General features: G+C 41.3%; 7 protein-coding genes and 2 long non-coding RNA genes across 12 annotated transcripts; 1 reads left to right on the top strand and 8 right to left on the bottom strand.

Moving 5' to 3' along the window:
• Positions 1-6788: 6788 nt before the first annotated feature.
• On the bottom strand, positions 6789-10565 carry LOC146663401 (uncharacterized). Its single transcript, XM_085416150.1, has one exon. The coding sequence runs from the start codon at positions 8182-8184 to the stop codon at positions 7423-7425; it is 762 nt and encodes a 253-aa protein (XP_085272276.1). The 5' UTR covers positions 8185-10565; the 3' UTR covers positions 6789-7422.
• Positions 10566-11681: 1116 nt separating this feature from the next.
• Positions 11682-12796, bottom strand: LOC146663400 (uncharacterized). The gene is made up of 3 exons (XR_014912911.1): positions 12466-12796; positions 12252-12382; positions 11682-11757 (listed from the first exon to the last, which is right to left on the bottom strand). It is a non-coding gene; the product is annotated as an uncharacterized LOC146663400 (long non-coding RNA).
• Positions 12797-16106: 3310 nt separating this feature from the next.
• On the bottom strand, positions 16107-27623 carry LOC146663398 (uncharacterized). The gene is made up of 3 exons (XM_085417366.1): positions 25794-27623; positions 22390-22402; positions 16107-17500 (listed from the first exon to the last, which is right to left on the bottom strand). Exons 1-3 carry the CDS (start codon positions 26572-26574, stop codon positions 16741-16743), a joined length of 1554 nt encoding a protein of 517 aa, XP_085273492.1. The 5' UTR covers positions 26575-27623; the 3' UTR covers positions 16107-16740.
• On the bottom strand, positions 21019-21948 carry LOC146663399 (uncharacterized). The gene is made up of 3 exons (XR_014913024.1): positions 21803-21948; positions 21589-21719; positions 21019-21094 (listed from the first exon to the last, which is right to left on the bottom strand). It is a non-coding gene; the product is annotated as an uncharacterized LOC146663399 (long non-coding RNA).
• Positions 27624-31750: 4127 nt separating the features above from the next.
• telo2 (TEL2, telomere maintenance 2, homolog (S. cerevisiae)) lies at positions 31751-37983 on the bottom strand. The gene is made up of 20 exons (XM_085416149.1): positions 37287-37983; positions 36931-37208; positions 36760-36828; positions 36191-36338; positions 35983-36085; positions 35839-35907; positions 35580-35721; positions 35097-35233; positions 34898-34983; positions 34590-34691; positions 34379-34467; positions 34193-34284; positions 33971-34087; positions 33814-33885; positions 33550-33720; positions 33379-33470; positions 33199-33298; positions 33058-33122; positions 32843-32958; positions 31751-32493 (listed from the first exon to the last, which is right to left on the bottom strand). Exons 1-20 carry the CDS (start codon positions 37625-37627, stop codon positions 32372-32374), a joined length of 2511 nt encoding a protein of 836 aa, XP_085272275.1. The 5' UTR covers positions 37628-37983; the 3' UTR covers positions 31751-32371.
• Positions 37984-40460: 2477 nt separating this feature from the next.
• Positions 40461-66898, bottom strand: rab11fip3 (RAB11 family interacting protein 3 (class II)). 2 transcript variants are annotated; one of them, XM_085416147.1, is made up of 14 exons: positions 63998-66898; positions 57899-57992; positions 55228-55304; positions 51782-51954; positions 48155-48355; positions 46165-46302; positions 45312-45347; positions 45076-45169; positions 44663-44907; positions 44184-44265; positions 43324-43461; positions 43009-43164; positions 42758-42898; positions 40461-42682 (listed from the first exon to the last, which is right to left on the bottom strand). In XM_085416147.1, the coding sequence occupies exons 1-14, from the start codon at positions 65591-65593 to the stop codon at positions 42569-42571; spliced, it is 3285 nt and encodes a 1094-aa protein (XP_085272273.1). In that variant the 5' UTR covers positions 65594-66898; the 3' UTR covers positions 40461-42568. The 2 variants fall into 2 exon arrangements, with proteins under 2 accessions (XP_085272273.1, XP_085272274.1); XM_085416148.1 differs by lacking the exon at positions 46165-46302.
• An 877-nt stretch (positions 66899-67775) lies between these two features.
• On the bottom strand, positions 67776-72203 carry decr2 (2,4-dienoyl CoA reductase 2, peroxisomal). 2 transcript variants are annotated; one of them, XM_085416146.1, is made up of 10 exons: positions 72026-72203; positions 71419-71528; positions 71265-71333; positions 70306-70357; positions 70086-70221; positions 69571-69695; positions 69287-69380; positions 69098-69202; positions 68195-68456; positions 67776-68081 (listed from the first exon to the last, which is right to left on the bottom strand). In XM_085416146.1, exons 2-9 carry the CDS (start codon positions 71517-71519, stop codon positions 68236-68238), a joined length of 903 nt encoding a protein of 300 aa, XP_085272272.1. In that variant the 5' UTR covers positions 71520-71528; positions 72026-72203; the 3' UTR covers positions 67776-68081; positions 68195-68235. The 2 variants fall into 2 exon arrangements, with proteins under 2 accessions (XP_085272272.1, XP_085272271.1); XM_085416145.1 differs by having other exon boundaries at positions 68268-68456.
• Positions 72204-73442: 1239 nt separating this feature from the next.
• Positions 73443-78555, bottom strand: LOC146663394 (retinol dehydrogenase 13-like). Of its 2 annotated transcripts, none has more exons than XM_085416142.1 (7): positions 78382-78555; positions 76806-76924; positions 76538-76693; positions 76360-76464; positions 76045-76257; positions 75815-75916; positions 73443-74063 (listed from the first exon to the last, which is right to left on the bottom strand). In XM_085416142.1, exons 1-7 carry the CDS (start codon positions 78444-78446, stop codon positions 73741-73743), a joined length of 1083 nt encoding a protein of 360 aa, XP_085272268.1. In that variant the 5' UTR covers positions 78447-78555; the 3' UTR covers positions 73443-73740. The 2 variants fall into 2 exon arrangements, with proteins under 2 accessions (XP_085272268.1, XP_085272269.1); XM_085416143.1 differs by having other exon boundaries at positions 76806-77022; positions 78382-78529.
• A 4739-nt stretch (positions 78556-83294) lies between these two features.
• sbk1 (SH3 domain binding kinase 1) lies at positions 83295-97055 on the top strand. The gene is made up of 4 exons (XM_085416141.1): positions 83295-83975; positions 90522-90763; positions 91469-91671; positions 92099-97055. Exons 1-4 carry the CDS (start codon positions 83938-83940, stop codon positions 92921-92923), a joined length of 1308 nt encoding a protein of 435 aa, XP_085272267.1. The 5' UTR covers positions 83295-83937; the 3' UTR covers positions 92924-97055.
• The last annotated feature ends 24841 nt before the right edge of the window (positions 97056-121896 follow it).

Raw genomic sequence — 121896 nt, 5'->3', positions numbered from 1 at the left:
TATTGTAATTAGAGCAGGGCGATATGGCCAAAAATATTTATCACGATATATATTTGAAATTTGCGATAACGATATAACTGACAATATAATTGATGCGAGACAAAATACAACTCCACAACATTACTAGTAGTGATGGGTCGTTCGCGAACGAAATGGCTCTTAGAGCCGACTCTTTGACGTGAACGACGCGAGCCGGCTCCTTATCGCGAGCCGTCACGTGGTTTTTTTTTTTTTTTTTCTTTCTCTCAGCCTCTCTCTCGCACTTTTTTTCCGCTTCACTCTGCACGCGAGCCTTGTGCTTTACGCTGGGCAGAGGGGGGAGGGGCGGTAGTTACACTCAGTAGCACAGGAACAGAGCCAGAGAGAGAGAGAAAGAGAGGCAGGGACAACAACATTAGAAAGGTATAGTAATCATCCACAACTATTTTCGGTTGCAGATGATAAAGGATTGAGAAAGTTTATTCATGCAGGTCCATATGACAGAGAATATGCATGTTCTTTTAGTTTTCATATTATAATTTATATTTAATTGTGTTGTGGTTTGCAGTGTTTTGTGTTCTTTTCACTTTAAATTTGTGAAAGGAAAAAGCTGAAAATGTAAATAGTTAAAACTTGAAATGTGAATAGTTGATTTTTGTATTAGATGATTTATTTATTACATTTTATGTGGAGTGAATAAATAAAAGTATATTTACGGTGGCCCCTAGAGACAAAGCACATACAAACTTCAAATCACGTACGAACTCTGAAGCATGTACAAACTCCAAAACACGTAAAAACTCCAAAACACGTAAAAACACGTACAAACTCCGAAGCACGTAAAAACTCAGAAGCATATAAAAACTCAGAAGCACATAAAAACTCAAAACACGTACAAAAGAACAACAGAAGTGCTCCAGGATGCTGGGCGCAGTGTTGAGCCTTTGTTATCTTGTGGCTACACAAGCCAGCAAGTACCAATGACCGGATTTGGTGTGTGGTAATAACAGGTAAATGAACTTTTTTTTAAATTATTTGAATATATATATGAGTGCCTGTGTATAAATACACAAACAATACACACATGCTTTCAATTGTGTAATTTAAGTGATCTAGTAGCTCTGCTTTGGAAGTTCAGTTCATGCTAGAAATGTGTTTTGGAGTTTGTACGTGTTTTGTCTCTAGGGGCCACCGCATATATTTATATATAAACATATATAAATAAAACCACTTGTTTTTACGTTAGTAATTCCTTTTGTGCATAATTTTATATTATTGTTAATAATAAATTAATTAAAGCAACAAAACAACCTGAAGAGCCGGTTCGGAGCCGAAAGAGCCGGCTCTTTTTAGTGAGCCGAACCGAAAGAGCCGGTTCTCTAAAAAGAGCCGGAAATCCCATCACTAATTACTAGCGCAAAAAGACAACCTTCCATTTATTTTCACTTAAACAAGAAGCTGGTTTTTATGTACATTAAAGCTTTATAAAAATGTAACAGTGCAAATGCAAATTCCTTGCTGAAAGTTTAACCAAAAGGCATTTCCAGTAGAAATGGGCTGACATATCCTGAGCATAACCATGTATAATATCCACTGAAGTTAAAAAGAGGTGCTTTGCAACATTAAACTGCAGTGTGCAGTACGTATTTTTCGGACCATAAGGTGCAAGGGATTATAAGGCACATTAAGCGAAACAAAGCAGTCAGATAAATCAAACTTTATTAAACTCATTCTTCTTGCTTCCTCCACTTCTGTACCATTGATTCATTAATGTTGAATTCTCTGGCAGCTGCTCTATTCCCATGTTGTTGCAGTATATTAATGACTAACCTCGTATTTTGGATGGATTATCTCAGTTGTTCTCCTGACTGAAGTTTGGTCCGTTTACAGCATCCTGCCATGCGATTGCATTTGTCTCTAACTATCAGGAACCTTAACGTTAACTTTTATAAGTGGAAAAGTGTTAGTGTTTGTCCTCCAGCTTCACTGTTTATGTTATGCTAACATAGCTGTGTCACTAGCGATCACGTAGCACATCATTATATACCAGCTAGCCCAACTTCAGTAACCCTACAAACGTCACTGCTGTTTAGTTTCCTGTCTTCATTTATGTTGGAAGTGATAGCAGAGCTGTACGTTTGAATTTTTTCAGAAATCTCTCAGTCAGAACGTGCTATATCACGCTTAGGTAACTAGCGAAACTAGCGAGCTAACTTCCGCTAGCTTCCTGCTAACTTCTAACTCCGTTAAATGTAATACATTTTGTTTTCATGGATGCCTGGAAGTTAAACTTCATAGTTACACCTGGTAAAGCAGCAATGCTGATCGTTTTATTAAAGATGAAAGAATTTAGACAGTTTTTAACTCTCAGTGGTGCTGCAGTGTTGTTTGACCTGAAAATTACGGAGCTTTGGACCCAGATTACTCCCAGATTTAAGAGCATCTTAGTCCGACAAATACGACAATAACGACGGCCGCTTGCATGTTCTGCAAAAAAATGTGCTTTGTCGTGTATCTGACGGACAAACACCAAACCAGTTCCACATCACTGAAGTTGCACCATTTTTACAAACCAATTCTGGTTCATCTGTTTCACTCAGCAATCGGCCATGTGCGTATGAAAACAAAGGCACTGCGCATGCGCGTTTTACTCATATTCTATCGCGATATTTCATTTTCCTATCGTTGCCTAACATTATACCGGTATTACCGTGAACGGTATAATATGGCCCAGCCCTAATTGTAATAACGTGATATTATATTTTTCAAACATGAAAGGTATATTGTACTAACATGGTAGTATATTGTTAGAACAATAATAATATACTTTTCATGTTATAACGTGATATAGCTCTATTTTTCTTTTGCCTGGGTGGCAGCTCTACGCTTCCGTATCCGAGGCTTTTCAATGTGGCCTCACAAAATTATCACGACTACAACAACCACAAAAAGAGTTGGATGGACATTGCTGCTCAATCACAGCTGCCTGGTCAATGTTTTTCATTCACTCGCAGCTCGAACTCGACACAGCTGCTGTAACATAAGACTGACATCCAGCTAACCACAGCTAAAAAGATATTTAGAGAAAACTTACCGTTTCCTCAGGTTACACGAGTTTGTTTGTTTTGGCTCTAACTAAAGACACCGACACTGAAGACATAGCTGTTCTTTTGTACTGCTTTTAAGAGAAACATTCTTTGTATGTGAGGAAAATGCTGTTCATCCTCTTCAGCTCTAGCGTAGACTCTGCCATGTTTTCGTGTTTCTTCTTTCCGTGTGTCCGCTACTTTGAAACGCTTGGGCCGCTCTGACCGCCACAGTTTCAAACTGGTCATGTGACTGCATGGCCACATCTTACTGGTAAAAAAGTTACCGGAAACTCCACTGCCGGCATGTTATCTAATGTGTTAAACGAATTATTTTTTAAAAAGTAACGAGTCGAATTTTGCAAATGTAGCGGAGTAAAAGTACCGTTTCTTCTTCATAAATGTACTCAAGTAAAAGTAAAAAGTATCGTGCAAAAAAGGTACTTTAAAAGTACGTTTTTTTCAAAAACTTACTCAAGTAAATGTAACGGAGTAAATGTAAGCTTAGTTGTTCCCCCCTCCTTTGTCCTCCTGTTTCCCCTCCCTCTCCCCTCCAGAGAGGAGTTAAACAGTCTGATGGCGTGTGGGACAAAGGAGTTTTTAAGTCTGTTAGTTCTTGTCTTGGGGAGAAGCAACCTGTCACTGAACAGACTCAAAGTAACCTTTGCAGACAGAAACCTTAGTAAAAGGGGTGAACGTTTGCATAAGATGTCTACAGTGGAACGCCCAGTTCATAAGTTGGTTCTACTGTTAGAAAGTTGTCAAAAGCAAGATGCACTAAGCAGTTAAAATGCAATGAGAATTAGTTGTTGCATATACAAAGGTATTATCATTGTTAAGTTACCTGTTTAGAAATTATTTGTGTTTTATTTTGTTTGTAACAGCAAATAATTTGGTGGGAGTGTAAAGGCGGATATGTAAAGCTAGCGCATATTCACGTACTTTTATTGTGGTAACTTCCTGTGTGACCGGAAGTGAATGATGTAACGGTAAACAACTTGATGTGCAAAAGAGATGGAAGAAAACGGAAAACTAATGCTAACGGAGAAAAGGGAGAGAAGAATATAGTTAAATTGTACAAAAACGAATGGTTCTAGCTACAGTCGACAGGGGAACAAGGTTTGTAATGTATGTGATTTAATTTGAGCAATCTGAAATGCATAATATGTATTATATAGTTTAATAGAAAACGGTTAGACCAGCGTAATGAGCGGTTAAGATGCTGTTACATGAATAATATGGTAATTGTTTTATTTGTTTGTCTAGCTCTTACGTTGGTTCGTTGTCTGATACACGGCAAGGAATAATAAAGGTCATTCAACAACCATCAGTTCTGGCCTTCTCAGTTCGACTGGATGCTACACTGGGTTTTCAGCATTAATAAAGAAACCTGCAACAAGGTGAGTAATGTTTGAGGTCCAAAAGAAATCAACACAGAGAAATTTTTACAGTGCTTTTCTACTCTACCTGAACATTCAAAGCGCTCTATACAGGTTGCCTCATTCACACCTGTTCATAGAAGCCCTTTTTCTGTGCTTTCTACCTAACATTCACACACATTCATACTCTGATGAATGCATCAGAGAGTGACTTGGGGTTAATGTCTTGCCCAAGGACAGTTAGCATGCAGTCTGGAGCAGCCAGGGATCGACCCAAAAACCATCTGATTAGTAGATGACCTGCTCCACCTCCTGAGCCACAGCCACCCCTTTCAGAGGTAAAGAATGATTTAGAAAGTAAGTACAGTAATTTTTTGAGGTGATTTGATTAAAAAAAATCATTTTTGCTTCTAATTACATAATTAAGGTGTAATTACATCTTCCAACAAATTGATACATAAACGTATCATTTATCTACTAAAAATACATAGGAGCTGGCGTCATGTTGTGGAAGCTGCCATCTTGCCCCACCATCATACACTGGCTGAGATGGGCATCGCTGCGCCGCCTTTTCATGTTTTATGTAAGTGGATTTATACATTACTTTGAATTTAAAGATGTCAAATAGCTCTTTCACACTACATATGACTATTTCACATTTGTACATGTATATTTTGGTGATCTCTTTCTCAGTATGTTTTTCTTCTTATGGAAATAAGCTAATTTTAAACCAGCTAATGTTAGGCTCCAGTGTCCTAAGAAATCACACCTTTCCCCTGATAAACAAATTGATTGGATTCTCACATTGTGTGGGAATTGATTATCAATTACAACTTCAATGAGCCACTTCAAAGAAAGTTTCACCCGCGTGGGCAGCAACAGAAAGTCCAGATGTGGAAACAGAAGGTTTCCACATTAAAATATCGATATTTGAATCATTTTGGGGTAAATTGTAGTTTTTCATTAACAGGAACACAGTGGAAAGAAACTATCATTCAGATTGTCTACATTGGAAAGAACTACTCCCTCTTCCGCCTTTTATAGTCATGTGTGAAATACGGCTGTATAAATGTGTGGCAGCCTGTGGCGTGCGCACTCACAACAATGGCTGAGCGTAACTGGAGTCATGTGCGCACGTATTTTACATCCACAAACAGCCCAGACGTGGTTTGCGATACATGTGGCAAGAAAGTGAGGTGTTGTGGCAACACCACTAACCTTGTCAAACACCTCAAAGTAAATCATATCACAGAATATGACGAGATTAGGTTGAGGCAAACTGAAGAGGAGGAGAAGGACGGGTGCTGCTAGGGTGAGACAGACGTCTCTCAGGGAGTCCTTTAGTGCTGCAGGCAGGCAAGGTGTTCACATAGTGCACAACTTCAGGTTTTTGATTTCTATATGATGAATTCTGCATTATTAAGTGATAAGAACAAGTAATCTGATGTCCTGTAATGATTATGACGCTATAATTTGAGATACAATAAAAGAGTAAAGTTTTTGTACAAAGTATCGGAGCAGTATCGTCGATACCACCCTGAATTTTACTTGGTATGGGATCGGAAAGGAAATCAGTGGTATCACACATCACTAGTGATCAAATGTCAGGCCAAGCTGGAACTGATTCCTGTCTTCTGTAACTTCTACAACACTGTCCAATAGAGACACATGAATGAACTGCAGCGTCATTAAAAACACTGATGATCTTTATTTAAAAATGTAATACATTTACATCTGAATAAACTTTTAGGCATTACGCTGACGGAGGGATGGATGGACCATGAATGCTTTCTCATCCTTCTTGTCATGCACCATGGAAGTGTCTGAGGGGCTTTTCCACTTGGAATGGGGATACTGTGTCCACACTTCAGAGGTGGAGTTTCCAGCATCTCACCTGGGCCTCATCTGCAAACAATCAGCAGGAGGGCTTCTTAAACCAGCGCTGCCTGCTACTCCTCGCCAGTTTGTTCTGCCATCTCCAGTGGTAACTAGGCTTCCCCTCTGCTCCAGTTCTGGCGTGCTCCTTCCCTGTGTTTAACCTTGTTTTCCCTGTGTTTAGGTCTCCTCTGCCAACGTACTCATCCTACCCTCAAACTCCCTTACCCGTCCAGCAACTTCTTCTCCCTCTGTTGCAGAATTCCCGTTGGATTGTTCCCATCAGGAGCCAGGTGTTCAGTCTCTCGATAGCTTTTCCTCTGGTTCCTGCTGTCTGCTGACACTCCTAGCTCGAGCCACGTTCTCCATTCCCTCTCTAAAGTCTCATAAATAGTTTAACCATGTGCATTGAATCTGCATTTGGGTCTAAGCTTTCTATGCAGGGAAGAAATCATCACAGTGACATCTATTTAATTTTCAATTCAATTTTATTTAAAGAGCGCCAAATGACAGCAACAGTCACCTGAAGGCGCTTTATATTGTAAGATATACTTACAAAGAAAACCCCAACAATCATATGACCCCCTATGAGCAAGCACTTTGGCGACAGTGGGAAGGAAAAACTCCCTTTTAACAGGAAGAAACCTCCAGCAGAACCAGGCTCAGGGAGGGGCGGCCATCTGCTGCGACCGGTTGGGGAGGGGCAAGGAAAATAGTATAAAGACATGGAACAGAGACAGAGGTTAATAACAAGTACCATTCAGTGCAGAGGTCTATTAAACATAGTGGGTGAAGAAGAAACACCCAGTGCATCATGGGAATCCCCCGGCAGCCTAATGCTGGGCATACACTGTGCGATTTTTGGCCCATTTTGAGCCGATTTTTCAGTCGTGCGATCGTTTTGGGGATCGTCCCGAGTTTGGCCTTGATCAAACTTCTCACCCCTGCGAGTCAATCCTACAGTTTGATCAGGAGCCGAATAACGCGACTGAAAAATCGCAGCACAGTGTATGCCCAGCTTATTGCAGCATAGAGGATTCAGGATCACCTGAGTAGGCCATCAGATTACTGAAAGGATACTGAAAAAACCCGTCGAAGTAGTCTTAGTCTTCATTGCTGCTGGTCGACTCAATTGAACACCTCTGAAGTTTGCACACAGGCAAGTATTGCTCTTCTTGCTCAAAATCCTCTCGGGAACGCTTCCTCGAGCCTCCAGTTTCATGATCAAGCTCTTCGTGCGCATCTTCAAATACTTCAGAGTCATCATCGCTCCATCTCATTCTTTTGTTTGCTCCTAAATCTTCTTCAGCCATCTCTCTAGACCTCTTCCTGGAAACACCTGGCTGAGGGTCCTCTTCTGGGATGTACTGGCGAACATCCATGCGGCCTTCAAATGCCTCCTCATTTTCAATGCCACCAACATTGAAAATGATCACAACCACAGCATCCCCGTGCTGTTCATCGTTGTCACCATTGGCATTATTGTCCCTCACATGAATATTTTGAACATCGTCGTCATCGTTGCCGTCGCCGTCGCCGCCGTCATTGTCGTCATCGTTGTCGTCATCGTCGTTGTCGTTGTCGTCATCGTCGTTGTCGTCATCGTCGTTGTCGTCATCGTCGTTGTCGTTGTCGTCGTCGTCATCGTCGTCATCGTCGTCGTCGTCATCGTCTTCGTCCCCGTAAAGGTAATTGTCATATTGTGCCAGTACTGAAGCTATTAGCTCATGTAGATAGCAACAATAATCACAGAGAGCGAGATACAGATCGTTCAGGAAGCCATTAGCAGGTTCCTGATCTCCATTTGCCAACATTTGTGGGTTAACCTGTTGGCCTGCAAGATCATTAAATCTTTTAATTAACATCCATAACTATCTGCTGAAAATCTGTTTTTCATCAGTTTCAAGACTGAGTACATGTGCTTACCGTTTTGGTTATTTTGTGGTCCGTCTCCACTTGCACTCATTTTGACTACAAGGAACACAAAACAACAATGATCACTAAACCTCAACCCAGAATGTTCAGAGAATTTGCTTTTTTTGTGATGACTTTAGGCTGCGTCCAAATGTACACGGCTATGTTTGAAAACGGACGTTTTTCCTTTTTCGTTTAAAAAAAAAAAAATCCAGTCCACATGTGCAGTTTTGAAAAAATATCTCCTTCCACATCTAAACACTAAAAACAAAGTGAAACGCTGTCAAGAACACGCCAAATCTTAACCGTGTAGAAATGTTGGCCAATCAGAAGTCTAGAAGCCTGGGTGGGAAAACCTCATAAAACCTTACGTACTTCTGAGAAGTTTTTGTCTTTTTCTGGAAAAGCAGCTAATTTTGTGTTACTTTCACGTGCCTTCATCGTTTCAAATGTTAATAACTAAAGACAGACTCACAACTTTGGAATGGACTAAATGCATACAGCATACATAAATGTCATTTTTTAAAATTACATTTCTTCCAAACCGACGTCAGGATTTGGGTTGGGAGAGCGTCTGTGTTGAATGTAGAATCCACGTCTGATGTAAGCGTGTAAAAACTGCAGATACTAAGATTAACAGACACAGTATGTTGTCTACATCTGCCATTGTAGAAATTGATCTCATGTAAACAATAACGTGGCCACAGCGTGACTTCAACAGCGGCGCACACTTTTGACATTGCCTGAGTAAATGTCCGTTTTCCTCGTCCACACCTAAACACAAAAACGTGCTTTTTAAAAATCTCACCTTTCAGTGACTCAATCTGCTGTTTAGGTGTGGACGAAAGGCCCAAATGCAGAGACAAAGCTGCGCTTTCAAAAATAGCCGTGTACATGTGCACGTAGGCTCAGTTTCTCATAAATTCTAATAGTTTGTTTGAGAACAAAACTTACGTCTTCTCTATTTTCCTAAATGAACAAAATAATCTGAGAAATAATCGTGTTAAAAAGAGCTTCTGTCACTCTAAGATATGATTAAGAACATTTTCTAATTTATGTATCATTTGTCAAATATTACATCAGCTGACAAATAGTTAAGTCTTCATTTGTTTTCCTGAATAATAGATCCACATCATCCTCTCTATGATGGAAAATATAGTCTAGTCTTGCACAATGTAAAGTACATAAATACTGTCCTGGCAAGCAGGGAAATCAGGCTTTATATATTTAAGTAAATGATCTTGAGTTTATAAACTGAAATTTGAGCTTACTTTAGTTCTTGGTAGATTACACAGCAGTTAATCCTCAGGGAAACGTCCAAATGTCACTAAATAGTGGTCTGCTTTCATTCGGTTGCAGGGTCTCTTCAGTTTTGTGTTCATATGCTGATGTTTTCATTCAAACATGCTTAAATGCTGTGATGTCACTTTAGCAGCAAAGACTGCGGAATGTGCAGAGATTCTTTTGACATCAAGTTGTTTGCTCAGATTTTGATATCTTTTAAATGGAGACAAAACAAAACGCTATGGCAACAAAACAACAAGCTGTTTCCAGTGCTTAATATTTAACATGTCTTTGTTATAAATTTGATTTGTACAAATCTGTGATGTTGATGTGCACAACGTGGGATTTAGACCTCGGAGGGTTAATCAACAAATCATGAAAAATTAGGTTTAAATTTCTGTTCATGACGGTGCAGATTTCTGACATTTTGTGTACTTGAAGCATTTAACAATTTGATTGTTTTCTAATAAAAACTGTGTGAAACTCAAGTTAGAACTGTGTTTGTAAATGAACCGTCCCATGTTGTGTAGCTTTCTGGATTTTATACTTATTGGGCTACATATTAATTTACTATACAGGCTATACAGTAGATAAAATCTAAACTCACATGTTTTATGTAACTAAAGTGTTTAATCATGTGGGCTACAGACAGTAATCAAGTTATGGACTATATTGATATGAAAAACATGCATACTTAGTGCATTTGAATCATTTTAACCATATGTAACCACCTGCATGTCATGGTCCTGGGACTTCTACCTGGTTTTTTGTGTGTCTTGTATTGTTGTTGTTTGATGTCAGCTTTAGGGTCCCTCGGTTGTTCTGTTAAGATGTTGCTTATTTGATTTCCCCTCGTGACTTTACCCCCTGTGTGCCCCCTCTGTGTATCTGCCAGCCCCCATGCCTCGTTTCTCCTCCTTGTGTTTTATTCCATGTTTTCCCAGCCCGCTATGTCTGTGTTCTCTTCCAATCTGGTCTGCGTCTCTGTGTGCTTCCTGTTTTACTTTGATAGTCTCCCGTCAGTGTTGTGTTACTCCTGCCGTGTCTCGTTATGATTATCAGTGTCACCTGTGTTCCCCGTGTGCTCCCACTTCCCTTGTTAACCCTCTGTGTATTTGTGTCCACGTCTCCTACATTACCTACATAATAGAGCTATAATAAATGTTTGTTTGGGGTTTTTTTAAGTACAGAAATCAGCTGCTAAAATAATTGTTTTGACTTTTTGGGAATGCTTTACGGTCTGTTCTGTAGGAACGCTGAATTAATATATTGACTGTCTGGCCCCTTCTGGCTATTTAATAGTTGCTGAAGGAGATTTTGTTCATCCCCAGCTAATCTCATCCATATTTATATAAAATCTAGCATACTCCACACCACACAAAGTCAGAAGCCAGTTAAAATCTGTATGTGGTACCTGAGGCGGTGCTGCACTGACCAGTTGTTTCTGGCTATTTGCTGGTTCAGCCTGCCTATCACTGCAACTCTTGGCTCTTATTGGTCAGGCTGGTGTGTGTGTGTGTGTGTGTGTGTGTGTGTGTGTGTGTGTGTGTGTGTGTGTGTGTGTGTGTGTGTGTGCACGTGCGTATTGTAAAGACTTGATTCCCACAGTCCAAGTCAGGGTTTTAAAATGCGTTGCTGTCTCCATCCAGCATCAAAGCTGCATTGAAATTTCCTTCAATGAAATTTTGGCTCAAAGAAAAACAGTGTTGTTACTGTCAATCTCCAGTTAAAATAAAAGTGTAATTAAACCAAACGAAAGTAATGCACTAATGCTGGTCAAGACATTACCTGTAGCTGAGTGACATTTCCTCCAATTTCTGTTGGTGTCTGCAGTTTCCACTGGGGCTTAGTGTCACCTCTACTGCTACCCGACTGCACCACCATCCTCCACATTGCTATGCGTCCATTGGTGGTGCCAGCTGCTAGGATTTCTGAGTGTTGCAGAATTTTTAAAAAAGCAACGAGTTTTTTTTTTTTAACCTATGCATTTGCAAACATTCAGGAATATGGTGATGGGAAAGAAAAAGCTTCTTTTCATTTACAATTCTGTGCAAACTTTTGCCTTTGCCTGCACAGTATGAAACACAGTTGATCATCTCTCCCCTCTCATATCCCAGAGTCTCATCAAGAGACAAAACATAGTTATGTAGCACGTAGCATGTAGAGAAGTTTCTTGATGGAGCCCTCCACACTGAGAAGGACACTCGTCTTACAATACTCATCCACACTATGGACTTTACCTATATGCATAAGACATGGGATTAAAGATGAAATAAGTGGAATATCTGACAGCTCAAACCACAAAGTGTTCATATTTATTAAAGATCAGACTGGATTCTGGATCAATAGCATTATAGCTTGTTGTATTTTCCCCTTTCTGGAGACTCCCACAGGATTACTGCTTCACAGAGGCAAAATACACTTTTGATATAATTTTCAACAAGTCTGCTGGATTAATCAGACTTTCTAAAACCATGAATACTTTTCTCATACTGTTCTTCGTAACTGTTCAAAAATAAAGCAAAGTATCATCAATGCAATTTACAGAACAAACAAATAAAATAAACAGCCTTTATACATTGAGGGCTGTGACTGCAGAAGACTGCTGGCCTCAGACAAAATTATACAAGGCAATGAAAAAACAAATTGTGTCTTAAAGAAAGTATGGTCAAATGCATTGAAAATAACAAATGATTTAATTTTCCAAACTCCAACAGGAATCACAAACTCCTACCATCTGCAGTGCAGATAAAGAATCCAAGTCCCTCCTGTGGCCCCATCTTCAGAGGTGCCCCCTTCCAGCTAAACTTGTCCAGCGCACGCTCATCTCCTCTCACAGATGCTCGAGCTAGCATTGCCACATCACTATAATAAAATACAAAAAATAGTATTTGATTAAAAAAATGTCATACTCTTCCACTTGATATGGGACTTCGAAGGCTGCTTACTCTCCAGGTGTGGACGGTCTGAAGATGCAGCAAGTTAAAGGTTTCTTGTATTCATGTTTTACAAGGTGGTTTCCATGAAGTCTCCCTCTCGCATCCACCTTCCATACTGCCAAAGCTCCAGACTGTCAATAACAATAATAACAGTAATAGTTAACAGTTAATTTGCCTAGCACTTTCAAAACAGTTACAAAGTGTGTTAAAGAACACAATAAAATCTTAGTTAAAAACACAAAAGAAAAGTTCAAAGAGTTAAAACACGAAACGGTTTGTTTTCTTTTTGCATTGAGCCAGGCTGCACGGACAGCTAAGAGTGTCTGATGTGCAGAATGCAGGCAGTGACTTGGTTCATAAAAAGTGACCAAATCTGTAACAAGGCTTGTACCCATGTATTGTATACCCAAAAGGTTGTGAGGAGGAGAATGATGATTTATTTCTTTGAATTTGTTATAAGTCTGGCAGCTGAGATTTAAATGAGCTGGAGGTGAAAGATGGACTTCTGGCTGAGATCCCAGTAGAAGGAATTACAATTATTCAAACACAATGAGATAAAAGGATTTAATGGGTGTGATAAATGTGGTTGCACTCACCTGTTCACGGCACCTGATGTTAATGAGCAGAAAGGTAGGGTGAGCATGAGGCGAAACCTTCTGTTGACTGCAGCTTGAGCGCAGCTTGAATCATTTTGATGCATCTTTTGGTTTATGTATACTTCTGCACTAAGTTATGCAATAGGCCAATGTTGAAATTTGGCATAGTAAATGGTGCAGTTATTTGTGCAGTCTGTGCATTTGTTTAATGGTTTGAGGCCGTGTGCCGATTTGTACAGTGGACAGTTGTATGTGGAATAAAAGTAGCAAATAGTACAGAGGTGTATCTCATGGGGCGATCGTGGCTCAAGAGTTGGGAGTTCGCCTTGTAATCGGAAGGTTGCCGGTTCGAGCCCCGGCTTGGACAGTCTCGGTCAAGACACTTCACCCGTTGCCGCCTGGTGGTGGTCAGAGGGCCCGGTGGTGCCAGTGTCCGGCAGCCTCGCCTCTGTCAGTGCGCCCCAGGGTGGCTGTGGCTACATTGTAGCTTGCCATCACCAGTGTGTGAATGGGTGGATGACAGGTTGTGTAAAGCGCTTTGGGGTCCTTAGGGACTAGAAAAGCGCTATACAAATACAGGCCATTTACTGTTGCACGTCATCTGTGTCCTCATGTTTAGCCTGCCGCGGCCGTTGGTTGGAGGAGCCGCAGTAGTTTGGAAAGGAAGGAAGCAGTAAGGTCAGTTTCCATTCTGGGTTTTCAGCATTAATAAAGAAACCTGCAACAAGGTGAGTAATGTTTGAGGTCCAAAAGAAATCAACACAGAGAAATTTTTACAGTGCTTTTCTACTCTACCTGAACATTCAAAGCGCTCTATACAGGTTGCCTCATTCACACCTGTTCATAGAAGCCCTTTTTCTGTGCTTTCTACCTAACATTCACACACATTCATACTCTGATGAATGCATCAGAGAGTGACTTGGGGTTAATGTCTTGCCCAAGGACAGTTAGCATGCAGTCTGGAGCAGCCAGGGATCGACCCAAAAACCATCTGATTAGTAGATGACCTGCTCCACCTCCTGAGCCACAGCCACCCCTTTCAGAGGTAAAGAATGATTTAGAAAGTAAGTACAGTAATTTTTTGAGGTGATTTGATTAAAAAAAAAATCATTTTTTGCTTCTAATTACATAATTAAGGTGTAATTACATCTTCCAACAAATTGATACATAAACGTATCATTTATCTACTAAAAATACATAGGAGCTGGCGTCATGTTGTGGAAGCTTCCATCTTGCCCCACCATCATACACTGGCTGAGATGGGCATCGCTGCGCCGCCTTTTCATGTTTTATGTAAGTGGATTTATACATTACTTTGAATTTAAAGATGTCAAATAGCTCTTTCACACTACATATGACTATTTCACATTTGTACATGTATATTTTGGTGATCTCTTTCTCAGTATGTTTTTCTTCTTATGGAAATAAGCTAATTTTAAACCAGCTAATGTTAGGCTCCAGTGTCCTAAGAAATCACACCTTTCCCCTGATAAACAAATTGATTGGATTCTCTCATTGTGTGGGAATTGATTATCAATTACAACTTCAATGAGCCACTTCAAAGAAAGTTTCACCCGCGTGGGCAGCAACAGAAAGTCCAGATGTGGAAACAGAAGGTTTCCACATTAAAATATCGATATTTGAATCATTTTGGGGTAAATTGTAGTTTTTCATTAACAGGAACACAGTGGAAAGAAACTATCATTCAGATTGTCTACATTGGAAAGAACTACTCCCTCTTCCGCCTTTTATAGTCATGTGTGAAATACGGCTGTATAAATGTGTGGCAGCCTGTGGCGTGCGCACTCACAACAATGGCTGAGCGTAACTGGAGTCATGTGCGCACGTATTTTACATCCACAAACAGCCCAGACGTGGTTTGTGATACATGTGGCAAGAAAGTGAGGTGTTGTGGCAACACCTCTAACCTTGTCAAACACCTCAAAGTAAATCATATCACAGAATATGACGAGCTTATGTTGAGGCAAACTGAAGAGGAGGAGAAGGACGGGTGCTGCTAGGGTGAGACAGACGTCTCTCAGGGAGTCCTTTAGTGCTGCAGGCAGGCAAGGTGTTCACATAGTGCACAACTTCAGGTTTTTGATTTCTATATGATGAATTCTGCATTATTAAGTGATAAGAACAAGTAATCTGATGTCCTGTAATGATTATGACGCTATAATTTGAGATACAATAAAAGAGTAAAGTTTTTGTACAAAGTATCGGAGCAGTATCGTCGATACCACCCTGAATTTTACTTGGTATGGGATCGGAAAGGAAATCAGTGGTATCACACATCACTAGTGATCAAATGTCAGGCCAAGCTGGAACTGATTCCTGTCTTCTGTAACTTCTACAACACTGTCCAATAGAGACACATGAATGAAATGCAGCGTCATTAAAAACACTGATGATCTTTATTTAAAAATGTAATACATTTACATCTGAATAAACTTTTAGGCATTACGCTGACGGAGGGATGGATGGACCATGAATGCTTTCTCATCCTTCTTGTCATGCACCATGGAAGTGTCTGAGGGGCTTTTCCACTTGGAATGGGGATACTGTGTCCACACTTCAGAGGTGGAGTTTCCAGCATCTCACCTGGGCCTCATCTGCAAACAATCAGCAGGAGGGCTTCTTAAACCAGCGCTGCCTGCTACTCCTCGCCAGTTTGTTCTGCCATCTCCAGTGGTAACTAGGCTTCCCCTCTGCTCCAGTTCTGGCGTGCTCCTTCCCTGTGTTTAACCTTGTTTTCCCTGTGTTTAGGTCTCCTCTGCCAACGTACTCATCCTACCCTCAAACTCCCTTACCCGTCCAGCAACTTCTTCTCCCTCTGTTGCAGAATTCCCGTTGGATTGTTCCCATCAGGAGCCAGGTGTTCAGTCTCTCGATAGCTTTTCCTCTGGTTCCTGCTGTCTGCTGACACTCCTAGCTCGAGCCACGTTCTCCATTCCCTCTCTAAAGTCTCATAAATAGTTTAACCATGTGCATTGAATCTGCATTTGGGTCTAAGCTTTCTATGCAGGGAAGAAATCATCACAGTGACATCTATTTAATTTTCAATTCAATTTTATTTAAAGAGCGCCAAATGACAGCAACAGTCACCTGAAGGCGCTTTATATTGTAAGATATACTTACAAAGAAAACCCCAACAATCATATGACCCCCTATGAGCAAGCACTTTGGCGACAGTGGGAAGGAAAAACTCCCTTTTAACAGGAAGAAACCTCCAGCAGAACCAGGCTCAGGGAGGGGCGGCCATCTGCTGCGACCGGTTGGGGAGGGGCAAGGAAAATAGTATAAAGACATGGAACAGAGACAGAGGTTAATAACAAGTACCATTCAGTGCAGAGGTCTATTAAACATAGTGGGTGAAGAAGAAACACCCAGTGCATCATGGGAATCCCCCGGCAGCCTAATGCTGGGCATACACTGTGCGATTTTTGGCCCATTTTGAGCCGATTTTTCAGTCGTGCGATCGTTTTGGGGATCGTCCCGAGTTTGGCCTTGATCAAACTTCTCACCCCTGCGAGTCAATCCTACAGTTTGATCAGGAGCCGAATAACGCGACTGAAAAATCGCAGCACAGTGTATGCCCAGCTTATTGCAGCATAGAGGATTCAGGATCACCTGAGTAGGCCATCAGATTACTGAAAGGATACTGAAAAAACCCGTCGAAGTAGTCTTAGTCTTCATTGCTGCTGGTCGACTCAATTGAACACCTCTGAAGTTTGCACACAGGCAAGTATTGCTCTTCTTGCTCAAAATCCTCTCGGGAACGCTTCCTCGAGCCTCCAGTTTCGTGTTCAAGCTCTTCGTGCGCATCTTCAAATACTTCAGAGTCATCATCGCTCCATCTCATTCTTTTGTTTGCTCCTAAATCTTCTTCATCCCTCTCTCTAGACCTCTTCCTGGAAACACCTGGCTGAGGGTCCTCTTCTGGGATGTACTGGCGAACATCCATGCGGCCTTCAAATGCCTCCTCATTTTCAATGCCACCAACATTGAAAATGATCACAACCACAGCATCCCCGTGCTGTTCATCGTTGTCACCATTGGCATTATTGTCCCTCACATGAATATTTTGAACATCGTCGTCGTCGTCATCGTCATCGTCATCGTTGCCGTCGCCGTCGCCGCCGTCATTGGCGTCATCGTTGTCGTCATCGTCGTTGTCGTTGTCGTTGTCGTCATCATCGTCATCGTCGTTGTCGTTGTCGTCGTCGTCGTCATCGTCGTCGTCGTCATCGTCGTCGTCGTCATCGTCTTCGTCCCCGTAAAGGTAATTGTCATATTGTGCCAGTACTGAAGCTATTAGCTCATGTAGATAGCAACAATAATCACAGAGAGCGAGATACAGATCGTTCAGGAAGCCATTAGCAGGTTCCTGATCTCCATTTGCCAACATTTGTGGGTTAACCTGTTGGCCTGCAAGATCATTAAATCTTTTAATTAACATCCATAACTATCTGCTGAAAATCTGTTTTTCATCAATTTCAAGACTGAGTACATGTGCTTACCGTTTTGGTTATTTTGTGGTCCGTCTCCACTTGCACTCATTTTGACTACAAGGAACACAAAACAACAATGATCACTAAACCTCAACCCAGAATGTTCAGAGAATTTGCTTTTTTTGTGATGACTTTAGGCTGCGTCCAAACGTACACGGCTATGTTTGAAAACGGACGATTTTCCTTTTTCGTTTAAAAAAAAAAAAAAATCCAGTCCACATGTGCAGTTTTGAAAAAATATCTCCTTCCACATCTAAACACTAAAAACAAAGTGAAACGCTGTCAAGAACACGCCAAATCTTAACCGTGTAGAAATGTTGGCCAATCAGAAGTCTAGAAGCCTGGGTGGGAAAACCTCATAAAACCTTACGTACTTCTGAGAAGTTTTTGTCTTTTTCTGGAAAAGCAGCTAATTTTGTGTTACTTTCACGTGCCTTCATCGTTTCAAATGTTAATAACTAAAGACAGACTCACAACTTTGGAATGGACTAAATGCATACAGCATACATAAATGTCATTTTTTAAAATTACATTTCTTCCAAACCGACGTCAGGATTTGGGTTGGGAGAGCGTCTGTGTTGAATGTAGAATCCACGTCTGATGTAAGCGTGTAAAAACTGCAGATACTAAGATTAACAGACACAGTATGTTGTCTACATCTGCCATTGTAGAAATTGATCTCATGTAAACAATAACGTGGCCACAGCGTGACTTCAACAGCGGCGCACACTTTTGACATTGCCTGAGTAAATGTCCGTTTTCCTCGTCCACACCTGAACACAAAAACGTCCTTTTTAAAAATCTCACCTTTCAGTGACTCAATCTGCTGTTTAGGTGTGGACGAAAGGCCCAAATGCAGAGACAAAGCTGCGCTTTCAAAAATAGCCGTGTACATGTGCACGTAGGCTCAGTTTCTCAGAAATTCTAATAGTTTGTTTGAGAACAAAACTTACGTCTTCTCTATTTTCCTAAATGAACAAAATAATCTCAGAAATAATCGTGTTAAAAAGAGCTTCTGTCACTCTAAGATATGATTAAGAACATTTTCTAATTTATGTATCATTTGTCAAATATTACATCAGCTGACAAATAGTTAAGTCTTCATTTGTTTTCCTGAATAATAGATCCACATCATCCTCTCTATGATGGAAAATATAGTCTAGTCTTGCACAATGTAAAGTACATAAATACTGTCCTGGCAAGCAGGGAAATCAGGCTTTATATATTTAAGTAAATGATCTTGAGTTTATAAACTGAAATTTGAGCTTACTTTAGTTCTTGGTAGATTACACAGCAGTTAATCCTCAGGGAAACGTCCAAATGTCACTAAATAGTGGTCTGCTTTCATTCGGTTGCAGTGTCTCTTCAGTTTTGTGTTCATATGCTGATGTTTTCATTCAAACATGCTTAAATGCTGTGATGTCACTTTAGCAGCAAAGACTGCGGAATGTGCAGAGATTCTTTTGACATCAAGTTGTTTGCTCAGATTTTGATATCTTTTAAATGGAGACAAAACAAAACGCTATGGCAACAAAACAACAAGCTGTTTCCAGTGCTTAATATTTAACATGTCTTTGTTATAAATTTTATTTGTACAAATCTGTGATGTTGATGTGCACAACGTGGGATTTAGACCTCGGAGGGTTAATCAACAAATCACGAAAAATTAGGTTTAAATTTCTGTTCATGACGGTGCAGATTTCTGACATTTTGTGTACTTGAAGCATTTAACAATTTGATTGTTTTCTAATAAAAACTGTGTGAAACTCAAGTTAGAACTGTGTTTGTAAATGAACCGTCCCATGTTGTGTAGCTTTCTGGATTTTATACTTATTGGGCTACATATTAATTTACTATACAGGCTATACAGTAGATAAAATCTAACCTCACATGTTTTATGTAACTAAAGTGTTTAATCATGTGGGCTACAGACAGTAATCAAGTTATGGACTGTATTGATATGAAAAACATGCATACTTAGTGCATTTGAATCATTTTAACCATATGTAACCACCTGCATGTCATGGTCCTGGGACTTCTACCTGGTTTTTTGTGTGTCTTGTATTGTTGTTGTTTGATGTCAGCTTTAGGGTCCCTCGGTTGTTCTGTTAAGATGTTGCTTATTTGATTTCCCCTCGTGACTTTACCCCCTGTGTGCCCCCTCTGTGTATCTGCCAGCCCCCATGCCTCGTTTCTCCTCCTTGTGTTTTATTCCATGTTTTCCCAGCCCGCTATGTCTGTGTTCTCTTCCAATCTGGTCTGCGTCTCTGTGTGCTTCCTGTTTTACTTTGATAGTCTCCCGTCAGTGTTGTGTTACTCCTGCCGTGTCTCGTTATGATTATCAGTGTCGCCTGTGTTCCCCGTGTGCTCCCACTTCCCTCGTTAACCCTCTGTGTATTTGTGTCCACGTCTCCTACATTACCTACATAATAGAGCTATAATAAATGTTTGTTTGGGGTTTTTTTAAGTACAGAAATCAGCTGCTAAAATAATTGTTTTGACTTTTTGGGAATGCTTTACGGTCTGTTCTGTAGGAACGCTGAATTAATATATTGACTGTCTGGCCCCTTCTGGCTATTTAATAGTTGCTGAAGGAGATTTTGTTCATCCCCAGCTAATCTCATCCATATTTATATAAAATCTAGCATACTCCACACCACACAAAGTCAGAAGCCAGTTAAAATCTGTATGTGGTACCTGAGGCGGTGCTGCACTGACCAGTTGTTTCTGGCTATTTGCTGGTTCAGCCTGCCTATCACTGCAACTCTTGGCTCTTATTGGTCAGGCTGGTGTGTGTGTGTGTGTGTGTGTGTGTGTGTGTGTGTGTGTGTGTGTGTGTGTGTGTGTGTGTGTGTGTGTGTGCACGTGCGTATTGTAAAGACTTGATTCCCACAGTCCAAGTCAGGGTTTTAAAATGCGTTGCTGTCTCCATCCAGCATCAAAGCTGCATTGAAATTTCCTTCAATGAAATTTTGGCTCAAAGAAAAACAGTGTTGTTACTGTCAATCTCCAGTTAAAATAAAAGTGTAATTAAACCAAACGAAAGTAATGTACTAATGCTGGTCAAGACATTACCTGTAGCTGAGTGACATTTCCTCCAATTTCTGTTGGTGTCTGCAGTTTCCACTGGGGCTTAGTGTCACCTCTACTGCTACCCGACTGCACCACCATCCTCCACATTGCTATGCGTCCATTGGTGGTGCCAGCTGCTAGGATTTCTGAGTGTTGCAGAATTTTTAAAAAAGCAACGAGTTTTGTTTTTTTTAACCTATGCATTTGGAAACATTCAGGAATATGGTGATGGGAAAGAAAAAGCTTCTTTTCATTTACAATTCTGTGCAAACTTTTGCCTTTGCCTGCACAGTATGAAACACAGTTGATCATCTCTCTCCTCTCATATCCCAGAGTCTCATCAAGAGACAAAACATAGTTATGTAGCACGTAGCATGTAGAGAAGTTTCTTGATGGAGCCCTCCACACTGAGAAGGACACTCGTCTTACAATACTCATCCACACTATGGACTTTACCTATATGCATAAGACATGGGATTAAAGATGAAATAAGTGGAATATCTGACAGCTCAAACCACAAAGTGTTCATATTTATTAAAGATCAGACTGGATTCTGGATCAATAGCATTATAGCTTGTTGTATTTTCCCCTTTCTGGAGACTCCCACAGGATTACTGCTTCACAGAGGCAAAATACACTTTTGATATAATTTTCAACAAGTCTGCTGGATTAATCAGACTTTCTAAAACCATGAATACTTTTCTCATACTGTTCTTCGTAACTGTTCAAAAATAAAGCAAAGTATCATCAATGCAATTTACAGAACAAACAAATAAAATAAACAGCCTTTATACATTGAGGGCTGTGACTGCAGAAGACTGCTGGCCTCAGACAAAATTATACAAGGCAATGAAAAAACAAATTGTGTCTTAAAGAAAGTATGGTCAAATGCATTGAAAATAACAAATGATTTAATTTTCCAAACTCCAACAGGAATCACAAACTCCTACCATCTGCAGTGCAGATAAAGAATCCAAGTCCCTCCTGTGGCCCCATCTTCAGAGGTGCCCCCTTCCAGCTAAACTTGTCCAGCGCACGCTCATCTCCTCTCACAGATGCTCGAGCTAGCATTGCCACATCACTATAATAAAATACAAAAAATAGTATTTGATTAAAAAAATGTCATACTCTTCCACTTGATATGGGACTTCGAAGGCTGCTTACTCTCCAGGTGTGGACGGTCTGAAGATGCAGCAAGTTAAAGGTTTCTTGTATTCATGTTTTACAAGGTGGTTTCCATGAAGTCTCCCTCTCGCATCCACCTTCCATACTGCCAAAGCTCCAGACTGTCAATAACAATAATAACAGTAATAGTTAACAGTTAATTTGCCTAGCACTTTCAAAACAGTTACAAAGTGTGTTAAAGAACACAATAAAATCTTAGTTAAAAACTCAAAAGAAAAGTTCAAAGAGTTAAAACACGAAACGGTTTGTTTTCTTTTTGCATTCAGCCAGGCTGCACAGACAGATAAGAGTGTCTGATGTGCAGAATGCAGGCAGTGACTTGGTTCATAAAAAGTGACCAAATCTGTAACAAGGCTTGTACCCATGTATCGTATACCCAAAAGGTTGTGAGGAGGAGAATGATGATTTATTTCTTTGAATTTGTTATAAGTCTGGCAGCTGAGATTTAAATGAGCTGGAGGTGAAAGATGGACTTCTGGCTGAGATCCCAGTAGAAGGAATTACAATTATTCAAACACAATGAGATAAAAGGATTTAATGGGTGTGATAAATGTGGTTGCACTCACCTGTTCACGGCACCTGATGTTAATGAGCAGAAAGGTAGGGTGAGCATGAGGCGAAACCTTCTGTTGACTGCAGCTTGAGCGCAGCTTGAATCATTTTGATGCATTTTTTGGTTTATGTATACTTCTGCACTAAGTTATGCAATAGGCCAATGTTGAAATTTGGCATAGTAAATGGTGCAGTTTTTTGTGCAGTCTGTGCATTTGTTTAATGGTTTGAGCCCGTGTGCCGATTTGTACAGTGGACAGTTGTATGTGGAATAAAAGTAGCAAATAGTACAGAGGTGTATCTCATGTGTTTACTGTTGCACGTCATCTGTGTCCTCATGTTTAGCCTGCCGCGGCCGTTGGTTGGAGGAGCCGCAATAGTTTGGAAAGGAAGGAAGCAGTAAGGTCAGTTTCCATTCTGGGTTTTCAGCATTAATAAAGAAACCTGCAACAAGGTGAGTAATGTTTGAGGTCCAAAAGAAATCAACACAGAGAAATTTTTACAGTGCTTTTCTACTCTACCTGAACATTCAAAGCGCTCTATACAGGTTGCCTCATTCACACCTGTTCATAGAAGCCCTTTTTCTGTGCTTTCTACCTAACATTCACACACATTCATACTCTGATGAATGCATCAGAGAGTGACTTGGGGTTAATGTCTTGCCCAAGGACAGTTAGCATGCAGTCTGGAGCAGCCAGGGATCGACCCAAAAACCATCTGATTAGTAGATGACCTGCTCCACCTCCTGAGCCACAGCCACCCCTTTCAGAGGTAAAGAATGATTTAGAAAGTAAGTACAGTAATTTTTTGAGGTGATTTGATTAAAAAAAAAAATCATTTTTGCTTCTAATTACATAATTAAGGTGTAATTACATCTTCCAACAAATTGATACATAAACGTATCATTTATCTACTAAAAATACATAGGAGCTGGCGTCATGTTGTGGAAGCTGCCATCTTGCCCCACCATCATACACTGGCTGAGATGGGCATCGCTGCGCCGCCTTTTCATGTTTTATGTAAGTGGATTTATACATTACTTTGAATTTAAAGATGTCAAATAGCTCTTTCACACTACATATGACTATTTCACATTTGTACATGTATATTTTGGTGATCTCTTTCTCAGTATGTTTTTCTTCTTATGGAAATAAGCTAATTTTAAACCAGTTAATGTTAGGCTCCAGTGTCCTAAGAAATCACACCTTTCCCCTGATAAACAAATTGATTGGATTCTCTCATTGTGTGGGAATTGATTATCAATTACAACTTCAATGAGCCACTTCAAAGAAAGTTTCACCCGCGTGGGCAGCAACAGAAAGTCCAGATGTGGAAACAGAAGGTTTCCACATTAAAATATCGATATTTGAATCATTTTGGGGTAAATTGTAGTTTTTCATTAACAGGAACACAGTGGAAAGAAACTATCATTCAGATTGTCTACATTGGAAAGAACTACTCCCTCTTCCGCCTTTTATAGTCATGTGTGAAATACGGCTGTATAAATGTGTGGCAGCCTGTGGCGTGCGCACTCACAACAATGGCTGAGCGTAACTGGAGTCATGTGCGCACGTATTTTACATCCACAAACAGCCCAGACGTGGTTTGCGATACATGTGGCAAGAAAGTGAGGTGTTGTGGCAACACCACTAACCTTGTCAAACACCTCAAAGTAAATCATATCACAGAATATGAGGAGCTTATGTTGAGGCAAACTGAAGAGGAGGAGAAGGACGGGTGCTGCTAGGGTGAGACAGACGTCTCTCAGGGAGTCCTTTAGTGCTGCAGGCAGGCAAGGTGTTCACATAGTGCACAACTTCAGGTTTTTGATTTCTATATGATGAATTCTGCATTATTAAGTGATAAGAACAAGTAATCTGATGTCCTGTAATGATTATGACGCTATAATTTGAGATACAATAAAAGAGTAAAGTTTTTGTACAAAGTATCGGAGCAGTATCGTCGATACCACCCTGAATTTTACTTGGTATCGGATCGGAAAGGAAATCAGTGGTATCACACATCACTAGTGATCAAATGTCAGGCCAAGCTGGAACTGATTCCTGTCTTCTGTAACTTCTACAACACTGTCCAATAGAGACACATGAATGAAATGCAGCGTCATTAAAAACACTGATGATCTTTATTTAAAAATGTAATACATTTACATCTGAATAAACTTTTAGGCATTACGCTGACGGAGGGATGGATGGACCATGAATGCTTTCTCATCCTTCTTGTCATGCACCATGGAAGTGTCTGAGGGGCTTTTCCACTTGGAATGGGGATACTGTGTCCACACTTCAGAGGTGGAGTTTCCAGCATCTCACCTGGGCCTCATCTGCAAACAATCAGCAGGAGGGCTTCTTAAACCAGCGCTGCCTGCTACTCCTCGCCAGTTTGTTCTGCCATCTCCAGTGGTAACTAGGCTTCCCCTCTGCTCCAGTTCTGGCGTGCTCCTTCCCTGTGTTTAACCTTGTTTTCCCTGTGTTTAGGTCTCCTCTGCCAACGTACTCATCCTACCCTCAAACTCCCTTACCCGTCCAGCAACTTCTTCTCCCTCTGTTGCAGAATTCCCGTTGGATTGTTCCCATCAGGAGCCAGGTGTTCAGTCTCTCGATAGCTTTTCCTCTGGTTCCTGCTGTCTGCTGACACTCCTAGCTCGAGCCACGTTCTCCATTCCCTCTCTAAAGTCTCATAAATAGTTTAACCATGTGCATTGAATCTGCATTTGGGTCTAAGCTTTCTATGCAGGGAAGAAATCATCACAGTGACATCTATTTAATTTTCAATTCAATTTTATTTAAAGAGCGCCAAATGACAGCAACAGTCACCTGAAGGCGCTTTATATTGTAAGATATACTTACAAAGAAAACCCCAACAATCATATGACCCCCTATGAGCAAGCACTTTGGCGACAGTGGGAAGGAAAAACTCCCTTTTAACAGGAAGAAACCTCCAGCAGAACCAGGCTCAGGGAGGGGCGGCCATCTGCTGCGACCGGTTGGGGAGGGGCAAGGAAAATAGTATAAAGACATGGAACAGAGACAGAGGTTAATAACAAGTACCATTCAGTGCAGAGAGGTCTATTAAACATAGTGGGTGAAGAAGAAACACCCAGTGCATCATGGGAATCCCCCGGCAGCCTAATGCTGGGCATACACTGTGCGATTTTTGGCCCATTTTGAGCCGATTTTTCAGTCGTGCGATCGTTTTGGGGATCGTCCCGAGTTTGGCCTTGATCAAACTTCTCACCCCTGCGAGTCAATCCTACAGTTTGATCAGGAGCCGAATAACGCGACTGAAAAATCGCAGCACAGTGTATGCCCAGCTTATTGCAGCATAGAGGATTCAGGATCACCTGAGTAGGCCATCAGATTACTGAAAGGATACTGAAAAAACCCGTCGAAGTAGTCTTAGTCTTCATTGCTGCTGGTCGACTCAATTGAACACCTCTGAAGTTTGCACACAGGCAAGTATTCCTCTTCTTGCTCAAAATCCTCTCGGGAACGCTTCCTCGAGCCTCCAGTTTCGTGTTCAAGCTCTTCGTGCGCATCTTCAAATACTTCAGAGTCATCATCGCTCCATCTCATTCTTTTGTTTGCTCCTAAATCTTCTTCATCCCTCTCTCTAGACCTCTTCCTGGAAACACCTGGCTGAGGGTCCTCTTCTGGGATGTACTGGCGAACATCCATGCGGCCTTCAAATGCCTCCTCATTTTCAATGCCACCAACATTGAAAATGATCACAACCACAGCATCCCCGTGCTGTTCATCGTTGTCACCATTGGCATTATTGTCCCTCACATGAATATTTTGAACATCGTCGTCGTCGTCATCGTCATCGTCATCGTTGCCGTCGCCGTCGCCGCCGTCATTTGCGTCATCGTTGTCGTCATCGTCGTTGTCGTTGTCGTTGTCGTCATCGTCGTCATCGTCGTTGTCGTTGTCGTCGTCATCGTCGTCGTCGTCATCGTCGTCGTCGTCATCGTCGTCGTCGTCATCGTCTTCGTCCCCGTAAAGGTAATTGTCATATTGTGCCAGTACTGAAGCTATTAGCTCATCTAGATAGCAACAATAATCACGGAGAGCGAGATACAGATCGTTCAGGAAGCCATTAGCAGGTTCCTGATCTCCATTTGCCAACATTTGTGGGTTAACCTGTTGGCCTGCAAGATCATTAAATCTTTTAATTAACATCCATAACTATCTGCTGAAAATCTGTTTTTCATCAATTTCAAGACTGAGTACATGTGCTTACCGTTTTGGTTATTTTGTGGTCCGTCTCCACTTGCACTCATTTTGACTACAAGGAACACAAAACAACAATGATCACTAAACCTCAACCCAGAATGTTCAGAGAATTTGCTTTTTTTGTGATGACTTTAGGCTGCGTCCAAACGTACACGGCTATGTTTGAAAACGGACGTTTTTCCTTTTTCGTTTAAAAAAAAAAAAATCCAGTCTACATGTGCAGTTTTGAAAAAATATCTCCTTCCACATCTAAACACTAAAAACAAAGTGAAACGCTGTCAAGAACACGCCAAATCTTAACCGTGTAGAAATGTTGGCCAATCAGAAGTCTAGAAGCCTGGGTGGGAAAACCTCATAAAACCTTACGTACTTCTGAGAAGTTTTTGTCTTTTTCTGGAAAAGCAGCTAATTTTGTGTTACTTTCACGTGCCTTCATCGTTTCAAATGTTAATAACTAAAGACAGACTCACAACTTTGGAATGGACTAAATGCATACAGCATACATAAATGTCATTTTTTAAAATTACATTTCTTCCAAACCGACGTCAGGATTTGGGTTGGGAGAGCGTCTGTGTTGAATGTAGAATCCACGTCTGATGTAAGCGTGTAAAAACTGCAGATACTAAGATTAACAGACACAGTATGTTGTCTACATCTGCCATTGTAGAAATTGATCTCACGTAAACAATAACGTGGCCACAGCGTGACTTCAACAGCGGCGCACACTTTTGACATTGCCTGAGTAAATGTCCGTTTTCCTCGTCCACACCTAAACACAAAAACGTGCTTTTTAAAAATCTCACCTTTCAGTGACTCAATCTGCTGTTTAGGTGTGGACGAAAGGCCCAAATGCAGAGACAAAGCTGCGCTTTCAAAAATAGCCGTGTACATGTGCACGTAGGCTCAGTTTCTCAGAAATTCTAATAGTTTGTTTGAGAACAAAACTTACGTCTTCTCTATTTTCCTAAATGAACAAAATAATCTGAGAAATAATCGTGTTAAAAAGAGCTTCTGTCACTCTAAGATATGATTAAGAACATTTTCTAATTTATGTATCATTTGTCAAATATTACATCAGCTGACAAATAGTTAAGTCTTCATTTGTTTTCCTGAATAATAGATCCACATCATCCTCTCTATGATGGAAAATATAGTCTAGTCTTGCACAATGTAAAGTACATAAATACTGTCCTGGCAAGCAGGGAAATCAGGCTTTATATATTTAAGTAAATGATCTTGAGTTTATAAACTGAAATTTGAGCTTACTTTAGTTCTTGGTAGATTACACAGCAGTTAATCCTCAGGGAAACGTCCAAATGTCACTAAATAGTGGTCTGCTTTCATTCGGTTGCAGTGTCTCTTCAGTTTTGTGTTCATATGCTGATGTTTTCATTCAAACATGCTTAAATGCTGTGATGTCACTTTAGCAGCAAAGACTGCGGAATGTGCAGAGATTCTTTTGACATCAAGTTGTTTGCTCAGATTTTGATATCTTTTAAATGGAGACAAAACAAAACGCTATGGCAACAAAACAACAAGCTGTTTCCAGTGCTTAATATTTAACATGTCTTTGTTATAAATTTGATTTGTACAAATCTGTGATGTTGATGTGCACAACGTGGGATTTAGACCTCGGAGGGTTAATCAACAAATCACGAAAAATTAGGTTTAAATTTCTGTTCATGACGGTGCAGATTTCTGACATTTTGTGTACTTGAAGCATTTAACAATTTGATTGTTTTCTAATAAAAACTGTGTGAAACTCAAGTTAGAACTGTGTTTGTAAATGAACCGCCCCATGTTGTGTAGCTTTCTGGATTTTATACTTATTGGGCTACATATTAATTTACTATACAGGCTATACAGTAGATAAAATCTAAACTCACATGTTTTATGTAACTAAAGTGTTTAATCATGTGGGCTACAGACAGTAATCAAGTTATGGACTATATTGATATGAAAAACATGCATACTTAGTGCATTTGAATCATTTTAACCATATGTAACCACCTGCATGTCATGGTCCTGGGACTTCTACCTGGTTTTTTGTGTGTCTTGTATTGTTGTTGTTTGATGTCAGCTTTAGGGTCCCTCGGTTGTTCTGTTAAGATGTTGCTTATTTGATTTCCCCTCGTGACTTTACCCCCTGTGTGCCCCCTCTGTGTATCTGCCAGCCCCCATGCCTCGTTTCTCCTCCTTGTGTTTTATTCCATGTTTTCCCAGCCCGCTATGTCTGTGTTGTCTTCCAATCTGGTCTGCGTCTCTGTGTGCTTCCTGTTTTACTTTGATAGTCTCCCGTCAGTGTTGTGTTACTCCTGCCGTGTCTCGTTATGATTATCAGTGTCACCTGTGTTCCCCGTGTGCTCCCACTTCCCTCGTTAACCCTCTGTGTATTTGTGTCCACGTCTCCTACATTACCTACATAATAGAGCTATAATAAATGTTTGTTTGGGGTTTTTTTAAGTACAGAAATCAGCTGCTAAAATAATTGTTTTGACTTTTTGGGAATGCTTTACGGTCTGTTCTGTAGGAACGCTGAATTAATATATTGACTGTCTGGCCCCTTCTGGCTATTTAATAGTTGCTGAAGGAGATTTTGTTCATCCCCAGCTAATCTCATCCATATTTATATAAAATCTAGCATACTCCACACCACACAAAGTCAGAAGCCAGTTAAAATCTGTATGTGGTACCTGAGGCGGTGCTGCACTGACCAGTTGTTTCTGGCTATTTGCTGGTTCAGCCTGCCTATCACTGCAACTCTTGGCTCTTATTGGTCAGGCTGATGGCACGCTCACTCAGCACAATATGAAATAGAAGAGGACAACAATAGAAACATTAGTGCTGTTAGTCTGCTCCATTATAGCTACAGCGGTATGAAAACTGCCTTTTCATTGTCACTCACTCACTAGTTTTCACCTTCCCAGTTTATCACCCTCTATTTTCAGCATACCCCCTATGTAGCACTATATGGTGTGTGTGTGTGCGTGTGTGTGTGCGTGTGTGTGTGTGTGTGTGTACAGAGAGGCAGCCAGGTTCATAATGGATATGAGGAAGTGTTTTCTTTCTTCTTTTTTTTTTTAAAGTAGCCACATTCAGGTAAAAGTGTGAAATCAAATGATCCATCAATAAAGGATAATGTTGGATCAGTGTTTCAATATTTATGTCCTTTATTAGATGTACATGTGGTTTGGTTATTTGCCTTTTGGTTAAAAGGAAACTGAGAGAGGACTTTTTTTATTAGTGATCTTAATAGTATTTTTTAATCTAATTGAATACAATCTATTTGTGTATGATAGTCAGTCAAAAGAGGGAGAGAGGAAAGAGGAGAACATGAGGAGAAAGTACAAGGTCAGGAAGAACCAGGTAAGAAAACAGACAGGGAGTACTAACAGGCACAACACAAACTGTTAAACTGGCAAAGAAAAAACCCAACTAATTTTACTCGTACAATCTGGAAGTTGTGTTCTGCTGTACAGAATCTGCAAAACAAAGTGGGTTGTCAGCCCTGGCCTGGCACTGCATTACCATGTTGAACTTCAGTCAGAGGAAGTCACAGTTGCCAAAAACTTTTTGAAGCTCAAGAGTGAGGCTGGTGCCATTCCAGATAGGTTAACATTGTACAATCTTCTGGATAATCAGATCTTCCCCACACTGAAAACTGTTATTCAGGTTGCCCTAACAAACCCAGTTAGCAGCTGTAGCTGTGAGAGGTCTTTTAGTGACTTGAGTCAGCTCCATACCTGGCTGAGAAGGACCATGGGTCAAAGCAGACTCCAGCACCTGGCTGTGATGTCAGTTGAGAAAGAGATGCTTGAGAGACTTGACCACCAAAATGTGATAGACGGATTTACCAACCTCAAGGTGAGGCGACATAGGATAAAAGAAAAGAACAAATCTGCAGAGCCATAGTAGTATCTGCAGTAAACATCTTTTCATACATTGTACCAAAGGCCAAGGTGTCTCCATTTTTGTAATTTTTTTAATAATATTTTGTACAGTTTGGAGTGTTTTTTATGTATCTGTATTATATTAAACACACACTTTAAAAGTGAATCTCTGTCCAAAAAATGCACTCAGTTTACTTTTTACTCACTATGAGCATCATTCATTATTCTCCCGCAGTAATTAAGGTTAGGATATGTTGTTTTTTTTTTTAAATTTCCAATCCATTCTTCTTTAGCAGCATTTAAATAACCTTTATCACATTTGATGGTTTTCTTACATCTTTTCAAAAAATGTGGGATTAAATTGTTAAAATGTACAAAACAGTGATGTCATGTTTTGTGACGAGGACCCAGGCACAGAGAGACTTGATGAATTTAAGAATCTTATGATTTAATAAAGAAATTTGCAGACTTGCACAGAGATGGTAAAATTATGACTGATAATGGAGATGAATACAACAGACGACGAGGACAGGGAGGAACAGGGGTTTAAATGCACCAAGGAGACAGTCAGAGGGAACTCGGGACATCTGGAGACATTTAAGGATGCAGGGACTGACAGAGACAGGGAAGAAGTCTCATCGTGACGAGTACAGTTTACCTTGCCTGGATGGGCAGCTCTCTGGGTGCTCAGCACCCCCAAAGCTCTGATCTCAACTTAACAGAGCTGCTTTTTAGTTGCTGAAGACAAAACTGAGAGAGTAACCCACAAATAAGCAGCAGCTGTTTGGCAATGGAATCGGGGAAAGGATTTTCATCCAAGTATTAAAAACAGTCCTTATATCTTAAATCGTTAGTTTGTCTGGTTACTTATATAAAAGCCAGCTAATGTCATATTCATTTGAATTAAAGCTGAAAGTCTGCACTTCAGTCATATAGTTTGAATTGAATCTACTGAGTAGTGGCGTGCACAGGTAAACCCACAAAATAACAAATGCCTCTATTCAAAAACTTAAAGACCAAACTACATATTGTTAGTTTTTGTCAAAACCTAGGCATATTTAATTTTTATTTCCTTGTTTAGCACTAGTATATTTATACATGGCAAAACACTGAAATCCCAATCATTTCCCATCGTCATCAGATTTAATTATTTGAAAAAAACAAAACAAAACCCTACACTTTCTCTCAATAAAAATAAATTTAGAATCTTTTTAATGTACAAAACTGTCAGTGTAACCTTTAGATAGAACAAGGAATACAGTTGTCTGAATTATAAAACATTTTAACTTTTTAACAATGAAAATAATTAATGTAATTAACCATATGAATTCAAACAGACTAATAAAAAAGACGTTGTAGTTTCATTTTATCAGACAATGCAGTGGTGGACTTTCCTCTGACCATGACAACAGGAAGTACTAATAGTATTTCCATTATTTGTCAGAGTGATATTCATGTGAATGTTCACAGGATGTCCTCTGCAAACAAACAACCAAAGTACAGAGAGTACCCATACAGGAAAGAAGCAGAGAAAGGATATCCTCATAGCAAAATATTTTAATACATTTTAAACATTTTTTTTATTTAAGGAAAACTTCATCTTCCATCTAATATTTCATTTGGTTTGTAAATCGGACACTGAATACACAAACCAGCGTATGTGCCATTAGTGCATGTGTGAGAAGATGTTTTCTGGTTGGCACTATGCTGCAGGATATTTTTTTAAAAAAGCAGCACCTGCAGTAAGTAGGATTCATGCCTGAGCTAAAGGAACATCTACATTAAAGACACATTTCTCTTCATGTGTGGGTTTTCACACACCCAGAATGTCATTGTGCATTGCTGACGTTGTGTCACGTCTCCACAGTCGGCGCTTGTGGATCCTGTAGCTGCTTCTTCAAGCTCTTATCCAGCAGCACCAGGCTCTGCACCGCCAGACTCCTGCAATCTGCATCCGGGTCTCCTTCAGCAACATCTGTGGACAGTAACATTATTATTATTAGTAGTAGTATTGACAATTTGCAACCTGTAAAACGGAAGTTGTGACCCCTCTGACCTGTATCACTCAGCTCTGAGTTTTATTCCCATTGGGATAAAAAAAAAAGAAAAAAAGAAAAGCCAATCAAATCACGGACACCCCTGTATTACAGGACATCCTGGTTCCTCATCAGCTTCCCAGAAATGTCCAGTCCAGCTGTGAATGACTGTGCACTATCTTTTTGTGTGTTTGTAAAGACAGATTGCTGACAGTTATCAGGTGCAGGTGTGGCATCGGGCTTTTTCTTTTCTGTCATTAAAATGTCACACCACATTTTTTTTAATACCTGCCAGCCAAGACCTGGTCTCAAACAGCTGATCACTGATGTCCACCAGCAGGTTCTGACTGGGCATGCTCAGAAACACAGAGCAAACAGCGAAGAGGACGCCTCGTCTCACCATCCTTTAACACACAGAATTCAGGTTAGATGACAACAAAGGTCCACAGATATTATTCTGTGTTACACTACAGAGACAAACAGAGATAATGAATCACACATACTGGTCAGCATGGTACCGCACTGCCCACACAAAGTCCAGCAAAGCGCAGCCCATCTGTGCGGCTATCTGAAGCAAAATAACAGAGGCATTGTAAAACAAATACAGCATCTATAATAGGCCAGAGAAGGAGAAATTCATGTACCGGTGCATTGACTGCTAGATGCATAAAGAGGCCCAAAGTGTGGATCAGCCTGCCCAGTACCAGGTGGTCACTGCCCAACAGGTCAAAGGTCACCTGAGGCCTAGCAGGAAGGTATCATGTATTAAACAAATGTTCTCTTACAGCTGAGTTCATGGATTTGAAAACAAGAATCATGCTTACTTGTCATAGTTTTTAAGCAGAGGGAAAAAGAAGTGCCCGGCAACAGGGGCGTAGCGGTTTGGTGTTGCCTTAGTAACAGGTTGGTTGACTTTCTGTGGCAAAAACACACAAAATTACTTTTCAGAGTGAGCTTGCACTCAAATTCCAAATCACAAGAGAGACTGGAAGTACCTTAGTGAGGCGTTTTGTCTTGCTTTGGATTCGCTTTTCTACCACCTGTTGCCAGTGAACAGGGTTGTCACCGAGGTATGGAGTCGACTCAGCTGTTGTAGCAGAGCTTATGGATGCAGCTTTCTTTTCAGTGACTGGTTTAGAGAGCTCCTGAGCTGCTAAGGCAAGAACCTGTGATATCAAATAATGGAGGCCATAATTACATGATATGTAGCAATGATCAAAGACCATCACGCAGATAACCACTATGACCTCTCGTTTTACCTCCAAGATATCAAGTCTCTGGCGCAGACTGTAGTTCAAGGAGTAAAACTCTGTGGTTAAATAGTGAGCCACCTACCAAAGGACACAGAAATACAGTTTGGTTATGAGTGAAAGTTTGTGGAGCTGTGTGTAGTTTGTTAAGAGAAGGCAAACATACAGGAATACAGTCAGTGACAGTGAGAGCCACCATCGTCGCCTGCCTGAGGTACAGGAAGCCGTTAATGTTGTATTTGTCGTCCATATGAAGGAGGACTTTGGACATCTGGACACTGATCTGAAAACAAGAATGAAAACACCTACATTATAACATCAATTCATTTTACCCCTATCTTCCAGAGGAAATATTCAAATCTTAGAGCCTCTCTTATTCCCGTCGTACCTCTCTGGCTGCAAAACTGTTCTTCCGCACCAAACTCTCAGCAGCTTTCAAAGCAAGCTCCACGCGCACTGGGTCCTCAGAGGATATTAAAACTAGATAAGTTTGAAACATGAGGACATGCTGGAGTGAGAATACGACACAGGTGATCACATAAGGCAAACAGGGATGAGATGGGTGAAGTCATACTTTCCAGGCAGTCTCGTAGGTAGCGAGGCGGGGACGCCTTACTGATCTCCTGATCTCCAGACATATCGTACGGAGTGAGCTCATCGTCACTGGAGTGATAAAAGGTTAATCGTGCACTTTTATATATGCTCTAAACATGTAAAAGTTGGGTTTTTAAAAAAAAAAATAAAAATCTTTAAAGGATGTCATTCTTACTGAATGCTTGACATACCTATCGAGATCAGAGTCTGGATCCGTTTTTAATGCCTGAGCTCCTGATGTAGTTTGCGATGCATTCTGAGCTGACTCAGCTGTCTCTTGAGGACCGTCAGCTCTGGAGATGACAGATGACACAATATTTTTGTATTTGTATTTAATACATATTGCATACATTTAAGATGAATCAGATCATTTTTAAAATTTTAGGTAAAACATTTCAGGATCCTTAAAAAATAATATTCTCATCACTTAGCAAGTCAGCTGATTGGCAGTTTCATCTTTTTACATCTTTAAGCAGAAGTGACAGGGAGTACGACCTACCTATTTACGGGCTCAGCCTCTGGTTCGTCACAGGCGCCGGGAGCCAACAGAGACAGCAGCTCACGAGTCTCTTCGTCCTGATCGTACTAGAACACGACACAGCATCACCTCACACACGAGCCTCACAGTCCAGTACAAACAATGACAGGCTGCCTCGTGGTGGCTTGTTATATTTGCTCCTGCTATAAATGAACCGTACCTCAAATTTAAGCTTGGTTCCATTGATATCCATGCGGGAGCTCAGGTACTCTCCAATCACCATCCCCATATGCCTGATCCGCACCACGTTGCTGTCAAGGTGGGTCTGCATGCCGCCAAGCATACACTGAAGTAACTCTGAGAGAGACGGATTCAACCGGTCAGTGTAACTGACTTCAGTTTAATCAAGTATTTTATTACTTCAGTAGCTGTTTTGTAGTATCTGATTAGTATCAGTAGTAATTTTACTGCTGAAAACTCTGACTGATTTTTATTTAATGTGCACAAATATGAAGATGTAAAAATATATAACTAATAAATCATCTAGTAAGGGTCATGCAGAAGCTCCAGAATAGTTAATAATGGAGTTTGAAGTGATCTTATGCTCCGTGAGGTCTTTCTTAATTAAAAAACAAACAAAAACAGACCAACAGTCAGGGTTTATTTCATCCTCAGGGGCACAACGCAGAAGGCTTTGTTATACCTGAGCGCAGCTCCTGTATCTCAGAGTCTTTCAGCAGGCTCACACTCAGCAGGAGGGCTTTGCTGACGTATAACTGCTGCTCCAGAGGCGTGTGTTTCACTGCGCTGGAGTTAGCCCAGGCCTGGGACACAGACCGTAAAACCTGAAAACACCAAAATCATTAACTAACACATTAGCACAGCTGAGTGAGGGTGTGAAGTGGTTATTTATATTCTAATATGTTTATAATATTAGGCTGCTTAACTTCACGTCCACCCACCTGGATAAGAAGAGGTCTGCGATCCCTGTCTGCTGCGAGGTAACCAAGAATAATTCTCAGAACACGAGTCTAGGAAAAGAGCCGCAGATTAAAGCACGATATTCATAACACATATAACTGTCAGGGAGGAAGTTACTGTAGTACCTCATACTTATATTGCAGTAACAGAAGTTTATGAGTGATGACAAACTGAGCCTTTTTATTTGTCAGCACTAGGTTTCCGATGATCCTGCCCAGTGCGTCCGGCCTGAAGAAACAAAAACACAACAAATGTGCGCCATTAAACACAGATCTGACAGCTGGATAAAATAAAAAGACTTTCCCAGATTCTCTGAATCTGCAACAGTCTCACCCACTAACAGCCTGCACCAGCCCAGTGAGCACGCTCTCCATCCATCGCTGGGGAACGTTTTCCAGCAGCTTCCAGCAAACCCTCTGCCACACCATGTCTGAGCGTGTGCACGCGGACAGACGAGGAGCCATCACAGCCAAGACCGAACCTGCAGCAGGACAAAAGTGAAGAAAAAAAAATGAGAATGGTCTGAATTTATACAAGTTCTGATGGCAAAAGAGAGCAAAGCTAGTAGTAGCAAAGTGCATTTAATAAAGTAGCTGGGGAGTATAAGTAATAACAGGATGTTCTGACAGCAAAAGACATGCAGGAGGTTGTGGCACAATGGGAGGACACACTGCAGAGGTTTGCAAAGTGTGGGGAGCAGAGCCACTGGAAAACTAGGTGAAAAATAAACTGATATTTTTATTTTAGGAAAAATAAGTTTTCTAATGCGCTGATCTTTATTTAATTTAGCGTGAGTATGAATTTTTTTCAGGTTCTGAAGGCTGGCTTTCAACCTGAAAAAGCTTAAGGACTCCTGCAGTACAGAGACAAACAACTATAACCAAATACATCCTTAAACTCACCGCCGTGCCCCTGGATACACACTTTTCCAAGTGTTTGAGCCACAAAAGTCAAATTACAGTCCGTTCCAGCTACAAATTACAAACACACAGAATGAGAGATTACGATGTCTCCTGGCACACACTGTAGTATTCCTAATAATGTGTCATCATTGCTTTACAGATGCCCTTCACCTCTGAGTGCCTGGCAGGTGTGCTCCAGGGCAGTGAGCATTTCTGTGGCCAGCAGTGGGTAGTACTGCTGAGGACGGAAAAGAGCTCTGTTGTTTAGCTGTAGCTTGTTCGCGGTAATGTCTGGCAACGCGCTAATACGCCCCAGCAGCGTCTCTCTGAGCTGCTGCGAGTCAGAGGGCGCTGCCTCCAGACAGTAGGACCAGAGCAGCTCAGCCAGGCGACCACGCTGAAGGAACTTCTCAGTGATGCTGACCACGTGGTCCAGATTTGAGGTGGGTCTGCAGGGGCGAGACACAGGCATTAAGGTTATTAAAGAAGATGATGATGATAAGCACGTCACACCCAGCAAAACCAACCTCAGCTCTCCTATTGCATCCATCAGCACCAGGAGCGCCTGCTCTGGAGGTCCTGCGAGGAAGAGGCCGTCCCACAGCTCTGCGCGCTGGGCTGCTGTCAGCTGGTGTAACCAGTCAGCCTGAATGTTGCTGACCAGCAGCTGCAGAGCGGAAGAGTAGTGAGCTCTCCTGAACTCTGCACGCTCAGCTGAGGTGGCTGTGCTGTCCGGTCCTTCATCCAAGTAGGAGTGGAGTGTCCGAAGAGCCGTAATGATGTCTGAGCTGTCCGTGGATGACTTGAGTGTGCGGAAACACCGGGTCACCGTTAGTCGCACGTCAGTATTTGTAGTTAGCGACTCCATTTTTTTTTATAACGGTATTATAACGACAAGCAGCAGTGTTTCTACCAAGGTCTAGCCTCCAACTTACTAAGAAAAGTAGAGAAATAAAAACTTGTGCTACAAAGTATGAAGTCTAGTAGAGTCCCATATGTTGAATGGGTTAGCTTCAGCTGTTAGCCTGTCAAGCTGATGTGCAGCCGCACATTTTTATAACGACACGAGCTTTCATGAGCACGATTTACACTCACAGTAAAATGAGGACTTTATTTTCAGGGGAAATTATCCGTCCCCACGGACAGCTGTGGATTCAGCGAGAGAATCATGCCGCCGTAGCTGTTTGCGATTCCGAGAGTGCAGCACCAAAATACGCTCGTGGTGAGCAGGATAGAATTGGTTCCGGGTATAATCGGTCCGATGTGGCGTTCAAGAAACCTACGATTTATTTAATCTATTTTGGTAACGTTGCAGATTGTCTAATCAGTGGATAACCTCCCTCATATCGATTAACAACACACTTGTATACGCATAACTTATTGTAAATATAACAAGAAATAAAATAATGACTTCGTGCCTTAATGCCAACATCAAAAGGCGAAGATATAAAAGTACATTTCAACATTACTGACGTTTCAGCAGCTGGTAACTGGAGTATCTGATCAGAGATAAATAGTGTAGCAAACTGACGAATCTTCACGTACTTTATTTAGGTAAAAGTCTTTATGCTACATAAGTAATAGTACACAAGTATTGAAAACTGCAAAAGATTTGTGGTCAGCAAACGAGTTTTAAATTGTATCTGTAGTTAAACCAAGCATCTGGACTTTCAGTTGATCATTACGGTTCATCACATCTTCAGAAATGGTCTCAGGAAGCCTGGAGAACCATTTCTGAAGACTACTTAAAGAAACGACAAATTAAGCTAAGAGTGACCTTTCGCTGTGCAGAAGAGTAAAGGTGGTCATGTCAAATACAGACTCATTAGAACTGGACAATTTTATGTTTGTACAGGTCTCTTTGTTGGTGTCTTGGTCGCTACTCGGGGGAATAAGGAGACAGCCGCTCCAATTTTGGTGTGTTCTGGGAAATGCCGACAGAAATGGTGTTGGGGTGTCAGCACAGGACATTGGCACCTCATACCACCTACATGGAGTTTAACGGATTTATGCTGTACTGTGGTGATCAAGTACTCCTCTAATATTTCTGAGCAGTGTAAAATACAATAAAACAGACACACTGAGTTTGGGCAGTTTGTAAACACTGAGCATGAGAGATGTGTTGTTTTGAGCATAACCAGCAGATGGTGCTGAATGGCCGGTTGGAGGCGTCTGTGGTTTGTTGATCAGACAAGGCATCGAGTCCGCGAACAAAACGAGCCAATACCACACAGATCATTTTATTCCTTTATTTTCTAATCTTACTTTCACCTTTACCTTTAAATTTTCTCTGTTTACAATGACTGAATTATAGCTCCCCAAGAACAATTAGGATTAGATCATTTTGGGGATCTCAGAAAAAAAAAAAAAATACAGCTGTAACCAATAGTTATAATTTATACATTTATCTTCGAAAATAGTTTTACAGTTTATTTTTTTCCTCTACAATATTCTCTTTTAATCTTCCCATGTCACATAATGGTAAGCCATGCACTACTCCAGTAGTGACGTTTGTGCCTTGAGCAAACTTTCTTTGGACACTGGAAGTGAGCGTGAGATGAAAGAAACAAAAACAAAAGAAATCCACAAAAAAAAAGGAGAAAAAAAAAAAGACAATTCATATTTACAGTTTAGATTTCATCATTATAATTTAACAAACTGACAGTCACGTGGTCAGTGCTTTCCCCAGGGCTCATGATCAGGTTAGTTTAGAGGAGTTTGAGACAGAGGCACAGTGTTTAGACTAGCAGGCCAGTTTCTTCTTCTTTCCTTTCCAAGCCGAAAGCGTGTTTTTATCTTTTACTAGAACAGGAGAAGTGTTAATAAAAGTGAATCCTAATGGATAACTTGATCCGTCAATGTTTAAATATGTCTTTGGTCATTTTTAAAAGGCAGGAGTAAAATGAAGAGAGATCTGGTTAAAGTGCAATCACCTTCAGCTCTGCTGAAAGAAAAGATTTTGTCAGCTCTGTGGCTTCACCGACTAATCAAACTGTCGCCAGTCATCAAACCGTCTGTCAGAAAGACAAAACACCAATCGAGTGTCATGTATCCCACTGTGCGCAGGTGTCGTCCTGTTTCTACATTATAGCATAATAATGGTTCAGTATTATAAAGAATCTGTCGTGGAAACCCCCCCCCCCCCCCCCAAAGAACCCCCAGAACCACAGAAAAAAAAGAAAAGGAAAAAAAAAGAAAAAAAAAGGGCAGGAAGCTGAACATAGAGCCTGGATACGAGGTTTTGTGTGTCACATCGAGGTCTCAACCTACAGCTCTGCCGTCCGATGTTTCAGCGTATGATTCTTCAGTGAGAACAAGTCAAACAAGTAAAATATACATTAAGAAATCTGTGTTTCCATGCAGTACCTGACTCCATCTGGGAAGACGACATTAGAAAACTGCAGACTCAGCCGTATCTAAATCACAACACCCAAGAGGTCAGAGCAGCATCAGCACAATGGAAGAGAGCCCAGACCTCAACAGATCACCGCACTGAGCAGGTCACATTCAAGCTTTGTTTTGTGTTTGCTGACTGCCCCAAACATTATATAACTTTGCTTTAAACTCTCAGAATTCGGTAAATTCACCCATAGATTCATTCACTGTGAATTAATCACCTCCCCTCATGAATTCAAAAATGTACAAATATATTTTCAGCAGAACAGATCACAGATCAGAGTGTAAGTCGAATAAATATCTGCATGTGATTTAAAATGAGAGAAAAGAGAAACCCAAACGATACTGTACACGCTACATGCTAGAGAAGAGTACAGGCAGCCGTCTCTCAGCATAAGACGAAAAGAAACGCTCTTATTTTTTTTTCTCCTGACTATAAAAATACCTAGAATCTAGAATGAGTGTAGAAAAAACTTTACATGTACAAGTCATTTACATCCAAGGCCATTTTTCATGGAGTGGCAGGTGAAGAAGAGGAGCGGTGAGATAGACTTCAGAGGTGAACGTATGAAAAACAGGAATTCATTTTAGCGTGTGTGTGTGCGGAACGCCATGCTGTTTGGACAAAAATACCCCCCTCCCCCCAGTCTTCATGATACGAGTCCAACAAGATGCCTGGCATGTAAATCCAACTTAAACATCCACTTTCAGGTCAGAGGGGGAAAAAAATGTCCATGTGTTTGAAGATGGCTGCAGAGTACCGATGAGCACAGAATCAGTCCTTGTTCCTTCTTGCCGTCCTCAATTACAGCAATAAGGAGAAACGTTTTAAGCAGAGGAAATGGAGAGCAGCTTTTCTTTAACCTGTCCCTTCAACCCACCCATCAATGTCCACTTCATGGGCCAGCATTATTGCTACCAAGGTCTGCCACTTCTCCTCAATGTTATATGCAGATTAGGTCTGGCTGACAGTCAGCAGAAAGCTCATCTGAGCTCTCAATGACAAACTAATCTGAAGTCATGGCTGCAGGATTTTTTTCCTAAATAAACTCAATTTGATGTAATTATATTAGAGCAATGTAACACCCTCCCCCAATACAGCATGAGTGGGATTCCTTCAGGAACAAATCCCACACTTGACAATCTTCATTTATGATTTCATCCCTTTACAATAAACATTTTTTTCTATTCCATCAACAAAAACAATATTTAAATCAAAATGTAGTGCAAAAGACAAAGTCTGGATTCTTCTCAGTTGTCATTTGTAAGCGTTTCAGTCACAACGACATTTCCACTGACAACAAATCGCTCGTGAAGGAAAAACAAAAACTGATAAGCTTCCCTGTCGCTTTCACTCAGCAAGAGAACGCAGAGGTCAGGTGGGCTGGACTTCACTGAAGCCAAACTACAGTTTCCACCATCACTCGCCAGCTTCCCTTCAAGTTCAGTTCAAGTGTCTGGAGAGTTAAAGTCAGTATACCCAGCCTATACTTTGTGCAATAAATGGGAGATATCTAAATGCTTGTGCCAGTGAGTGATGGGAAGCGTAGTGTTTCCAGCCCACCTGAAGACCTGCAGGACCCTGTTTCATTGTAAAAATAAATGATATAAAGCACACAGATCACTTGAAGGTTTCAAGAATGTTTTCCACTCCTAGTGTTGCCAAGCTTCTTCCAAAACCAGAGCAAAAAAGGGGAATGTTGAACACATCAAAAACACCCCCCCCCCTTGAGGCATTCCTTGTCTGCGACCCAGCAGAAGTTCCCTGGAAAAGACGGCTGAGCTCTGTTAAAGGAGAGAAGCGCGCGGTGCTACGAAGCACTGCAAACTTTTAAAATGTTAAGGACAGATTCTACTCGGCTCCTGAGCGGCGCTTCATACGGCTTTTGTTTAAAAACACGATTCAGCGCGGCTCAGATGATCTGAGCCATCATGCTGCCACCATCCCAGCAAGCCTTCGCTGACTGAACTGAGGCATGTGTAGCATAACTAATGAAGACTGATCACCTTTTACTTAAGGCCTTTAGGTACAACTGATCAGGTTTTAGCTCTAGCATCGTTTGGAAAAGGGGTTTCTACTTTGTAGGATATTTCCCTCTCACACACATTTACACATTCATTCACTCAAACGGGGAATCTTGGGTCCCTCTAGCCACCAACATGGACGTCATCAGAACCCAAGTGTTATCAGGAAGGCCGACACAGACGCTCACAAAAAGCACAGACTCGATGGGTACTTAACCAAAAATAAACTAGCTTATTTGTCAACGACAGCCATGAACTGTTTGTTAAATCCTCTCTGATGGGGGGAGTTGGGCGTTACTGTTTATTTTCTCCTTCCAGAATATTTTTATATCCTCTATTAGAAATCTCCAATTTTCTTAATTGCAGTCCGTAGAGTCCCTCTGGCTGTTTATTTGACCTCGAGGATGGAGGGGTTGGACTCCATGATGGCCACGATGATTTTGTCAATATAGTCCTGGAGCCTGTAGTTGATCTCCTCCTGCTTGTGAATGGCCTCCATCAGCTGGAAACAGAGAGAAGCAGAAGTGAGGGAAAAGCCGACAGCGAATGCGGTTCACGACTTCTTTCCTCAACCTACCTCTGTGCGAGACACAGAGTTGATCTCTGCAGCCAGGGAGTCAGAGAAGGATGCAGACATCAAATTCTTTGCTCCTTGGATGCTCAGGTTGATAATCTGGCCGTTTAATTCGTCATTCTGCTCCTTAAGAGTACGGTTGTCCTGCAGAGATTAAGTCAGACACTGAATCCATGCAGCTGCTAAATTATTCCCCTCTCCATCTCAAAACCGCAAAGACAACAAAAACAGCAGAATGAGGATTCTTTTGGTACCTGTTTGAGTCGTTTTATTTCCTGCTCCAGCTCGGCTTCACGGGTGCGGGTCTGGTACTCCTGCAGCCCTGCTCCAGGTGAACGTCCTCTCTTTGCCTCAGCCTCCAATTTGTACAGCTGTAGGTGCTCAAGCTGTTTTCGCAGATCTTCAATCAGCTGTGGCACAAACAGATCAAGGATGTGAGGAAAAATCATGTTAATGACAAAAAACGAGATGATGTAAAATTTTAATATGATGGGATCTAGCTGTATTCTGTTTTTTATATTTTTGTGCTACGCATTTCAAACGGAGAAAAGAAACAAAACATGTCTGACCTCCTGCGTGGACTCCTTCTCCTTCTGGTTCTGGTGGCGCTCATGGCTCAGCTTGTCGGCCATCTTCCTGCGAGACTCTGTCTCCTCCATCAGCCTGTCGGCCATGGCTTCAGCCTCATCTTGCAGCTTCCGCTTCTCCTGGAGAAGGAAATAAAATAAAAAATAAAGACGTGGGGAAGTGTTAGCAAGAAGAGACAAAAACAATTATAAAATGATTCCTTGCAAGTGTCACAGAAATGGCTTCTGCATAAAAGAGGTTAATGGTTCGTTCCAGCAGTTAAAATGTTTTTGCTTGTAAATTTCTGTGGAACATATTGTGAAGGTGTGTTTTATCTGGTGTATGAGATGATTTCGTCTTGGCACAAAGAACAATTTTTATGTTGCACCGCTATTATCACGAGGTTTGGGTGTGATGGCTGTGAGGCCTGTGTTTGATAATCACACAAAGGATTTTAGTGAGCCATCTGCAGAAGTCTGGTTTGTGTACTAGCTGTACAAGGTATTTGTTGTAAGTGTAATATTGTGCAAATTTGTAATGTATGGTGTTCTAATTATTTAATTTAGAATGCACAAGACTATAAGGTTATTCGTCTAGGACCTCTGAAGTGACAGGCGGCCACAAGGTAATTTTTGTTAAAGCACATGTGTTACTTTTAAGTGACTGAAATGCCTACAGCCTTTGTGTTTTATGTTTATAGTTTTCACGGCGTTCAATAAATAGAAGCAAAGCGCCCGTCTTGAGGAAGCCGTGCCTGTGTTGTCATTTCGGAGCTACAGTCCCTACAAGTGAATGCAAGGGAGATATTATGATAGGACCACAAAAGAGAAAAGACAAAGCAACGTGACAATGATGTCATCACCTCCTCTAGTCTCTCGATGTTTGCTCGAAGACAAGGAACGCAGGACCTCAGCTCACTGTTCTCCTCGTCCAGCTGCTGAAGCCTGAGGAACAAGCACAGATCTGTCAAAAGTACACACCAAAACCAAAAACTCCACAACAGCTCAGTTGATTAATATTTAACAATCTGACTGCACAAGGGGAAGAGAAAAAAAAAATAGCATCAGTGGAAGATTATTGCCATATGGTGGCAGTGCAGAGCCATGAGTCCTCCAATAAAAAACAACAACAACCTCTTCTCACAATGAGCAAGGCTGTTATAAAACACCATTAAATATAAACGACGCAAAAACCCATCTGTTGCAGGCACAAGGGATCAAAGTGCATTTATAATTATAATTACAAGCAGTAAATTAAATACAGTAAAAATCTATATTTTGATATTTCGTGGAGCCACAAAGGTGTAAAAACACCCATTTCCCCCCCTCGCAGTCTCCTCACCTCGCCTGCATGTTTTCGATCTCCAACCCTCTCTCTCTCTCCAGCTTGCTGAGGGCCTCCTTGTGACGCCGGGTTTCCTGCTGCAGTTCCTCGTCAGCTTGGAGCTCCTGCTCCTTAAGCTGCTCCTCAAAGGCATTGGCCCGATGCACCAGCTGAAGGTTCTCCTGGCGAAAGCGTGCGTGCTGCTCCCCTGAAGCCTCGGACTCCTTCTCCAGCTCTGCCACTCGGCGCTCAAGGAGGAGCACCTGGACAGTATACACATTTCACAGTTATTAAAAAAAAACACTTGTTTTGACTTATTAACAATTATACCGATCGATCTGGCTGCCAATAAATGTTTTCCTCCTTTCTTTCACAACAACTGTAACAGGTGAAAACTGTTGCAGCTCACTCGGCGTAACCACAACTGTCACCTTGTCTGTGATGTCGTTGTCAGCCAGCTCCAGGATGTCCCGCGTCAAGTCGCTCATGGTGTCCAGAGTCATTGAGCTGTTCTGGAGGAGGTGTCTGCATGTAAAGAGCAAAAACATCACTCCATCTTATCCACTCATATTTGATAAACAACTGCTTCCAAAAACAACCATTAATTACAATAATACTAGAAAAGGGAGCTGATATCTACAGAATACAGAGCTAAAGTTTGGCTTACCTCGCCACTTTCTTGCTGGATAGCCGCTTGCCAGCGCTGGATGGGGAGACAGAACAACAGGAAAAATGGTCAGGAAGAGAAAACGATGAAAAGGAAAGAGACACCGCAGCTTGGTATCCCTATCCAACCCCTCATCCCTCTGTCTACTAGCAGATCTACTAGCAAAACAAAACATGTTGATGAATAATAACTAAAGCTACAAGGGATTCACACACCACAGCACTCTGAACACCAACAAACCAGCATGTATCAATCGTACCCAACAGGTGCTGATGTAGGATCAAACAGATTAACACACACCCATGTGAGTATTACAGAAACCTTTAAAATAAAATAGCAATTTCAGCACTTGGCAAAAATGAATTACATACTTGTGAATTTACAGTTTGTAAATAAACCAAGTTTGGGAATTACTGGGTGTCTGTAATATGGATCCGAGTAAGTCGGAATAAAAGCAGGATCCTTCACTTGACTAGCAGAAGGATTCAGTCAAAGTCAAATGAAGCATGAAGTCAATGATGTGAGGAACGAAAAGAAACTCAGACACCACTCAGCTGTGATTATTTCATACTGCTAATGTCTCAAATGAATGAAACGTGAAAATCAGACTATGATGCTTATTTTCAAATGAGCATTCTTTAAGACTCACAAATCATTTGTTAAGATGGCAACGATGGGAAAAAAAGAAAATCAGCAATGTTATTCTATTAATATATACTACATGCTAACGCTGCTATCCATCATGCCAATGTCATGCAATCATCATGACAACATGCGTGACACTGCATCTAATCGGCACTGCACACACAGTCACACAGCTTATACCCAGAGGAGGTTGTGAATGACGTGTTACCTAGTCATCTCTAGGAAACTGAGGCGAGTGGAGAGGTCCTCGAGACGACTTATTTGTTTGTGACACTGGCTACAGAAAAAGTCCAGCGCCTCCTCCCTGAGGAAGCTCTGAAAGCAGCCAGGGGGAGAAGTGGGTGCACTGGAAAGAGGAAACAAGGAGGAAGAAAAGGAAAGGGAGGATGTGGTGAGTGCTGGACAAGTAAGGGGGTGAACACAGGTGGGAAGGGACACCACTGGGGTATCAGAGAAATCCACAGAAGAGTTTGAAAAGAGTGACAAGTGAAGGCTGCAGTGCTGAGAGGAGACGTGAGACAGACGGCAGTGTGGCTGTGACTCGTGCTCTGGATAGTGTAAGGAAACAAAACATCTCTTAGATAAAGACTGTGCTTATCTTTATTGAGTGATTAGACCCATTCCATTAATTTGCCTGCCTGAATTTTATTTCCTTGCTGCTCTCTGCACATCACGTCTACCAGCTGCTGTTTATTCAGGGAGAGTCAGACCTGAATTACCTAATAAACTGGCACCCGTTTCGGTTCCTGGAGGCAGAGAGGCTGCGTTACACGACAGACTGAGAGTCACTCGATGGCCATATGCAGCATTATACTGAGCAATTTTATCCTGACAGCGTGTTAAACGATGCCCACAGCGATGTGTGTTTGTGCAGAACAGGACTAACCCGACAGAGTGTGCACATGTACTCAGTACGGTAATATGTAGATAAATGTGGGGGCGTGTGTGTGTGTAGGCAGCAGTGATACATGCGCCAACAATGAGCATGATTTGCTCAAAACACGGTGACGCATTCACACCGAGTGGGTGAAGCTTGTGGGATGCGGTTATTTTCTGTGTATGAGATTCGAGTCTATCCACTAAACAGATTTTTACTCAACTTGTATGGGAAAAGATGCACTTTCTGTTTAAAAATATTACATAAGTATATAAGCTCTAAAGAAATATTAACAAAAATCTAAGAATTATAATACATCTATAGTGATGTAGCCTTCCTCTAATGTTAACAAAGGCTTTACTAAAACAGCAGGAACTGAGTGAGGCTGTACTTGACGTCTTTAATAGTGATAACTGAAATGGTATTATTAGTGCCAATCCAGTTACCCCATCTTATTTCTGCATTGTCAGTAGGCTACAACAACTAGGCAGTTAGCTGTTAAGAGCTTCCTGGCAAGTCAAGTCACTGAAATATCACCCAAGCGGATATTACACATTATCCGGCTTAGAGTCTCTGATGAGAAAAAGAGGAGGGGGGAAGGGAACAAATGAGCGGGAAAAGGCTAAAACAGGAGCTTTATTCAACATAAAGGTGCAGAGCGTGAATACGTTTGTGTCTCGTGCCGTTTCTGTTTTTAAATGGGCACTTTACACAGCTGGAGCCTCTTAAAGACGTCTAAACTCAGTGCAACAAAAACATCCATCTTTGTCTGACCTGCACTAACAGATGCCACCTTTAAGACACACTGACTGAAAACACATTTAGTCCAAGGATACCAAGAAGCATCCAAAAGAGAAATAAATCCACATTTTCAGTTTTGTTACAACAAGCAGAGTTAAACCAGAATGAACTTTGTGTTCAGGCCATCTTATCTTTCCCTTGGCAAGAAAAGAAGGCAGACAGTGGTGGCAAGGATGTCTCCAGATATGTCTTATCAATGCTTGACCTCAGTGTCTTTGTTAAAAGAGAAACATTTTCTCTGAAGAATGTAAAGATACGCATCAGGGCCTGGACAGCACATCTGAGAATGTGACAGTCTCACACCTCTTATCAGGAAGGGCTGATAAAAATAAAGCCATGATTTCACAGCCTAAATTCTCATAGATTCATGTCGTTTAGAAATAACCTTTGTGCAGGTTACACTTATTAATGGCTTCTCAGATCTACAGACTTTGGGTTAAAATTTGAAATAACTTGCACTACAAATAACTTAAATTTCGGGAAGCCTGAGTTGAGTTGTGTAGGGAAGACAAGCTCATACCTGGGGGAGCGCAATGCTGAGCCATTGACTTGCTCAGGCGTCTGTGTGAGATGGGAGTCACCCTCTCCCTCGGGCCCTTCTGTGGTGCTCTCCAGCAGCAACTCTGAAGTGTTACTTTCCCCAAAGTCCTCAAAGTGCTCCTCCTCTCCACCAATGACCGTCACCAGGGAGTGGTTATGGAGCTCTGAGTTCAGGGAAAACCTGAAACACACAGTGGAAGAGTTGCTGAGCGTGCCCACAGGCGTAAACAACAACACTGTTAATGTCAAGTCCGAGTTAAAAAAAGAAAAGAGGAAAAAAAAAAGTGCCAGGTTAAGACAGAAGTAACATCTGTCTGAGCATAAATAGCCACACTTCCATAAACTTAACAAACCTTAATCTCTAAAGCTCAGAATCTTGGATCTAACCAGATCAAAACAAGCACAATTAATCTTTCCCCGAGAAGAGCAACAGTCTGGACAAGTTCGATCGCTCGTCTTCAAAGGTAATCTGTTAATTCACATTAATCCCGAGGCCTGCTTTTGGCTGAAACAACATGTCTTGTACTCTGTTAATGCAAAACCTCAAGGGCAACACCTGAGACATGTGACTGGAGTCTTTGTGGTGTTTAATGTGGGTCAAGCTTACTGAAAAACCTGAGACTTTCACCCACATGACTGCTCTGGCTGTTGTGTGCAGCAAAACATAATTCAGGTGGAGGGCTGGTCTTAAGGACTTTATAGTAAATTTGAGTTACAAAACAAGATTTACTTTCATGTACCAGGAAAGGTTCAGAGAAGAGCTTTCCTGTAGTCCAGCAGGATGTTGGAGGTCTTAAATGTGCACAAACACACTCTTACAGGAAGAGGATGCCTAAATCAGCAGAAATCTCTGCTTTTTCAGCGCATTGTGACATGATTTGTTTTGCTTATTGTCTAATTCAAAGCCAACACTCCTAAGCACTCTTAAGAAGTAATAATTCAGTTTTAGCGAAAAAACACCAAAACAAAAACGCATCGAGCTGAACGGATTAAATTGAACAAAACCAATGTTATTGTTACTCACCCTTTATTCAGGCTCTTGCTACTTGGCCCCATATTGAGGTCCCTCGCACAGAGAGACGGTGACGAGAGAGAACGCATTTTTAAGCGCCCTCCGCTGCCCTGGCGTGAAAGCCTCGGAGCAACTGGAGTTAAAACCCCTGACAACCAGAGTGGAATCCTGAATTTTCACAGTTTACCTCAATCTAAAAACAAAAACCACCACTCTCCAGTGTGGAGAAAACAAATCCTGCGGAGCTGCAAGTTGCCAGCGCTACATGACGGATGCTGCTGCCGCAAAGACTTAAGGCCGTGTACTGGTAAAGGCTGACTGTGAGTGGCTTAATCAGATTTGAAGCTAAGCAATGACCAACAGACAGCCCTGCTGACTGTCCAAGGGCCAAATGTGTGTGGGGGACACAGGGGTAGGACAGAGAAGGGAGGAGGTGGCTAATCCTGTTAGATTCTTAATCCCCACTTCAGTGCATATACTCCTATCCTAAAATCTCTTTTGAATGCAGACTCGAGCTAGGGTTCGCTCAGCTAACCATGCTACATGGCAAAACCTCAGCTGACGTAGCGTCCACTTAGTTTCATTTCATCAGTAATGCTCACAGTAAGCCAAAGATTGTATTTGACAAGGAAGCTGTATTTAAAAAAAAAAAAAAAAAAAAAAAAAAAAAAAAAAAAAAAACTTATATAGACAGTGTTGGACAGTAATAACATTTTAAATAGGACCTAATCTCCTTTCACAGGATTGATGATATCACTGGTATTACGGAAGGGTCCTTTTTTTTGGCAATTAATGCATTTCCAGTTTTTAGTAAGCAGGTGAGTAAATATAAACACTTTAAAATGTAACTTTGAGTCAGACTTAGAGGTGTGGGTGATGACTTGAGTAAATGGAGAGGCAGAATCAGATTAGCCTTGCAAAAAAAAAAAAAAAAAAAAAAAAAAAAAAAAAAAAAAAATGGGGGGAAACAACACAAAAAAAGAGCCAACTCAACACTTCCTGGAATTCAAGGTTCACACATGGAATGGGAAGTCCAAACACATCCATGTCAGGCAGTCCACTCCGATCCGTCACCAAGCCGGACAGACAGGTCACACAGTCAGCAGATGAAGCCACATAGCTGTGCACTTCCTCTCTCGTGTTTACCCTAAAAACTGTATCAACAAGAACGCTTGCATGCTGACATAAATCTCATCTGCCACAGCAACCGGCACTGTTATTTATGTGGGCCGTCATTTGAAGTGTCCGACTGTTTGAGACGACAAAAAAAAAAAAAAAGATCTTACAGTCTTTAATTCGATTAAACGAGGACTACTGACGAAAATATTAATGTGAGAATCAGACACCAACCCTCACCTCCCGCTAGTCTGTAGCTCTGGAATGCAGACTTTACTAATTTTGTCAACTGTGAGTGGGCTGCACTGGTGCTGAGATAACTGAACGCTTTACAGAGCACAACCTCAAATTTAACAGTAAAACCAATTAAAAGAAAGTCCAGAGCAAAACAATTAAACCCACATTCACCATGAATGGATTTAAAAAAAAAAAAAAAAACAAAAACAAAAAAAAAAACAACTATTTTTGAAAACACACAATGACCAATTTTAGCAAAGAGAACTTTTAAAACAACTCACCTGCTGTTATTAGAAACAGCTTTACTAAATAACCAAAGAAGATGAGTAGATCTCAGCCTCTTTTCAGGTCAGTAAAAAGACTCCTTCACTCCGACCACCGTAGGTAAAGAATAGTAGAAGGGCTTTCTGTGTTCAAGGTTTCTTGTGCTTACACTGTGCAGATTCCAAGTTATCTCTGAATAAGCTTTCCGGTTCAGTCATACTAAAAACACTAACAGTGAATGTTCTCACTGATTATGAACCTTCGCCCCAAATACTCTATAGCATGTATGATTTCACTAAGAAAAATAAAAGTAAGAAAGAAAAAAGCTAAAGAACATTACTGATGTTCTGCCAGCGAAGTTTTGAGGCAATACTGAAGCTTAGAACAACAATTTGGCCAAAACAACAAAAGTCTTTATTACACAGAGTTACTAACTAACCTTTTGTCTCCTGTATGGATGAAACCATTTTTGAAATTTACCAGCACATAATTTAAGTGATAGCAGGTAAATCAACCACTGACATCTATACTTAGATATGAAATACAGGTGTCTCCATTAAGGACAACACAGTAACGCATGGATGACCTCAGGGGAACTGAAGGCATTAAGTTAGTCTATTGCCTCTCTTTAATCTGCCTGTCTGCTGACCCACATAGAACCCAAGTGATCCAGTGTCACACACGAAAGACCCATAAACCACATGATCTGTGTAAAAGGGCAGTGCAGGGCAGCTCCAGGGCTAACCCTCAGCTAGAGATTTAACACACATTTTTGGGGGAGATTTCTGTACCTAGGAGCCATTACAAACATGATTTCTGCATCTCATGACAAGTGGAATAAAGGGATGATGTATGACTCAAGACACTGAAGTTTACAATCCAATTTTCTCAGCCTTGAACAAACACACAAGTTCTTTTTTTTTTCCCCAGGAAATAAAGGCATAGCAGCCAACACTGACATGAAATTTATATACCAACCTGTTGCTGCCATCTTCAGGGTCGTGTAGCGTGGCCTCGATGCCGCTGTCCGTCTCCACATCCTCGTGCATCTCAGGAGGTACAAGGGCCCCCGTGTCCTCATCAGTGAAGGTCTCGCACTCACTGTAAGTGCTCTCGGAGCCCAGGTATGCACTGTCTGTCACCTCATTTTGCTGCAGTCACAAAAACAGAATAAGGTTGCATTACAGGAAAGCACTCAGGCGGTAAACTTCCACATCCATCACAATTTTAATAATTTACTGGAGTACTAGCTGGGCATATTTATGGGTGGAATTTAATATGCGCAAATATTATTTTAGTTGGCCGAATGTAAGTATTAACATCGAGCAAACACTGCCCCAATACAAAGTACTCACAGTGCTCTACACATTTCTTATGATTATGAATTTGAATGAGACTAACCACCATGGTGCTTTGGTTGTTTTGGGGAAGATAAATAAGATTGTCAGTTGTTGTTTATTTGACACACACAAACTACAGCTGTCAACAAGGCAGTCATTTCAAAGATGAGCTAATCTTGAATATTCCTGTCTAGCCAGCAGGTACTGATGCCAATTAAAGCAGCGAGCAAATAAATCTCAGCACATAAACAGACTTCAGAGACTGCTTCTGATGGCAGTTCCAAGCAAAACCTGCTGCATCAACACCTCTAAGCAACATGTTCAAACAAAATGCTTTGCAAACAACAAATACCAACTGCTTAAAACTGATACACGCCAGAAAATAGACATCTGAAGTCATCAGCAACCAGAGACTCATCAGGTGTCAGAGCTGTGAAGCAATAATAAGGCAAAGGTAAGTCATGTTGGAAAATTTAACATACCAGTCTACATGGAGTATCAGAAGATGAGGGACCCTGAGGGGTATCCACCATGCCAAAAACCATTTTTCCTGCCCAGGCTCACTCACGGAAAAGCTGGCCTGCCATAAGAGCCCACTTATAACTCCTACTATTCCTTCCTCACCTTCACTCTCAGAGAGAGTGCAGAGAGCGTCAGGGAAGGGAAAAAAATAATAATACTGTTGCACACTGGGTGGTCAGAGGGGTGGAGACAGTGACAAAGTCCAAAGAGCAACAGAAGTCAGCTGTAATGCTCAATCAGCTGCTAACAGCTCTGAGTGAAAATGCCACACAATCAGCTAACAGTTAAGATTAACAATTTAATCATTCCCGGCTCGCCCCTCAGAACTTCACTTAGTGCCACAGTGTTAACGTTTAAATGATCACGCCACGTTCTGCATGTCTAAGACTGTACAGCGAACGAGGTCTCCACGTTACAACCACCTAAATTAAACAGTCTGTGTGCAAACACTGAGGGGGCAGTGTTTAACAAAGTTTCAGCTCAACAACACCTGTCATTGTCCCTGTAAAGCAATTAAAGCTGAGGTGGAAATGTGAACATCAGCAAGGGCAGAAGTTATTTAATAAAGGAAAAATGTGGTGGACTGGGTGTTGCATTTCTCTCTCATGCCAGGCTCGAGCTGAACAGCCTCACCTTGCTTGTTTTGAAAGCAAACAGGGACAGAACAGCACGGCCATTGACAGAGAGCGAGAGCAAGGGGAACTTTTTCCTGCCAGAAACTCGAGGAAAAAAAAGAAGGCCACGGACACAGGTGTGGCGTCGCCTTCAAACATTCACAGAATAAACCCCCGGACTCTGCTTATGGGTTCCAAAAACTTGCAGCCAAAGCGGCTGGGATATTTTAAGTAGAAAAAATATTATAGATAATTGCATCAAGGATAAAAACAAGGAACCAAAGTCTAAAGAGAATAAAACAAAAACAGTTAACACTGCGTGGACTGCTACAGCTAGGGTATATTCACCTCGGTGATGATAATTTACAGTTACTTTCAAATAGCCGCATCTATTGGTAGTAATTAGTAGTAATTAGGTAGTAAGTAATTCAAATGGCTATTTTTTGGAAAATAATAAAAAGAAATCACCCATAAACATCCAAGGAATCAACAGATATGACAAGACAAAAACACAGAAATAATACAATTCATAACAGGCTTTGTCCCTGTTAAAAAAGTACTTTGAAGCTTGATAAGACTTCTGTTGGAAATCTATGTCATAACTAATGTAGCAACCAGAAACTCCTCTTATCCTTACACTGCAACCTTTTACTCAAGTTGTTCTGGTATACGTCGACCCGACGTGTAGTTGCATTTCTCAGGATGTGCACATCAGGTTTAGAGAAGGTTGTGGTGTGGGATTAAAATGCGGTTCTGGTTATGGCTTAAGTCACAGTGTAGACCTGATGCAGAAGTATGATTCCCATGCAAGTATGTCATCTACCCAGTTTATGTGCACTCATTTCCTTAAAGAATATAACAAGTTGCTTTCTTAACTACAACTAAAAGCTTTCCAACAAGTGTGAATCCATCTAGACTCACAGATGGCCAGACAATAAAACACTGCTCCCACCAGCAGTATCTCTTATCTTTTTCCCCCCTCTCTTTGCAAACATGTAGAGCCCTCTCGCTTCCTTCCCTTTGACTGGCTGGCATGTCTTGTCATCTATAGAGAAGTCTCACATCTACGAAAAGCAAGACCTCATCTGAAAATAAACCTTAAGCAACTCAGGTGAAAACCAAGCTTTCACATGTAAAGCCCTTACTGTGCAGAGCAACTTGTCAACCTAGTGGATTCATTTAATGCATTTAAATTTAGTTTGTAACAAGGCCATGACTGTAATTTTAAGCCTCAGCTGTCAATCAAGTGAAGCTCTATAACAGTTATTGTGCTCAAATTAGATTAGCCAAAATAAAAAGTACACAAAGATCAATTCTGTTTTTATTATTTATTTATTTTTATATCCTAGTATTTGTGAAGAATGCTTAAATATTTATTCAATCAGTCTCTCACATACGTGACTGCACTTCTACACAACATCAAGAGAGGGCGCCGATACCATGCATTGTAAAGCCACTAAAACAACAGTCGTCCTCCAGCACAGCTCGAGGCACACATAATAGCAGAAACCTTTCAATTCTGCAGAGGCCAGCAAAAATGATTGTTAAATATACAAGTTTCATACACCAGAGAAGACAGGAATTCTAGATATGCTGCCCACAACAGTAAAGAAAAAAAAAGAAGAAAAAAAAAGTCCAGAGACATGAAAACAAGCTCACATTCCAGCTAATTCAATATTTGTCAAAGAATACTCAAAAGCCTCGCCGGCCAGATGCTATTTAGTGTCAGCCAAACCAGGGTGTTCAACCCGTGGAGCATTCATAGAGCAGTAATGATAGCTCTGCAAGCCACTCGGTGAATTACAGTGGGAAGAGTGAGAGTACACAGGGAGTTCAGCCTGCAAGCTTCACACTGGGCTGCTGCATGCACCACCAGGAACTGACAGCACAACAGCTGGACCGCATGCACAACTTGAGAGCGACTAAGCCTCCCTGTATGGCTCCTCACCTCATCGTACTCCTCTTGACAGCCGACAGCTCCATCCCCTGGACTGTAGTTTACACTGTATAGCTGTGGCTCCGGGCCTGCAGATGTGACAGGAGGAAGACAGGTTTAATGTGTACAGAACAAACAAAGCCAAACAGAAAAGAAGGCTCAACAAACACGAGACTGGTCTGCACAGTACAATGTCCATGAGAAAGCAGAGAGCCAGGATGCAGGATTATGTCTCTGCAGGTGAATGAAACAACTGAAGGAAAATACAATTAAAGAAAAAAAAAAAAAAAAAAAAGACACCTGCAAGTGTGCAGGTAAATTATCACCAATGGATTCAGGTGTTTATGTAAATGTTGTGCACAATTTGGGATTAAAATTGAAGAGCCTGTCAGCTTTTGTTTCCCCTTACATGCACAGCACAATAACAAAACTGCATTTATTTAATCTATTCGTGCCTTACTTTGGTTCTATTAAAATGTCAGTCTTCGGTTTACATTAACATTTCTCTATTTTTTTTTTTTTTTTATAAATAAACCATGAAACCTGCTTCTCCCTACAGTGGTAAAAAGAACAAACCTCCATTTAATTAAATTATTAGCCTCAATTTGCAAATGAGTAAAGGTGTCACCGTTAACAAAGATTCATTTTAAATGTTGACTTTTAGAGGGGGGAGAAAAACAGACTTAAGCATTTTAATCAGCACATTTCAGAGTCTACACCTGAGCTGCCCTACTTGTATATTTACAGTCAGCAATCTAAGAGTGATTTGACAGCAAACATTATGTAACTTTTACAGACGTTTGAGGGGCTACAGAATGTCAAGCGACTGGTACAATAAAACTGTAAAAAGGGCAACAAGCAACCATATCCACTTTATATTTGTCAATAAAACCCTCCACTGAAAGCACCAACAGTGCAACCTGAGACGGACCAACGACAGTCCCATCAGCCATTGCGGCTCCGTATCTAGTAAACAGAGGAATGAATAGCGCCCTGCTGGGAGAACAGAACACAAACAGTGTCCTGGCAGTAGACCCAAGGGTTTTTATGCAACCCTTTGCTCTTGGAGACTCAGACATTGTGGGCTATTGAAGCGAAAGGAGTGCACAAAGAATGGGCCTGAGAAGCAGGCTGCCCACCTGTAGTCTCTTGGCATCATGTAAAAATTTCAGAGCACAAATATTTCTAGGCAATGTTTTGTTGTTCCAGACATGCCACAGCCACTATGGGATACAAGGCATTTCCATAGCCTGCAGACTTCCCTTTATTAAAAAGGTACAATTTTCCGTGAGGAGTGATCCAAAAATGGAAACAAAAGAAGAAAGTTGAGTGAAGCTTATGATGAACGTATACGCCAGGCTGGGACCCGAGGGAGCAGATTTTGGCCTCCGTTTACAACAAGAGGAGGTCACTGCTGGGGTAATGAATACGACATGGATGCAGTGGCTCTAAATAGGAATAGTTTAGCTGAAAAGTGACAAGCACACTGTGATTTTGTTAGCAGTGTGTGAGCAACTTGGGAAGTTAGATCTTCACACACCAATGAGAAACTTTCTCCTAGGAGGAAAAAACTGATTCATTAACCACAGAGCTAGACGCACCTAAAGTAATGGAGAGGCAGTAAGGGAAACACAGGACAATACTAGTGGCCAGTTTCAACAATATCATCCTTGTTCCTTGAATACGGTATGTGCACTAATCAAACAAAAACACCAAAACAAACCAGAACGACTCTGCTCAAATGACAGGAGCACAAAAACTGCCTATTAAACCAGTTACTTGAGACTGCTTGAGCAGTGAAATAAGAGCATCTAGTAAGAAAATGTACACAAAAGCAGAGTTTACGTTGAGATATTTATCCTTGGATGCAAATATAGGCAGTATCTGTCCTTTCTTTGTGTTTTCATCACTGTACTCTGCATCAACAGTAGTGACTAGTGGGAGAAAAATATAGTGGGGAAAACTGAGAGGACAGGGCAGAGAGAGAAGACTGTAAATAATTAAGATGAACAGGACGCTCTGCCCAAACCTCATCTCTCCCTCTGCCAATCCCACTCTGAAACCTCACCAGTCAGCCCATGTGTCTGTGCATCTAACACTTTCCAGTGCATGACTTATTAATGGTTTGAGAAACTGGATATATGCAACCTAGAAAGCCTTGGGAATGAGTTCTTCAAATCAATAGTCCGGGCAGATTGAGGCATCAGTTTCACTGCTGCAATGACATCACCACACACCCAGCACTCTCTCTTTGAACTAATGTCCACTTTTGAGCAAATGTGAACGTTAATTCAATATTTGGATAAGATTTGATTTTGATGTTATAACAAACCCACAAAAAGGATTAGGAGTTGTGTCTGATCTGAATGAGAAACTCAGGATGCAACATGCCATCTCTAATGATGTGTGCTCAGGTATGAAGCAGGGTTTTTTTTTAATGCTTGAATAATTCATAGATTATTGTTAAGTGGCTTCACACATACACACAAAATAAAGGTCAGACTGGACTGAAATGGACAAGTCTGGCTCTTTGGAAACAAAATGTAAAGAAATTGGGGCAAGGGGTAGCTCAAGAGATTTTTTGTACAAGTGTCTGAAACAAGCAGACGTAGTGGGTCCACAAAAAGAGGGTACTAAGGAACAAGTTTACAAGGAAAACAAAAGGAGATGCGCGATGACTCACCTCCATTGCTAATGGCAGAGATTCCACGGTGGAAATCTTCAAAGCTGATGACACCGAGCCCACTTGGATCCAAAAACTTTGTCAGATCCTTCACCTAAAGAGGGACACAAACAAGAAAGATTTCACTACACTGACATCATAAAAGCTCCCTGTCATAAACCTACCATATGTTCAGCATGGATGCTTCAGGGAGATGTAATGACTGACATAAGGGGAAGTTTTCCACAAAGAACGACAAACTACTTAGCTGCAATGTTTGCATACTGACTTCAGTGGGTGGGGGGGGGGGGGGGGGGGGGGGGGGGAAAGCACACTGCATTCAAAATTGCTTTGGGCTTCATAAAACTGTTAAGAAGTCATACTCAGGATCATTCAACTCATTTGACAGTTTAACTGCACAATTACACAAGCTCCATTTTTGATTACAGGAGCAGAAAGTCACCAATAAAACACTTTAGAGCTTGAGAAGAAAAATCAACTTTTGCAGATGTAAAGAGTTTCACTTTATTGAATTCTGGACAAGTTTATAAGGATGTTAGCTTTATAGCTTTTTTTTTTTTTTAATAAATCTTTTTAATTTACCAAGAGGGCTTGTTTGGATAGGTTATCTGGCTTCCAGAGATTTAACTTGGGAACTAGCTATCAGCAAGAGTACCTCACCCTCTGAGCATAAAATGTCACACATGGGGGAAAAAAAGACTAACACATGATTGCAGCATACTTTCAAGCATGTAACAGAATTAGAGCAGCTGGGTGGGAGCACCAGCGACGTGAGGTTTCTGTGGTTTGGGATCACTTCTTCTCTGAGAACGTCAGCACAGTGTGAACATGTTAAAGGGATTGCTGTTCTGTGCGTGGCGTCTCTGGAACATTTTTTATATCAGTTACACATAAAAATAACTTGATCTTCTTAGCAATACTGAGCTCCTACTCAAGAGGCTGAGAAGGTTGAAACTACTCAAACTGACTCTGTCAAGCCTGTGGCTTATGATCTGGGTTTGATTAATTAAATCCAGCTGTACTGGGTGAGAGAAGGGGAGTGAGTGGTATCGCTAAATAAGAGTTCATGCAGCAATGTTGAGTTCAAGCATCCAGCTCATCCAGCAAGCTTGTCTGCAATGGTGAACCCTTTTTCTTACAGCAGATTTGATACGCTCACCATTTTCTAGGTTTAAAAAGAGCACAGATGAAGACAGTTTTTTGTACTGAACCCTAGCAACTAGGAATCATTAGGTTTTCCCCCCTTACATTTTTTTTTTTTTTTTTTTTAAATAAAGTTTTGGGGTTTTTTTTGTTTTGTTTAATCATCCGTGCCTCTTTGGTTCTCATGCACTAAAAAGTTATTGGACAATAACAACAAAAAAAACAGAAGGATAGATTACCAACTAAATGCTCTGTTCAAACAAGACAAACATGCAAAGGGTACTACAGCTCGCTTCTAAAATAAACAAAAACTACATCCAGCAAAAAATACTGGGTATAGCTAGCATAACACATGTGTGCTACAACTATGCAGTCACATGAAAGCAGGGCCAATCCTCACTAAATACAGCAAAGTATTTTTTGTCAGAAATGTTGATCAATAGTAGGACCCCAAGGGCCGAAGCATAAGTGCGAAAAACTGCCGTTCCTTAAATGACCAAAAGTCAATCCACACAGACTCTCTTCACTGCACCCTGCACAGTTAATGAATACAGCTTGCTAACCACGACTGCTAGAGATAGCTGATAGCTTAGCAACCTTTCATCCATATATAGTAACGTCTATGCGCTACAACAGCTAAAATGCTAACATTGACACTTCAAAATGTAGAATCCAAAACCTCAGGCACAGTGGCTTTGTGCATTTAAAAAAACAAAACAACATGGACAAAGTACCTACAATGCATGAGATTAACTTTCCCATCTCTACAGCATAAATAACCAGCCTGCTGCTTTTAGGTTCCATAGGTTATTACTCCTTTCATAAGGGTGAACTTGTTTAATAACTTCATCCATTTACATTGTATCCATTTACACATTTTACAGTAGTGACTGCTTTAACTGACAGTAGGTTGTAATGCCCGCTGGTTGTTCTAACAGACCATGCAAAAATACTCCTTTGATGGTAGAAATTCTAGCATTTTATTTGCATGCTATCGGGCTTAAATTAGAAGTTATCTGAATCACCTGATAAATTGACACTCTACACACTCTCGAACACTTCTAACTAAACAAAACCAAGACGGTGACAGGTGTAGTGTAAAAACTGGGGCTTCAAAACACAACCACAAAACAGCAAGTGATTTCATGTATGCAAGTCCACGGAAGAAGAAAAACAAAGTGTGCTTTAGGTCAGCGTAAGGTGTTTTACTGAAGCTTTTTCCACATCCCAACATCACAGAACATCACAGCTCAGAGGAAACGCTTTTATTCCACACAGCTCTTCACAAACACCTCTTTCTGGGCAAGGCGAGAAAACTGAGGTGTGAGCGGGGAGTTAACGAGCATCAGTGGTTTCAGTGACGTTTTTGTGCACGTCTGATATAAAAAGCAAAGAACAGCTTTTGGGTATCGTTTCTGTGGCATTAGAAAAAAAAAAATGCACCACTGAGCCGAGTAGGATACGCTACTGTAAAAACCTCCAGTGCCAAAGCTCCCAGATCAGTTTTAAGCTACTATCCTGTGGAAAGTGTCCATGGCCTACATTTCAGCTGTACAGCAGTGCCAGGCCCCTCAGGTCTTGTTAGTGGAGCCTGCTGGCTATTCCTAGGTCTAACCTAAAAACTGAAAGGTGAATGTGATTTCATTTTTGCATCAACCTATTAACCGGGCAAAGAAATCAGATTATCCTCTTCTAAGACTCACATAACTTTTATCATTGTCCTTGTTTTGACTGTTGCTGTTCTCTATATGACCTGTTTTTCTATTTTAAGCCTGATACAATAACATATTAAACAATAACATAGTTTATTTACATGGAACAAGTATCATACAACTTGATAAATCTATTTAATACAAAATCTCTGAAAAGTAATTTCTTTAAACACTTATTTTCCAGAAAGATTTTATATTAAATAGATTTAAGCACTTTTCATGTTTATTTGTGTCTGTGTTAATCCTTTCTTCCATTTCTAAAAGGTAACTTACATTTTTAGCTTTTACAGTGTCTTTTTTTAGACAGATGTACAGCCCTGAGACCTAGAGGAAAGACTGAGATAAAAAGTCAGATGCAGCTCAACGGTTCCACTGCTCAGCGGAGCAAAGCACTGTGGTTTTTCGCTTTCCTCCATTTGTGTCTAATCAGTGCCGGGGCACGCCTGACCGCCTCCACACAGACCACTTTTGTGCATAACCCCGATGAGAAGAATACCCTTTGGTGAGAGTGTTTCCTAAAGGGCATTTCGCAATAGTCAGTTGTCAAACGAAACTTTGATAGCCATAATCATAAGTTTGGCAGGTTCGGATGAAAATAAATAAGTAGTCTTTGTAAATAAAACACAGATGAAAACAAAAGGGAACTAAAGAGGGGATGTTTCAGGGCTTGGGGCATTCCACTGAGGATTAGAGGGGTGGTGCATAACAGCAGTGGGTGATGGGAGGGAGGCTGACCAAAGTAGGTTTGGTGATGTCGACTCAGAAGAGAGTCCCAAACTCAATGAAGTTCAGTGTGGCTTTTGTGCAGAATCAGGGTCAAAACCAGAGAGTGAGTGGGAGTTAGAAAGTCTTTTCAATAGCGCCATACTAAGACCTGCCAGACAGGACATTTATTTTTAATTTTTTTAAATAGTCAAAAAGGTTTCATAGAGTGGATTCACTACTGCAGAGAGACATTTGGTGCTCAGTGTTTCCCTGCCATGTTATTCGCAATACACTACATTTGTGTGCGGTTATAGTCGGTATCACATCCTGGAATAATTCTAGAGGAAACATTTGCATGCTTAGCATACAAACGCCATCTGAACATTCATGCAAATGTCTTATGAATACCTTCCTGGTGTTTATCAGGTGTTGGGGGTATTTGCAAAGAGAAACCCAAGTTACAGTCCTAGCTGCCAGCTAAACTATGACATAACAAACATGACACGATGAGCTTATCATAAATTCTCAATGGGCATTTTTTTATGGATCTGTATTACTTTTTGCCTTGTGGTTTTTGAACCAACATATTTAAACACTTGTGTTACCACCAAGGCCCAGGTCATAATTTCCCCATTTGGACTCGGTCAGGCATAGAGCTTATTCAAACTGCTTTTATCTCCAGATAGCTGAAATACAATGACATATCAGGGAAAGGCTTAGTCAAATATCAAAAGCACATTTATATGTGGTTCGCACTGATATGGGAGGAGAAAAACACTTTCAACACTCAGCAAAGAAACAATTATAAAGTGAATATGTTTGCCCTGTTGAAGCAGAGCTGACTTTTCTACAGATCCTTGTGTGAGCTACTGAATGATGAACTCACCTAAAGGTAACATGCTTAAAACATTCCACAAATTCTATAGATAAGTCTGTCTGCTGACTGCTCGACAACTGCAAATGAAAAAAAAATAAGGTTAGAAATAACAAGCGCGCCTAAACGTTTGCCTCCTTGGTCTCAGGAAAGGACAGAAATCTGAGAGGAGCCTCCTCTGAGGGCACATTTAGCTCATGGAGCTCTTGCAAACCAGATATTGGATAGCTAACACAATGAAAAACAAACAAACAAACAAGTAAGCCACCTGCACAATCTGGATAGCACCTTTTGGCAGGAAATAACAGTCAAACAGACCACACCTCTGGGGAAAAAAAATAACTCTCAGTGTCATAGATGTGTCAACTTTAGCACTCTCTCAATCAGCAGGTGCAACTTATTTTAATTACACCAAACATGAGACGTTGTGCTCCTGTGTCACTCGAAACAAGGTCATCGGCAGCTGGTGAACTGCACGCAAAGCACGAAGTCCCTCCGACTCAGGAAAATACATTTAATTCTTAATCCTTCACAATTCCCTGCCTGGAGAGCTGCAGATGCCTATGGCTAGACACGGGACAGAGCAGCAGCAATAGAGGTGCTTTGAACTGAGAAAGAAGAGATTAAAAAGCATTAGTGAGCACGCATTACGTTTTGTGTGTGTGTGCGTGAGTGAGTGTGTGTGTACCAAAGGTTCACAGTGTTAAAAACAAGCTGGTTAAAGTAGCGGAAATTAACTTATTGCCCAAATTTTTTGACCTACATCTTTTGAGCTGGCTAGTTTCATGCTGATATATACATATCAAAAACTGCTAAAGAAGATAATGTTAAAATTCTAATATTAATGTATACTCACTTAGGTACCCCTGACAGACAGGCCTATTTTTGTGGAAATAAAACTGAATACCTGATGTAAAGGGGAAGATAACATCAAACCAGTGAGGCTAATGGGTACAGAGACACACAGCAGCTATACCACAAGGGGTAATCCCCTAGCCACAGAGTGTACAAATGAAGAAGTGAGCATTCTGTCATTTGACATATGGAGTTTCAGGCCTGACATAACTCATTACAGACAGCATGTTTAACAGATTTATCAGAGAGAAAAACAAGTCCTGGCCTTTCAACACTCACTGAAGATAGATGACAAACTAATCCAGGCATGGTTTTCATAATAAGTTGCACTTTCAGTATTGTCTGTTACACTAAGCATTGGAAACTGCAGAGAAACATACCAGCACCTCAGCAGGGGTTAAGTTACCACTCCATTACGTGACACTGTAACATCACCTGAGCCAGCTTTCATGTCTGTATGAAGGTTTTAAACATTCACCCAAAAACCTATCAGATAAATGACCACATTTTGACAGTTGACTTGTTTTATCTGAAATAAATCTGGATCATACACATTCTAAAACACAGACATGAGACGTAGATGGATTTTAGTTTATTTAATTACCAGTGTTTTACAGGAAGCACTCCAAGTTCCTGCTAAAAATCAATACTAAAGATTTTACACATATGGAGCAGTTTATTGTGTTACACTGAATCTTACCCAACATACGGTACAAAGAAGCTGCCTGCTCAAAAATGGCAAGACTAAAAAAAAAAAAATTAAAAAAAAAAAACCTAAAAACAAAAAAAACAAAAAACCAAGCTTCTCACCTGATCGGCCCCATAGGCAGTGGCGAACTCCATGAACTCCTCAATGCGGACGAAGCCATCACCATCTTGGTCTAAAGCATCGAACACAGCTTTCAGAGGGGAGACTTCTTCCTCCCCTGCACTCACAGCTGAGACCATTGGCAGTGAGTCATCTACCACCATGTTGGAGAGGGAGACCGTCTCCACGGCCTGCTCACTAGTCCACTCAGGCTCAGAAGAAGTTGTATTTAAATCCTGAACTGAAAAATCAAAAGAGGCCACTTCATCACAGCCTGAACCCTGGAGCTGTGTAGTGTCGGCCGGCCTCTCCTCAGCTGCTGGACTGTTTTCATTCCGCACTCCCTCCTGGGGTTTCAAGTCCCAAGATTCGTCATCGTGGACCTCTTCAACAGTCAAGCACGGATCCAAAGCCATTGCCTCATTTCCCTGATTTTTGACTTCAGAACAGATGTTGTCTTCCATCAAATCCTTAGGCGTGTTTTCCACAGAGGAACTCTGACTGCTGAGATCACCCTGGATGAGGGCATCTTCAACCAGAGGCAGTGTCAGTGATGAAGGTTCGTTTAATAAACCCAGAGCAAGCAGGTCGTTCTCACCTTGTTGCTCCAAAGTAAGATTCCTAATAACAGCAGCTTCTTCATGTACCACTTCTGACTCCTCTGATGATACATCTAATGGAGTTCCTGTGTAGATAACAGAGGCAGCACTGGCAGGCCACAGGCTTAGGCTGCTGTCAAAATCTGGAACGTCTAAATCCAACAAAGGCACAGATCCTTCAAAACACTCCAGCGGTGTGCTGTGTGTGTTATGAAGGAGGCAGTTCTCAGGTAAACCTTGTAGGGTAGCGCTACTGGTTACAGGTAGATCGGTCACTTGATCAGGGAATAAACCTTTGTCTCCAATTTCAGGTGACAAAGTCTCCCTGCTCTGTAAGGGAGGGAGGTCGACCTGCTCCTTACATGGCACCTTTACCAGCTCCTCACTGACACCCTGTGGGTTTAACTCGCCTGAAGACTCTGAGTTGGGAGCAGGATGTTCATTGGAGAGATCTACTAGCAAAAATGGATCCCCTGTATCGGTCTTCACTGGAGATGATGGCACGCTGAGGGTTATTAGTGCAACCCGACTACTGAGGACTTCTAAGTCCTCCAGAGGGGAATCCCGTTTAAGAGTCAGCTCCTTTTGAGCAGAGTTTTTTCCAATCACATCAGCGAAGTTGGGAGAAAATAGCCAGGACAATGTGCAGTCACTAATTTCATCAAGTCCCTCTGTTTTTTCTGTGCAAGACAAATCCTTAATGTGAGTACTGTGGAGAAAAGTTTGGGAGATAGTGGTGTGATCTCCCTCAAACTGCAAATCTCCAAAAGAAAGATTTGAGACATTCAGGTGGTTGTCCACTAAATCCTTTTCCTTCTGAGTCTGTTGGGATATGTTGTTCTGGTCGCCATTCCTGAAGTCCAAACCCGTCTGTTCACTCTTGTTTTGACAGGGCACACCTGCATTGTCTGAATCCAGTGTCTCAAATCCAAGAGGAAATGGCTGCTCTGGCTCCCACTGCGTGTGCCCCAAAGGGCCAGACACAACTGTCGGCTCCATTTATGCTGGCTGTTCACCTTTGGAAACCTATGAAAGCTGCTGATTTGTATCTATTTATTTTTATCTCACTACTGTCAAGATCCAATCCTTCAATTTTAATGCCATGCTTCTATATGGCACAGCACATCTCTAGTGAAATTGTGAGTCAAGTGTGGAGAGCCCCCACAAGCGCTCTCCACCGCTATCATTTAAAAGATGCTATCAGATATTGTGATTTTACGAAGTACAAACTACAATAGTTTTAAGAAGATATGCAGGTTTAGAAAAAACGCCTAAGACTCTATTTCTGACTTTTAATTCAGTGGTTGCCCCCCACATCTCGAGAACAGCATTACCTAAATCTAGAAATCATACTGATTTCCTGGCCATACTGAATATGGTGCTGATGGAAATGCGTCTGGACTCACTATATCCCTTTCTGCCATGACAGGTCCGCTCCTGGTAGTTGTCAGATGTTCCAGCTTCAGCATGCTTCACTTGCGGCCTGAAAGTTGCTCAATAACGTCTCGAAACTGAACCGACAAGCACACGACTTTACAGCATCTCTGACAGCGAGGTGATATGAAACACTAGAGTTACGAATTAACGCGTTAGGTCAAGAGTGTTTGTCAACATTAGCCTTATTAGCCGATTATCTAATCTTATCAATCGCCTCGGAGGGAAGCGACGTAAGCAGCGTTACTCGAAGCTGAATTAACACCAAGCTGTAAAACGTTAACGCCAAATCTGTTGTTGCAAAGCGGCTTCCCACATGTGTCACCGACCGTCTTTCCTTCGAATGAATTTAAGCCAGCAACTACCGTTAACTCCTCCTTCGAGCATCCCACTTCTCCCGTGCCATTGGTCGGGGAAGCTGCTAACAGGCTTGCTAACGAAATTAGCCTATTAGCTGGCTAACACACCAAAAAACCCCTCAAGCTTAACTTTCGTCCTCTCTTGATAAAACAATACCAAAATGCTAGCTTCGGGGTTCAAAGGGTAATTACGTGAAGTATCGTCCTCTTCGCAGTAAAATATCACTGCCTAATTTTGATGCTGTTTTCCAGCGGCGGTCCACCTGTGTCCCTCAGAAGCCAGGCCAGACGAGTGACGAGACGAAACCGTTTTCTTTCCCTCATCAAATCCCTCCGCTGTCCTCAAAAGCACACCTGCGCTAGCGTCCCCCGCTGATGACCACAGTGAAACCAACAGGGTGTCAAATGAGGCCAAGAAACTCCATCGTTTTGGCAGTCAGACCATCGATGTTGATTACAGACGCCGAAAGCTCTCGCATCAGCATCAGCAGTGTCCCATCCTCCTCCTCCAGCCGCATACACACCACTGACGTTTCACGCACGCGTACTAAACACCCCGCAGTATCACTGGCATCATGAGCAGCCACCAACTGGGATTTATTTATCTGTCTTCTCGTTGCTTGGAAAGCCCACAGACAATTTTCAAAACACTGGTCCGCACTCATGTTTATTTACACAGAGGTCAAAGTTAAGGTTCAGCAGAGGAGCTTCCACATTATACAGAGATCAGAGTGCCGTGATCAGCGAGAGTCAGCAGGCTGCACGGTTGTCTGGGTAAAACAAATATTCCTCATATAACATATTAACCCATATAATTATGTTTATAAATTACAAACGATTGTGGAGAATTGTTTATTGGATGTAAAGTAATGTTTTGGCGCCCCCATCTGACTCTCAGCGGTACTGTGAATCCCTGTCGAACTGGTTGTTAAATTTGTGTATGAAATATACATTCACGCACACACACTAATAACGTCCCAGAGCTGGTATGGTGCATTTGTCAGGCCTTGATGAAGACTTTAAGTCACTACACATTGGTCAGTTTTACTTGCAGAATTGCTCCAGCAATAATAACATTAATAATAATAATAATAAATAAAAAATCTTACTAAACAGAGTGCTTCAGAAACTTTCCCCACCTACTGACCTTGTGTTCACTCTTGCGTTGGGCACCTGTTGGATAAGCCTTTAGAGCCATGTAAGACTTTAAAAAAATAAAAATCATTGTATGAGCATAGTTTTTTTTCCCCCCCTTGAATCAGCCACGAAGACCCAAACTTAAACAGTTGTAACTTAAAATTAAAAGTTTGCTCCATGGTGCAGGCACAATCTGACAGAGTGAAACAGTTACCTGATTTTTGACCACAAATACAAACAGCACCCTTAGATATTAGGTAAATATTTTATTTAACATGATTTCATTAAATGCACACTTACAGCAGTGGAATGGAGAGAAACAAAGTTGGTTATTTGTAATAAAGTATTTCTTTAATTTCTAAGACTGTAAACTACTATAGTACAGCAAATATAGTACATTAGTGTTCAACTCCATGAGTCTCAATACTGACTTAAGGCACCAGTAGATTACATGAACTACAAATACTGTACACGTGGTATTTCAGTACTACAGATGGCTGCAATATTTCTTTGTTTCAGCAATTACTTGTCTCTTTTGTGTTCAGCTGACCAATAACCTGAAAGACAATAACATACACATAAATTATTACAGGTTTCACTGCATTCCTGCAACATAAAACAGCACAATCACATTCCTAGTTGTACTCTCTCTTCACCTCCTCCCACACACCTGGGGAGGGAGGCATCAGGAGGAGGAAAGGAGAGCCCCGTTCAGAGTCTAGCAGATTTAGAGGAAGCTATACCCAACAGCATGGAGACATCGTTGGCTGAGGTCAGCCAGGCCCCACCATCCGCCACCAGGATGGCTCCAGTCGTGTAAGACGACGCCCGGCTGGCCAGGAAGAGAGCGCAGTGGGCCATTTCTGTCTTGTTGCCAGCTCGCTGCAAAGGAATGGACTGGAAAGCACCAGCAGCTTCCACTCTAAGACCACCTGAAAGTTTTAAGAAGAAACGAGCATCCTCAGATGATGTAAGCTACACGTATACACCATGATTACAGTATTTTTGACCCAACAGCCCTTAGGTGACTTCAAGAGCTCATGCTTTTAAATAATTTTGTAAAGATTGATATCATCATCATCATCATGAGGTAGTGATTTCTTTAAAGAATTCTAAGATAAAATGTGTTATAAAAATGTGCCTGAACATGCTTTACCTAATTGGCAATTTCTGACACTTCCTAGAATTCCTTTAACTGGATACAGCAAACATAGCATCACACCATAATAAACATCATACTCCCTTAACCAAAAATTAAATTTATCATGCTGATGCACGTGATTCACAGAGTGTTTCTAGCCAAATGACATTCTTCAGGGCTTTTAATCTGAAGTACCCATGAGAATCAATGCTGTAGATTTAACACTGCAGAGGCAGCTCATCCCAAACAGTGGCTTTGTACAAAAACTTTCTATATTGGAAAATTGACAAAATCAGGAATAAATGCTCGTTTCCAGCAGAAGCCTGCACAGTGGCAACAGTATCAATGCTTTGCCTGAAGTTGTTTTAGACTTTATAAGATCAAATACAGATCCCTTAAACTGACGGATCATTATTTAAGCTCAGTGTTTACCCAGCCTGCGGTAGCCCTCTGTCCCAGAGATGGGACCTGGAGCCACAGCATTGACTCTCACTCCACTGGGCCCCCACTCCACAGCCAGGTGCTTGGTCATGGCATCTGGGTACAAGAAAGACAGCATGGAGATATTAGATTTGCATTTTAATATCACTACACAACACACACACACACACACACACACACCATTTGCTGCTTTGGCAGAGCCAGCGTGCACCTGCAGGGCCTGTCCTCTGTATCCAAGCGTTGCAGAGATGTTGACTATGCTGCCACCATGATCCTGAGTGAATCGTAATGCAATAAGTAATTTAATGTGCACTGCCCTCTTCTGGTGACTAGCATGTATTGCAGGAAAACAATCTTATTGAAGACTTTGATGTTGTGGCAGATAAAGCATTAACAACTGTACTTGTGGCTCTTTCAGCACAGCTCAGAAACACTGCATCACACAAACAGAACGAGCGCCGTACCTTGAACCACTTCTCATAAACCACCTTGCTGGTGTTGAATGTACCCAACGTGTCTATATCCAGAACGGTCTTGAAGGCATTGAAGGAGAGTGCGGTAGCAGGGCAGAGGAAGTTCCCAGCAGCATCTGTGATTGAAACCAGCACAGTAATTATGACAACTCCAAGGCAAAGAACTCTGCAGTGCCTAATTGCTGACATAAAGATCAGTTTGCACAGATGACCTGTATCTAACACTTAATCATGCTACAGTGATGCAACAGGGTAAAAATACAAGATAAAAAGATGAAGTATCAGGAAGGTTGATGATTAAACCAAAACCTTTCACACTTGACCTTTGAACAGAGTACATTTGCACTTATTTTGGCTTTAAAAATCATTTGGACCTTCAGTGGTTGGATTGCAAAGGTCAGGAATTGTTTGTGGCGGGGTGCCCCGCCTTTTTTTTTTGTTTGTTTTTTTTCCATAAGATGCATGAGATATATAAAGCTGGTCTTTGTGCACGAGGCATCACATACTGTTAACAAGGATGTCCACACGGCCAAACTCTTTCAGGATCTCATCCACAGCAGCCATGATGCTGTCGGGCTGCCTCACGTCGATACACAGTGGAAGACAGCGCCGCCCTGACACAGCTGACAGCTTTTTAGCAGCCTAGGGATAAATATTCATTAACACTGGCATCTTCGTGTTATATAATGATCTTCTATGATTGCGGAAAGAGTGGGAAGAGTGAACCTCATTGAGCTTGTCTAAGTTCCTGCTGGCAATCACTGTGTCACAGCCATGCCTGGAAGACAGAGAAAATGTATAACACTGCAGAGAGAACACATGCTGCATTGTGCTGATCAGAACCGGAAAAGATCATCAACCCATAAATAAAGAAGGTAGATATGAGGCAGGCAGGATGGAAAGTAAGGTAACAAAGGGTAGAACAGCACAAGGTTAGGCAAATGTAGCTTCATCATGGAGTGAGCCTCACTTGAGCCCTCTCTCATTTCTGTGTATTTTGCTATGAAAATGCACCTGATTTTCAGTCTAATTCTTGTGTAATCAGGAATACCTTGGCGTTTTCACCCAGTTGCCCTTCCTTATAAATGGTTTCTTGAAAGTCACCCTTTCACTGAGACCACTGAACCTTCAACTGAGGCTAAAGTAAACAGTAGAAGAATGAAATGAAGGGTCATCTCTCTGGTCCTTTGTCAGTTCTTTGCTGGATTTTTAGATACCGTTCATCTGCTGTAGACAGGGTTTTTGTCTACCACTTCATCCTTAAAGATGCAATTTAAAGTTGCTTCTTTGCAAAGTTTTATGTTATGTATAAACAACTTTCATTGCTTTAGTCTGAATCATTAAAGTAAAAAAAACAAAAAACAAACAAACATCACCACCTTTGGTTAGTGTTAAGTGGCTTAAACACTTAAAAACATCCTTCAGAAAATGGTCTGGTGCGAGAAGTGAACTGAAAATGAGTGAGACAGGAGCCAATGTCCAAAGAAAACCTTTCAAAGACCTTCAGAAAGCCCAGAGAACTGTGATTAAACTAAGTAAAATATAACAAATTGAGGGTTTGCGCGAGACCTCGGCACATTACCATGCACAGATCAATAATTAAAATGTTGTTAGAGTTCAATGTGATATTTTACTGACTGCAACAGGATTGGCTGTTACGGAGATGAGCAGGCAGATCTTCTCACCTCATGAAGATTTCAGCTATGCGCAGACCGATTCCAGATCCTCCACCTGTGATAAAAGCAACCTGGTCTCTGTAAAATACAGTACACCCCATGAAACGGTCAGGAAAGAGACTAAATCACACGTGCTGATGGAAACGCATATTTTCATGCTTACTTCAGTAAATCCGGACTGTAGATGTAAGTGTATGAAGTCAGACAGTCATCCGTGTCAACATCTTCAGGCAGCAGCTCTGCCTTTGTTTTCGACTCTGCCATGTTGATTGTCTGTAAGAAAAATAGCGAAAAGAAATGCAAAATAAAAACAAATAATACGATTTTTTTTTTTTAAATTGGGACTGTCATGTATTCAAACAAGTTTTATCCAGTATGACGCTCTTATTTTGAAATCTTTGCAGAGTGCAGAGACTTTAATGCAAGTTAGCAGCATATTTAAACACACGTTTGCGTAATTCCTGGCAAGGTGAGAGGTCATACTACAAGAAAACTGCATTACCAAAGCGGAACAGTGAAAATTGTGAAGCAGGCTCTCATTTATAGTCACTAATAAACGTTTTTAATAAAATACTGTAATTTAAAAAAATAAAAACGGCAAGCCGAGGACTTGCAAAATAACATGCCTCACTCAAAGCAGTGGTCTACCTCTGCTCCAGAGTACTGTGAGCTGTTTAAAATAGAGTTTACTATTACTATTGTTGTTGTTTTTGCCAACACCTTTAATTAACAGTATGGCTCCGTGTACTTGCAGCACTTCGTCGTGTTACCTGAAGAAGACGACGAGCTGGTTAGTAGCGCTGACAGTCCAATGCCTCTGTGCTGAACACGAAACACTAACACACGACCAGGCCCACCCGTATCTGCATTTATAGTTCACTCATTAGCACCTTTTTTTCTGGTAGGAACGATTTGTACCTTGGACGTTTACTTTTCGTATTTAGTGGTGCGTTGTGGGCAATGAAGTCCGACAAGGGTGCATTCAAGACAACGAATACATCCCGGTCGAAACACGTTAAAAACGGCAGATTATATATATATATATATATATATATATATATATATATGAATATACAAATAAAGCAAAGTTAAAATTCAAAAGGTGCTGTGAGTCCTAAACTTTAGAGGTCAAAGCTGGTTTGATTCAGACGGCACCATCCTCTGGAGGCAGTCTCCTCCCCAGCAAAGGAAAACCCTGTTATTATTCTGCTGCTCGTCTACAATCGCCATCAGCTTCTAGGATGGCACCAGCGAGGGTCTCCATCTGTAAACCAACCCCGAATTAAACGATTGAGGGTTTACGGTTTCACGGCTGATGCTGATCAGTGTGCATTAGTGCAGTGTCCTCCTCCCTCACCCCCTATTGATCTTTACTTTGGAAAACACTGTTGGAGAGGACCCCGTGCAATGGATCCTCTAAATACTTAAGGGATGGATGTTTTTCTTTGCACTCAGGCTGCATGTCTGAGAGGATCAGACCTGCACTGTGAGTTCTTTGGTAACTTGATTTGTTTTTGTGAGGACGATGAAGCAGAACTCATAAGAGTGTGCAATAACATAAGCGATCCTGCATTTAACTTTAGTGTCATACTTTGTATTTTTAGATATTTTCTAATACTTCCAATAATAAATTGGAACAATTTAAGGTTAGTGTGTAAATTCGTCAGTTACGTTTGTAAAGTTGTTTTAATATATAGTTTCAGTGCACAAAAAAAATGCTTTCTAAGCCAAATTAATTTGAAGGAAAAATAATTAACACTGCTGTACAGCTGAAGAAATTATTGCCAAATCTGCATGTATGAATAAAAAAAAAACACAAATTCTTAAATAGGGTTTCATGTGGTTTTCAGCACATGTATTTTAATTTTAAGCAGGCAGGTGGCGCTTTATTTCAACTTTTCATGACGGAATTCACAAAAAAAGTTTCAAAGCTCCAGTCCTCCAGTAAGACTGCATAACAATGCTTTCTTCTCCAATTACAGACATGATTCAACCAAAGGAGATTTGATTTTGTGCTCTGTGAAAGAAAGCATACCATACACAGCCTCTGCTGGTGTGTATTTTAATGTGCAAGGTTTCAACTCCACAGAAAGCAGGACGTTGGTGTGATTTTGACATAAAAAACAAAACAACATTATGTTTGTTTTATGGTAGGTTTTTAGGAGTATGTTGAAAACCCTCTTTCACTTTTTTGCTCATAATGACATGGTAGCACTTTATTTTAAAACTTCTTGCATTTTATCACTAGAACAAGCAGAGAAAAGTCAGAAATACAAACTGGATGTAACTTTGAATCCGTAAGTGTGTTTCAATGTTACAGATTCTCTTTAAAAGAGAGAACATCCTGAGGCAGGAACATAAATGAACATACAAAAGACTGCTATTATAGAGACACTCAGACTCAAAGTCTGAGACAGAGAATTGTTCCTGTGTCTGGCACAGCTCAAGTGATAAAGGTCCATTATTTCCTGCTGGCTCAGAGGACCTATAGGCCTACAGTGCTGACAGCTGCTCCTACATTCTGCCCGAGTGTCTGCGCTGAGTTTGTCTGTGCAGCTTTGTTCTGGCCTTCCGCTGATGGGTTTGACACGCTGGGCTGTCCTTCGTGCTCCAGACCCACCAGCCTGCTGCTGACTTCCCACAGCCTACAAGCTGCCTCATCGTCCAGGGCCTGGGGCGCTGGTTCCTTTTCGGTCATAACATCATAGTACCGCCCCGTCACCCCCTCCAGCTCCTCAGACACGGCCAGGTAGACGCTGGGCTGGGCCCCGTGCTCTGGGCTTTTCACCAACAATGAGAAAAAGGGACCTGGGAGGAAAGGTTCATTTTAATTCAACACCAAAAACTTTGCTTTCCACAGTAGAAAATGTTTATGTAGCCAAGGGGATTCAAACCAGATGTAAAAAAGCAGGAGGTGGATCTGACTGAGTAACATTAGCTTTAAACACACCCCGCTTTATCCTCCTACAACATCATCCTCTATTAGATGCAACTGGGAACTTGCAGGCCCTTTTTCTTAGGTTTTAAGGTGTTTTTATTTTTATTTATTTATTTTTGAAGTATTAGTATTATAGCCTAACCCTTATCCACAGATAAGGGCTTTAATTATTAAGTCTAAACCCTGGAATTTGCATTCCCTTAGCAGTAAAGTACATTCACAGCTTTAAAAAATATAGAAGGAAGTTGTCGTTGAAATCCTCATCTCCTGTGTTGGAGTTGCCAGGGTAACACTATACACTTAGAAAGAATATAGGTTAGAGGCAGGGAGGGGGCTGCATCAGTGTTTTATATACAGTGTAAGTGAACAACATTGCCACACTGCTGGTGTTTGATTTAAGAGGCTTTAATAGAACTGGGATGTCATTTCTTTGCTGATTAATATTTTAGATTATTTTACAGTACTGTGAAAAAGTCTTTAGCAAGCCTTCACTTCTTTATATTTTGCTGGAAAATGTGAAATATGTGCAGCGACTTATTGAAACACCTGCAAAAATAATTTTCTTGGATGTTGGCTGCTTTTGTTCTGTTCTCTGTCAAGATGATCCCACACTAGCTCAATAACGTCGAGGTCCGGGCTCTGCTGAGGCCAATCCATGACCGATTGTGTTCCCCTGTGTGTTTTTCTATCCAGCTATGCTTTTACTGCATTGGCAGTGTGTTCAGGATCATTGTTGTGCTGAAAAACAAAGCCATTACCACTCAGATGTTTTCCAGATGGTATTGCGTGGTGGATTGAAATCTGATGGCACTTTTCTGTGTTCAAAGAAGTCTTTTAGAAATCCTGGGGAAGTATTTCTCAAGACCACCATAATAAAAGAGCAAGTCTGGCTCATTGAAAGCAAAATATAAAGAAATGGGAAGTGGCTCAAGACTTTTGCACAGCACTGTAAGTCGAGAACCAGAGAAATAAATGTGCAGCACCTGCATTTTAGTTTTAAACAGTATAAAGGATGAACGTAGCTACTGTGACATCCAAAAGTCCCATTTTGGGTAACAGCTTATGATGAATATGTCGTTAGTCAATAAGCGAGTGGAAAATACCACAGATAATCCTACTTTTTGAAACATGGCATGACCAACGTTTACAAAATAGATTTAAGTTTGTATTCAGTATAACTAAACCCATGAATTTAGCAGGAAAGCATTTACATAGGTGAAGACAGAAAGCAGATTTCCCTCAGATGTCTTTTTGCAACTACATCTATCGCCATCTGGTGGTGTTCAGACAGATTGCATCAGCTTTCTGCATCAGCTTTATTTTTCCAACCCAGAAGCTACAACCATGTTTTACACTGTCTGTAATCGTGCTATTAAAAACTACATGACTTTGAGCGGTAACATGAGTTACAGTTAAAATTCATTTGTCACAGTGTTGAGCTATGCAACTAAAATTAAATAGAACTTATTTTAGATGTGTGTTACGTTATTTTAAATTTCCCCCCCAATTAATAAGAAAAAAAGAACAGTTCCTCTCCCGATGTGTTAGCGTCTACACAGACTGGGCTAAGTGTGGTGAGCTTTTATTGATTCGGGATCCAGTAAGGAAACGGGATACTCACTGAGCAGAGAGCTCGAGAACTGTGATTGGTGAAGGCCAGTGTGCCTCCCGAGCTCCGTGGCAACAACTCCCGGGTGCACCGCATTCACTGTGACTCCTGTGCCTGTTGCACACAGCATTGTTTAAAAATACATACCGCACATATACGTGTCCACTGGCCAATTACAAACAAGAACACAGGCCGTACTCTCTCCCACACATGCCCACATATACAGCAGCCAGTAGACTTGCCTTGTAATCGCTTGGCGAGCTCTCTGGTGAACAGAACATTGGCAAGCTTGCTCTGACAGTACGCCTGCTTGGTATCAAACTTCTTTTTCTCCCAGTTCAAGTCCTCAAAGTCAAGCTTTCCAACAATGTGGGCGAGAGAGGCCAGGTTGATCACTCTGCTGGGGGCGGACTCTTTCAACTTATCCAGCAGAAGATTCGTCAGTAAGAAGTGGCCTGGTGGGAGACAAACTCAGAATCAGCTCGTGACGGACGAAGGGAAATTTCACTGGAATGCATAGTCAGTCTAGCTTGTGATTTTTAGAGGTTAGTGTGTACCTAAGTGATTCACTCCAAACTGCATGTCAAAGCCGTCCTCTGTCTTCCACTGTGGACACCTCATGACCCCAGCATTGTTTATCAGTATGTCCACATGCGGCTCCTCTACAGTAGAAACAGTGTTACAGAAGCAGGCTTTACTCCCGTACCTTAAACTGAACTGTTCTGGGTTCATCACCTTGTTTGATCCTCTCTGCAAACTCTCGGATTGACTTCATGGAGGCCAGGTCGAGGCGACGTGCATAAATGTGAGGATTCAGGGTTTTCCCCCGAATTTCCTTTGCAGCTGCTTCACACTTCTCCATATCGCGACATCCCATAATAATCCGACCACCTGATGATGTTGAGAATTTTTTTTTTTTTTTTTAAAAGGCAAGGTGTGTCAGTGAGAGAGAAGTAGTTGCACCTTTTTGCACCAAATCAGAGGGGAATCAGGTTCTCCATACCTCTTCTAGCCAGTTCTCGGGCAGTCTCTTTTCCAATGCCTGTGTTAGCTCCTGTTATAACCACAGTCTTTTCATTAATGGTAGCCTTACTAGGACACCGGCCTCCAGTCATACGGTCTCTATGAAAATAATTAAACAAAGGTTTATTGGTATCTTATTCAAACACTGGAGACTGCCACTCACCCTCCTGAAGGATGTCTCAGTTCTTTAAATGTACCTCGAGAAGGAGCAAAAAGAAGCCGTGAGCATGACACACAGATCACTGAGTGTCAAAACTTTCTGCAAACTCATCTGGCAGCATCAGCAAAACAGTGAGCAGATGATTCGGGTGCATCTCACATTATGCTGGGACTGCTTTAGAATGACAGCTCTGAAGCAACATCTAAGTTTGTTAAAGGCCCTGACTCCTTTCTCGCCTGCTCTGCTTGCATCTCAGGTGGGAGGTTAGGTCAAGTCAATTTTATTGATACGCCACGTTTAAAAACAACAAGACTTGACCTAAAGTGGGTTTTTCTTCAGTTCAGGCGAATAAATCAACATCGTAAGCCTAAAACACAAGGAGAGGAGGCGAGGGCATGCAGAAAGTAAGATATGAGAAGAGCGGCAAGATTTATTTCACTCGAGCAAACAACCAGAGGTCGTCACACCTGTGAACATTACATAACCACCCTCAGATCTCAGTTCACAGCTTAATTGGCCTGCAGCAGCTAATCTACATAGCTGCTTTTATAACTCAGCATTACTGTTGTTTTTCTATCCAGCCATCGATTTTCTTAACCACTGGGCAAGTCAGGGTCGTGGGAGGGCAGGGTACCCAGGGAGAACATGCCACCACACAGGATTATTGCCTGTAAAGTGCTTCGTACTTATTTAACAGGACGTTCATCACAGTGAGAAGGTCCTGGGTTCAAATGGGGAGTTTGCAAGCTCTCCGGCTTCCTCCCACAGTCCAAACACATGCATGGGTTAGGTTAATGAAATGAAATCAGAGAGGCTTTACAGTGTGTCAGTCTGAGAAGGGAGCCTGCATTAACACAGTGTCTGAAATGTTCATTCTGCCGGTTTTATTTGTGCTTCATCACATTACCAGAAAAAAACCTGATCCGGTATCGACTTGATATTGTATTGCCCGCTCTAAGTTCAGCATATAGCCCGATGAATTGTGTTGGATAAATAAATTGCTTATAATAAGCTTCCTTTATAGGTTAAAAGTATTGCACAGCACTACCCAAAATGTTCTTGTTTTTGTTCTGACTAAGTAAGGCAGAAAATCAAAAATCACCCTGCCTTCACGCTCTTTAATGTGCGAACAGAATTTCATTAACACCTTTTGAATCTGTAAAATCTGCTCTATTCAGCTATACCATTTAGCCAAGAAGGCTGTACCTTGTGGGGTTGTGTAAGAGTGAAGTGTTTCCCTTTCAGTTACTCCAAAAACTACTAAATAACGTGACAATACCCAGTATGACGACTCTCTGTCACTGAATTGAATGCACTTGAGAAATGACACATTTCCAGTGTAAATTAAGCACCCAGAAACATCGCAGTGTACTCATGATGATGATTAGTTACTCACTTCAGTAAAACAGCGCATCCAAACACTGTTCCAAAGACAGACACGGGTAAAATATATCTGCTCATAACTTCGGAATAAAAAAAAACAATCAAAAACGAACTAACGTATCCACGCCTGATTTAGAAACACTACTGAGTAGGAAGACAAGGTTACACGCGCGTAAATTTTGCGTCATCGCCCTGTGACGGGCCCATTGCAATGTGGGAAATGTAGTTTCTGAGACAAGGAAACAGCTTGAAACTTGGACAGTCTGGTTTGTGTCACTTTGATTATGACATTAAAATTTTCTTAATGTCTGTGAACGCATCAATAGTCAACATTGATCGCTTTTATTTCGCTTAAAAATAAAATAGTACTTTCTAATGACAAAATAAAAGACTGGGGAAATGGCATAAAGTGGGAATATAAGGAATAAGAGTCAGTAGACAGCAAGAATCCACCAGCCTAAGTTTCAATTCAGTAGGGTACTTTTCTCCAGTATTTATTTAAAGGTCAAGTTTCCACACGTTTTGGTTTTCCACAGTTCAAAATAATCCCCTTTTAACCTACACGAAGCCAAAAAGTAGTTTGTCTTCTGTCTTCAGCTACTCACTTTGGTTTCTCTTATTTTAAGGCCACACTCCCTTTAAGCCAGCTTTCTTCTGATTGGCTGCTCCTCACAAACAGCTGTACTTCTTTGACATCACACAGGACCAAAAGTAGAAAAAAAAGATCTGAAATTACATGTTTGCAGGAGTCTAAAACCTGTGCTTTTGCCTAAGAAGACATATGCTGATGTCATTGTTTAAAACATCCATTTTTTATATATGAGCATCTAACGTTTTAATAGGGTATGACATTAAATAAGAAAATCTTCTTCTTTAAAATACTTTTTTACCACTCAAAGCAAATGTTGCAACAGTTCCCAGATATTTAGTTGATGGAAAGGGTTGTTAAGGTCGCTAACTAGTCTTCATATTAATGTGGAAACAGAAGGGTTTGTCCCATCTCTGAGGGAACTTTCTGCTTTTGTACTTTTCCTTCTTCTTGGCTGATCCAATTACCCAATATGGGTCACGGGGGGCTGGAGCCTATTCTAGCTGTTGGGTGAGAGAGTACATCCTGGACAGAGAGACAGAGAGAGGCAAAAAAAAAACCCATTTGCGGCCACACCTATGATCAGTTTAGAATCACCAGTTAACCTAACCAACTGTCTTTGGACTGTGGGTGGAAGAAGGCTTTTCTGGTTCTTGAGGCCTTGTGTAAATTCCTCTTAGGACACTGCGGTTTGAAGTGAAGCTAGGATACAAAGTAATGCAGTAAACACTACATGAAGATGAATTTGAGAACATGGAAAAAAAAAAACAAGGTCATCATCTTTCAAGAGGCGGAAAACTTTAGGTGACACACAAAAAAGTGAAAACTGGGACGTGAGTTTTGTGCCTGGAAAAAAAAAGGAGTGAGGAGGGGAGGAGAGGAGTAGCAGCCCTAGTTGTTCACAGCTTGGAGGTGTGTGTGTTTGTGTCCTCAGTGTATTTGACCCTTCATGCTCTCTGCTGTCGGCGCACAGTTCTTGACCTTCACGATGATTTATGACAGCTCCGTTCCCACGATAACCCCGAGGAAAGTCTTCGCCTCGCTGCCTGTTGGCCTAATGGTGCAGCGCACTGTGAGACACCTGAATGCCTCCGAGAGCTGCTGAAGATGCAGCTATTCAATACCCAGCACTTCCCCAACAAGGATTAAAACAACATGGGTCAGATTTTTTCACTTTCAGGAAACTAAAGATCACATTCCCCTGTGCTGCCCCTTTTTATACGAGTCATTCTTCTTTTTCCTAAAACCTTAGCTGCCATAACAGCTTATTTTTCACTGTCAATATGTAATCTGAGTCTAACTTGCCTCTCTTTGTTATTTCGATGCTGGGTGAAAAGGGAAAATAAGGAAAAGTATAAGGAGCACAGTTTGCTGGTCTGATATAAATTAGCAGTCCAATCACTTCCACGTATAAAAACAAGAGGATGTATAAAACCAAACACCTAGACGTGCAGACTGCTTCTACAAACATTTGTGAAGGAATGGATCGCTTTAAGAAAACAACTAAAGAGACAGAAACTATTATGAAAACTGGTTTATTTTATATCTCCTAGTTTGAAATGAAGCAATAAAAACATGTATAAAACATCACAAACTGTAACATTATACAAATGCTTACGTCCTGTCCTGCTGATGCAATGGAGACATCTTCCAGTGACAGTCTTTATCCGTGTGTGTTTGAGGAGGCTCCTAAACCCACCGACACAGAAGTGCATGTTCACAACTCCCTCTGTGCAGGCGGAGTCAGGACCCTCCTCACCCTGGGTGAAGAGGAGTGGTGCTGTGGCCAGTCAGGTATGACTCTGTCCACTCTCAGCTGCCCTGCAAAGCAATAACACAAGAAAGACTTAATTTTAACACAAAACAGCATTTCCATAGTAGGTAGCTGCAGCATGTTGTTAAAATGCTATTTTAAACTCAACATATACACAATAACTATAAATAAACTTAGACCTACAGTACTGTAGGGCGATGATTTATACCAGCTATTGGAAGCATTTAGTCTTCAAGACAGTTTGTAGCCAATATGAGGTGATAACTTAACACAGCACCACTCTCCAGTTTGTCACTTGGTCATCCATCCTTCTCATCGGGTTGGGGTAAGGCTGTCTTCTGGGTGGAGCATCTCTTTGTGTTAGCGCCGTCTGGAATGCTGGGAGAGGACAAGCGTAAAGCACCTGAAGACAAAAAGACAAAGAGAAAAGGATGAATTCACAGATCACTGATTTGTTCAATTTACTTTTCTTCTGTTATGTGTTTTCACCTTACCTGTGATCCCTTAGCCACAGGCTATATCTTATGTAAAAACAAGAGACTACAGTCAGTTCACGACATCATTTTTAAACCATTTCTACTTATTTGTGTTGACATTAAGTACGGACTTACCTTTGTCCTGCATGGTGAGCTAGAGCGTGAGAAAAAATATGTAAGTCATTTAAACAGTTACCTGTGATATTAACAAAAATAGAAGTAACAACACCTAAAACACTACCTTACAGTCACACAGGCAATGTCACATATTAAGAAAAAAACAATACATTTCACATGTGTTAGTTAATATTCTTTAAAAGTCAGATATTCTTAGTTAGCTGTGTTACAAACATCACAAGACACAAAGGCTTAACTTAAACATTACAAAGTTAATTAAAAAGTAAAGGATATTTACAAGAAGCTGTCCTCAAAGCAAGAAAGTGTCTTACAAACACTGCAAGACGCAAAGGCCAACTTAAACTTTTAAAGTTTAAGAACAAGTTCTAACATCACCTAGTCAGGGTCACTGTCATCAAGTGAAAGGTTAAAAGGCCTGTCCCAGAGGCGTCTGAGACCAAAAGAACCTGATGATGTTGAAGGGCCACAGAACGTGTCATCACTTACCTTGCACCTCTTTGCACTTACCTCTTCAGTGCAGATGTCTTCTCTGCTTCTCTTTGCTGAGGAGGTGAGAACTGAGGTTGAAGGAGAAGCTTCGTGAGAAGAGGTGGAGGATGAGAGAAGGATATACTCACCATACTCACCTTTACTGACACGCTGGGTATCAGTGTCCTGTTCTTCATCAGAAGAGGGGGAGGATGAGAGAAGGATACACTCAAGTGGAAGTGATTGGGAATGACAGTAACTCAGCCACGGTGTGCTGAGGAACATAATGCCCAGAGGTCAACAACTTTCTGCAGTCTTTGGCTACAGACCTCCAAACTTCATGTGGCCTTCAGATTAGATTAAGAACAGCACATAGAGAGCTTCATGGAATATGTTTCCATGGCCAAGCAGCTGCATGAAAACCTTACATCACCAATGCAAAGTGTTGGTTGAAGTGTGGCAAAGTACATGACCACTGGACTCTGGAGCGGTGACGATGTGTTCTATGGAGTGATGAATAACACTTTCCTGTCTGCCAATCCGATGGATGAGTCTAGGTTTGGCAGTTGCCAATAGAATGGCAGTTTTCTGACTGCACTGTGTCATGTGTAAAGTTTGGTGTCGGGTTGTTTTTTAGAGGTTGGGCTCAGCCCCTTCATTCCAGCGAAAGGAACTCTTAATGCCTCCGCATATCAAGAACTTTTGGACAATTTCAAGCTCCCAACTTTGCGGGAACAGTTTGCCGATGGCCCCTTCATGTTCCAACATGACTACGCACCAGTGCCCAAAGCAAGGTCCACAAAGACATGGATGAGCTAATTTGGTTTGGAAGAACTTGACTTGAGAGTCTTGACCTAAACCTGAGAGAACACCTTTGGGGTGAATCGGAGTGGAGACTGTGAGGCAGGCCTTCGCATCCAAGATCAGTGCCTGACCTCACAAATGCATTTGTGGAAGAGTGGTCAAAAGTTCCAATAAACACACTCCTAAACCTTGTGGAAAGCCAAAGGTGGACCAACATCTTATTAAACCCCATGGATCAATAGTGGATGTCACTAAAAAATCATAAACGTGTGAAAGCATTGCATTCTCCAAACAAACCCAGCCATTACATCACGGCGTTTTCCTCAGTCCAATCTGTTGTGGTTGGCAAACAAGTGTGGCGGGAGGCCTGTTGATTAACATGTACAGTAAAGGGGGAGCTGCCGGGCAGTGAATTAATCGAAAGTCTTGCCTCGCTGTTACCTAATAAGGACAGTTGGCAAAGTCACCGTGTGAAGTACACGCAATTGGGGCCATAAGCTGTTGAATTACGCAAGAGCGGAGAAGCCTGCTCGTTCAAAGCATGAATCAAAAGTTAAAGAAGCCCCTGGAGGCATTTTAGGCTCGTTGGGTGGACGCGTCCGGCGCTAGGACCTAGGACACGTGAGCGTATTAGTTTGCCGGAGGGGTGGAGACGGCGAACAATGAAGAAACTGACTGGTAGGACCTGCACAGGAGAAACATCTGAGACACCCCCTCCCCTCCCCTACACCCACTGTCCAACTCTAGAGCGAAAGACAGTACGGACTGACCGGCCGTCAGTAACAGCGGGGCCGCTGGGCTGAGTTCAGAGAGGAGCGCAGGAAACACGCAAACGCGTCCGTGCGTGCAGAGCGGAGCTGCGCTGAGGTTCCTGCGTGGATGCGAATGAATGGGTTCGCCTCTGAGTGTGTATGTGTGTGTGGTGCTGAACTGGGTCATGCGGACCGCTGGAGGAGCGAAAGATAAACACGCACCCTCCTCATCCTTCTCCTCGTCCTCATCCTCCCGCTGCACGGCAGGTTCAGATGGTGGGCGCACAGAGGAGGGATCCCAGCATGTGTCCCCATCTCAGCACTGAGCATCAGATGCTGCTTTGATTCCACCCGCCTCCAAAGAAAGTCTCAAACTGAAGAGCATCTCCAGAAAACAGGGGGGCAGCAGGCTGCCCGCTGTGAAACTGCGAAGGCTTTAAGGTGTTTTTTGTTGTTGTTTTTTAAGAACTCTGTGGCGTTTCTGAGTGATCGATAATAACGAGGAGAACCGGATCAAACGGATCGGCGCTGAGCAGAGCAGAGCGCAGAGGCTCTGCTCGCCGAGCGGATGCAGGACCATGGAGGAGAGAGACAGGTCGCCAGCAGGTGAGTGAGTAACACCTCACATGCACCCCGAGGTGCCTGAAACCGGGTCAGCCTGCATGATGCATGACACTGCAAATGAGAGAGGAAGGAAAGAAACAGCTGAAGTAGAAAATCTTTATTTTTCCTTTTAGTGTCCCAATTTTTATTTGCGATACTTTAAATGTAATAAAACGCTCTTGCAATTAAAATCTGGTGCTCCCCACTCTGAGCGACTTTCAACTTTGACCCACTCACAACATATCCGTGCATGAATAATACAGGAGCACATAAAAATATCCCGGTGTCAGCACTTATTATACAGCACAGCAGCTTTATCTTTTCCCCACCACCAGGCTATGAGTCATTCTAACTGGTATTAATGGTTGAGAAAAGACCCTATCTGTGTTTTCATCCACATTATTTGTGATACCTGCATATATCACCCCCCCCTCCTTGTTTTTGTTATTCAGTCCGCACTGTGGATGTGAGGGCATCCTGGTCTTTAATGGCCCTTTCAGACTTTGTCCAGAGCAGACAGGTGATATCTCATCCCTAATGCTGTCTAATGCATTTAAATGAGAAGCTGACTTGAAAATCCCATAAAAAGCACAAGCTGGAGGCTGGTAATGGACTCTAACTGAAACACAACAGCAGCCAACGGTTGTATATAAAGGAGCTGCAGTGGCTGACATTTCTTTCTGCTTTGGCAGATTTATTAAATTTTTTCTGGTGAAGTAGGAGATGCACATTATTGACCTGAACGGTGTGAAAACAAAACACCCCAGAGATGATGTGATCTTAAAGTTGGGCTCTACGCTTTCAGCTGAAATTCTTAACTGTTTATGACAGAAAAAGCAGCGTGAAGTTACCCAAAATGTTCCAAACAAACCCTGCAGAACTTCTCCAGCTTCCACAGATAGCTACAGTAGGCTATAATGGGCAATAACCAGCTCCAGCTCCTACTAAACCCATCTCCGCCCATTGACACCCACGTGCACGTGACTAATACGCTGTCTTTAACAAAGTTTTGCCCGATTTAGATCTCTTTATCAAAAGATCCCATTTAAGCAGGCACGGTTTGCCTGTGCAGTGGCTGTCACGATAAAACATGGCTGCCCAGAGGACACAAAGAATGCAAATGGTTTGTCAATTAAAATGCATAGAAGACACGAAGCTCTTTACTCCCCTTGCTCAGATGTCTGGCCCCTGCTGGGTATAAAAAATACACAAACAAAACAATTACGTGCAGATTACATCCTAGAACATCTAATGACACCCAATTAGTGTACATATTGTGACACATGTGCTTGTGTTTTCTCTGTTGGCTTCTTTTCCTTCTTCGTCCTGTGCGAATAACACTGTATAGACTCTGTTATTTAAGGCCTTTTTTCAGTTTGCGTTAATATGGCGTTATTCTAGTAACTGGTCAGTCAATTCTTGAATTGTGTCTGTTCTTGTCTTCAGCTTCAGATTTAAACGAATAATCTGTCACCGATGTATTTAGAGAGAGGGAGAAAGCAGAGTTAGTGAATGCAGCCTGAGCAATCAGCATTAGTAATTGTGCTTAGAGGCTATTGTGTTTGTGCAAGATAACAAAGCACCATATACTGTTAGCTTGCCTTGAAGTAGAGGTTGTTTTTTTTCAGGGTTGGGGGAGAAAAAAAAAAGCAACATGCTCCTTAACGGAGCTGTTACATCATTTATCTACACCCCCGTTTAAACCCCATTTTACCGAGCTCAAATTAAAGTCACATTCCCCCATCTTTGTGACATCACAGGGACACGAGCTGTGTGGTTACTGAGGAGGCAATGCTTCAGTTCTCTCACTGGATTTCCACACCATCTCTCTCTCATTCTCATCACTTTAGGTTACTGGATTGTGAGGCTGTAAGAGAGTGAGGGTAGCTTACAGCTTCTCCCATAGGCAGCTTATTGCACCGCTGACAGACATCACAGTGAGGGTGACGTTGATTTTTGATTGGCGTTTATAATCAGATGTTTACAAGTTCTTATACCTCAGACCTTAATCGTAAACTACAATAATGATAGCTGCTATTCTTAAGGTTGTTTTTTTTTCATATTTTTTGCCCTTTTATGTCACAGATAGGCCTTGGTTGTCGTCTTTGAACGACATGTCCTTTGCAGTGTCACCCCTCACAGCTAACCACCGCTCTCAGTCCTTGTTAGGGAAGGTTTAACCTTGGGTTATCCCATACAGAGTCTTTGGTCTTTCCAGCAGGAGGCAGCTTTTGTTCCAGGCTGTGTGACATACAGCAGAGGGAGGGAGGGATGATGGGGGAAAGAGGGCAGAAGCGAGGCAAGCCAGGAGCAGGTTACGGCAGGCTCGGTCCCAGCAGGGGTTCGTCCATATGGGCAGCTGTGCAGGGCTGAGAGCAGGTGATTTGTCAAAGTGAGCGTCTGCAGTCTGTGGATACTGGTTCACCTATCACAGCACAGCAGGACGGAGGCACTAAACCCACCAACTCACTGGGCATGAAGTTTTGTTTTGCTGACGAAGGAGATTCAGCTTCTTTTTTTAAAAAGTCTGGGCAAAGAACAGAGTGTCCTCCCTGCAAGTGGCTGTCAGGAGGAAGCCATTTAGTTTAGATTGAATGATCAGTGTTTTTATTCTGCCCACCTATAGCGAGACAAGAAGGAAGGAAATGCAGACAGACAGACCAACAGATACTGTACATGTTGTTCGCTGCGTGCAGTTGCTTTTTTTCCCAGACAGACAGCATTAGTCACGTCGCGTTTCACTCGCTGGTTTCACTTTGACCCACAGGCGAGGCACGTTGGGCATTTTGACAGTAAATTGGACACAAGAGTTCAGTCCTCACCCATAATGACTCTTCTGCCAAGAGCCAAGCAACTAGTCCATTAGTAACACAGAGAGGTAAAGCTGCAATCTATTTATTTCTTTCATTAGCCCCTTGTTTACATTTTCAGCAATAGACAAAAGAGATGAAGGAGAGGAGGGAGGAAGCAGGGACGGACTTAAAAGCACAAACTCTGTGTGTGTGTGTGCGTGTGTGTGTGTGTGTAAAGCTGCTGGATTTGTTTCCGCTTTCCATAATATATACGCTTTATGCACATTAACATATTAATTGGAGATTGATTAATACATTTTCATCTTAAAAAATATTATTATTATTATATATAATCTATTATGTTTATTTATATCGATTTATATCTGAATCGTACCTTCATAAAGTCTTCATGTCCTGATCAAAGTCAGGCCACAGTTCATTGCAGCTGTGCCGTTCACACTCATCACACCAGGAGATCCAGTAGCTCACTGAATACACAATAATTCTCCCTAATGAGCCCCATGTTAATGTGACAGATAGGATTTGTCTGCTTCCGAGCTCTGATTTCTTATGGTAATGAATTGTTGACATTATTACAGTTTATCTTTGGAGGACAAATCGCTCCGTTAAGAGTCTCCAGACATCTCTGTGAAGCTGCACTTGAAGAAGCAAATGCTGAAATGCTCAGATCAACACGAACAGAACGTTTGCCCTGTTGACCTGCTGGCGTACCCTGTGTGCACGGTGACACTAAACACAAACGCAGGCAGAGGATGGAGTTCAGTTTTGCAGGGATTTAACCTAATATGAAATTTGTCACTCCGTCTGAGTAGAGATGTCTGCTTTCCTGCTTGTGTGACGGTGCTCAAAGTGCCATAAAATATATTTGAAAAGCTCTCCAGCAGTGTTTATCAATGTCAGGAGCTGCGACTTGGATACTCCAAGAAAACAAAAATTGCCTGCATCTACCTGTGTGTGACACCTTAGCTGAGCTGTAATGTTAGCTAGCTGCACTTCCTTTGGGATGACTGGTAAGATTTAAGACCTACTGAAGGCACTATATGAGAGCTAAAAGCTAAAATCAAAGGATCACCCCAGTAGGATTTATTCTCCGTACACTATTATTGCACACAGGAGAGACTTCAGTCTAATCTGATGCAGTGGGCCTACAGATGGACTAACAGTGCCAACCCTGGCTTTTAGGGCTACACCCTCTGAGCATTTGACAGTGGAAGAAAAAGCTAGGAGCATCTGTCACAGGGTTCAACTATGTTTGTCTCCAGCTAGAACAAAAGGTGAACAGCTCCCTTTTTAAGCTTGGATGAGGAAACACGAAATGTCAGTCCATCGCTGTGGTGATAATGAAGTAAAACAGTAAGAAGGGGAAACAGCTTGTTATAGTGCATTATCTCCCAAACAGAATAAGAATAAATCTGGAAAACAGATTGTTTCTTTCTTATACATAAAAAAAATCATTAGTTTTTTGCAGTTGTTTTTAGGCCTCTCACAAAACGGAAACACAAATATGAGAAGAAGCAGCCAATCTAGGGAGCTGTTTTATTTTGATTGAAATGAATAAGACTGGCTCCAAAAATCCCCAGATATGCAAATTAGTCTCGAGCCCAATCTTCATCTGTATGTGGAGCATGTGCGCGTTACCTTGTCTGTGGCCGCCTGAGAGGACGAGGAGGGAGCAGAGGGCGGCGGGGCAGATCAGTAGGTCGGGCACAAACGCTGAGTCGTGCTGAGGCTGACAGCTGCTCCCTCTCAGAGGTAGGAACACAAAGAGCCTTTAATAGAGTGTCACTGTGGGACTGATACACCTGCCTCCCCTCCCAGACACTCGCGTGCAAACACTCACACGGAAAAAAAACACACAGCCTCATCCCCACACCTCACCTCCACCTTCACTGCACTGCCTTTTTCCTGTTGTTCACATTTACAACATCTCTGCAGGGTGCAGTTGGGGGGGCATCTTCCAACCATCCACCGTCGCATTTTTAGGTCTCTTAATTCACTACTGCAAAGGGAAATGCAGGGTGGGGGAAGATGTCTTTGTGGGAGCTGCTGAGTAACGCGATTATGGATCCATGCTGAAATGCTCCACATTCGGCCTGTGGAGCTGACTGGAAGGTGCCGGTAAACAAGCCCCGATCGAGGGCTGTGGGGGCCACGCGGGGTGGGCGGTCAGAGGAAATGTTCTGTGTTGTGTATCACCAAACCCGGACTGCACTCTGATCTGGAAGTCATCGCCTCGTGTGTCGACTCGCTGAAGGCTACATGCGGCGAGGACGCTCAGCACGAGATGGCTACAATATTCATAGCTTCTTATATAACCATCTCCACGGTTATGATAAAATCAAGAAACAAGTGTTATCTGCACAGTACATGGGGTACACAGGGCACTCGTTCTATTTGCAGTCTTGTTTTTTTTTTCCTTCTTCTTCTTTTTAGAAAGGGTGTTGAGCCAAGAACACAAAGCTGCAAATGGCTGTATCTTATTTTAGGCTTCACTGTCTAATAGCTATATTTACCCACAAGAGCAGCACCAACCAAATGCCTCGAAAATATACCCCATGCCATATTTTCAGCTGAACATCTAGTACTGTGCAATAAGTCAGAGTCCTTTTTTTTTTGTTTCTCACCAAAGGTGTACCAAAATGTTAATGGAAACACAGAGTTGATGCTCTTTATTCTGAGCCTGGTTTTAAAGCAGCGGCGCTGAGAAACCAGGCTCCAGGGGAAAAAAGAACAAAGAGCAAGGCAGCTGGCTTTGAATGACGGATGAAAAAGGCCATCAGCAAAAATTGTTTGTGCTGATTTGGTTCCTACTAGTGTTTGTGTGCGTGTGTGTGTGTGTGCTCACTGTGCATGATTGGATGATTAAATTTGATTGTGTGTGTCGGGAGGAGGGGGCTGAACAGAGACTGAGACAATGGATGGGATCATTAGGGTGTTCTGCTTCATTTCACCAAAAGCTCAATTTTGTGTACTTTATTTGATAGCTTCGGTTTTCTTTCACTTTCCTTTGATTCGCTCAACCTTGTAACCAATACGCGTGCATCCACTCATCCCTGATATTTAATTTGTTACCAGCGATGTGTGTCTGAACACTCAATTAAACTGCCTATATTTTTTTAAATTCTCGCAGGATCGCATTGACCTATTTCAAACTTAGCGCTTTTGAAAAGCGGCCAAAACTTTGCCGTTGCAGTCATTTATTCCTCACTTTGAGCAGTTTGACAGAAATGCTCAGGGCGACTGTGGCGCAAAAGTAAGATGTGTTGTCGAGGCGAAGCTAATTACTTATACGAACGACGATCAGTTCAGAGCCGTCTCAGATAGGCATGCATGTCGTACCAGCATGTTTACACCTTAAAGCTGTCAGCCCTCTCGTTATGTTTCCTTTTCCTTCTACCTGTTGTTATTGATTTTCCCATTGCTGTCTGCCAGTAAGTGCTGTCTGAGTACAGCCACATTTGATAGCTGGACAGAGTGATCCAGAGAGACAGCAGGAAGTACGACACATTTACTGAAAGTTTTCCCCCTGTAGATGCCTTCCCTGCATTGATTGTATGGAAATTAAGGTCCATTAAGGCGTTCCTGATTTAACCATCCCCTGGGATGGGCGGTCTAGATGGGTAATGCATGGATGTGACACTCAAGAAGGATAAACACGTTCAGTATAGCACATGTATAAAGTGCTAGGCATCATCATAGTAATCTGATTCTAATCGGATTTCTCCTCTCCCATCAGTCTGCCCCACAGCGTCAAGGCGAGCCTGTCTCTTTCTCCGTCTGGACCGGGGCGGGTGGGCAGCGGCGGAGGCTCCCCTACGTCAAAAATGGGCTACTGCGGAGGGGTGCCCGTGGAGGATATGCAGGCCCTGGCCATCACTTCTCTATCAGCCGCAGACGTAGCCAAACAGTACGAGCACATCCGCGAGCTGGGGAAGGGCACCTACGGGAAGGTGGACCTGGTGGTGCACAGGACGCAGGGTGAGTTGGTGCAAAAGCTCTTCCAGCCGCCATTCCCGTCTCCAAACTAATCAAGCGTAAAAACTGAAATTTAGGATAGCAGATTGTTATAATCTCAGCATCTACGGTGTGCCAGCGGGCCTCACAGTTGAGCATAACCACTTAAGGCTGATCAGCACGCCGCAAAGTCTCGAGGCACTTTGCTGGGAATTAATTTTGGCAGAGTTAGAAGGGTTGGTTGAGGATTTCTCAGGTTTAGTTTTTAATCTTTTGTTGTAAGAAACCCAAGATTAGAGAGTTGGCTCAGTATAAGCGCAGTATAAGGGAGTGTTTAAAGCGGCGTGGAGCAGAATGACAATGTGTCGGAGATTTATCGAGCTGTGCGAGCATTAACGAGATCCTCCAGCTGTGATTGTGAACAGCTGGTTATGTGTGTGACGGAGGTGAGTTTCATTCACCGTGCACCGTTTGCGTAAATGATGAATGAACACAGCAGCTGTCACAAAGAAAGGGTTGAGTAGTCAGAAATCTTTCTAGTCGCCGAGAGTATCGGGAAATAGTTCCAAATTCACATTAAGTGCTTTTTGGGTAACACATGGACAGTGTTGGACAGCAAAATGTTGGCAGTACTTATGTGAGACACAGGTTTAGTACACCAGAGCTTAACTGTGTTTGTGTGCTCTCTGTGTTAATGTGTGATTTTGTTTTTTTCATTTATTTATTTAGGCACCAAAATGGCCCTGAAGTTTGTTACCAAGAACAAGACAAAGCTGAAAAGTTTCCTGCGGGAATACAGCCTAACAGGCTCACTTAGCTGCAGTCCTTTTATCATCAAAGTCCTGGACGTGCTTTTTGAAACGGAGGACAGCTACGTGTTTGGACAAGAGTATGCCCCCGCCGGGGACCTTTTCGACATCATACCCCCACAGGTAACGCCATCATTCATCCTTCCACCAATCACCGGCCTCACAGTCAGCCTGAGCTGCTCCAATCAGTCATGATGTTCAGTCACGGCAGTTTTAACAAGCTCTCTTGGGGTAGGAGCCTCGTCTTTGTCCCGGTTTCCTCTCTGTGCAAAGCGTTTCACTTTCCTTTAGTGCTATTCCGGCTGATGTGCAGGGAATGCTCGACTTCAAGGTTCTTCTGAAGACTCATTAAAAATGGCTGGACCGGGACTTAGAACTGAGGTTCTGCGTGTTTCAGTTTTTCTTTATATAACATCGATGTTTTATTGGTACTGTATTCTCACCATAAGGCTCTTTTCTCTGTGTCACCTCTCACCTCCTCCATGTAATGTACCCGTCAGATTGTATTAATCGACGTTGCCTGATTTTCTTTTCTGTATGTGTCTCTTAGGTGGGTCTTCCAGAAGAAATGGTCAAACGCTGCATGCAGCAGCTGGGGTTGGCCCTGGACTTTATGCACAGTAAAAACCTGGTGCACCGCGACGTCAAACCCGAGAACGTGCTCCTGTTTGACCGCGAGTGCCGCCGCATCAAGCTGGCTGACTTTGGTATGACCCGACGTGTGGGCTGCCGTGTGAAACGGGTGAGTGGCACCATCCCCTACACGGCTCCGGAGGTTTGCCGCGCTAACCGGTCAGAGGGTTTTTTGGTGACCACCAGCCTGGATGTGTGGGCGTTTGGCGTGCTGGTGTTCTGTATGCTGACGGGCAACTTCCCCTGGGAGGCAGCTATGCCCGCCGACGCCTTCTACGAGGAGTTCCGACGCTGGCAGAAAGCGGGGTGTCCCGTGGGAACTTACCCGTCTCAGTGGCGCCGCTTCACCGACGATGCTCTGCGCATGTTTCAGAGGCTGCTCGCCGCTGAGCCGGAAAAACGCTGCGGCGTCAAGGATGTCTTCTGTTTTGTCAAGTACGAGCTGGTCAGCGAGCTCAGGCGCAGAGCGTCTTGTCGAGCCAAGAGAGGTGAGAGGTCAAGCTCTGGAGTGTGCACCGGCAGCTGCACCTCTTCGACGTCCACTTCTTCGCGTTCCTCCCACAGACACCCCGAGCCTTCCACGCCTCCGGGAACATCCTGCCTGCGCCCGGCTCCCCTCAAAAGGAGCGTCCTCTCCGACCCGTTGTCTCCCAGAGAGGAGTCCGGACAGCACCAGTCTCCGGGAAGAGACAAGAACAAAAGCCAGATGGTGATGGCGACGGCCATAGAAATCTGTGTGTGATCACACTAGCGCTAGCACTGGAGACTAGAGGGCTTTTCACAGTAATAACAAGCTGTGAAGAGGTGTTAATAACTAGCACAGAGAGCTCAGTGAAAAAGGAGAATTTAGACATGAAAGAGAAGCTCAGGATCCAATCCCAAGCAGTGGAAATGGACATCATCAGTCAGTGATGCACACTGGGACAGCTTATCACTGACATTCAATACTATTCAGCTTTTGATTTGTGACCAAAGACTGCTTCCCAAGCTGAGAAGCCGTGTTTAAGAGTCTGTTGTCACTCCTCAAGGCAGCTCATTATTGCCACCCTAACATTTTTGCTCTCCTGCCCATACACTGTGGTGGTGCTTATGATATTATATTTAGATTTACTTCGTGTCTCTTTACTTTAGTGTTTATTTATGTCCAGGAGATCCCCCAAATTCTTCTGAACAGGCGACCTTTTCAGACGGAAGCTTGTTATCAGAAGGCAATCTACGCAATTACATTCAACTGCCATTTCTTGGACTTCCCGCAAACTTCCAGTGGATAAAACTCATAGATGTTTTCAAGATAAAGTTTTACAAAGATAAAAATGAAAAAAAAAATGTAGCAGTCTGTATGAAGCATCTTTTCATGTAGGTGTCTAGACTGAGAGGCAGACTCTCAGCGAAAAGGCATCAGCTCAGGACACTTCAGTGGGTCACTTCCTGTTTTATTATTAACGTGAATCCTTTGAGTGGCTGGAAGACACATCTGCCACATCTTGAACTGCTCTCAGTGAGATTCATTTCCAATTAAACGCAACTGAATGCAGGGATTGTGCATTTTCTGAGTGAAAATGGAGGAGGAACACAGGAGGCGAGGAGGAGAAAAGGCTTTTTATTGTTTCTTTTCTACCAGCCGTGTGCGTTTTTGGACGTGTATGTGTGTTTCGGAGGAATACAACAACAGGAAAAAAAGCACAAGATTTTTTTGTAAATGAACTCTTGGAGAAAAGGTCGATATTGTACATAATTTGATAGGAGGGCACCGTAATATCAGGTAGTTCAATGATGTAGCTGTATTAATTTTCTACAACAGGAAAGGGTTTTACGGTTACTGCCGGGGTCAATGCATCATATGTAGCATCAAAACATGACAGAGTGTAGAGTCTATCATTAAAAAAATAGATGTGCTATGTAGAAATATCACTTTCTCTATCATCGTAGCAGCTGCTGGTCCCCTTTTTCGTTTTTCTTCTTTGACTGTTTTGGGTTTTAATTTGACTGGGTCTTAACCCTGGCCAGACACACAAATTAATTAATTCCTGCCATGTCCTTTCACCCCAGCCAAATCACGGGCAACACACATTCCCTGCATAAAAAAAAAATCATTATGCTTCCTGTTTGTCAATTGCAGCAGCAGACTGTCTTAAGTTAAGGCTAACGAGAGCCCCTGTGCAGGTCGACACCTTGCAATTGTTACTCGGTATATGTCGCCGCAGCCCCTCTATTACTTAAACATTGTCTGGAAGGATGACCTAAGTCTCAGCCATTAACAATGAGCGAGCTGTTGATTGTTCCCGACCGGAGCAGAGCCCCGGCTTCAGCTTCCATCGAGATACTGCTTATTAGGAATGCATCTAACCGGAGCAGTGTGTTCTACGCTTCACTGCGTGCTAATTACCTTTTTTTTTTTCTCTCTGCTTGAACTGCTTCACTCTTATGTCAGTCAGGTGTGTGTGTCCACCTCAGCTTTGTGCGAATGTGTTCTCGTTTCATGTAACGACTCCTCTTGTGACAGCTCATCACCTCTGTCCCTGTACTGTTGGTACCAGCGCTCCTCAGGTTTAATAGCTTCTGCCCGCTTCTCGAAGACTAATTGAGCTCCAGTGAACAAAAAAGAAAAGAGAAAAAAGTGCTCATCCACAGCTCCTCATGACAATGATTTAGCTCAGTGAGTCCCAACCTTGAGTTCATGAACCCTGGCTACTTCTGCGGTAGTCACAGGGTACATAGAAATATTAGGTGAAGAAGCTGAAGAGGACTGAGAAGTAAATGGCAACCAAACAGAATGTATAAATTATCACCAGATTATCATTGATATAGTAGCTCATCCGGCCCATGACCCATCACAAATCATGCACTAAATTAATCTGCTGGTTGTGTTTCACACACTATGAATTAAAATAATCTGAAAAGTCAAGGAGGCTCACAATTAATCGTATCCTGGACAAAATCTGGCCACTACTCTAGGAGGAGTCGCAATTCCTACTAAACTGGATAAGTGACTGTCAAACAACAATTGTTAATTTAGTCTTGAGCACAATTTGGGTTAAAACACATCAGTGTACAAGTTTAACTATAACCTGACCAATACTTTAAGAGGAGTAGTAATTTTGGTTAATTATGGAGGGCCTGGGGGATTACATAAGCTCAGTGGTTCTTGGGCCAGATAAGCTAAAAATAGAAAAGTAAATGATTAAAATAGATTGTTTAAATAGCTAATGGATGAATTATTAGTTAAGAGAACTAAAAAAAGACAAAAATATGTTGCCAAGTATATTGGATAACAATTTATCAGTTAGCTAATGAATACAGCAGCTAGCAAGATTACAACAAAAAAGTACCTTCTAAAAAAAATTACTAAAAACTGTGTATGATGGATGTGGTTATTGCTACATCACCTCCTGGTTGCTGAAGTCCTTTTTGAAGCCTCGAGTTGAGCTGCTGTCATCTTGGTTGCAAAGTAACAGATGCGACTTGTGATTGCCGGGTCGCTAGCTAATGAGTTTTTGATTTCACGGCAAACTTAATCTTCATTTTGAAACATAGTATGAGGAAGATTTACAAAACAGACTTAATTTTTTGTTCAGCATAAACCAAAGTAAATGATGGAGTCCCTTAACTCAGCAGGTAAATAGACTTCTACACGACTGGTAGCCTTTTTGCAGCCACGGCTAGCGCCACCTGCTGGTGTTCCGATAAAATGCAGGGTTTTAGAAGCTGTGCCAATTTTTTAAACTGTCAATGCTAAAATTGTTACTAGCAGTTATATTGTTAGATAACAGCACTGAGTATCAACTGGAATAGCATAATAAAAGTATAATTCACAGTTGAATCTGTTAGCTAAAAGTAGCAACAAAATTGTTACCTAAACATAATGGATAATTTGTGAAACTGGTAGATAATAGCATTTAAATCATTTTGCTAAAAGTAGTAAACAAGTAGCAAATGAATGTACTGAAATGTAGGATTAAAGTACGACGATAGTAGTAATGGATGGCCAAAATACCTAACTGACTAGCTGAGCGTACAGCAAGCTAAAGTTGTCCAGTTTCAGTTATTTCAGGTGAATACCTTTAAATATAAAAGCGGACTGATTTTGAAAGCTATGGATTTGAAGTGTTTTTCAGAGGCTATAGGATCACGTCATATGAAACAGGGTTGGGAACCACTGACTTAACTTATTGTACTGAATGACACATTTTCCTCCAGCAAATAATCAAAGCTGATGATGGTCCCTATCAGTTTCCTTGTCTCTTTCCATCTTTACTTGTGGTTCTGTAGAGTTGACCATATCAAGGCCTCTCAGAAGGATGTACTGTATACTGAGATGTTGGCTGCCTCAAAGAATTAATCAAAGGGTAATCCTAGAGTAGATGGTAGTGAAATGTGAATTAGCTCTTCCTTAGAACTTGTTGTTTACTCTATGTAGGATCTACATAAAAGAAAAAGACAGGGATTAGACTGACCTTCAGTGTGCATTAGGAAATGTAAAGTAGTAGTCTAACTTAATACAGCATAACACCGAGTAAGGTGTATTGCAAAGTTCAACATGGCATTACGGTGCGTAAACTGGGGCGAATTTCAGATGTGAGCAGCTGCTGTTTTGTTTTAAATCAGAGCCATTAGCATCATCAAACTGCTATCTATTGTTCTAATGTGTACTGTTGTTTCTCATGGACTGTTATGACAGGAATTGTCAAGTTTAATGATGAGGTGTCAAAATCTATCGAGTTTTATTTTAGCTCTAGAGAGAGTAGCCTTCGTCTTAGCCTGTATTTTGTTTTTTTGTTGAAAAATCGTAGAAGCTCATGTAAATACTGTATGTACTGTGTCTTTAACAAAATTTAAAAAGGAATATACAAAATGTTAATATATGTTGAAATAAATTTATGCACCACATGCAATGGCTGCTGGATATTTCTGAGGGTAATTTAAAATACTGTGGGATTTTTTTTTCTGTCACTGCAGGCAAAGCTTATTCACCGCAGTTTTGTGTTGTCCCAAGACCATTAGATGAAGGTCAGCTACAATCATGTGATTTCCCAAGGCTCTGGCTTTCGTCTGGTTTGCCAGCGAGCCCCCAGACTACTTGAATATGCTGACTTCATTCTGAAAAAGCTCAATTAACACATCTGTAGATAGGAGCTATCTACGGCCCTCAAAGAGCAAGTGAGTTCAAGGACGGTTAGAATATGAAGATGGGAACCATTATCAGCCCACCAGCCGTCCATGCTGCATCTCAACTGTTGTCAGAGTGGAGGAGTTGGCTCAAGTTGTTATCAGGCTGACTTTAGACAGTGGGGTGGCATATCTGCCACAGAGCGAAGCTAATCACTTCAGACACTGCAAGAAAAAGGAAAGGTCAGCCTTGGCACACTGGGCCTGTGTAGTAGGGGGAAGGTTGTCCTTTGTGATGGCCTATTATCCACCTGTAAAAGGCTACAGCCGCCCTAGTGGTGGTGTGGTAATTGTGTTACCTGCAACAGTCAAACTGACTCAAAGTTGAAGAATGTAATGTACAAGACAGGACATTATCCCTCACAGCGACCTGCCGGGCTTTCTGAGGACATGCACTTTTTCATTATTAGCTGTCTCCACAACAATCTGAGAGGCTAAATACCAAAAGCATTTTTTTCTTTCCAGATTATTCCTTAACTGTAGCCTTTTTAAAGACTGCCAGCTAAACTAAATTGAATCCCAGGGCTGGAGATGGCTGGATGTTAAGCCTTCAGTAGATAGTTCACAAAGGAAAGCGATCTTCCCTGGATGCAGCTGTCTCTGTGAGATCAAGTGTTAAATCCTCTTTGGTTATGCTTCCTCAGCGTGAGGGGCCTGTGCGGCTGACTGACAAGGAGACCATTCACAGATTCGTGTCAGAATACTGGATCTCAACCACTAACTACCAGGTTTCACCTCCTCTATACACCGCTCAAGCAGACGTGGCAAGATTTCAAAGTGTTGGCAGCTTTATGTTATCACAGTGTGAAATGGTTCTCAGAAAAAAAGAGGCTGGCAGAACCTTGCAGTTTCATTGAATCAAAGCGCTGGACAGGTGCACTTGCAGCATGTATACCAGGTGCAGCTGAATGGCTTAACATAAAAAAAGAAAACACGGCACAAGTTAATCCTAAAAGTTGCATGTGGGTGGATGCAACTAGATTGCTGACCTGTCCAGGTTGTACCATCTATCGCTCAAAGTGAGCAGATTGATCCAAATATCGATTCTATCGATATTATTCTATTTCCCCCCCCAAAAAATTTATTTAACAAAATTCAGTGGCCTACATACTGAACTTAGAGAGTAGAAAAAGTGTACTATCAATATTTGGATTGATCCCATCACCTCTACTGCTGTACCCTACTGTAAACCTCATAGGTTAAAGCATTGGTATACCTATATTTACTTGGTATTGGATCATACCAAAATCTGGAGTATTGCACGGCACTACCTCTTGCCCCGTGACAGCTGAGATGGGACAGTGACTTATAGTGCTTGGTTTCAAAAAAGATAAACAATTGTGCAGACAGAGGCTTTAGGTACAAAGAATAATTACTCTCTGCTTCAGCTGTTAAATTTTTACATAAGCCACCATTTCCTTCAATTCAGCTGTTTGCAAACAAGTACAGGAGAAGCACTCTGCATATTAAATGCATAGTAAACAATGAGGGGAGGTATTCTGTTTTTTTAGTTTTCCATATTGAAGGCTGCAGAGTAGTATTGTTTTCTTCTCATTTTAACACCACGAGGAACACACTGTACAGAGCTGAACCTCCCGTATCTCCTCAGCATCCTGCCTCTGCACCTTACAGACGATTCACTTTGAAACTGTCAGCTGCACCGCTACCTATTCCCTTCGTCCCGTGATGCATTTTGCAAAACAGCCACGGGCATCGCACCGGAGAAGCAGCTGTAGATTTGAAAGTCGGAAAACTCTGATTGTGATAGTGATCTCAGCAGGGGTTGAGCGCGAAGGGATGATACCCACTCCCTCAGATCTACACTCAAACATGATGTGGAAATAGTGTCTGATCACAGCAGGATGAAAAAGGACAGCGGAGGAAAAGAATGTCAGAGTGCAGAGAAGACAGAGAGCTACAAGCAGGAAGAGATGTGTCAAGTGTGTGAGGAAAAAAAAAAAGGAAATGTGTTTGTGTGCTAGAGGACAAAGTGGAGTTTCCGCCCAATAATATAAAGCGTAACCACCACTTTTATCTTAAATTTGTCCGATGTTTTTGGATATTTCCATTTGTGAGTATGGTTTGTGCTTTGATTGCAGTGTGCTACTAAATTTTGTTTGTGCCAGACATAAATTCTCAGTGTGTGGTCGTCTGCCACCATTGCTATAGCAACTGAGATGATCCCGTTTTAGAAGAGCTCTGAAATTGTCTCCTTGTTTTAGAAACCCGCAGCACATTTCTTCTTGTGGAGGTGCTGCGAACACTTAAGGCGCTTTTCATTGTGTATTTTTATCTCGGTTTATGATACTGAAAAATCTTGTTTATTTATGTTAGTGTATTGTCTCCCACTCAGATGGATCGTTAAGCTGGAGGGCTTCTGCTGGTGCTGCATTTTCCCATATACACAACTAGCTTCCTTGGTGCAGGCAAGCATCCAATGCTGTCTCGGTATATCCTATACAGTATGTCGTGAATCAAATATCTCACAAACTTCTAAGGAAGTATGAAACATAATGAATCTAGTGACCCTTTGACTTTCCATCTAGATTTTAATCCGACTCTACCTCCTGATCTTCCCTCAGTGGCACTATCAGACTTAATCTAATTGAAAGGTTGCCATAAAATTAATCATCCATGCTCACCCCGAAGCTAAAAACATTGCACACTCTATCATCAGTTATTAAGTCTGCACGGCACCCTCAGATCTCCAAACACAACACAATCCATCACATTCTAACAGTCAGATTGCAATTTGTGTTTGTTTAATAGCTTTTTAGATTCATCTTACATGCACTGTGGAAGTCTAATACAATGTAATTTAATTAAATCCTAAAATAAACACAGCTCAAAATCAAAGGGCAGAAAAGTTGCACAACAGCTGGTGTTTATGTGAGCCCAGGGACAAACCACGGTAAGATGTAAACATAATGATAAGAAGGCTGGTGTGTTCAATGAAATCATCACGTGAAGTGCTCACATCTGGGCCCAGATGGCCACAAATTGTCTGAATTCAAATATTGCCACTCATTAATGAGTCCTGTTTTTTTTTTTTAAACATTCCACTTTGTCGAAGAACCTCATAAGCTGCATATTTTCATTCATATTCATGCTGTCAACTCTCAGGGCAGAAATTCTCCCTGCATTTTGAAGCCTGAATGTGTACTGTCAGTTGCCACGAGACCTGAGTGTGCCACCCACCAACATCTGTCATCTTCCACGCTTCGATTCTTCCATCTCTTCACACCCAGCCCAGAGGATAAATACCACCACGCATGCTTACAACGGAGAAATTTACTGTTAGTTTTATGAATATCAGGCAATCACACTTATAAAACTTTAAGTTCAAAAATGCCTCCAGACTTTTGCCTCCCTCACCTCTACTTTGAGAAGCAGTAATCATAAGTTTTGTGACATTTTATTTCTATAATGCCTGTTATTATGAATAAACTGGAAAAAAGTGGTACGATTGTCATAATAATAAGACTATACAGGTTCTCAGTCATTCAGGTCATGGTAGTCTAAGGAGCTTGGAAAGAACTTCTTTAAGTTTTGTGAAGACGTTTCACCATCTCTCATCCGAGAAGCTTCTTCAGTTCAAAAACCAAATGGTGTCTCCCATAGTGGGGGTTGTCCCTTAAGAGGGTTGTGAGGTCCATGTATGCTTACTGTGAATGACCATCTTGAACAGAGGGGGTGGTCTTGCGTCAGGTGACCTCAATGGGTCACGTGATAGGGTGAGGCAAGGTCTCAATGGTTTTACCTGAAACCTCTGGTGATAATGACACATGCCTTTTTTCACACTTTGGGCCATGTGATGATGCACGGGATTAATAGTGAGTCAGTGACCTTCTTAAGGAATAACCCCCACTAGGATTTATATGCACGGGACTCTCCATCATTTGGTCTTAGAACCAAAGAAGCTTCTCGGATGAGAGGTGCAATGTCTTCCAGAAACTTAGAGAAGTCCAGTCGCTTTCTTTCTATGCTCCCTAGAATAATAATAAGACCTTAAATAATGCATGATTAATTCCAGGTTTCAGAATATTGCCTGAAAGTCACATAAATGTTAATAAATGACTTAATTGTGAGTGGACCTCGGGGGTCCAGATGAATTCTACTGATGCACTTCAACTATAAGTTACACTAATTCATACAATTTGGTAATGAAAATCTAAAACACCCATTTCGCTCATAAGTTATTGCAGGGCGAGCTCAGTTTCATTATTTGGTTCAAAGTACCTTAGTGAGTTTCCAGCAATTATAGTGAGCAGCTTGACTGAAGAGGACACTGAGTGGATGGGTCGACCCAGACTTTGGGAATTCCCCTTCATGACTCTTTGAAACTAAAAGGAGGTTATGTCAGCTTGTGTAGCAAGATTTAAAACATGACCCTACTTGAAAATTAACATATGTGTTGAGGATATTTAGCACTCACAGTCACCACAGCACAGTTCTCACTTTTAAGTTGTGCTATATTCCTCTTAATTAAAAGCCTTTGCAGGCAATTAGGTGCTAATTCACCTCTTAGAAGCACCCTATTCATTGTAGCTGGATGATGGATGTAAACTGCATATCTAGGTGCTTGCTGCCATATTTTGCATACAGTGCAGGTATTGCCACTTTGTGAATGTAACTGTGCAAGGGAATAACCTATCACTACTTCCCTAAAGCATTTGTTACCCACTGTGTTTAACAAGCACATATCTTTGGCCCATTGGAATGTGATTGCATTGGTTTCAGTGAGTTGGATGGATATGCTGATGTGCCATACAGGTTCACTGTCACAGATGCTTCCTGTTAGCAATCATTAATTTGTGTTTCTTGGCTTCCATTCAATAATTATGTTGCAGTTTGTAGTGTGTTTCAATGTGGTTGAATAAATTGAGTTGCTTTGCAGTGTAGGCACATAGCCGGGCGATCATGGCTCAAGAGTTGGGAGTTTGCCTTGTAATCGGAAGGTTGCCGGTTCGAGCCCCGGCTTGGACAGTCTTGTGTCCAAGTCTTGACCTTGGGCAAGACACTTCACCCGTTGCCTACTGGTGGTGGTCAGAGAGCCTGGTGGCGCCAGTGTCCGGCAGCCTCGCCTCTGTCAGTGCGCCCCAGGGTGGCTGTGGCTACAACGTAGCTTGCCATCACCAGTGTGTGAATGGGTGGATGACTGGATGTGTAAAGCACTTTGGGGTCCTTAGGGACTAGTAAAGCGCTATACAAATGCAGGCCATTTACATAGCTCTCTTTCCATATGATTTCTTCTTGGTTAACATCACCTACCCTAAATCTACAGTACTTCTAAACAACAGATGATTATCTGCTTTGAGGGAGAACCACCTTCTACTGAATTTTGTTGTACATCTAATTTAATGTCTGGTTCTTCCTCCAGATTAATATAGGGACTGCTGTGATTAAGGTAATGCAGGTAAGGGCAGGTGTTGATTTAGGGAGTGCTTGATTTAATTTTATTTTATTTTTTGTGAAGCATGCTATTTCAAGATCATTTGATCATATCTATTTAATTGTGCACTGGCAACCTCAAGATTGAGTTTAAAATTTGATCAGTTGTGCAGTGCTAATTAGCAGCATAGCGTTTTAAGCTGCTCATATGTAAAAGTACTAATGTGCTTGGTTAGGACTTGTTTTAAAGAAATAATAGTTGTTTTTGAGGAAAAACCGCTGATTTTTCTGACCAAAGAGATTGATGAGAAGATTGATGCTACTCTTGCTAAATATAAGGTTACAGCTAACCTGTTAGCTTAGCTTATCCTATCTTAGCTTAGCTCGACAACCAAGCCGAGTAGCCTGACTGAAGTTAACGGTTCAGCTTCTTTGTTTTACATAGCTGTTTGCATCCATGGAGCTGAATCACTGCAATTTTTCTGGATTTAGTCACAGACTGAAACCCCCCAGTTATCCTTAGAAGACCACTTATATGAAGAAAATAAAACTTCCAGTTCCTGTTAGCATTACTATACTCTCTACCACATATTTCTTTTGCAAGTATGAGAACACGCTCTATTGTTTCACATAATCATAATTTCCTATAGTATAGAGGTACTGTTAAGGTAGCTGACATATTATTAGTCTTGTCTCTTTTCTACTGCTTCCCTTTGTCTGCTGAGCCCAGTATTAATGTTAGCTTTTATTAATTTGATTCCACACAGCTACCTTTAGCCTCTGATATAGAGAATTTGATATTAATATCTACTTTCTCACTTTGTCTCTCCTTTTTTAGCAGTTTGCATGGCCAGCCTTTTTCTCTTATTATTGCCTATATGAACCCACATTAATATATTAGCATTACCTCATATAAGCTCTGATATTATGATGTGAGACTGATTTAAAGTTGCCCAGTGCACAAACAGTGTCACTGTTTACCAGTGCTTTGCTTCCCCGACTTTGTTTCATCCCCCCTAAAGCCAGTAAAATTACATATAGCTCTAGTGTGGCTTATATTTTTAGAAGGTCTGATTTAAATGATTTGTATTGCTGAGCCTGTGGCATTGTTACTTGATGCTTTGATCTGTCATGATAGACTGAATATATTTTCTATATCTGCTCTCATGTAAAATAAGACTTATTCCCTAAGTAAGTAACATTTATTTATAAAGTGCTATTTGCAGTGACTTTAAATTGATGTTGTCCGTACACTTTACACAGTTATAGCATTCCCATACTTCCTATGCATGGCGCTCAGTCCCTTCTCTAGGAAAAACATGACTTTTTTGTTCTCAATATTAAAAACCACAGGTTTTTAATACTGTTTTTTTAAAGGGATAATGTCTCCACGACCTTGCAGATGCAATCATTAATTGACTAACTGCTGTTTTTTCTGTTATCTGTTGGCAGTCTTACAGACTCAGTACATCATCCAAGAGTGTGGACCAGGATTTTGATGGATATCTCGGTGTCTTAACCAAATGTCAGAACATATTTATTAATGACTTCAGAATTTTAAACTGTAAAAGTATAATGTTAGAGAATTAAAAGAAGAGCTCATTTTCTCAAAGAGTTTGTTTTCATAGGTGGTGCTTGTAAGATAGAGAAGTTAAAAAAAGGGGGTCGGTGGCGTTATCGTATTTTTCTGTCTTTGCCAGCTTTTACTATTTTTCAAAAGGGTGGATTGAGAGTGTAGGTGGAAAACCCTCTATGTCCAGCTTTTGATACGTTCATTTTAATTACAATTATAAGTTTATTAGTTGTTGAATTAAACATTTTACTTTCAAAAATTTAACTTAAGCCTGACCATTGAATTTTAACAAACCTTCTGCTGCTAAACTCACTTGTGCACTTGTTTTTCAGAAACCTTCTAGCTCTCTATAGTGCGCCATAGGAAAGGGGTTACAAAATCACAATAGGTATAATTGGAAACAATACAAATGTTCAAAATCAAGATAAATAGAAACATGACATAATAACTGCAACATACACTTTGCTAAGATAAATAAGTTATGAAACTTGTGAAAAATTTATGATATAAATGATATATCAAAATAAATATATAATATATAATATTTAGTTACATTATATATTTATATAATATTTATAAATATTTTATAATATTTAGGTGTTACTTGTGGTCCCTGTCCGTTTGCCCTCATGTTTTTTTGGTTTTTTTTTTTTTAATCTAAGTCTGTTCCCCCCCCCCCCCCCCCCCTGTTTTACTTTGATAGTCCCTCGTCTTGTGTCCATTGTTTTCAGTTTTGCTTCCCGTGGTTCATTAGTTGGATTCTGTTCAGCTGTGTTTCCCGGGTGTCGCCATTCAGTTTCCCCCTGTTCTTTGTTAACATATAGTCTCATGTTGGGTGCTGTCTTGTGTGTTTCTTAGTTTCCACGTTCCTGGTTTTATCTGTGACTGAGAATTTAGTATTTTTTAGTTTTTGATTATTAGCAATAAAGCTTCCCTTTAGTCTCCAGAGTCCTGCATTTGGGTCCATTTAAATATAAGTATAAGTGATGTCACAGCGACATATTAAGCCTTTTTATCATCACCATTCTTGATCTTTAGAAACAAGATGTGACAAGAGAGGGGTGAACATCACTGTGAAACTGCATTCTTATTGGCTAAGGACACGTGGGTGGCAAGTTGTCAGCCAATGAGCATACCTTGGATCCTTGGATCCTCCTTTTTGACTCATATAATAATTATAATCGAAAATTCCTTAAGAAAGTGTTTGCAGAGGTGGTCACAGAACAAAAGAGCCAAGGAATGTTTTCCCATTGACTTCTATATAAACAGAAAAACCAGGGGTGGTGCACTGGTGGCCATTAAATAGAATGGAGGCTTAAGGCACTTAAATATTGGCTTCAGCTTTCAGACCTGGGAGCCACATTAGTGTCTTTTACTGTTTATGCACAGCACTGTGAGATACTTCATGACATTTGCCGTTTTGATTTCATACATCAGGCAAGCAGCAGCACAGAATTTCTAGTGGCAGCCATCTGATAGCAATCACTTTGAACCACTAGAACCAGCTGCTTCTCATACTCACAGCTAAGTTTGTGTTTTGGAATTGCATTCTTGCCATCTGTCAAAGGGTGACAATAGCGTGCCATCAAGGGACTATGTCCTTCATAAGCCACCCAATCAACATGCATTAGCAGAATGCAAGATTTTATGGGCTGTGCCAGTAATTGTGTTAACATTTCAATTTTACAGATTGGTCTTAGTTATTAAAATTTCTTGAATGCAAGAAATCTCTGCTGGTTGCCCAGTAGGAAGGTTTTATTTTGTTATTTTGGTCTTTAGGAACTATCAAGGCAAATTGCTACAGAAAGTTTATTTACTAAAGATCATAATATTCCTTCGAATATTACTGCTCTGAACTTTATTGACATTGAAATTACCTGGGATATTTGTTTACTAAATTGATTTAAACTCCTTTGGAGGGATTTTTCTTTTGTAATATTGAAGTTTTATTTATTTAAATTCCTCAGCCACTCAGTATTTTTGTTTATTAATCAACAAGGGAAAAGCAAAGTCCATGGTTCGTCTTGGGAGGTGATATGGAGATAGACATGCTGAAACAAAACACAATTATTAATCACAACCAACATATTTTTTTCCTCTTGCCTGTAAACAGCAGTGCTCCCTTTTGGATTGTGGCAGCAATCATGTACATGTCATTGCCAGCTTGTAAATTGCAAAGACCCCGGGGATGCTGTTCAAGCGCTTCTCATAATCAGTGTCGTTACTTTCAATTATCTGCTAATGAGTTTCTGTAATAAGTGGGGAAACAAGAGGTGCAGCTGTGACAGAGGAATTACAGCTACCGGCTCTGTAAAGATGATTCATGTTCACCGCAAACTCGCTGACAGAGGAAGGCAGCAAAATCAGCATTGCAAGGTGGACATGGGAGATGATTTCCTGCATTGTCTTGAATGCAACATTTTAATAGTTCCTTATTTGGGTAAGACGAGCAAAGATAATTTTCTTCTCTGAGATCACAAACAGAACAGTGCAATGCTCTCCTTTCTTTCAGGAAGCCGTAAGCTGCCCACCTAATAGCCGTGACATTTAACAACCAACCAACAATATCGTAGGAAACAGCTCCCATCAATGCTTTCGTTTACAGCCCTGCTCGGTGAGCACCCTCCAGTCAGCATGTGTGTGAAGGGTATTTAAGACACCTGCTGGGGCATAGATTTTATATTATTGACAAAACAGCCTGTCCCGTCACTAAGTCCCCTCACTCCACGCCGCGATTAAAGAACCAGCCTCGGTCCTTTCATCCATTGCAGTTCTTTGTTTTGTTACTTTTCTTTTCTTTTGTAATGTCGATAAATCAGTTTTATTTGGAGCCACAACGCCGTCTTTTGTAGCAACGACCGTTTACTTTGTGTCAAGTGAGGCCCTTCAGCAGTTTAGACTCACAGGCAGTAGATTACATAAGGAGTGGGTGAAACTGAGATACCCTCACTTTTAGCTGCAAATCTGGGAGAAACTAAATTATAACTAAATTATGCATTACTTAATTAAAAAACAAGCAAGAAACAAATTGTATTCTATTAGTATATTATTCTTTCAGCTGTTTTTCTTCTTCTTGAGTAACAAACATCTGCTTGTTTTAGTTTTTCTCGTGTTATGTTTTCTTCTTTTTAACCTGCAGGCAAAATGTGGTCTTATGAAAATGTATTTATTTCATATTATTGGATGGGAGTGGGTGGAAGATGACACCAAGAAGAGTTATGGACAAACACTTACAGCTTGCACTTGACTTCTGAGCACCTACATGATTGACATCTGTAGATATGACATCTGTACATATTGACATATGTATTGAATGTGTATTTTAACTTATTTTTTTAACCTGAAGTGTCCAGTATGCAAAACAGGCTTTTCTACAAATAGCACACATTTTCTTTACCTTAGTCTTTGTGCTGTCTGAAGCTGCAGTGATCTCAGACCACACAGGAGGTTAGCGATTTCAATTTGTTTTGTTGGCCTCCTTCTTTTATAACTGTCAGCTACAGTATACCCTGTCACTAGAGGGTTGAGCCTATTCAGTAGTGGCTTGCTGTAGTAGGGTGGAGACAAAGCAATGCTTCCTGCCACCCCACACAACCACACAACAAACATCAGTCACGTTATAAAAGTGCAACCAACCATTTTAAACTGTATTTACTTTGTGGGCTTTATAAGCAATTAAAAAGAATCAGTTTAGCAGTGCTTCCAGATGCTTTTATTTGGTTTATGTTTACATAAAAAAATGTTTATCCGATATGGATCCTCAAAGTGTCTGTCATGCATACATAAGCATGCTTTAAGAATGAGCCTCCAAATAAACGAGGTACTGGAAACAAAATATAACTGAAAACAAGACATTGGTTGGTCTGTCACAACAATGTAAGTTGTGGTTTCAGTCTGGAAAATCATTTGAAAATTGTCTTGCTCACCAATATAGTATTAACAAAGGGGCTGGCTCCAACGTGGAGGCCCATGTTAAAATGCTTTAAAGCAGGGGTGCTTTAAAGCATTTAAAAGCATCTTTATGGTACAATAGAAAAGTGGTGTAACACAGCTGACCACGGTATGATATCCTTTCTTACAACTTGTCTGCAAACACTCCAACTACTCTGCTTGTGGTAGTGAAGCTATGAAAACACAACACCGGATAGGGAGAGTGTTTGGCTTTAATGTGTTGGCTGCAGTGCTGAACATTATATCAGTGAGTAACCTTGTGATGTGGAGGGATCACCTCAGATGTTCTTTTCACTGAACTTTGCTTCGTTTTCAGCGTCGTTTTCTTGCCACATTCTTGCATTTGTCTCTGTCCATCGGGGACCCTCATGTTAACTTTTATTGAGGGAAAGAAAGTTAACCCTCATCCTCTTTCTTCACTGCGCTAATGTGTTTATATTATCTTAACTATAGCTCTGTAGGTAGCCACCAGCTAAAACCATAATAAGCCTGCTAGCCAAATTTCAATAACCACAAAAACATTGCTGTTGTTTAGTTTTCTGACATTTAGAAATCCCTCAGTCAGAACATGGTATAGCATCTTAACTTTCAAGCTAACTTCCTGCTAACTCTGTTCAGCCTTGTAAATCCTTGTTTTCATGGATGCTGAATGTTAAACTTTATTTGATCCGATACCGATACCAATACCAGCGCTGGTATTGATACTGTCAACTTCCACCTCTGGTGTTAGGGCCATTAATTTTGACTGACAGGAGTCCTTCCAGGCAGCTGTAGCATTTCAGTGTCTGCTAGCCCTCACCTTGGCTAACTGGACCTGAACCGGTCTTCTCTGGAACTGGACCGCTTCCCAGTAGTGCCTTTTGTAGCATTTATCAGTCATTATTAAGCCATAATTTGCATATGTCTTTCTCTGTGTACTGCTCTCATACAGTTCATGAATGTAGCTTCCTAGGGTTAGCTGGTGACTTAGCATGCGGTGACTTTTTGCTCCAAAAACAAAAAACTGAATGTTGGTAGACAAAACACTAAAGTTGAGGCTTCAAAATGCACATCCCAAAACCAATTGGTGACATCCTTTATACTGTCTCCACCACTGGAAGATTTTTGAAACTTTGTGCCTCGCTGCACTGACAGATAAAGTCAGTGCCTGAGCTTTTTCTCACCTGAGCACCCTTGGCATTGCCATCAGCCATGGAGGCACCTAAGAGGTTCTGGGAGTACAAAATTACTACACAACTACTACAAAGGTCTGTAAGTACAGTTGAGTTACTTTGCGACACACATACATAAAATCATTAGCTAGATTAGAAATGAGGATTTAAATTTAATAAATATATCAATATTAATAGTCATGTTTTGTATCAGGTAAGGGGAGTATTTTCTTTTAATTCTTCCAGTACTAGTACTCTATTTATTCAGTGCTCAGTGGTATAATGAAGTGTTTAAAATCACACAGCAACAGAAAACAATCCATAATACATGATATTATGATTTGCTCCACCACTGCATCCACTGGTTGCTGCACTGACTGAGCGAGGAGGCAGGCAGAGATATAGGCTGAAAATAGAAATGAACTGAAAATCTTAGACATATGTAACACGAGTCGAGACCCGAGTGAGTCATACTGCGCACCCCTGTGAATGAAATGAAGAAGTGAATCACGGTCACCGCTTATACTACCGACAGCGCCCGGCTCTGGATTTCTTATCACAAACTGTGAGCCCGTTCTCATTTCTGTAAAGCAGAGACAAAGTTTGATTGGGGTGCAAAACACACACCGCTGTTTTCCAAGAGGTGATTAAAACGTGTTCCACGCAGACTGAAGTGGTTGCTTTGCATCTGGTGTAAATACACACGCCTATGTTGCCAGGGTAATCTCGAATAATCAGCGTGGCTGGTAACAGGATATGACTGGATGCATGTTGTTTGTCATTAAAACGGCTGAGGAGAGAAACAGCTTTTATGAAGCAAACAGGAAGCCCACTGAGAGAGCCATCCACTCCTTGTCAAAGATAATACATCATGAAAAAAGATGAGATGCTTTGAAAACTAGCAGCTTTGAGGTCTTTTTTTCTTTCTTTTTTGGATTTGACTCCGGGAGTGCCAATCTGAGTGCTTTGAGTTTGCAAAAGAAAAGTGATTCACTCTTCTCAAAGCAGAGGAAGACAGAAACAACAGCTCTGTCTCATTAATTGCACTAACGCCCCAAAATACAAGGCAGCACAGATTGCCTCATTAATTATCCCATTGTATATAATGCAATTAGGGTAGTTCTACTCGCTCTTCAGTTTTAACACATCATTAAAGCGAGTCAGGGGTCTGCTAACGATGAGGTCACGGGGGAAAAGGGTCAAGATCACTGCAAACTCATTTCACAGAGACATTAAACAAAAAATAACTAAAAACTCAAAGGTAAAGAGAGAAAGTGACTGCTGCACGCAGAGCGGCAGATTTATTGTGTTTGCTAGAAAAATGCCCCTCTCTCCTTGTCATATCTGTTATATTCACACCGAGGCTGAAAAGCAATTTTTCTTCCCCTTTTTTCGAACGTGTTGAGAAAAGCCTTGGACGCTGTTGTTACAATTGATTTGGAAAGACATCAATAATTTGGGTAAGAGTGAAGCGAGTTCTTGGAAGGAGGAGGAATATCAGTCTTCAACACAAAGAAATCATACCTAGGAAAGTGAGAGGGTGTTCAGTTAATTACTTCGCTTCACGTACAGCGTCAGGAAAGAATAATAGAAAGAAAGCGAATGCCTAATAGAATGGCCAATTTAATATTTACATGTATGGTACTGTTTTAGAATAAGAAATCATTGTTACAGACTTGCAATTTAGTTTTTGTATTCAATAAGTAATATTTTAATGTTTCACATTTCACAGATCAAGTTCATGACTGTATATATATTATTTATAAACTACTACTGTCTGAGGAAAACTATTAATCTCCATAATCTCTATGGTCCTTTGTATTAGCCATGACGATGCACTGTATATATAACCACCACCATGGCTGTGACCGGACAGAAGAAGCACAAGAAGAAGAAGAAGAATTGACTTTTAATTTAAGGGTATTTTGATCACCTTACTGATCCAGATCTGAATGGTAAAGTAAGTCGTTTCTTATTAGCATCCAGCACATTTATTTCCATAATTAGTAATAAGGTGTTTGGTTTTATTGTTCTCTTGTTTGAGGTTTTGGATCCCTGCTTTCATTTTCTTGGTGTTTTCTGAACTTGTGCTTCATGTCAGGTCCCTGTGCCCGTTCTTTGTCCTGGACACCTTGTTTGGTGTTAGTATTCATGCTGGTATCGGTCTCAAGGCTTGTTTATTTTCACATCCAGTGCCGGTTTTACTTCCTCCTGATTGCCTTGATTGGTTGCACATGTGTCTCATTTCTTCCAGCTGTGTCCCATCCCCAGTCAGCCTTCAGCTTGTGTGTCTTGTCGTTGTCACTTCCTCTCCTTATGCTGCTGTGTTCAGTCTTCCTGTGCCTTGGATTACTTTTGCTCCTTATGCTTGTGGACTTTTGATTTTCCCTTTAAACTTCTGATTTTTGGAGATGATTATATACGTGCCTATATTCTGCATCTTTGATGCTTTAAACTCTATAACCACGCAGCATCCAGTGACAGATGTGCACCTCTGGATACTGTGTGCACACATTCTTAAAATATTCGCCAATCTTTTCATGTGTAATCATGACCTTTCTGAAACAATTTAATTAATGCTATAACTGTTGCTCCCCCAGTGTTTCCAGTCAGACTCATTCATGTTGTGTTTAATTGCTGATTCTAAATTAGTTATAGGTTCTGTCTCTCAGCGGGTCTTTGCCACCATTAAGTTAGGGTGAGCTGCAGCTCTACAGCTTTGTTCTTGTGTTTTTTTCTCTCCGTGCTTTGTGCCTTCACTCTTCAAGGTTAGTAGTCAATTTATTGATTGAGTCACTTTTTTCCTATTTTGATCATATAATTTTTCAGCTGTGCAGAGGAGGGATAGTGGATATATTGGACAAAAGATATTAAAGATGGATCTGCCAAGCAAGAACAAAGAGGGTTCATGGATGTAGTGAAGGGGGAAATGCAGAGGGTCAGTGTGGGGGAAGAGGATGGTAGGGAGGTGGGTGATTTGTTTTGGTCACCCTCAAAGGGAACAGAGTATTCTGTAATAGAGCCTGAACTGATTCACACAAAAGAACAAAAACAAAGACATCACAAACATCAGTTTCTTTTTCTTTTTCCTTTTCTTGAACAGATGACAGTGAGGTTTAAGAGAAAGGGAGCCAGCTCCTCAGCATGGGTTTTTTTGTGGATAAGTGGCAGTCGGGAGTGGTAGCATTGTGCCATGAATGTCTTTACTAAAACAGTTTTTCTGAATCTCCAGGGCTGCTTTTTACTACCTCTGTGGCTTAAAGCAAAATACACCATTTTTTTTTCTGTTCACAGCTCTGAGTTTCATATGGACAATAGAAATAAAATAAAATCAGATTTGTGCCATTTATGTCTGCAGTAGGAATGTATATCCTGTCAAAACATTAAATAGTTATCAAGATCTATCTGGATCTATTTGCCCGTTTGCATGGACACGAAACGTCCCATTTTCAATCTAAGTCAGCAGGACCTTGAAATGCATATATTTCAGTTGGAAGAAATTCTGTGCATGTACAGAACTGGAAAGTATTTGCCCACTTCCCGATTTCAAGTTTGTCACACTTAAATGTTTCAGATCATCAAATTTTAACATCAGATTTTAACATACAAAGATAACCCGAGTAAATACAAAAGGCAGTTTTTATATGATGACTTGGTGCGACAAATATAAGACGTACAAGGTTTTGGGAGACTCTAAAGCAGCACCCGAGGAACAGATGAGCACAGTTCAAATGGTTTACTGAATCAGACACAAATGAAACTTTGAAGAAGGCAAGGGCATTCTCAGGAACTGGGACTTGCACTGCAGGTAAGTTGCTCTGGGAGAGAGAAGTAGGTTAGTCCAAGTGTGGAGTGAGGTGAGTAATTTATCAGAGAGACTGAGGAATGTGCTTACTTTCTCCTTCCGAGGGAAGCTCAGCGGCTCAAGCGACTGGTTTGGGGTCTGAGGCCAGTAAAAAGTGTGATGCAGGAGCCCCAGAGCAGTACAGAACCATGACGTTTCATTTATCAAAGGGAAAAAAGCTACCCAAACCCACCCGGACCTATGTGAAAAGTAATTGGCCCTTTGTTGAATAATTAATCAACTATGATTTGCCACTTGTTTTTCTTTTTTGTTCAGTTTCAGTAGCCATACTCAGGCTTGATTACTACCACACCTGTAGTAGAACCTGACTGTGGAGCAGGCTGATGAGCTTGTGAGATGATGTAAAGAAACTGAAGAAAAGGTGAGAAACAAAGTCGTTGTCATCTATCAGTCTGAAAGAGTTAAAAAGCCATTTCTAAGGCTTTGGGACTCCAATAAACCACAATGAGAGCCCTTATCCACAAATGGAACAGCGGTGAAGTTTCCCAGAAGTGGCTGGCCAACCAAAATTACTCCAAAAGCGCATCAATGCGCTTTTGGTCACAAAAGAATCACAATATCTAAAGAACTGCAGGGCTCATTTGCCTCAGTTAAGATCAGAGTTCATGATTCAACAATTAGAAAGAAACCGACCAAAAACGACCTCCATGGGAGAGTTCCAAGGTGAAACCCTCAAAAAACGAAATCACAAATCTTAATCTCACATTTGCCAAAAAAACATTTTGGTTATCCCCAAGACTTTTGGGAAAATATTCTGTGGACTCACAACACAAAAGCGGAACTTGTTGGAACGTTTGAGTCCAGCTGGTGTTAAACTAATACAGCATTTCATAAAAAGAACATCATACCAACAATCCACCATGGTGGAAGTAGTGTGATGGTCTGGGGTTGTTTTGCTCTTTCAGCAGCTGTAGATGATGGAACCATGAATTCTGCTCTCTACCAGAAAATCTTGGAAGAGAAGAAAGGAGAAGGTCCGGCCATCAGTTCTGACCTGAAGCTCAAGGGCACTCAGGCTATGCAGCAAGACAATTATCTGAAACTCACCAGCAAATCCACCTCTGAATGTCTCAAACACAAAATAAAGGTTTAGGAGTGGCCTAGTCAGAGTCCAGACTTAAATCCGATTGAGATGCTTTGACACGACCTTAAAGCAGACTGTTGGTCTTGCCTTGGTTTACAAGGCAGCAAAAAGAATGCCAGTTAAGAAAACTGAACTTTTAAACCCTGACCAATTACTTTTGGTTCCTAAACACAACTGAGCAGTTTTATTGCCTAAAGCTAACTAATTCATGAAGGAAAATGCAATGTAAGTGTAAAAGCAACATCAAGGACGACATCACACCTCCAGCAACCTTTTTGTTGAACAGTATGAAATAAAGGGAACAAAACGATCCGGGAAAATCTGTAGATAAAATTTCAGGAGTATTTCACAAACTTCTCTGAGACTGTATTGAAATGTAGTTGTTTTCAGCAACAGCAGAAAGATCTTCGCCGAGATGAAGAAAAAAAGAAGACAAAAACAAAACATATGCCAACCCATCAGCAGCGCGTAGCAAACGGTCAAAGTCAAGAAGCTGGTGAAAAGTTTGTACAGACGAAAGACGGGAATAAAAGGGAGAGAAATGATTCATCCGTTCATCAGAAATCAAGTTTAAAGAAAAGAAAAGGAAAATCCGTTTGCCAATACTTGAAATGAAATATGTTAGTGTTGTTCAACTTGTTCTGGTATCCCCGTGTTGCCAAAAACTAATTGAAAGAGAAATATGTCATTGTTGCAGATGGTGATCTGTGTGCAGGTTTTTGTTTGGATTTATAAAATTGTTTAAAGGCAGTTTTAGTTCTGGATGGATCTGCACAAAGCCTTCATGAATGGATGCCATTAACACTTTCAAATTTCAACCTGAGACTTTTCTGTAATATATTTAAAATTACTACAATAAATATGTTTAAATGAAAAGTAAAAGCATTACTTTTTCCTGACTTTGATTTTTCCAACTCAGCTGTATAAGGAGAAACCTGATCAAAACTAATCAGATCAAACAAGACGGGGGAAGTGAAACTAAGTACAACACATCAGACAAGGAACGATCAAAATAAAACAGGAAATAACTAAAATATGAGATGCCTTACACAGATGGAGACTTTACAACTAGACACAGTAAACACAGGGGAGACGGGATAAGCTGAAAACCCAAGGAATTAAATATAACCTGGAAGGAACATGAAAAAATAACCTTAATCACATAATGAAAAAACACAATTAAAAGAATGTAGAAAATCTCAAACAACAAACTCAAAACATTGGGTCAAAACAACCATGACAACATGAGGCTGCAATTCCTTGCAGGAAGGTACAAGCTATCAGCTTACCATTCAGCCGTAAAGCTAAGATAACTGATGACATTGTTAATGACAGCTTGTCAGCCTTTGTTACATTGCAGTCAATTTCAGCATAATGCTCTGTGTTATATAATCCCCTGGTGTCATTTTCCTCCAGTGTTGAAGAACAATGAAAACCTCAGTCTTCACCTATTGATTACACAAGTTTCACTGGGCTGGATTCACATGAAAATTCATCTCTGCAGCTCCACCTACAGCAATCAGACCTGAGCTATCTGTAATCAGACCTTAACCTGGGAATACGTTTAAGCCTAACAGAATACAAGCACTTTTATTAAGTATCAAATAAGCCTTTATGCCCTGTGTATAGGAATCAGGTCCAGATATAATTACAATATGTTCTGGTTTAAGCTGGTTACGCAACTCAGTGCTTGATTAAATTTTGCCACATTGCATAAGCATTTCTTGAAAGCTGTTTTTGCAGACGTCGTACAATGGCTGGCACCAGAATAAGAGTTTAAAATTTAATCATTCTTAAAAGTACTTTGGCCTGTTTGACTGAACCGACTGAGTCTTGGCCCAAATCAGAACAGATGGAGGCACGCAGGAGGGGGGACAACTTGGAAGTTAAAAGCATGCGCCACTGTAAACATTTAGGATGTTTCTCATTTGAGAAATGGCTCGGGCAGACCTTGTTTTTCAAGCCAGTGTTCGGCATTATGAAACCCCAGGAAATGAAGTGTAGCTTTGGTGCGCACCCGCACACGCTCACAAGTCAATCAGCAGCTTTGAAGCTGAAATCTCCTTCCAGCAAACAAAAAGTAGCATACACGCGTCCTCTCTGCTGTCCTTATGAAACCCTCCTCCTGCTTTCTTTTGAAAAAATGAGTTTGATGAATGGAATCAGAGGCATTGTCTGCCGTGTTCATGTTTCTCTGTACAAATCTCTTCATTTCAATGTAGTGACAATGATCCAGAGAAAACACCGAGATACTGAGAGTGCAAGGTAGAAGATGTTCATCACAATAACAGCTTTTTATGCAACAGGAAATCTTCACCATGGCCTTCATTAAAGTTTTGTAGTGTATAACATAAAAATCCTGTCCATTCAGGATGCTCGGCCAACACAACCCCAGTGTATGAGATTAATGTTGCAGTTTTTCGGCCAAAGAAATCATGCTGGTGATTACAAATGAGCACTGTGCAGACCAGATGAATTTAATTAGCATGTTGCATTAGTCATTGCACTGAATTTTTTTTTTACCCACACATTAATTCACTGTACCTTCAGATCCGCTGTTTTTCTCGCCTTATATACATCGTCTCGGTTTTTCTGCATATGATAATGTTGTTCTTTTGATAAATATGAGCTTTCAAGAAAAGAAAGCTAAAGGAAGTTACCCAAGAACATATTAGCATACTTTACTTTTTCATGTGTTTTACTCTGTCTCCTTCTTTCCTTGGAGCGGGCACGAAGTTTTTTCTCTCATTTGGCAGTGTAAAAAAGCCACGAAATGCAGCAAGTATAAAAAATGACTCGTGCACATCCAAAACGTTTGTCACTTCACACTCCACCGATTAGCCCCGGACAGTTGGATCACTTCAGAAAATGCGGTAATTGTGTTTTCATGCTGTCCTGATGAGAGTCTGCGCTCTCGTGCTGCGCTTTGCCGCAATCAGTTAAAAGTAAGAAGAAGAGAAAAGTGCAGAGACACAGGAAGTAACACAAGAGCTTGCAAGGAGAAGCAGAAATAATAAATAAATAGTTTTGAATAAAATCTCACTGAATGGCGATGATTGAAGTCTGCTCTGCTTTTGAAAGAATTGAATACGTATTTACATTATGCAACATTTAAGAAATGAATACACTTTGTTATTTATGATTAAGATCAAATGTGTAATAACACAAATGCATTATGTTAAGAGTCGGCTCTTTGAAAAGGAAAACTCTTTGAGCTTTGTTGAAAACTGTCAATGAAATAACAAAGCCTAACTGACGTTTTATGTATTCATGTTCATGTGCGGACATTACACAGGAAGTTTTCAAAAGGAAGTTTTAATAGATTAAAGACAGAGACAAAAGCATTTTTGTGCTTGTATAAATGACAAATTAAAAAAATATACCTACATTTTTACATAAATATACAGCGTTCATAGGTATTTAAAGCGATATGGTGTGTGTACTTGTGTATAATTGTGTATATGCATATGTATGTGTACACACATAAAAATCTGGTTTGGATAAAGGTAGTAATGACTACTAATTTACCTCTTTTATTTATACTTGTTTTATTTAAGAACAATGGTGAAGCTTATGATGACAGTTTTAGTTTGTTCTTTAAGTGTAGGTATTTCTTTGGCTTTGTGTAATGAAACATTGAGTAAAGAGAATGAAAAGGCTACAAAGAGACAAGTGAAAACATTTCAAGTCAAAACAAACCAAAGAAAGGAGCAAAAATTCTTTAACACTGGAAAAAAGCAGAGGAATGTGTATTTCACTGGCCATTTTATTACGCACACCTGTTTGCTTGCTAAAGCAAAAATCTAACTAGCCAATCGCTTCGCAGCAACTTAATGCATTTAGCTATTAGACATGATCAAGATGACCTGTGAAAGTCAGACTGAACATCAGAATGAATGGCTTTGAGCTTGGCGTGGCAGTTAGAGCCAGATGGGCTGATCTGAGTAATGGAGATCTATGCAGATCTACTAAGATTTTCTCCGAGAACCATTTCAAGATTGCGTGTCAGTTTAGAGAATGGTATCAAATGGAGAAAATATCTGTGAGCAGCACTTCACTGTAGAAAAATCCCTAGTTGATGGTAAAAAAAGAGAAAATGGCCAGACTGCTCCAAGCTGACAGGAAGATACTCAAATAATGACTCATTACAACTAAGTTTTGCAGAAGAGCATCTCTTCAACTTGAATCAGATAAGCTAAAGAAGCAGACCACGTTTGTTGCCATTGCCATCAGCTAAGAAACAGGAAGCAGACATTACAATTCAATTGATTTCTGTTGCAACATTTGGATGGTAGGGTCAGAAACCACGAAATCCATCCTGCCTTGTATGAGCAGTCCATGCCGGCAACGGTGGCGTACTGGTGTGAGGGATTTAGTCTACCTGAGTACCACGACCACTCTTTTATGCCTACAGTGAACCTGTCTCCTGATGGCTGCTCACAGCAAGATAACACACCATGTCACAAAGCTCGAAGGCTCGCGAACTGATTTCTCGAACATGACAATGAGTTGCACTCAAACGGCCTGCACAACCACCAGATCTCAACCCAACTGAGCACTTCTTTAACTTTGTATCATAAAAAATTCATTAAAATGGACTATAAATAGACCTGGAACTGATTAGGTAGCAGGGCTGACAAAGGTGAGTAAACCTAAAACGACTGCAAACAAACACAGTAACAGAAAGAAAAAGGAAAGGAAAAAAGACACATACACACAAATCAAGAGATATGGGAAGGCTGTCGATATCTGAAGAAAAGCACAAGAATGTATTTTCTCGAATAAATGTTTTTATACTCACTGGGCTCATGCTGCTACTGAGGACACAAAAAGGCTTTCAGAGCTTGATGGCACATACTCGTTAGATAAACTTAAATGACTGTATTTAAGAATATCCCTGAAAACTAACAGTTAAGTCCATCTTATAGGTGCTTCTGGAGTTACTTTCTTATGCAGAACCAAGATGCCGTTAACGTCAAATGTCTGCTGGTGCATACTTGCAGGTATTTTCATGTTTAAAAAAAAGAAGTAAAATATCACTCCCTAATGGTTGAATAATTGGTTGAGTTCATTTAGCTGTTTTCCAGACTCCACTCAGGCAGGATTTGAAGTTGAATAAAAAGGGGGTGCTTTGAATCTGAGTGGATCTCCCTCCAGCCACTTTCTAAACATCACTTCAATTTGAAACACTTGCTTGGTGTAGTAAATTGGCATTTGCTTCGCCGTGGCACGCACAAACATTCATTCATCCATCTGTCCCCTCTCACATTCCCCCTCTTCATCTGTCTCCCTCAGTCACCTCCCTTTTTAGCCCCGCTCCCTCGTCTCCTTTCATTTCTCGCTCCTCTCCGTGCCTTTCTGCACGGTGCCCTGTTTCCCTTTTGCCACTTTCCCCCCCTGTGTTTCTCTCCTGAGAACTACACCACCTACTCCCAATAAGGCATCTGCGTCATTCTTCCCATGCAACTACGTCAGACCTGCTTAAGAATCCTGGGGGCAAACGGGGGTTTTTGTAATGCATGCTCATGCATACAGACGGGTATAGGTGGGGAAGGAAAAAAGGGGGGCTGGAAGGATCTTTAGAGAATGCAAGCAAGAAGGAAATTAGGGAGAATAAAGAAGAGGAAAAGATAAAAGTAACGGGGTGCAAGATACAAAGTTTTTTACTGGAGTTTCTTGTAAGAACATTTTTTAGGTGCATGTTTTTACTTCTAACTTGAAGGCAGACATACAAGTCTAACACAAAAGACCGAGACTTTTGCTCTTTCACATTGCAGTTGCGCGACAGCCCGCATGAAAAATTCCCCTTTAATATAATACTATGTGGCTCTCTCTCGGCTTAATCATCCAAATCCTCTTCATGAGCCTGTATGCTTTCATGAATAGGCTGCCAAACATTACACAAATCCTAGAAGTTGATGGCATTAGAAGGACATCAAATAGGCAGCCTTTTGAGTAATGGCAGATGGGAAGCTCAACCCTGACACTGAAAGCTGGTTGGTTATTATTGCTCTGGGATTACCTCTCATTAATTGCTTCTCTCTTATCTTCAAAGGAGAGTGGAAGCAGCGGAGAAAAAAAAGGGAGCCACAGCCTTCAAATGTTGAGATGATTGAACTTGTCGCGGTGCTCAGACCTAAAGCCACGCTCTCTTTTCATTTGATTTTGAACAGATTTTTGGAATGAAATGATTGCGAAACTGTAATAAACTACATCGCTTCATCACACTGACAGAAAGTTCGAACCAACACACTAATAAAACACCTCAACGCAACAAGAAAATATGGATCCAAACTCAGGACTCAGACCAGAAATAATTTAAGTTTTCTGGTTTATTTACAGAAAACTCTGAAACCTGTCATAGTGTTAACACAGTCGCAGAGCCTAGCCTGTTTCCCTCGAGGAGGATTTGTGTGTTTGGAGAGAGAACTCTGTTTTACTATTGAGTGTAAAGACTGAGTGGACTCTTCGGGACCATTGGTATGGATACATTACATAGAGACTGTGGATGCTTTACCTTTTTTGAAGGACACTGTAAATAGTTTTTTCACATCACTGTAAATAAATTCACAGAACTGCATTCTGAGTCTACATTTGCATCCGGCCTGAACAAGACTCACAGAATCCGGATACTGGAACAGGTGAGTAGCTTCCTTACAGGAAGTTTGCTGGGATTTCTGCCAAAGAGAAGAGGACAAGTTAGAGTAGGCCAAGGTGACAGTTAAAATTACTGTTTGAAGGAGTTTGGATCTTTTTTGTGTGAATCTACAGTCCTCCGTCTTGATCTTCACTGAGTTCCCAGGAGTTTTTTAACTGTTTTATCAATCCGACGAGTGCTGTCAAATGAATCGTTTTTATGCTAGCTAAGAGAAACTACGAGAAACTACCTTGTGAAATTAAAAGACATTGTAGAACTTATTAAAAGATTTGAGTGTATGCATATATGTCCTGTCTGGACAAATAAATAAAGGTCCTTTATTCTGAACAAACTGAATGATTTAAAGGTGAAATGTATTCTTTGAGTGCATCAACAGATATAAGAAAATAGAACAGTAAATCATGAAATAACACCCCAAAATATACTGCAAACAGTAAGGAAAACCAGTGGCATTCATCCCCTCAGGCCTGCAAGGTCATTCAACCTTCAACCACACCAACAAGCTTGCGGATTTAGCAAAAAGCTGTAACTCCTTGGTAAATACAATGCTGAACAGCTCATCCACACGAAGCATTAATCTGGAGATAGATAGAAGCATATTTCATAGTATTTCACCTCAGTTAACTGAATGCCTTGTTCCAAAAGTGTTAGCTGTGGCCCTCTTCCTTGGCCTGACTGATTCTTGTCCAGACATTTGTAGTTTTCATTCCCCTTCACCCACTGTTTACCAAAAGCAGAGAAGATGCTCACAATATCTCACAATCCCACTAGTGGAAAGGAGAAATGTCTCCCTCCCCCCGATTATTCCACCTGGCTACAATATTTGAGCCTGTATGTATACTTCTGATCCTGTCAGGCTTAGATAAACAAAGTAAA

Source organism: Rhamphochromis longiceps, linkage group LG8, assembly GCF_057381845.1.
Source record: "Rhamphochromis longiceps isolate RC_006_pf linkage group LG8, R_longiceps_female_GT1.1, whole genome shotgun sequence".
NCBI lineage: Eukaryota > Metazoa > Chordata > Actinopteri > Cichliformes > Cichlidae > Rhamphochromis > Rhamphochromis longiceps.
This window is presented reverse-complemented; position numbering and strand designations above follow the sequence as displayed.

Coding starts and splice junctions, on each gene's coding strand:
- sbk1 (XM_085416141.1), top strand. CDS start 83,938: ATGCAGGACCATGGAGGAGAGAGACAGGTCGCCAGCAG. Junction 90,764..91,468: donor GGTGGTGCACAGGACGCAGG/GTGAGTTGGTGC, acceptor TTATTTATTTAG/GCACCAAAATGGCCCTGAAG. Junction 91,672..92,098: donor TCGACATCATACCCCCACAG/GTAACGCCATCA, acceptor TGTGTCTCTTAG/GTGGGTCTTCCAGAAGAAAT.
- LOC146663394 (XM_085416142.1), bottom strand. CDS start 78,446: ATGAGCAGATATATTTTACCCGTGTCTGTCTTTGGAACAGTGTTTGGA. Junction 76,465..76,537: donor TGCAGAGAGGATCAAACAAG/GTGATGAACCCA, acceptor TTTCTACTGTAG/AGGAGCCGCATGTGGACATA. Junction 75,917..76,044: donor GCTCGCCAAGCGATTACAAG/GCAAGTCTACTG, acceptor TGTGTGCAACAG/GCACAGGAGTCACAGTGAAT.
- LOC146663398 (XM_085417366.1), bottom strand. CDS start 26,574: ATGTTAATTAAAAGATTTAATGATCTTGCAGGCCAACAGGTTAACCCA.
- LOC146663401 (XM_085416150.1), bottom strand. CDS start 8,184: ATGTTAATTAAAAGATTTAATGATCTTGCAGGCCAACAGGTTAACCCA.
- decr2 (XM_085416145.1), bottom strand. CDS start 71,519: ATGGCAGAGTCGAAAACAAAGGCAGAGCTGCTGCCTGAAGATGTTGAC. Junction 70,358..71,264: donor ATAGCTGAAATCTTCATGAG/GTGAGAAGATCT, acceptor TCTGTCTTCCAG/GCATGGCTGTGACACAGTGA. Junction 68,457..69,097: donor AGAGGGCTACCGCAGGCTGG/GTAAACACTGAG, acceptor TAAAACTTTCAG/GTGGTCTTAGAGTGGAAGCT.
- rab11fip3 (XM_085416147.1), bottom strand. CDS start 65,593: ATGGAGCCGACAGTTGTGTCTGGCCCTTTGGGGCACACGCAGTGGGAG. Junction 55,305..57,898: donor CTCTGCCATTAGCAATGGAG/GTGAGTCATCGC, acceptor TCACATCTGCAG/GCCCGGAGCCACAGCTATAC. Junction 51,955..55,227: donor GTCAAGAGGAGTACGATGAG/GTGAGGAGCCAT, acceptor TTGTGACTGCAG/CAAAATGAGGTGACAGACAG.
- telo2 (XM_085416149.1), bottom strand. CDS start 37,627: ATGGAGTCGCTAACTACAAATACTGACGTGCGACTAACGGTGACCCGG. Junction 37,209..37,286: donor GATGCAATAGGAGAGCTGAG/GTTGGTTTTGCT, acceptor TCGCCCCTGCAG/ACCCACCTCAAATCTGGACC. Junction 33,299..33,378: donor CTGCTTAAAAACTATGACAA/GTAAGCATGATT, acceptor CCTTCCTGCTAG/GCCTCAGGTGACCTTTGACC.